The sequence below is a fragment of the Lytechinus variegatus genome, chromosome 2 (assembly GCF_018143015.1).
Source record: "Lytechinus variegatus isolate NC3 chromosome 2, Lvar_3.0, whole genome shotgun sequence".
In the NCBI taxonomy this organism is placed as follows: Eukaryota; Metazoa; Echinodermata; class Echinoidea; order Temnopleuroida; family Toxopneustidae; genus Lytechinus; species Lytechinus variegatus.
Window position 1 is genome coordinate 26,813,703 of NC_054741.1, and position 121,896 is coordinate 26,935,598.

Consider the following 121,896-nt stretch of genomic DNA (forward strand, 5'->3'; position numbering starts at 1 on the left):
TTTTTTTAACCCCCCTCCCCCAACAAAAAAAAATAATAATAATAATAAAAACATAAGGCCTGAATCCACCCAATGGTTTATGCAGATTCCATGTATTAATTAGTTTCATTTACCAAACATGTTAAAAAGTGAGCAATACTGATGTACGCTATTGTCAGTGTGCCAAATTGACGCTATTTGCCATGTTTAAGCACGATTTATTATTAAAGGGGAATGAAACCTTTGGAACAAATAGGCTTGTGTAGAAACAGAAAAATCAAAGAATAAGAAAGAAGAAAGTTTGAGAAAAATCGGACAAATAATGAGAAAGTTATGAGCATTTGAATATTGCAATCACTAATGCTATGGAGATCCTCCCATTGGCAATGCGACAAGGATGTGTGATGTCACTGATGAACAACTTTCCCTTTGGTGGACTATAAAATACCCTCAAAATGTCTCTTTTTGCTTTTTCTTACAATGATACAAACTCTTTATCCATTATGTATTCTTAAAAATATGTATTACATGCCCTCATGTAGAAAGAACACATGACCTATGGATAGATGTGATAAAAGAGGCAATTCAAGTGAAATATATACTAAAGTAATGGGGAGAGTTGTTCACAAGTGACATCACACATCTTTGTCGCATTGCCAATTTGCTATCTCCATAGCATTAGTGATCGCAATACTCAAATGCTCATAACTTTCTCATTATTTTTCCGATTTTTCTCAAACTTTTGTTGATCTGTTTCTCTGATTTTTCTGTTTTCACACAAGCTATCTTGTTCCAATGGTTTCATTCTCCTTTAAGCATAATACGTACAGGAAATCTGTATAAACCACGGGGTCAACTGATGGTTTTGGTCAAAACCACCTTTTTTAATTTGGGCCATTGCCAATATCTACATGTAGTCATAAAGGCCCAGAGCACTAGTCTAGGGCATGTGGACGGAGCGGTGACTTGCCACCTGAATTCTTGTTTGCATTTGAAAATGAATGCAAATACAAACTTCTGCGTGTAGGAGGTTCACTCCAGTGAATATGAAAATGCACATTAATCTGCAATGAACTCAATGTATATTCCGTTTTCTGATTAATAAATTTGGGTGGTTGAAAGCAGATAATTGTTGGCAATAGATGACTATGTGACACTTCAATACTGAATTACCGAATGCAGTATGGGATAGCAGACTGACAAACATAATGAATTCCTAACATTTACAAGGGCTTCACAGTATCGCAGACATTTCAAGCAGTCCATGGTCATATAAACACAAATTTCATCCCAAATTGGTTTTGATTAACATCTTTTAATGAATTGTTCTTGGTTTCCTTAATTTTCTACTTTTTTTCCTCAGGCAAAATGTTAACATCTTCAAGTGTTTAGTTTCTGGTCTATATTAACATTTACTCATGGATGCGTCCATACCTCTGAAGATTCAAGATATCTCCTTCCTTTCAAAATGAATGGTGCATTTTACCATGCAGTGATCAAACATGGAAACTATAATTGAAATGGCAGCCATTTTCTTGGAAATGATTTTTACTTTGTTCTGTAGACATTTGTGATGTCTATATACAAGTGCTTGATAAAACATCTTAAATCTGATAGCACTACTCAATACAGTAGTACTGTATACATAGTAGTTTTTCGCGTTGGTTTCATTTTCACAAATCAATTTTTTGAGAATTTCTCCTTGATACATGTCCATTTATGCAAAAAGAAATGCTACCGAAGTCTAAATTTACACCTTGGGCCTGTTGCATAAAACTTTTTAGTCTGAGAAAACTCTGGTAAAAACTGAAAATTAAGGTTAGTCTGATTTCTGCCATTGATTTTATAACAGGGCAAAAACTCTGGTAAAAAACAACCCGAGTTTTTTCAGGTAAAAAGTTTTATGCAACGGGCCCCTTGTTGCAAACTTCCAAAGACGGTCTAGAACTGTGAGAATACTTGTATATAAAATATATGGGGTCTAAAGTATTTTGTTACATCCAAGCATACAATCATGATGCAATTTCCCCTCGGCAACTGATAAACCAAATTTCAACCATAATAACGTAAAATGGCACAATGTTTAAATATCTAAATTGAACATTTGAACTCTACTAACGTACACAAAGACTTTCAATATTTACAGTGAGTCCAATTCAAAACATAGATGAATAGCGAGGTAAAAAATGACATAAAAGGCTACTGAAAAGGCAAAAAAATGCATTTTTCTAATGCATAATAAATAGTAGAATTAGTTTAAGTTTGGAATGTTTATAAGTCAAGGTGATATTGAAAGACAAGAATTCACACAAGTAAGGCAATTGCGATTTTCTATTCAATAACTTAAGCACACATTTACAAAAGCACACTGAAATATGTTTTTACAAATCTAGTTGAAATACAATTTCCTATCTTTGGAGAAAATAAATAGTTGACAAGGTGAATAGATATAAAGGTATTGGGCAAGTCCATGGAAACTGTTGCATTCATAAAATGAAATGGTAATTTGGACAATATTTGGTAACTGCAGTGCAAGGCATCTTGTAAAAGGACTATGATAGTCTGCAATACAACACTGAAGACACATTTAGTTATAACATATTTCCATTATCATCAAAATGTGTATGTTTCTTCAAAAATTTCTTTTCAGCATGAAAGAAAAATCAGACCAAGACATAAAATTGATGAAAGTCTACCATGCCAAACCTCTGAACTACTGAGGGAATACATCAAACATCAAAGAGTGACAGTCTACAAGGAACATCACATTTTATTCTTGCAATCAAGCTCCTCTGATATCAAACTGATAAAATTCCCATCAATGGTGTCTCTCGGGATTCCTTCCTCAATCTAACACTGGTCATGGGGACAAAGTCGGTGCAATGCATCATGGGCCTCATGAACGCCATTGTCGCGGGCAAATTCCAGAAGATTTCTCGCTTCCCTGTTTTAAAGATATAAGAAATATAGCCCAGTTAGGGACAAATCCATGCTAACAAGAAGTAGGGGAGACCGGGGTTAGTTGGACCATAAAGTATTTTACAAAACAAAACAATGGAGATACTTCTTTTCCATTCTCGACTGCCCAAAAATTGTCAGATAAATGGTAGTGAAATTTCTTCAGCCAGGTACATGAATGCACTGTCAAGAATACAGGGCCCCTTCTTACAAAGAGTTACGGTCGATCCAATCAATCGTAATCTACGGATATTCATCAGTGTCATAATTTCTTTTACAGGAAATTTGTAAAATAACCTTTGTGAACAATGGAGAACACACCAAATTGTCAAGAAATCAATGAATTTATTGATATACATTCATATCTAGACATTTTTTTTAACAAACTAGCATATCTTATATGTTGACGTTGCTGGCCATCCATATTTACGATTGATTAGATCAATCACAACTCTTTGTAAGATGGGCCCATCAAAAACCAACATGAATACCATGGTATAAATGCATAAGAGTAGTGAATTAGCATGTTATCATACAAATGAGACAATATTACAAGACTACACTACTCAGATTATGGGAAAGGAATCTGACCAGATTTGAGTAGTTGAAGACTAAATGTGGTATTATCAAAGATGCTTGATCGTATCTGCTTAAGTGTAGTAAACACAGGTGCCCTACATTGTAGAAACAGTATCATAACGCTACAGGCCAATAAATTCAAGCAAATTGAGAAATGCTGTTCAGTTCTCTCATTTCAGAGTCCTATTTTGGTGATTAAACATTAATCATGTGAAAGTTTGAATAAAACATGCAATTCTCCATAAGGAGACATCTAGGTTTTAAAGTGGTTATATTTCATCAGTCCATCAGGCTCTGCAAAAAAATTGCTGGCCAGCAGTAAAAAAAACAAAAACATTACAAATCAGCCTGACTTAATCCCCAGCCAAAAACTTCTGTCTATCAAAGTTCTAAGATGAAGGAAAACCTACTGCTAGGTCCATGAACTTCAACTTACTCTTTACTTTTGACATCAGTTTTGTAACCGTGAAGATGACCTATGGCCAAGTTATGAGAAGCATGTGGATGACCCTTGTCCGCTGCAACCCTGTTAAAAGGATGTTGAATAAGATGACAATGTTCATATTTATCATGAAATATTTGATATAAATGAGGAAAGAGTTTTGTATCCACGCTATGAGCGGACAGGTGTTTATTAGTAATTTTTCTGATCTTATTTTGCTCTGACATTTCTCCAGGTACATAGTGATACATTTCCTGACAAATTGTTCGGCAGACACATTTACAGCTTTTATAATTCTGTTTAAAAGTTTTGTTCATTTCTGTAAACATATTATTTTCTGCTGAACTACTACCAGAGCTTATTTTGTAGAATAAATGCATATATTACATGTATAGGAGAATGGATACCTGAACCATTCCATGGCCTTGTCTTCATCCTGTTTGGTGCCTTCACCCCAGAGTAATCTCTGTCCCACCATGTGTGCCGCATGAGCTTGCCCCATATGGGCGTAAGCATGCGTCACATGGAACTGTAGGTTGTCCATGTAGTAGTAGGAATAGTAGATGAAGCATGCTACCAAAACTACAGCCAGGATCTGGAAGGAAATAATGAAGAAAAAAATGTCAATACTTCTAACACGTTTATCAATTCAAGATTAAGTATGTGGGACGCAGATGTTTGTGATTGCAGTGCAATGTTTTCGAATCTGGAGCAAACTTATAAGTTATAACATGTGAAGAAATAGATATGGGTTTTGAATTGATTGTAAGACTAATAGAGCTGTGGAAGAGTAATCTAACTTAGTTGTAAGCCTGAGTCGAATCGATTTTAAAATCGGTGTTCGATTGATGTCATCGAACACCGGTGCAGATTTTGCAAAATCGGTGCATCGAAAAAAAAAAAAAAATACGTCGGCCGGCCGATTCGTTTGGTTTACACAATCAATCATCAAAATATCAGTAATGTCCAACTTTACTACTACTTACTTGATTTCTATTGCCCCCAAAATGAAACCGAATGAGTAATTATGATGCTATTCACCATTAATTTGAAGTTTATTTCGATCATAGTTCGAGTCTTACTCGTCTGCTCGTGCCGAGATAATTTATGCACGATCATGAATTCATGAATGGAAGTCATGGCCATCGATCGTGCATGCGCAGTACTGTTCTTTAATCAACCCAGAAAATGGCCGGAAATTGACGCGATCAACGTAAAATAAATCTTGCTTTCATGAACAATATTAAAATCATGACCATAGAACATTATTAAATCGTAATATTTAACAATAATTTGCATATGATAATCATTAATATGAATTTAGAGCTTGATGTGAAACGTTTGTATTTCGTTTCAATTTTCAATGGCGGACATCTCATGACGATCGACTTGACTTCTTGAGTCGAGCTAGTGCACTTGTCTAAAAAAAATAATCATCACGTCAGGATTGATTCTCGAACATTGTCTACATGCAAAAACTCTGTTCAAGTTCGTAATATCACCATATAATAACATTTCACATGACAAAACAGAGAAAATTGCGTTTGATATTTTTTCCCATCAATTTGAAGCTAGTTTGTGCCCAACTTTGGGCTCTGATTTCATGAATGGGAAAATATGTCATACGTCATCAAATACGCATGCGCATTGTGCTTATTTTCTCGGAGCTTGGAGGAGACGTCCAGAGATGGAATAACAATAGAAATAATCCCAGTATTATTTCTTCCATATGAACATAACATACTTTGCTGACATCGTCAATATTCTTAGTATGACCATAAAATCTTGTTAAATCGTAATAATTTAGATGAATTTAGGGCTCGATTCGAAACATTCGTATTTATTTTGATCGCATGCTCAATTGCGTCTAAAAAACTGGATTGTCATTATCAGGATTAATTCTCGAACATCGTCATAACTCATATTCCACAATCTTTCCTCACAATCGTTATATCAGCATTGAATAGCAATTCAAATGACCATCCAGAGAAAATTGCATATTTATTCCCATAAATTTATTTGGAGCTCATTTTGGATCCAACTACACAATCTCAGGCAAGTTACAGCGCTCTCCGTTGATTGCACTTGTTTGCTGGCGCTGACGTCAAGCACGCCTGTCGTTTCGGGAGAGTGAGTGTACGGAGCTGCGGACGGGGCTGGTGAATGGACTGCGAATGCTAGTCGACCGAAAATCATTCGGATCGACTCTGCGTGATTCATGTCTTTATTATTGTTTCATTTTAAACTTATATGTTGTCATCTGCAAATATCATTGTTGAAGATATTTTGGGAAGAATTCTGCTTTGGTCCCGGCCTTTTTTGTGTGTTTTGTGATCATGGAAAATACAAACAAACTTTGCTCTGTCATCTGCTTGTGCAACGCTCACCCGGCCAACGCCAGCGCATACCGTCAGTGCGTAGTGCATATGCAAAGCGCATCGCATCGACGCAAAAACAAGACTAAATTTTCCCCGCCTTCAATATTCGATGCATCGATGTTCGATCGAATTAGAGCTGTCGAACACCGGTTTTCAAAATAATCGATATGACTCAGGCTTACTTAGTTGCTTGTCATTAGAGTTCGTCTCAGACGCCTGGTAGTTGCATCAATTATATTTACTTATACAAAATATAAAACGTTTTTTTTTCTCTCTTAAACCCAAGTACAAACCATAAACAGAACACACAGAAAACACCAGTAGTAAGCGCCTTATAAATGTTATGTATTATTATTATCAAATCGGAGGTCCAATTTTTATGGACTCAACCTGATATTCTGTGATATAGTGTAAAACCATCTGAGATATTCCTCAAAGGCACATCCACTTTGCATGCATTTCAATGTGAGTGCATGCTTAGTGTCAATAATTGATAGATATCTATGTTAGGAGAGTAAACTCATGTTAGTGAACTACTTTTATATAGGCCTAGATGCATCTAGCATCTCAAAATGACCCCCTCCCCCTTTGGCCCTTCAGACAGTACGGTATTAAGTCAGGTGATTGATTGTAATAAATCCGAATGCACACATCTACGTGTCAAAACGTAAATTAAAAGAAAGAGGATTTGCGTGCTGTCGCCAAGCGGAAGACAAAGAAATCAAGATGGCGACGTAAACACGGCCGTAAGCTCTTCCCATCTTTTCATAACATTTTTCTTGGTATTTTAATGAATTCTTCTATAAAAATGAAATCAATATCGCAGAAATGTTGGAAATGAAATTGAACCCCATGTTTTAGGGCTAGATCTTTTAGAGGGAAAGTAGAAATCTTGGGGGCAAAAGTTTCAGGTTTTGTATACCCGTACGTGGGTGAATATAGCTTGGCATCCCAGGCGTCAGTGGGGAGTAAGCCTACCGTACGTAGATTAGATTCTAGATGACTTTTACTCCCCAGATGCCTCCAGCGTATACTACTAGGGCCTACAGGGACTCAAGTCAATGGCCATATGTTAAGATCGGATAAATCAGGGATGTGAATTTGCACGACAGCCGAGATAAGTCACTGTTTTTGTTCCTTTTAACTTGATTTTCCCCTTTTTTTTGGCAATTAATGCCAAGAGGGAATACATTTAATTTAGCATTTTGGTCGCATTAATTTTTCAAATTTGTTATTCATTAAAATTATCAAAGACAAAAATTGAGCCCCAACGGCGGGGGGATTTTGCATTGCAAGTCCACTAATGCCATGGTGGCTGCAAGATAGCGAGCCGTCTGTGTACGAGGAGAAATTTAAAAAATGTTTAAAAACTCCTCGAAACAGACGGCTGCCGGCGCTAATGCAGTTTCGCACCGGCCGATTACCAGCACACCTAATCACCAATACTTGTTACCAAATGTCATGACAAGTCTCTCAGTCACATTTCGATGTCAATATATCCACCACTTTTCAAAATATTGTGATCGGGAATGGCCAGCGAATGGCTGTATTTCGGCTTCGATCTCAACGTCGTTGATCGACATCGCTCCGGGGATCGCTTGGATTCACCGTGCACCGTAATGTTGATATGAACTGAAGTTAGCAACCAAATCATGCGAACATAGATTCGCATGCGGCATGCTGGCAGTTTGTTCGCCACATTTTCGCATGATTTGGTTGCTAACTTCAGTTCATATCAACATTACGGTGCACGGTGAATCCAAGCGATCTGCGAAGCGATGTCTACGCCGACGTCGATCAACGACGTCACTCTAGGCGACAACGCAATACTTACCCGTGTTAAGAAACTGGGACTCCACTCACGCGCATTTGGGCCGCCCTAGCTTAGAACTAAGCTTTGTTTCACGAAAAATTGAATATTCTTATAATTCAATACATGTAACTAATTAGATTAGTACTGTTAAATCGGTACTCACCGGTTCTTTTCTTGAATTTTCTTGAAAATTCCCACGCTTCTGGCTTCAATTCTGCGATAGATTCTGTCGCCATAGACAGCTACACGTGCAACTTTATTTATAAATGGAGCGCCCCTTACGAGAGTCGCTAATGCCGCGGAAAAATTGTTAGGCATTTTGGCCTGTGGTCAAGGCGTTCTTCTGTTCTATTTTTTTTATAGGTATGAGATCGAAATCACAGCGACTATTCACACTGTTCCATGATTCCGAAAGGAGGTGCAACACCCCCCACCCACATGGGCGCAAATCCCAGGGGGACACTTCCCCCTAACCCAAAATAGTAGGGGCACATTATCAAATGTCCCCCTACTATTTTTGTTCTTTTATATATGATGGAAAGAAATAGGCCTACATCATTTAAATCGAAGTAATATGTATTTTGGACGAGACGACCTTCTTTTGGGGGTGATAAACCTTCCTTTTTGTTTTTTTTGTTAGTTTGTTTTTGTTTTTTTTTTTGCCTGTTTTCCAGCCCCTGGTCCCCTACCTTAGATTTCCACCCTTGCCTCCCACTACTCTTGATATTGTTTGCGAATCTGTTTTGTAAATTAAAGGGGAATTTCACCCTGATAAAAAGATGATGAAAATATGAGAAAAATCATTTCAAAATATCGATGAAGGTGTTATTTGACAAAAAATGGAGTTGATAGAATTTAGAATGCTTGATTTATTGTGACGTCTATAACGAGCAGTTGCTCTATCCTAAATATAAAATGCCCAAATTTCCCATTTTTAATGGTCCGTAACGACCCACTTTTTTCTTTTTGATAACAAGTATGAATTGATGTACTAAATGTACCATAAAAATCATTATCATGTATTTCTTGACATTTCATTTACTTTTTTACCATAATAATAGCTGCTTGCAAAGGCCTACGCCGTCACAAAAAAACCCGGGGGGGGGGGGCCACTTACATTGACGAGTGGATACCATGCGCGACCAAAAAAAAAGGAAAAAGGATGTCCTTTTCACGATAGGACACGTTACCTACGTAACGTGATAAGGGTGTCAAAAACACAAAAATAACGAAAAAGGGTATCTATTAATTCGCTAGGAAAACCGTCGTGTTTAGGGTCTAATTTGCGGGGATGATAAAACAAAATCAAAATGTTTTATAAAGGATGTCCTTTTTGCTCCAACACTTCGTGTTTAGAGTCCGATTTGCGCGAGGTGTAGAAGGTGGGGTCGTACTAAACCAAATAAGGTAAAGCCGACGACCGAAGGACCCGTAACAATAAAACATTCCTGTACTTATTTAGGGGTTCATTTCAGGGAATATTTGCCAAGAGTATCGTTTTGTTTCCAATACTTGTTAAGGGTAGGGTTTCACACGCCAATACTTGTTAAGGGGTGCATTTTCAGAATATGGAAATTACGTGTTTAGGGTGCTTTTCGAGACCCCATGGTCGCGCATGGTATCCACTCGTGAATGGAAGTGCCCCCCCCCGGGCAAAAAAAATCTTACCTTTGAAAAAGATTGGTGGGGGATGGATTTTCCTCGAACGCATACCAATTTTTTTTCTGCTATTTTCATAATAAACTTTAAATGAATTCAACTTTGCACTACTTAATTTTTTTCAAAGACAAAATAACAAAATTACATCTCGTCATCATCATCATCACCACTATCATTAGCATCACCATCATCATCACCACAACCGTCACCACAACCATCATCATCACCAAGATAATTTTCATCATCATCATTGCCATCATCATCTTTTTTTTCTTTATTTTTCCCCCATCCCTTCTTCTTTTTTTTTCTTCCAATATTCCTCCTTTTTTTTTAGAGCGGCACACCGTCATGCTCCCTCACTGATTATCCGCCTCTATATGCTTGGTGTTGTATAAATTGGCGGATACCTCATAAAATGAAATACTGAAGAGAAAATAAGGAAAGGGAAAAAGTAAGAAGAAAAAGAAGATGAGAAGAAGACAAAAAGAAAGCCAAACAAATGAAACAAAACAATGTCAAAATTTCGTAATAAAGTCTTCTACGTCAGTTTAATAATGATGTTTTCATTGAAATGAGAACAAAAAAAGAATTGAAACCATAGGCGGCGGAAGCGGGGACGTTCCCCCCTAAATTTGTTGTTGACCTTCTTTTTTTTTTTTTTGCTTGTCAATTTATTTTCCTACGTCCCCCCCTAAAATGTTTGGGTTGAGAGCCTTTTATTTTTTTGCTTGTCAAAATTTTTTAGGTTGTCCCCTCCTAAAATTTGGGGCTTCCGCCGCCAATGATTGAAACAATGAGGTAAAAAGGACTACATTATATAGTGTAAAGAAATAGAGGGAAGCTCCGAGACAATAAAAAGGTTGAAAAAGAAAAAAATGTGAAAACACAAAGCTCTCACAACATGAGCAATTGAGCATAATAACAAATAAGCGAGGACAAGTAGCTGAGGGACCCCCCAACTCTCTCTCTCTAGTTATCTATCTATCTATCCGACTCGATTATATAAGAGAAGAATTTACTAATCAAAATATTATGAGCAAAAAGCACGAGCTGATATTTTGTATGAATAATCAAAACTGATAGAGAGACGCAATCGAATTATTCGATTGCGACAAAATTGATGATCTGAGAATTTATTGTTTTTAGGAATTCATTAAAAGCATAAAGTTGATCAGCATTAAAATATGGCAGGCGCAACCCATGAGCTAAAGCTTTATAGGCATACACCGATAAAAAATTTTAAGTATTTTTGGTAATCATGAAAAAAATTGATATTTCATGAAAGAAAGCTCAAATCCCGAGGAGGAATATTCTTATGAATTGACTTTAAAAAAAACTGTGGTAAGCCCCCGGGGGGGGGCACTCGACCAAAAAAGTGGTAGGGGTGTGCCGCGGGAGAGACAAAAAACGGGGGCCCGGAGCGGGCTTATTGTAAAAAGGAGGGTCCTCGGAACGGGCTTCGGAACTACCATTTTGTGAAAACGGGGGTCCTTGGAACGGATCGCCAGCAAATGAGTACGTGCATAGTGCACCCCTATGGAATGGGCAAGCGTGCATGATGCAGCTAGCGCGGCCTCCGCCGGGTGCGCTCGCACAGAGACGATGGTCGGACAGCGCTCGGCGGCCGCTTTTCACCAAAATCGCAGCAGATCAATGCGACCGGAACGGCGTAACGAAAAATATGCGAAGCTTTGGAGCGGATTTCTGTCTTATTTTTTTCTCGATAAGAAGAAAATGGTATGCCTTGGAGCGGCTTTCTTTGTTCTTTTTCTCAATAAGACAAAAATGCTATGCCTTGGAACGGAAATTTGAGTGTAAAAATGGGGTCCCCTCCGCGGCACATACCCACTATGCATTATATACTGAGTGCCCCCCCCGGGGGTAAGCCCCATTTAATATTTGATTATAAGTCGAATAAAACAGTAAAAGCTGAAAAACGTTCGCGTGATATTTGGCAACCTCCCCCCCCAAAAAAAAAAATAAATAAATAAAAAATAAAAAAAAGTTTTTAACTATAATAATGATCGAAGGTAATTTTGTCTCGCGTAGAACTGGACAAATGAAAAAAAGATTGTCACTAAAAAAATGAAGGTAATTTTGACCCACGTAAAATTTGGCGAGCCCCCCCCACCCCAAAAAAAAAAGGAAAAAAGGTTTTAACAAGCAAAAAAAGGCTAAAAAGAGAAAGAAGAGACAAGAATATGAACGAATTAAATATCCCCATTACAAATAATGCTGTGATCATCATAATTAGGGGTCGCATAACTAGTATGAACAACGTATTTAATTCCAAAATATTTACTACAAATCTCAATAGGGGGATCGGGCAGAAATGCTCACCCCCACCCCCCCTCCCCCCGATCCGCCACTGATTCCAATCAATAATGACATTTATCTGCAATACTGATACTTTGGAATCAAGATACTGAAGATTGATACGCTTTACATAAATTATGAACGTCTGACAAAAAGATAATCTACCGATCACCTGACCGATCAGCTGACCAGTTCGCGTATCACTTCGGAGTTGATCACTCGTCGCAGCTGTGTGGAACGCTCACCGAAAATCAACAAAAAGGGCCTGAAATGTAAGTTTATTGTAATTCATTTTAATTTCAACTCATTTTTGGAAGTATTTAAAGGCTTCCCACCAAATGAAAGTCATATCGCATAACTCCAATTTGTATTAAGGCGTACATTTACCAAAGTCTTGGGTTTGAAATCAGAACTGAATTGTCTAACCCATAATTTTGGGTAATGTCGCCTATGAGGTCCATACATGTTAATGTTTGGACCTCATTGGTACTAGGAGTGAACGACGTTGAGATCGAAGCCGAAATACAGCCATTCCCGATCACAATATTTTGAAAAGTGGTGGATATATTGACATCGAATTGTGACTGAGAGACTTGTCATGACATTTGGGAACAAATATTGGTGATGAGGTATGCTGGTACCGGTATAGGTAACCGGCCGGTGCGAAACTGCATTAGCGCCCGGCTGCCGGCTGCCAGCTGTCTAGCAATGCGCATACCGTACCTCCATCATTGTGGTGAGCCAAGTGTCAGGTTTCTTCCGGCGAGCCAGATACACCTTCCCTGCATAAGGCAATGATGGATCTTCTTCGGGTCCAGATTCGTCTGTGAAAGCATACTTTTCTTCTCCTTCTTCTCCCTTAAAATCTTGTTTTGGACCATCATCATCATTATACTGGTCAGCTACAAAAACATTCCTCGCCCTCAGACCGTCTTCAAATACCTGAGAAAACTCCGCCATCTCGACCAGAAAAAAATCTTTGGAGATGGTATTGATATGATGTCAACAAATAAACGCAAACGCAAAACGTCGATAATTTTAATGGTGTCGTAAACGTTCAATCTAAAAATGAAAAAGAAGAGTCGAGATGTCAAATGCCACAACCATGACATCCCAATTTTTTCGCCGGGGACCAGTTAATCACATTTGAGATAAGAACGTTTTCAGAACACCGCCCCAGGCAGTGTTTATCCTCATTCAGCATACAGATTGGAGGGGTTTGCCCACCCCCCCCCAAAAAAAAAAATATATATATACCATATATATAGTTCCATATGACCTATAGGAAAGAAAAAGATGTATGGGACGATCAAGGAAAAGAAAAAGGGAAGGGATAAAATTTAGAATTAGCCTATATCTGTCACAAAATTTCACTTCAAAGAGATTACACCAGTGTTGCAACTTTGGGGGCATGCAAGCAGTGACACCTAGCTAGCTGGTATATATAGTGGCGTAATTTAATGAGCAAAAAATTTGAGGGGGTACATTTGGCAAAATTAAAAAATCTGAAGTGCAAATTTTGGTTCTCAGATGAGAATAATGATTATACCATATATGCAGCTGACTGGAGAGCAAAACAAACACAAACCCCAATATGCTAATTAATGTTTATAAATATCATCAAGCGGTAGTACAATGTAAGGTGAAGAAACTTGACAAAACAGGGGCTGCGAACAGTTTTGAAAGTGGGGTGAAGCGGCTGACAATGCAAAAAATCACAATCAGATTTGTCTACATGCACAGTTTGGGGAAAAAAGTGGGGATGGGGGGCTGCCACCCAGAACCCCCCCCCCCCCCCCCCCCCCCCGTCTCCATGGCCCCTGTAGTTGACTAGAGTGAATCAATAAGCAATAAATTATTTTGTTGACAGTCTAGCTGCCTTGTAACATTGATACCCCTCATCTCATCTCATTGCTGCTAAGACTCCTTGACCCATTCTGTTCCAATTAGTCATCACGTCTTAACTGGTTTACAGTCCCTTTAATGAATTCACCTAGCTCACAAAATACTTTCCTCTCTCCAAGAAAGTTTCATCATCATCATTATCATCACCACCATAATCATTATCATCTTCAGCATCATCATCATCCCCATCATCATCCACCTCCTCCTTATCGTCATCACCATCATCATCACCATCATCCTCATCCTTATCATCATCATCATCATAAGAATAAAAAAATGATAATATATGATTTGTATAGTGCACGTATCCACCTTGCTAGGTGCTCAAGGGGCTCCTACAATAATAATAATAATAATGATAATAAGTATTTTATACAACTCAAATTTGTCTTAAATCAATTTGTCTTGTTTGTTTGTTTTGCTTGATCTTTGTTCATGTATGGCTATTATCTTATTATATTCTAGTGGAGAGCAATTTTTTTTGTAATTATAGTGTTGTGAAGACAAAATCTTTTTTGGACTAGCCACAGGCTGAATCGTAAACCTTAGACGTTTCAGACACAGATACAGGGAATGGGGGTGTGGAAGGTGTGGCAAACCAATGATCCTCTTTTTCGCTTTGTTTTCTGGAGTCCAAACACGGTCATTTGTGAGTAATTACCTTTTTTTAGTCATCTCTTGATGCTTGTAAAACGTTTTGGAACAGAATGCACCCCCTTTAAAGTCCTGGATCTGTGTCTTATTCTTTTTATCTAAAATTCTTTCTTTACCAGAGGATGTCTCTCCCATATTCTAAAAGTGTTACCAATATTCAAGACTCCTGTAAAATGTCTAAAGGCTCATAATTTAGATTATTTATTCAATATGGTCATTCAAACTGACCTATAAACTGTATCTCCAGTAACATGGAGAATAAATTTACAATGTACTAGTATATCACAGGTGTTCATGATCACTGATAACCTTTTAAAACTTATGTTACCAATAAGCTTTATAGTTGTGAACAACATTTCTTCAATGTCAACTACAGCCATAGCAGGAAGGCTCTAAGGACAATATGTAATAGCTATAGCAAGATATGAGTGCCCAAAGTTGTTGAATAGGCCCATGCCAAGCCTTTAGGAACAAAAATCTTGTATATTACTGAGCTTGAATATATAAACATCCAAAAAAGTGGTAGAAGAAATTTGTGAATAACCAACATGTATTCGAATGACTGAACTACATGTAGCATGAACAGACAATATCTCTGCTTAGTAGACTTATCAAGCTCGTACGGCCCCAGTTAAACGAACTATATATCAAATGAAATTTATTCATCAAGTTTCATCGCAACTGTGTGTAACCTACACTCACATAATTAAAAGAAGATAATAATACTTTATTCGTATTTGAACCATTCAGTTCATGAAGGATTTTTGTCTCTTGTCAAGCAACCTTAAGATGCCATAGCATGCTAATATGGCATGCATCTACTGATTATTTCAAATTTAATAACTCAGTTGACCAATAGTTTATCACAAACATGATTATGATATTGAGAACATCAAAGTAATACATTTTATACATAGTTCAGAACAAAAAAATAAATTCCTTTCAAATCAAATGGTACAGTATAACTTTTTAACATAATGGCCCGTATTCTGAAGTCAGGTTAAACATAGAACATGGTCTAACTCTGTGCTTAAATTATGGGAAGCCAAAAGTGTCAAAATTTTTACCAAGTTGTATGTTTCTTATGTTTACTGTGCTCTTTCCTGATTCATTCATCAATGGTGAACACAATCACCTATTTATACTTCCTAGACAATTATGAATGATTTGAGAGCCAAACAATCTGAAAAATAATATCTCTACCATTATTGATTATGTGCAACTTGGCTATCCATACTTAAACCACAATTTTAAACCTGAGTTTAAGTTAAACCTGACTTCAAAATATGGGCTAAGGAGTTATTCGTGCGACAACTTGGCAGAGGAATTCTAAAATTTACAGCTAAACTTCTTGGTAAGAGCTAAAAATATCATGAAGGTACATGTAATTAATGGCCTTATGCAAAGAAATGGCGGGACATCATATGCCATTACCATGGCAACATATTTTCTGACACACTCAAATAACATGTCTTGCACTCTTCACTCCAAGACCTACGTGTGAACCAAGTCTCATGAGCATTATTGGTTTGCTCCACAACACATTTCCCTGATTTGGTGCAAATATAAGTTTTCCTTTCCTTGTAGTGAAACATGAAAAAGATGTATAAAATCTGCTCTAAGGCATTTTAGTCCTTAAACTCACTAATTTATCAAACTAGTTTGTAACAAAATAAATGACCAATATATCATAAGAGTAACAGTATACTCCTAACAATAGTGCAATATTTACTTTGACTTGAAGATAAAGTGATTGAATTCTTAGTATCAGAAAGTGTTACAATTCATTTAGCCACAAGAGGATTTGGATGAATCCCACACATTTGCTTAAAATGCTTATCAGCATAGAAACTGTAGTCTGACCGTGCACAGAGGGACAGGGGTGAGCAAAGTGCACCAGAATTGGTTTTGGGTTATGCAACAAATTTTGTTTTATTAATGTTCTAAGCAAAGATAAGAACCCGTAGAATATCCCAAGCAATATATCCCTATGAAATTGATCATAAGTAACACACTTTTTCAATATTACAAGAAAATGACTCATTAAGGATACATCATGTGTAATTTTTAATTCTATGTGATTACAGAGATTAAAGAAAAAAAAATTACCTCTCGAGAAGTAATTTTGCACAAAACCACATGATAATGGGGGTTCTAAGTCTTTTTTCACAAGCACTTTTTACACGACATTCTGTTGATTGTTGTGCTCAAATTACCATGATGGTCTATGTAATACTTCATGCTACACTGATACCAAATTTAGCTGCAGCCACTTGCACTTTCCAAAGAAATCAGATTTTCCATCCATATCATACATATTCACAAAGTCTATCATAAAATCCTTCCAAATTAGTATCATGTGTATTACGGGTATACCAAATGTATCATGATTTTGATAAATCTATCCTACCTGAAGATTTACTCTCTAAGATGTCTGAATCCATGAAGGATATTTTGTTCAAATGCCTGGATAAGTGGAGAGAAAAGCCATCGCAAACATGTAACATTACTCAAGAAGTAAAAACAATGGCATAATAGCAATATCATCAAGAGTTGATTCAAATGTGCGTCCAAACACACTACTGGGGCTCGACCAACTAAAGACTGGGAAGAGTTATCCACAAGATCTAACCAAAGGCAGGTATGAAAACTGTTGAGTCACATTGAACTGTAAGAACTAACGTTTGCTGCATCACAAGGAGTCTACGAAAAAGAACCCAGCTCTGAAATATGATCTGAAATTTGCTATGATTTCCCCATCTCGACCTGTCAAGATCAGGAAACTTGCCACAAGACAAGAGAAGATGCCTAAAGGATACGCCCCAGATGAAGATTTATCATACATCGTAGAAACAAACACGTTGAAACGATCATCATCAGAACGTTAGATTGTCAGCAAAGAGAAAACATGCCATCATCCTGCAAACATTACCTAGATTGATTCCTCTCCAGAATCATCTTGACCATACAGCATTAAGAATCATCTAGGATAAAAAAAAATATGAAATATGATCTGAAATTTGCTATGATTTCCCCTTCTTGACCTGTCAAGATCAGGAAACTTGCCAAAAGACAAGAGAAGATGCCTAAAAGATACACCCCAGATGAAGATTTATCATGCATTGTAGAAACAAACACGTTGAAATGATCATCATCAGAACGTTAGATTGTCAGCAAAGAGAAAAAATGCCATCATCCTGCAAACATTGCCTAGATTGATTCCTCTCCAAATCATCTTGACCATACAGCATTAATAATCATCACGGATAAAAAAAGGACAATACCAAACATTAGTGAAGGGTCTAGAGGATAACGAGCATGTGCAGTGCAAGTTAATTTGCAAGCATGAATTTGATGGCTCATCAAGTCAGAGGAAATTTAATCAATGGTTTTTCTACTCCAGAGAGAACAGCTGATAGCTTGTAACGCACAACAGTCAACAGTGGTTCCTCTACAACTGAAAAGGGATGATCAGATACTGTAGGAGAATTCTGTCAACATCTTTGCCTTCAAATTACGAAAGATACTACGTAGGTAATCCAGAAGGTGGGTGCATCAAAAAGGCAGGAACTATGTTAGAAACTATGGATGTTGTTCTGGATATAACTTAAGATGTAAAATAAAGATGGTGTGACTGTGATAGGCATGCTTCACATGTAAACTCCAAATTCTTCATGTTTTAACACTGTTAGAGGTATTGTTATGCTTGCATAGTAATAACTTTAAGCTCAGGAACATACTAGATCATCAACATTTTGTTTGGATCAAAAGAACTTGTGCATTTGTCGATTTTCATCTTTCAATTTTCATCTTCAATACACTGTTCATTGAGCATGTGCCATACAACTAGAAGTGGAAAGAGTCCATCAGGGAAATCCCATCAGCAAGCTCAGCAAGGTCGCATTCCATCACCTAAGATTGATAAGGGGGTAAAAAGAGAGGTTACCAGACCACGGTGTTTACATAAACCTTGAGGAAATCATGGATCAGCTAGACGATGAGCAGATGGGGGCAGGAGGTAACCATGATGACATCTCCAACATAGTTAAAACTGCACTGGAGGCATGCAGCTCTTAAAGCCGCACTACCAACAATAGTGCAGGCTGTTCGTGATGCTTGCGTGACAAGTTTAAGGGACATCATCAATCCCTCTCTGCTGCACATGTAGTTTAAACGGGATGAATTGCAGCAAGAAATGAAGAAAGAAAACTTGCGATTGCTCGGCCTCTCAGATAGTGAGGAGACAGATGGCCTCATTGAAAAGGTATGTGGCATGGCCAAAGATGTTGGTGTGGAGATAAAGCCAGATGACATCTCAATGTGCTATCGACTGGGTGGGCTGCACACAGACAGAAAACCCAGGCAAGCCATCGTCAGGTTTGTAACTAGGTAGAAGAGTGACAAACTTTTTGATGCTCGGTTCAAGCTCAAGGGAAAGGATCGCTACAAAGGACTTTTTATAAATGAAGATTTGACCACCCTACGCTATTCTGTGTTCATGGCTGCGAAGAAAGCTCCACAAGTAATAAGTGCATCAACTAGGCAAGGGACAATAATTTGCAAAATGGATGACGGTACCTTCAAAGCTATAAGAACCCCGGATGATCTCATTGAAGTTGGACTAGACGAAATCGGCTACAGAGATTTTAAGCTCCATATTGTAAATTAAATATGCAGTTGTCGCTAGGGACACTTCAAACTACTTAAGGAATCTGAAGACTCAAATTTTGAAGTTTCTTCTTACGCATTAAGCCCAGATTTAATTGATAATATCCTAGGAAGACATATTGCAAATTCATTTAGTATGAGTCATGTTAACATTAGATCACTGCAGACAAATTTTGATGGATTATCCTTACTTTATGATAATTTGGATTCGAAGTTTGATATCATTGCTCTATCAGAGGTTTGGAATGTAACAAAGAGCTACTTGGCTTTATAGCTGGATACAATCTTGAGGTTAAGTGTAGAACAGGTAATATGAGGGGAGGAGGAATGGGAGCTTACATCAATTCATCTTTAAGATATGTTGTTCTTAATTTTGATGTGGCAAGTTCAGAGAGTCTTTGGCTTGAAATAAGCATCAAGACAAAAAGATTCATTGTGGGCATAATATATTGTAGACCAAACAATGATATCATTGAATTTGAAAATAGCTTGCTTGATGTTCTGTCAACTTTAAAGCTTGATAAGGTAAAGTGCATTATGACTGGTGATTTAAATATTGACTTTTTAAATGATCATCAAAATACCAAAAATTCAAAACGACTTTGCAATGTTTTGGTTTAAAACAACTTATTACAACTCCCACTAGAGTTACAAAACTAACTTCTTCCTTGATTGATCATATATACACAATTGTTAGTACTTTTAAAACTCATGCAGGTGTAAAAGAAACAGATTTGTCAAATCATTTTCCTATATTTGTAGTTTTTGAACATTGCAACTTTAAAGGTAAACAAATGGGAAATGAGGGAATGACTTTCCGCAGTTATAAGAATTATGATCAAGACAAGTTTCAGAGATATCTAGCAGAAGTTATATGGGATATCATCTCTAGACAAAAAGATGTGAACAAAGCATATGTCATGTTTTTAAAGTTGTTCAGTAAAGTAAATGTGATAAGCATGCACCGATGGTGTCAAAATTATCTAATCAAAAGAAACACTCTGCCAAAAATCCATGGATCCATGGATTACTAAAGAAGCAGACTTGAATACAATCACAGATGTGATGGTCAAATGCAAACTCCATCTCAGCATAGTGGACCAGAAAGGCTATTCAACGTGCTCACCAAAACAAAATCTTCCACGAGATGTACAGAAATATCTGCCATGCGACTCAAATACAGTTTAACAATCTGGTAGAATGTCTTGCTCTGATCAAAAGACCTACATGTATAGCGTATTTCTTCTTTATAAAATGATCAGGTGCTTCAAGACTGCTTGACATTGCTAACTAAACTGAGAAATAAACTAAAATAAACTAAATAAACTAAAGAAATGGCGTAGATCTTTGAATGAACACAAAAAAGTGATCCACACGAAAAAGCAAGTGATCAATGATTGCTTCAAGGAAGAGCTTGGAATCAAACAAAGTGGGTGAACCTAAACAAGGTACAGGATATACAATCGATGGGAACATGGCTAAGAGTTTTCAAGAATGTAAAGGCCTTTGAAGATATTTGTGGTTTGAATTAAGGGCTAATAGTACGGATTACAGAATGATTTGATGGCTTTAGTTTGCAAACTTCCATTGCTAACAGCTTCGGAAAATACTATAGTGAGAGTCACTATAGTGAATTCTGGTATCCACTTACATACTCGAGATAACTGTACCCCAGGAATTAAAATACCTACTTGTATTTTACTATTACCAATACTTGGTAGGGGGCCCCTCTTTGATTGGGTGGTACTCCATGTCATTTACTGCATAGTTTGTAATCCGAGCACAGACTTTTCTTGTTTGGTTGTTGTTGTGGTTTGCTTGTATACATGTACATTATCATCGCTAGCATAACCTGAAAAAAAATTTCTTCCTCTTTACAATATCAAAATTATGAAATTTTACATTTAGAGCAGCAATAACGGAACTAAAAGAGATGTTTTGGTCTGAGCCAAGCTAATTAAATATGTGAAACCTCTCTAGTATTGAATATCCCTGGAATAAAGCTACTTTTTGAGGACCTGCTGACTGAAAAGAGATCGCTCCTGCATACCAAATTTGACCGTACACGTGTAAAAAATAGTTTTGGGTGCACTTTGGATCTATTCTGGCCCACTGTGGTCTGCAGGCTCAGACCCTGATTGAAACCTTAACAAAGTGGGTCTTCACACAAGACTAGCACATATCAAAATTGCTGTTTAGGGCCTACAGTATACAAGTCATTGTAGGTTGATTATTCAGACCAGTTTACTCGGGGAAAGGGTTTGCACAGCAGACTAGGTGGAGAGCATAAATACAGGAAGGTTTCACGAACCACCTACATTTTTTGGGGTGTGAAAATTCAAACTTCTGATAAAATATTTCTACTCACCAGAACTTATTTTCAACCCCTTATTTATATCTCAAGCCTGCTAGCATCTGATTCAGAAAAAAAATTGTTCGGTGCTCTGTATTTAAGCATGAATGATGTTCAAGATGCCTTTTCAACAGGAGCTCAAGTCTGAATTACAAATGTTTCCTGTAGAAACACATAATCATTTTGAATCACATTTGTGTCTGGATGTGCCTTTATGGAACACTGTCTTCATCAGTTCGACTCCTTCTGAATCACTACTGTCCGAGTCGGAATCTTCGCTGCTGTTTGAATATGACCCAATCCCTGGAAGAACTGCAATACACTGGACTCCTTGAACTTCACCAGTACTGTCCTTTGAACTTTGATCATTAGAGCTGTCGTCAGATGAAGAAGTTCCTGTTGCTTTAGAGGATCCATTATTCTTTGAGCTTGTGGCTGCAGAGCCTTCAGGGGATTTGGACTCATCTGTAGAAGGTGGCCTGGAAATGATACATAGATGTCTGTTTAATCTCAAGTAGTTTTGTTGATTCAAATTAATTTTCTTTTTCAATGATAATTCAGTTTTACTTTATTTAGATCTTATTTTATTGGGGGTTGAAATAAGTGGAAAAATAGAAAACTAAAATGAGATAGAACCTAGAGTATATATTCTATTTTAATATTACAAAATGACATAAAAGTAATTTTGTCTGAGTTTTTCTTGATTTTGCAATTACACGTCCCAGTTATATATTTACATTTATTTTTTTTTTTCTGGGGGGGGAAGGAATTTTATTTGGGGGGGGAAAAAGAAATCACAATATCATTGAAAAATCATATGAAATACACCAAAAATGTAATGGTTAGATCTGTAATAAATTTCCTATATCTTGCACCATAATGAACAGATTCATGAGAAATTTGGTGTTTGGAGGCGTTCCATCATGCTCTACCAAAATCTGATCATGAAAATGCTGAACCCCTCCCCCCACACAAAAAAAAATTAATGATATCACATTTGGTTACTATATTACTTTAATTGGGCTGTGTTATTACCTCTTTCTCTTGACTGCACCAGCTAAGAGACTTGCTTGACTTCTCTTGTTTCCTGTCTGTACTTTCCTTTCACCTGACTGGGACGCCTCTCTGCTTGTCACTGGTACTGTACTGTTCACGACTAATTCGTATTCAGATTTAAGTCAAGGTCTAAACTATCACTTACTGGCAACCTTGCAGCCCTATATGACATGTAAATTGTAACAAATTCCATTGATTCCTATTTCTTTAATAGTACACGTACAGTTCTTGTTAAACTGAAAGGGATTTTTTTTCATAGAAACATGTATAAAATAATGCATCTGATGATATTTTGACTACTTGGGTAGATCAAGTTGAGATCTTATAGAATTTATGGAATTTACATCATTTGCTAAAACTTCATTACTTTAACTTTAATAAAAAAAAACCTTAAAGGTTTTAAAAATTTTGAAAAAAAAATTAACACTTATTAAAATGGATGTTCATGGAGCTATTACCATTATGTCTCACAAGTATCAACTCTACTTTGCAATGTAAAGTCAACAATTTGATAAGCCAGCAGGATGTAAAGGATATCTTGTATTCATTGATGATTTGCTTCTCTTCTGACATTCTCTGAGCCTGAACCTTCATTTGTCTTTCAGCAACTTCATTCAAGAATTTGGACTCCTCGTCATCAACTCCCCTTATCATGTTTTCTGAAAGAGGATACAAGTGAATAACAGTGGTTTGACAGCACATACAAAATAACCATCAAGAGTACTTTTGGACAATCCTAAGTTAAATGTTAAAAAAATATATAAATTCATGCATCTTGACTCCTTTCACCCAAAAAAGACTGGGACAGGGGTGAGGCTAAAATGCCCCCTAAACATTTTTAGCGATAAATCTGTAACATGACATGTTTGTGCTGTGTCGTTTCAGGACTTTTTTCATTTAAGTATCAAGCAACTTTTCAGCCCAATTTTGCAACATCCGTGTATGCAGTTCCAAAATGAAACGGCTGAATCACGAAATAAATACCATTGCCAAAGTCATCTGATAAACTATCCTGTATTTTAGTTTGATGTGGCTTGATCTATATGGATTGTGAGGATGAACCATTCATTTATATAATTGACTTTCCAACTAAGATTTCCATTAAACTATATCCAAATCAATGTGTCAATGATCAATCCATTTATAGCTTCTGACCTTCAATCTTGATACATGAAAATCTTATCATATCCCTGTCACTCTTACCTGCCTTATGACTATGATTCGGTGACCTTTTACATTACCAATAACTTTGTCTTCAACGTGGAAAAGGTTCATGGTTCACCATGTGTAATATGAAGAAGGGAAAGGAAGTAGAAGCAGAAAAATTGAAATGGAAAGACAAGAAAGGATGAAAAGACGTAATTAGAAGACAGTCAACCTGCCTGAAACGTTGAGTAACCTCTCTTCACTTCATCCTGCTTCTACTCAAACCATCACTACTCAAGCCATATTCAGCTCATCTCATCTGGTCTACAGTCCTTTTCAGGACTTCACTCAAGAAAAAGAATACTTCTCATTTCCTCTCTATACAGCTGATGACCTTTAAAACTGCAATGAATCGTCAATACTTACTAAATTTGAACTGCTCTTCATATTCTGACTGCTTCTTGTCTTTCTGCTCTTGGAGTTTTTCAAAAAGTGAGCGAGGGTCATACTCCTCTTCTGGACATTCTATGAAAAGATACAAGAACAAAATGTTATGATGTGTCAAATTTTATTGATTCTTATCAGCACACAATATATTTTTTCGGACCACTGCCTCTATCTTGTCTGTCAAAATCTGTCAATAAAATGACATTACTTAATTTCAATGAATACTATAGATGTATGAAATAGTCAAATTCACATTGTCACTTTATTAGATGGACATTAAGGTCTGTTTTTGATATACAGGTTTTAGAAAATTATGAATGAAAAAGAAAGTATATTACAAAATAAAACTTTCTAAATTGGTGGGTACAAGTGCACCTTATCGAAATATCATCCCCCCTAAAAAACAAAAACAAATAAGCCAGAACAGTATACCTGTACATGTAAGAAAATTGGAAATGTTAAAAAATTATTCAAACCTTCTGGTTGGTCTGCAGTACGAACTTTATCCCACTCTTCTTGTCGACGTTGCCGCTGCTCAGACAGCTCCTTCTCAGAAACAAATGTTTTGACATTTGAACTTGCCATTATCTGAAAAGATAAAAGGAACAAGGTAAATTAGGGAATCAGTTGTTAAATTATTTCACCTTGATAATCATGATCCCTTGAATCGTTCTTTTTCACTCGATTTGAAAAAAAAAGTACTCAGTAATAAACCTGTATATTCCATCAACCCCCATTTTCTTCTCTTCAAATCCACTGTCACTTCGAGACAGTTAGCTATCTGCTCAATTCTACTTTTTCAACTCAAAACTCATAGACTAAGCAAAAAAGATTATAGATCTTAGTGTTTATCTTTTGCTCTGTCCATTATGGGTTTCAGTAACGTACACATGGAATCAGAAAGAAAGCCAAGATATTAGTGTGCTGAAAACTCCAATGTTTTTTAATTTGGTGGATTGACAATATGTTACGCCACCTAAAGTTTTTTGACCATATTTTATTGTTTGAGAAAATAAAGGCTGTGAAAATGTGTTTTATCCTTTTCTATCACCTCTGTATTTAAATTCCCTTTTGAAAGATACATGTAGTGCGCAGACAAAGTATTTTAAAAAGTGTATTCAAAATTATTTTCTGAAGCACAAATTCGCTTGTTCCATGATACAAGGATGGTCGGAAAAACATTCACTCACTGTACTATTAACATAGCAAAAAAAAAAAAAAAGCAAAAATAAGAACAAAAAACACACACAAAAAAAACAGAAACATCAAAGTCAAAACAGAATAAACAGAAAATCAATTGAATATGAATCACAGATCACATCTCAGTATTAATGATTATGGAAATTAAAAAAAAGGTAAAGAATATTCATGATGAGAACAGTCAATATGACTGACTGGTTGCCAAATTCTAGTATTAGTAGCACTGACGAAAATCCCGTGGATACATATACATCCCCCCCCCCTCCCCCACTTTCAAGATAGAAAAAATATTTTTTTAATCATTTTTCAAATGGTTAGGGCCTAGTAATAATACTTAAAAAAAACTAGGGATTAGGGAATGTGTGGATTTATCTTTAAACAAGTTAAATGCTATCAATATCAAAGTGCTAACATGTAAATTGACCCACCAGTGATGATTAGTAAGACCCCCCCCCCCATGCCATGAGTAGCCTGGGGCATTTTGGGGAGTGAAAGTCATATACTGGACGTATGGTCACTCCCCACTAATGCCTGGTACTCCTACCTATATTTCCCCACATACGGGTACAAAACCAGAAACTTTCGCCCCTGAGAATTCTACTTTCCCTCTAAAAGATCTAGCCATTAAACATGTACATGGGGTCCAACTTCATTTCCAACATTTCTGCGATATTGATTTCATTTTTAAAGAAGAATTCATTATGCGATTTGCGTGCTGTCGCCAAGCGGAAGACAAAGAAATCAAGATGGCGACGTAAACATGGCCGTAAGCTCTTCCCATCTTTTCATAACAAATTTTTTTAATGAATTCTTCTTTAAAAATGAAATCAATATCGCAGAAATGTTGGAAATGAAGTTGGACCCCATGGCCATGTACATGTTTTATGGCTAGATCTTTTAGAGGGAAAGTAGAATTCTCAGGGGCGAAAGTTTCTGGTTTTGTATCCGTAATGCGTATGTGGGGAAATATAGGTAGGAGTACCAGGCGTTAGTGGGGAGTGACCATACGTACAGTATATATGACTTTCACTCCCCAAAACGCCCCAGGCTAGCCATGAGTCAAGACAAGACTCAAGAGGCAAGGCTATCTGCGAGCTCTGATCCGCGAATCCAAGACCAAGGCGAATCCAGTGGAGCTCCTCGCGGCTCGCCGGCCTTCGGAGCTCGGAGTCCTCGACTCTCAGTCTTTTTCGGGCCTTCTCTGACTTGGGCATTATGGGGAGCATTATCATGATCATGCGCCGAGTGTATGGCATCCGGAGCGCAGAAGTTGATGAACCATGGCTTCCTGAACACTTACCAAGACGTTCACTTTGATCCTAAATGTAATTATATCTTCTATTCCCCTCAGTCTTCTTTCGTTAGAACTTTGATCTGGTACCCTCATTAACCATGCCTTCATATCATCAGCATAATTGGTCAGTCTTCCAGTACCGTACTGTGTAACTAAACCTCCAATTTGAAAAGAAAAAAAATATCTCATTCTGTATCAGTGGCCGATCTAGCTTTTAATTGCTAAGAGGGGGTTTGACAAGTTGGTTTGAGCTGCGAGGTAAATCGTCCTACCACCCCCCCCCGTAGATCCACCACTGTAGATTGTTAATAATTCAGAGTAGACATCAATCCCCAGTAAAACTGACTTAAATTATTTTTTCTGCCTAATTCAAACTTTCGCATTATTTTCATAAATAAATGAATAAATAAATAAAATGAATAAGTAAATAAATAAGTAAGTAAATAAATAAATTATAAAGTAAATAAATAAATAAGTAAATAAATAAATAAATAAATAGATAAATGCATTTTATTTAAATTCAAATAGAGGCATCTTTCAATTTCGGCATATTTGGTTAGAAGAAGACATTCAATGTTTTCATTTCAACTATTTCATCTTTCGTCAATCATTTCCAGCTTGATTGCCGGCATTTGAAATTTGCCGGATTTGAAATGTGAGTGAGCCCCTCCCCTTCTCTCTTCTTTCTCCACAAGTCTCTCTTTCGATCTCTCTTAAAGGACGATCGAGTCCACCCCAAACAAATATTGATTTGAATAAATAGAGAAAAATCAAACAAGCATTATGCTGAAAATTTCATTAAAATTGGATGAAAATAAAAAAGATATGACATTTTAAAGTTTCGCTAATTAAAAACAAACAGTGATATGCACATCCGTCAGTGACATGCAAATGAGACAGTCAATGATGTCCCTCACTCACTATTTCTTTTGTTTTTTATTGTTTGAATTATACAATATTTCATTTTTACAGATTTTACAATAAGGACCAACTTGATTGAAACATATAGAATTAAACAATGCTTATTGCACATGTTCAGGGAGGAATTAATCTTTGCTTCACACGACAACAGGGAGAAAACTAAAATATTTCATATAATAAAATACAAAAGAAATATTTAGTGAGTGAGGGACATCATTGACTGTCTCCTCATTTGCATACCAATAAGGACGTCTTCACTCCTGAAGACGGACAGTCAACCCCCGGGAGTCAACCTGTCCGAAACGTCGAGTCTCTCGGCTCATCATCTCTACTCGCCGACTCAAGCCAGCATCTCCTCGGGTTCATCAGCTCCAGTGGCGTAGACAGGTCCTTAGATCTGGGGGGGGGGGATGATCCCTAGCTGGGTCATACTTTATATATATATATTTATATATATATCATATATATTTATATCTACATATATATATATATATATATATATATATGTGTATATATATATATATATATATATATATATATATATATATATATAATTAATATATAAATATAAAGAATGAAGGAGATAACGTACTCGATAAAAACAAAATATCATGGGCCAAAGCAGACGAGTTAAAGATAACAAAATAACACGATCTGCCTCATGGATTATCTCGTGTGTCTTTTAATCACTTTGCTTTCAGCAATAAACAGGGCATCCAGTAATAAACAAACTTCCTTGCACATTTTTCATGGCAGTAATCTTTTGTTTGATTAATGACAATGAGTAAAGATAATCATAAGAGAAATGTCATTTGTCGGATGTCAAGTTATCATCTTGGTCATGACAGTCCTGCTAAACATGATCTAGAATAACTAGTATTCCTTATTTTACTAGTATAGTAGTATACTCTTTTAAAAGTAGCGATATTGTTAATGATCAAACGAATGAATCAACAACTAAAGGAATAAACAAATAAACAGCCAAATAACTAAAAAACATATCAATTACAATTATAGTAATAGGGGTAAAATAAAAAAAGCTCAACATTATATTTCTTATCCACGTGCAGATATGCGGACACTTAATGATAAGCACACTCTGTTTAAAATTACCATGATTACAAAGGCTTGATTAAATTAAGTATGGAAATGAAATAAACCTCACCGGGTTGTTGGAAGTAAACTGTATAGATTTTAATTTGTTATAATTTCGATTCATTTCTTATTATGTACCTTGTTATGGTGATTATGATAAAAACATAGGTAAGGAAATGTAACAGTTTATAACCTTCAAACCTAGAAGACTCCGCACGTACAGAAATCACTGGTATAAGTAATTCCAAAATACATTGCGCCTCGATTTACTTCTTCTTGAAACTGAGAGACGTTTATTTTCACCCAATATAGTTATGCAAAACAGTCCTTAACAGTAAAGGATTATAATGTCCAAAATGAAGGAAAAACAGGCATACTAATGCTTCATATGGCAGTATCAGGTAACACGCTCGAAAGGAACATACTTGTTCAGTTCCTATTCTCTTGAACGATTCAATAATCAGTACATGTATAAGTACAAAAGTATGAACGCTAACTTAGACCATAAATTAATCTTATCCATGGATTGATTCAGTCTGCCTTCGTGAATTAAGGCATGTCTATATATTGGATGATTCTACCTTCTTTGAAAAGCGCAAAGTACTCTGAAAAAATTAGTGAAATAGTTCACTCTTTAAGGAGTGAATGTATGAAAGAGTGAATATTGAGTGAAAAAAACCTCGGATATCACTGAGGCCATCCAAAATTTGCACTTTCATTCCAAAATCATTCATTTACTAATTCGCTCCTTAGAGACTGAAAATTTTCACCTTTCCTTTGCAAAGTAGGGGTTGAGGACATGGCCAGCAGGGAAAAGGGTCAGTGTATGTGTATAGGTAATTTCTTATTAATTCGTTTGAACAGTGTTAATGTGTTATGAAAGCAATTGCTCTGAAAGGGAGTGATTAAGCGACACTTTCTTAAATCTGTAATGAAATATTTTGAACTTATCTCCTTTGCAAATACATAATTATTATAAGGAAATGTACTTGGTGAAACTCTGAATAACGATCCTTAAATGTATATGACGACGCAAGACAGTTGTTATTACTTAAAATTTGCAAGTTGTAAATGCATATAAGATGATTGACTCTGAATAAAAGTCCAATTTTGATCATGTTTGTCATTGCTGTACGTTATGATTATTACTGCTATTATTATTGATTGATTTTAACTAGCATTCATTGCTTTATTACTGTATAGTTTTGCTTCTTCCCCCACAGAAACCTGGGGGGGATGATTGTACACACCATCCCCCCCACCTAAAATTCTGGGGGGATGCATCCCCCCCATCCCCCCCGCTATCTACGCCCCTGATCAGCTCTACTACTCAAGCTGTTCTCAACTCATCAATTCCTTCTGGTTTACATTCCTTTTCAAGACTACTTTCAAGAAAGAATACTCTACTCTCAAATCTCCACTTTCTCGCCTATCCATTTCTTCTCTTCTTCTATCCACTGTTTCTATATAACCAGGGACATATCCCTGATATAACACTCCACATAGTGTAGGCTACCGTAAACCACAAGCGATTCAACAAGGACGTGAATATAAATGTTTTGTGAAATCAAGCGAAAATTTAAAATGTCATAACTTTCTTATTTTACATACGATTTTTATAAAATTGTCAGCGTATATATTAGTTTGATTTTTCTCTGTTTATTCAATGCAATGTTTTTCTGGGGTGGACTTGACCTTTAAGTTGTGTCTCTTTCTATCTAAAGTCCTCCCTCTCTGTCGTACGTCCATGCGCATCTTCCCCAAACTTTCTTCCCTGTGTTTTCCCTTCAATGCACCATGACGTATAGCTATGATTATTTTTACTTTCATGTACTTTGTCCTGTTAACTTAACATTCTATATCTGTGATCATGAACAAGAGGCGTATGTAACTAGATAATGACCGCGAACGCCAAGCGCGAGCAGAAATTTTAACGTTCTGGCCTGATCGAAAGGGACCTGTGAAGACGATACACATTTCAACAAATGATGCGAACAGAATTTTTTATTTACATTCCGACCTAAAAAAAATTGGTCATTCGAAGCACTTTTTTGTAATCATGAACTTAGGGAAAGGTATATGTAACTATGCGAGCGCGAAGCGCAAGCGAAGAACATTCAGATTTTAGACCTGCAAAAGGGACACTCTATTCATGCATGCGATATTCCAAACTGGAAAAGAGTCAATTCAAGCACTGCGGAGGAAAATTTCGAAAAAGATGTGGATCACATTTAATAAAGGATGCGAGTGCGAAGCGCGAGCTGATATCTTATCATTTTGACCTAGGACCGGTACATTCTAAGGATATTTTGTTATCATAATTATGAAAATGATGACTATTTTCCCATCATTATTAATTATGGAAAAGGACCAGTTATAGGCCTAGAGGAATTTATGACAATGTTATTTCCTTATTTATCCATCTAATTTGGAATTTGTTGATATTAAGGCCTCAAAATGGGCATTTTAGGCATGAATAGGAAGCATGAGTTAATATATTTTTAACAATTATTGCGGGCGGAAAATCACGAGCCGTTTTTTTATAATTGTAATGAAAAAGGGACGTTAAGTAGCTTGTTAGAATACTCACCAATGAAAATGCGAGCGCTAGCTGACAGGCCTACGTTTTGACAATCACACCTGAAAGGGATATTTTGAGAACTTTATGGAATACACAAAGACATTAGGAGCTTGGCATATATTAATGCGACCACGCTGCGTGAGCTGCAAAACATTGATATTTAGACCATAAATCGGACATTTTGCAGAGCATTTTGAAAAAATCAATTTATAAATAAAAAAAATAATGAAAGCTCGATGTCCGAGCTGAAATAATTATGTATTGTATATTGACTTAAAAAGGGATAAGGTAGAAGGACCGGATTATAGTCTGCACTACCACCCCTACATACACCTTTCAAGACAGAAATTATAATTTTTAAAATCATACAAATGTTATTGCGTGGATTATCTTTAAATGCCACTAATGTATTTAATTTGACTAAATTTTGCATTATAAAATTAAAAAAAAATATTCTTTCGCGGTTGCTCCGCTCCCGCGCTTAATCTTATCTTTGAATTTGGTACGGGAAAATTCGTACGATTGGCTTTATTATAAAGATTATCCGCTTATTTTTTATAATTATACGACTATTTATATAACTCTGATCATAATCCAATCAATGCACTCTTAAAATACACTAGTGTGAATTAAGGAGGGAGGGAGGTCTTATCCTGACAACTTTGGGGAAGAAAGGGATAGAGTTCGTACAAAATTATATTGACTAACCCAGTGCTTCAAAATAATGAAATGTACATTGTATTACTGATGATTTCAAAGCAACGCCTTTAATTTTGATAAGAAAAGACTTGAAACACATTCCCGTATATTTTCACGAGTTTATCAATCTATAGGAAAATTTAAATAACTAGGAAAAAAATCAATGAACAAAATAATAAACATAATTGTTGTTATCATTAGTCTGGAAAAAAATATTATACATTTGTTTAATTTTGCCCTTTACAGGGAAAAAATGCAGGAAAAACAAATAGGAAATTGGAAACTCTTCGAGTGTTCCCCCCACATAGTTGCATCATTATTCAACACCCAGTTTGTTTCAGAACTCGCTATGAACTGCAAAAATGAATATAATAGTTATATGATAACATTAATCAAAGGGGGGGGGATCCATATTTTATTGTCCTAAATAGACATGAAATGAAATGTTCCGAAAATTTGCTTTGCCCAATTGGTCGTGGGCCCGGCAGCCGCTGTGCAGCGCCAGATCGACGAGGCTCTATCTCTTTAATCGTTGAACGCCAAACAGGGTAGCAGCAACTCCCTCTTTTGGTCTGACGCGGCCGAGGTTTGAACCCCCGACATCCCGGTTATGAGACAGACGCTCTACCAACTAAGCCAACACACCGGTTTAAGAACTTAGAATTGTTATATTTTAATTTTTATAAGAAAATTGCTGATTATTATCTTTCTTTTTCTCGTATTTGGAACCTTACAAGGTTCTTCAAGGAAGCAGAAAATGGTTCTGAGCAGTCCTTATTAAGGAACACTAATTTTGTAGGGTTCGTCACACTATCAAGAATCCAATTATACGTGTTAAAGGTAATGGTCCGGGCTTAAAAAATATATGTCTAAATAAATAGAGTAATATTCCTCGAAATCGGATGACAAGTAACGAAGTTATTGAATTTTATTTTGTGGAAACAGTTATATGCACATCGTCATGAATATTCATTAGGTGGGCTGATGATGTCACATCCCCACGTTCCTTTTTCGTATGTTATATACATGAAATAAAAAATGTTTCATTTGTTCATACATGTAACTGTAATTGTAAATGATGTGTCTCCAATATGACGAAATAAGTTGCAGCAATAAATAACTAATGCACTTAATCAGTTTTCAATCCAATCGTTTTAGTTCTTAGTAGAATTCTTTTGAATAAACATACTTTTATGTAATCATCCTTGGCCTCGGCCCACCTAATGAATATTCATAAAGACACGCCTAGAACTGTTTTACCGTAATCATACAGATCTTTAAAATTCAATGAAAAATGTTTTGCATTTTGCTTTGTGAATTTTACTCTACTTACTGAGATAGAAATATCTCTAGCCTGGACTTTCCCTTTCAAGGTTGTCGAACGGATAATAGTTCTAAAGGACTGTTATATAAGAACCCTTTTTATTCTTTAAAGAACCTTCAAAGGTTCCAAAAAGGGGAAAATACATGTTTTAAATTCTTTAAGAGTGTGTGGGAATTTTGCTTATTGCATTTCATATTCTACAGGTGTACCCAACTTATGTGTTTATAATTATGTTAGTTCTATAATCGGTCTTAAAGACACAAATTACTTGGATTTTTTTCTGTAATTCTCCTTGTTTTGTGAATTGCAGGTAAGATGCCATTTTGATTCTCCATGCCCTAGCAAAATAATATTAATAATTCTACCCTAACTGTAGAAATGAATAAATTATTTAAAAAAACATTAACAACTGCACAAATATTTCATAATAATTGGATTGTTCATCATGATGAAACACAACGAAACATTTCTTACCATAATTTGCTATGAAAGAAAGAAACATATCGGTAAAGAATTACTTTTACAAATCGTAATGAAAGTCTATCGTCAATACCCAATGACGAGTTAGTAACTTACCACAACTAAAATTCAAGTTATGATCTGAAGAGTGCTAAAAGGGTAAACTGAATGGCTAAACCAGCAGGTCTGATCGGTTGTTTTTGTTTTTTCGATTAAAATTACATAAGATATGAACAGTGGCGTACCGTGCGGGGTCGCGGCATGGGGGGGGGGCACCAGCAAAAATTTTGAGTCACTGAGTGGGCGCGCTCAATTGCCAGGTATACTGACCGGATAGAGACATTTTAAGGACTGTGCCATTAAACGGATATGCATCTCAGTGATCAAATGATGCGGCGCGAGCTGAAATTGTTTAATATTCGGTCCTAAAAACGGTAATTATAAGCAAATTCAGTTTACGTACCTGTCTTACTAAACGAAAAATGGGAGCGCGAAGCGCAAGCTGATTTTTTATATATTGACCCCAAAGAGGGACATTTTAAGGACTATTTTTTAGGAATTCATGAATTATGTAAACACATGAAGCACTTTTTGTAGTAATTGTAATCATGAACATGATCGAGTATATTACAAATCAAATTTTTGAAATTCAGACCCGAAGAGGGGCATTCTAGGGCTTGTTATACTAAGACCGTACTACCATCTCACTTATCAAATTGTGCGAGCGCGAAGCGCAAGTTGAATTTTCTTTATATCCAGACCAGAAAAAATAACATTTTAAGGACTGTTTTTAGGAATTCATGAAGAGAACCCACTAATGAAACGTAAGCTCGGACTGGAAATGTTTAATATTTCAATCCTTAAAAGGGTGCAACCACTTTAGTCATGAAAAAGAGACATATGTCTCTACATAAAACAACAATAACTTGAAATACGAGGAAATATATTTGGTGTTTATTGACTTAAAAACGGGATGTTTTCGACAAAATGATTATATATCTCATTAAACAGACAATGCGAGCACCAGGAATGATGAACAATTGATAAGCACATAAATGCTTAATAAAGTTTTGAAAAAAATATTTCATATATTTAATATAATATATCGTAATAACATACTATAATATAACATACAATAATTTCTTTCTCCCACACTACGGTTCTCTTTCTTTCTCCCTCTTTGTTTAATCTTCCCACGTTGTTTTTTTTTGCAAGACGATTGGGGGGGGGAGGCACGTGCCAATGTAAACATAAGAATGAATGTAATCATATCGAACTCTTATCGATGGTAGGGATATTAATCTTTTCTCTTCCGGGGTCCTGGAAAATAAATAAATAAAATAAATATAACGATTACTACAAATATTACAATTCAATATAAAACAATATGAACACGTAAAATGATGACATTGCGGTGCAAGATCAGATACTAGTACCCCCCCCCCCAAATTTAGACAGTCCTCCGTAACTCACTGAACATCTAACTCGTGTAAGGACAAAACTCATAGAACATACATGTATGTAACAACAACATGTAACCTAAATCTAGGTATTGGTATCTTCGTATTTTTTTGGCACCATTTCATTAAACTTTCAGGCAAGGGATTTTGCAAATTCTACTGAACAGAGAGATGCCCAAATATTAATACAGGTTTATTTGAACTTCTGGATGATATTGTATCCCTACTAGAGAGAACAGTGTCACGGTGTGTGAAAGTGTTCACAGTGTTTACAGTGCAGTGGATCGCAACGTAAAATTATTTTTACACAGCTGTTAAAATGTTTAAATTTAACTTGTTGAATCTCATTGACAGAGTCTATAACAATGTATACACTTGAAAAACTTCATTAAAATGTTTTTTTTTTTCAGAATCCACAATGTGACCACACTGCGCACACTTACACAGTGTCACAATATCTTAACACTCTTAACAGTGGCACAATTATAAATAAGATATGAGGTGCCAGACATGGCGTATGCAGCAATTTAAAAAAAGCTGCGGAAGAGCTAATCTAATTTCGTGATAAATTTTGACATAAAATTCAGAAAACACTGTCATACGGTATTTCCTCCTGACCATTCCCTTTTCTTTTCTTTTTTTTTTTCTTGGCCTAGAAACTTTTTTGGGGATGGGGGCACCCCGAGTGGCCCCATGTGTACACCAGTGACTGATAAAATGCTCAAAAGTTTACACATCTTACTCTTACAGTGTGAATATAGGCTGTAAGCATTTACTTCGCAATAAGGTGTATAGTGTGAAATTATCTTCACTTTGTTAAATCTAAGCATTTTAACATCGTAAATTACATCTTCACATAGTCTGCAATGTGAACCCACGGTGAACACGGTGTGAACACACTGTGATTCATACTGTGAAAACACAGTGAGAGCACTATGAACAAGGTGTGAACATACTGTGAACAAAATGTGAAAACACCGTGAGAGCACTATGAACAAGGTGTGAAAACACTGTGAACAAACTGTGAATACACTGAGAGAACTATGAACAAGGTGTGAACACACTGTGAACAAACTGTGAATACACTGTGAGAGCACTATGAACAAGGTGTGAACATACTGTGAACAAAATGTGAAAACACCGTGAGAGCACTATGAACAAGGTGTGAAAACACTGTGAACAAACTGTGAATACACTGAGAGAACTATGAACAAGGTGTAAACACACTGTAAACATACTGTGAAAACAATGTGAGAGCACTATGAACAAGGTGTGAACACATTCTGAACACACTGTGGTCACGGTGTGATCCCGATGTGAACACACCGTGTTACATTGCGATCTTTCCACCCAGCATATTGGTAAATTGTGACATCAATGTTATTTTCATATGCATAGTTTCATTATATAGATCGCAATTATTATATCTGTATGTATCAGTTATCAATTATACCAGTTACCAATTTCTTAAGTAGATTTTATTCATCATCATGACAAATATTAATTACACGAAGTCTTGTGCATATATCCATGTAGGATCAACTATCTATTGGTCAAAAGCAAGCAAAAATTTTATTGAAATAATTTTATGTTAGCTACAATACATTGGATGGAAACATTTAAGACACTTTAAAAACTGAGTCATGCTTGTGATTTCCTAAACCAAAAACGATAGAAAGATAAAACGAATACAAATCACATTCTCAAGAGTTTTGATATTGTAGTTATCGATATTTGGTTTATTTTATACTCTGCCGCCAAATCGTTCCATAATACTCTTTTCTTGTAAGGCATGAAAACAGTAAAATTACCTCCAGTAAATATATCAAGTACTGAGTCTATAAATGCGGAGATTGCAAACCACTGATATCTCTCGAAGAAATTGAAGTGTTGTTTGTATATTGTTCTGCGGTGTTGATACTGTCTTTCAGTATGCTGTCAACAATCACGGAGGCATATATATTGAGAGGTGAAAAGCTTTCCTGCTCAAAATCACCCCCTAGATGTGAAAATTGTTTTGAACTTGAAGGGTCAATCCTGTGTTTCAATGCTATTGAAGCATCTTTGTCATCTTGGCTTTCCCCAGGAAGAACTGCTGCTTCTCTGACATCTTGATTGGCAAAACTCCTGCCCGGGGAACTATTTCTCCTAACCACTTCCTCATGTAATCTTTCTTTACAGAGCCTTGATGAAACTTGTTTCACTTCAGCCACTACTTCGTCAGAATTCTCGTCTATGTCATCAGTAATCACCCCTGAATCTATTCGAGCGAACTTCTCACCAATACCGCGATTGACCACACCTTCCTTTACCTCCGCACTCCCATACGACATATTCAACAACCTCGATGGACTCGAGTTACTAGCCAAAGATCCCGGCAAAGACCCCAGTAAGATTTTCGGTGAGCCACGTCCTCTGATCTTAGAACCTTTCTTCAGGAAGGTTGGTGTGCTCGTTCCACTGCCGGTTTCCTGGACGTTGCTGTCCTTCGCGATGACGTCCCTGAGCGAGCGATATGCCGGGATATCAGGCAGTGACGATGTAACGTCGATGTCCTGTATCTTGCTGATGCTGGTGATGGACTGGTTGACCAGGCCAAGACTGATCAATTCTTTAATATCGACTAATTCTTGTTGAAGTCGACCCAATTCATCCTGTTGTGAAAGAGAACAGAAAATGGAGAACAATCGAATGGTAATCTCGACATGCTCAGAGTGGTAGAGTGATTTTGACACCCATCAGATCGAGGGTCCTGTCAGATATTGGAATATTTTAGAAAAGCCCCAATCTACACTTTGCAAATTTCCGCTGAGTTTGTAAACCAAATCTATTTAAGCTCAAAAATTCATTAGATTTGTGGCATATAAACAAAAAAAAACCCATAGAATTGTAAATTCAAATACATGGAACTAAAAGTACGAATGGCATAACTTCTTGATAAAAAAAGTTTTCATGAGCAAAATACGTTAAGAGAGATGTTACTTCACTTATTGACTAACGTCTATGCAGAAAGTCATGCGTGAGTGATTATACATAAGAAATAATAGTTAACATTTACCATATCAAGACTGATATTCGTATTTCTTTCAATGTGTGCTCACAAAACGATAATTATATTTTTCTCGAAATGATGCAATTGCGAACACATTTTGGCAACAACAAGATATTTTTTTTTCTATCGCATGATGGATTTAGCAATCCAAATTTAGAAGGGCTGGATATTTGAAATTTATTTGTTCATCAACCCATGCAAAACATGACAAGAGTCGTGGAAGAGGAGACTATGTCTTGAATGATAATCCATAACGAAAAAAATAATAATGATACGACCAAATAAATTTCAGAAATGGCTTTGGTGATTTCTGAAAAGTGATAAGTGTCTTTAATGTGAATTTGCTCAAAGATGCATGTCTCTGCGCATAAATTTCATCTTTGCACAGACACGACAGAAGCTGGCTTGTCGATAAGTGAAGGATTGTTCTTGTCAAGCATTTATGATATTCTTAGGTTTTATTCATATCGTATTGGTCAAAATTTAATACAGCAAAACATGATTAAACAAAGCAATATGAATGAAATGATCATGTGGGTTTAGGTGACCGAGGCGTGCTCTGTATAAGGGGGGGGGGGCAAAATCTTGGGAGACTATTTAGCAAGCACCTTTTACTCTTTAAAATTTAACTTGCGTTGATTCCTCAAAATAGATGATGAAGAGTAATGATTATCCACAGGTCGAGGTATACAGTACATATCGACCGTTTGTGCCCCTTGCGACCCGCGCCTGCAGGTATCGCCAGCGGTCTAAAAGATAAAGTATACTCATTAATATTGGTTTTAATTTCATGTTGTGTTTTACTTACCGACACTTCTGGATTTTCATGAGAAAAGTCTATAATCACACTAGAGTTATCGATAGTAAAAACAACTTGGCTCTTCTTGCTTTCTGCCTTCTTCTTGTCAGTATTGGTCCGGTAGAACATGCAAATCTGAAAATAAAGCAGGACGATACTAATCAAAGGAATTCAAAGGGAAGGAGTCGTTGCTATAAAAATTACCTGTTGTTTTCTTTCTATTTCATTTATTGATTAGTTGTTTATATGATTGACATTATTTACCTCTTAAAATTGTACACTTATATTCATACTTTGTTTCTATTTAAATTGATTATATTGTACTTGTTTTATTCACGTTCTGTTTAAATTGTAAAGCGCTTAGAAACTATTTTGTATTGAGCGCTATATAAAAGTTCCATATTATTATTATTAAAAATAGCTTATAATTAAGGAAATAAAAGGAAAAAATGAAAACGGTCGAAAATAAACAAAGGCCTCCCTAAGATCCTTTTCAATCCATAGAATGAAGAACATAAAAAATAAACAAAATTATCGTCAAAGCAATGCAGTTCTGAATTTGACGTTGCATCCAATGATTTCATATGCTTTGTCGAATACTAGGATGTATACTGTATTTCACTAGACAAAATTTTGTGGCGCAGTCATTATTTTGGGGAGTAAATGGGATACATTTGAAAATAAAAATGTAATAGGCTCATTCTTAAAGATTTCATATTATGTATTTACAAACTTCATGACATCAAAAAAAAACGGGCAAAGAAATCAAACGAGTTTGAGGATATGTATCTAACCTTTGACAAGAAAAGAAGAGCCACCATGACAGTGAACGTTGCATGAAGCCGACAAAAATTGATTATGAGAAACGTATCAGGGCCTGCAAATTCTGCCGGAATCCTACGTAAAAAGTAAAATCAAATCGAAAGAACTGGATTTTAAAAGAAGAAGTAGTCTAAGTAAGTTACATAAAATTGTAAAACAAATCAAATGCTAGCCTGTGAAAGCACCCAAAAATAATCAAATCATCAAAATCTTGAGGGAAGTTGGACAAACAAGACAAAAATAAAGTTGTGAGCATTTGAATATCGAGAACATTAATAATTCTCAGAACAGACCCCCCCCTCCATGGCTTATGCGAAAAATTTCACTTACAGAATGTACAACACTCCCTTTTGAACACTTTTTTTTACTCTATCTAATAATAGGACTTCATATTCATCGTGTTAATCATGTGTTCTCTGTCCTCCCCAGAAAAGAACACATAACCTTGTGATAGACTATAGATAAAAGATGACATAGTTAAGTGAAATATGTTCTAAGTAATGGGCAAGTTGCACTTGTGTGACATCACAGACCTTGGTCGCGTTGTGAATAGGAGGATCTACATGGCATTAATGATCTCATTATTCAAATGCTCATATCTTTCTTATTCATTCAATCTTCCTCAATCTCTCAAACTTCCATTGCTCCGTTTCTTTTAGTTTTCTCTTTTTTATGAATTCAACTAGTTTCAATGGTTTCACTTTGATGAAAATATCATGCTTATATTTTGGAATCGGGGTGCGGAAAGAAATATTCACAATAGTGAAAATATGTTTTTAAGTAATAAAAACAAAAGGAGTTACAAAACCAACTATGGAGCAGTATACACAAAATACAGAATCTTCCAACTTGTTTTTGAGTCAGACGATAGCAAAATTTCAGCAACGCGGAATGAATCCTGCAATGCCGCAAATGCTCTGTAAATGCAAAACAAATCACAGTTAAGTCTTTGTCGAGGACCATTGAACCGGAACAGCAGTTCTGTCTGCCGTTTCAGAGCTGACTAAAATTGCAACAAATGTCGTTTGTCCAGAGTCGCGCACTGTTAAAAAAACGTGATTTTACAGAAAAAAAGGAGATTTTGCAGAAAGCAATAATAGAATCATTCTGTAAATTCATAAAAAGGGTATTTTTCTGCAATTTAACAGAACAGGTCTGTTTAAAAAGGAGAAAAGGGTGTTTTATTAAGAAGTAAGATTTCATACACCAAATACCAATTTTCTGTAAGATTACGCAATCTGGTAAGATTACAGGTGTTCTCGAGACTCTGCTGCAGGAACTTCTTTATAAAGAATAAATGTTCTAACAGTGCGGACGAAACTGCTGCACCGACCCTCAAAAAGGACTTCATTGTCATGAAGAGCATTTGACAATAGGTTTCTACGTTCCAGAAAGTGCCTGCGTATACCGCTCCGAAAACTTCCTATCACTTACACAAAGGAAACGACTGCTCCAAATATACTGATGAGAGCTTCGTTGTATATGGATACGCTGATGTATCTTGATTCGTTGAACGCAGAGGGAGCTTTTCTCACTTTGAAACAAAGGTACATCCCCCAAATGAGAAGGATCAGTTCTCCTAATTAGGGACAAAAATCAAAAGAAATGTTCAGAAGCATCGTACAAGAAAAATAATAAATCACTAAATGGTCAGAGAAACATCACCTAATGAACAGGTTAGGTTTGTCGATAAAACAAAATGTATTTTTGGCAGTTAGTTTATGCTCATGTACGCCATTGAAACGCTTTTGTCATTATTTTCTTTTACTGTACAAAATTGATTTTCCAAACAGGGTCGTAGCTATAAAGAGCAGTAGCGTCACGAGGCCCAAAATCTGAGGGGTTAAGACATGGCGCTGGCGTTTAAATTACTAAACTGGTTCGAGTTTGACAAGTTAAATACAAAAAATAATTTCGTAATAAATGTTGACAACATTCAGGAAACATGATCATATTTGAACCATTTTCCCATTTTCTTTCTTTTATCGATTTTTCTTGGTCTTTTTTCAGGGGGGGGGGTCAAGCCCCTCAAGCCCCCCCCCCCTCGATCTGTACGTCAGTGCTTGAAAGTGTGTTTGATTGTGTGTCAGACTTATATTTGGTGACTAAATTGATGATGTTGAAAAAGGATGACGGAAATGATGATGATTTTGGTAATGGTGATGATGATGTTGATGATAATGATGTTGATGATGATAATTTTGATGATGATGGTGATGATGATGTTGATGATGATGTTGATGATGATGATGATGATGATGATGATGATGATCATGTTGATGATGATGTTGATGATGATGATGATGATGATGATGATGTTGATGATGATGATGATGATGATGAAACTGATAGAGGCCGTTAAATTACTCGATAAACCTGTTTCTAATTTTGATGTCCAATTTCGAAAGCATAGTGTTTTTTATTAAAAGTATCTAAATTGATATATTCTCAGATAGTGCACGGATTGCTGCAGTATCACCAAACGACTTAATACGCAATCAAAATGCACGTTGGTTAAATATTAATAGTTTTAATCGTGAATGAGATTCACAAATGGCTCGTTATAAGCGGCTATTATACCATTATTAGCCTCGGTATAAAACATTAAGTATAAATGATCACTAATCTGATTAGAGGCGTCAGGGCACAATGGGGAAAATGAGATTTATATATTTTTCAAATAAAACTGTGCCATATCAAAGGCAAAGGATGACATTAGAAAGGTCTTATTTAACGCATATTGTAAATACCCATGAACTCTTTTATTCAAAATCGAAATTTCGTAAAAATTATGCGTAGGAAATGTTTACAGAATACTATCAAAGGCTTAGAAGATAAAAAAAAAAACGTTACTGCGATATTTACCGGCTTTGCTTGCATAATTCCATGCGTTTTGCGAGCACCGGAAGTATTTAAGTCCCGCTTGGTTGCGGACCTGCTGACCTTCTGATGGGCCTAGAAAAGTCCAGGCTACGAGAAAGACCACGAAAATCGCCAATAGGATACAGATCCGGAGGAACAGGCTCCTGTCAGTAATGCGCACGGGTTTGGCGCTTCGAACCGTGAAAACTTTGGTGATCCTTCAAGAGAGAGAGAGAGAGGGGGGGGGGGGGCGGAAAGGGGCAATATTTCATTGAGCCAGCCTATTATTATGGAGAATATTTTATTTTGTGTTTAAGATGCATCAAAATAAGTGCATAAAATTAACAGTAAGCAAAAAACTATAAATGCAATTGAGTTTACATCTCCTTTCCTTCATTGAAACAAATGGAGAGTTTTATCAGAAATAATGATGATAATATTAATAACAAAAACAATAATATTAATAATAATAATAACAATAGAATGGGACTTGATATTGCTATTTCAGCTAATCTTCATCAAGCGATCATAGGGGACGCACTGAACGAGGGAGGGGGGGGGGTCGCTGGGCGGATGAGTTCAGCTGTTACAACGAATGATGGCAATTTAAGATAATAGCGTAATGTTCATTTATTATCAGGCAATTTTGTAAGGGCAAAACATTAGTGTAAAAGTAATGGAGTGGAAATAGATAAAGGGGTGGAAATATAGTTAATAGTCAGTCTCACCTCCACGTTTTGAACAGAAGTGCTCCATAGGCAAGCCAGAAACCAAGGTATCTAAACCAAAGTAGGCCTTGACACGAGAATAGTCCTATCGGAGCCGCTATCGATATGATTGTCTAAAAAGAAAGTTGAAATAGAAAGTTATGATGTACAATGCCCTGAATGAATGAATGAATGACAGATAATGACAGACCAGTAAATGAAAGGACAAAAGGTAAAATAGCCGAATGAAATGATGATTGGTGATATGATTAATGTTGAATTTTTTTCAGTCGATATTGTCTAATAACTTTTGAAAAACGAGAAATGTTCTAATCCTGAAATAAAAATGGGGAATACAGACAGAAGAAAACTAGGATTGGAAGGGGGAAATAATCAAGAGGAATCATAGGAATCAATGAATTTAAGAAGTGAACTTGAATGACGAAAAAGCAGCTATAAAAACAAGGAAATTAACCAATCCTAGATGGGGAAATCACGGGGTAGTTTGGGGTAGTTTTCGCGGCACATCGTGCCCAACATCATAATTTTCCAGGGATACGTACAATAGTTTCAGCGAAGAAAATCCTGCCTGATTTTTTTCGAGGGGGGGGGGGGGTGGTTACTGCGCTCTTCCCCTCAGTACCGACACTGGGTACTACCATGAGACTGACGGTAAAATCTTGAAAGAAATGAGGTATAAACCAGCATGGCCAGTTTGAGGAGGGGCAATATGGGACAGGGGCGGACAAGAACAATTCGCGTGTATCGAAAGGTGAAGTGAGAATCGCAAACCTTACACTAAGTGAATAACAGAAACCGAGATAGAAAATAAGAAATGGTATTGATCGAGGAGTGGAAAATATATTTTAGTCCACTCTATAGCTTAAGAAGATGCTGTTTTATGACAGCATTTATTTACTACTCACAATTATCTTTCCTACTTTATAAAAAGAATTACCATCCACCCCCAACGCACACACACCCTCCCATCCTCACTCACCCAAACACTCATCGACGTCTAACATCTTACCTCACAGTAGCTTAACCCCGTTCCGATAAGAATAACGTACAAAAGACCAGGACTGGCTGCTTTAAAAATCTGTACATTGAAAGGAAAATATTCAACACGATTGGTTAAATTTAAACAAATATATTTTGTAAAAAAAACACAGATAAACAACGTAGGGAATGTATTAACTAGACATCATATTTGGGACAATACCACGGTCTTCAGAACTATACGATTCCTACTTTACTGGCGTTTCCCCCCCTCACTTCACTTTATATTGCCCAATGAACGTATCGGAAGGGGCACTTAAACTATCCACAGTGTTGCTATACCACTGTCCAGCAATATATGACGTAATATCAGGAAAACCATCTCAGCTAAGGAGCGGCACCGATTTAAAACAAAAAATGGTCACCATCATTTTAGGAGGTCCATTTGCAGTGAAAAAAAAATCTCTCTCCCTCGGGTACGCTAATGCTCTACAGTACTATTAGTGAGTTTTGTCTCGCGACGCACGACTGATTCAAGAACACGGTAAATATAAAAAATGTCGTAAAATGACAAAGAACAGCTGGAAGGTCTTTGTCGAAAATTAGTGAATCGGAACAGCAATTTCTTCCTAAGTTTCGGGGCTGACGAAAAAAAAATGCAAATATGTCATTTGTCCAGATTCCAGGGGGCCGTTTCATAAAGCTGTTCGTAAGATAAGAGCGACTTTAAAAACGACTGGTGAACCTTTCTTACGCGCTTAACCATCGCCAAAGTATATACCATTTACCACAAGAAAGGATCACCAGTCGTTCTTAAAGTCGCTCTTAACTTACGAACAGCTTTATGAAACACCCACCAGGACAAACCTGTACCGTTTTGATTTTCGACAAAGACGTCTTGGTTGTTCCTTGTCATGAAGGGCAATTGACAATACATTTTCTATATTCTTGAATACGTCACGCGTCTTGAAGCAAAAACTCCCTACTAGCTGGATTGTTCCCTTACCCTAATCTCACGATGGCGGTAGGTATATATCCCTAGTACAACGAGAAGAATGATACAGATGAGGTTGGCCCCAAGGAAGCACCATCTTAACGTGATATTGGGACGAGCCAAACACGGACTGTCATCATCACATTCATCACAACCGGGCTGGCAAGGCAGGCAATCAAAGGCACTGTTTGTTCAAAGATATTACAAAATCTGATATTCATGGGGAGTTTGAAGAGAGAATACACTGTAACAAATATATGTTTCATTGGATGGCTCAGAATGGAATACGAGGAATATTCCAACAGTTCGGGAAAATATTCCACGAATCGAAGATGGGTGGAATACTGGCCCTAACGAGACCAAAATACGCGTACGCGTTTTTAATGCATCGCTAAAACACTCTATATAGATGATAATGGGTATTTTTACCTATAAGAAGTGTTTCTCCGTGGAAATCATTATCCATATTTTGCTTTCTCTGATTTCGCAGCGGTCAATATCGTGCCGTATTTTTTTTCTCTTCCAGGTTCTCCCATTGACTTTGTGTGTAAATTTAACAGCGGGCAATATACGCGAAATCCGGTTGGAACCAATTTGTGAAGAGACCGCATAAGCGCAGCGCATAGTACGATGCATGCCATGTACATGCACATAGACAAATAACTGTGTATGCGCAGTGTGTACCGGTATGTGACGTGAGAAAATGGCTACTTCTAAGAGATTCGCTTGTTATGGTACAGACGAATTTGAAAACATATATAGTGACAAAGACGCTGAAAATACCGAAAAGTTTACGAAAAAGGCCGTTGCTGTATTCCGTGAGTATAGCTGCTTGAAAAATCTCTTCCGGGCGATTTCGAGATTCTGGATAGAGACCCTTGAAAAGATTTTGGGGAAATTATTATGTGTCAAATTTTATTGTTCAGTTTTTGGGAAAATTTATCAACACAGATTTTGGGGAATTTTTTAAAATTCAAGGTAATAATAATGATATTAACTGGCATAGAATGAGATAAAAACCTATGATTGATTGATTGATTTTATTTGTCAGGTAACTGTGAACAAATACATGAAAATATGAACAGTAGTGTATACCTTGACAGGATTGCCCATGAAAGCCGAGATGGCTTATTTCCAATGGGGTCCTTACATCAGTAATTGACAACAATGTACATATATGAAAAACACCTATAGAAATCTACAAACTACATCAATTAAGTCGAGACCACTAAAATCACACAAAGAATTGTGAAACTTAATATATAAAAAGACAAAAACAAATAAGTTTGCCATGAAAACCATTTACGGAAAATATGATTAAAATAATTGTAAAACAGGTTGAGTAAACGATCATTACTTCTAGGTTACATATGAAAATTATACTATAATCAGTTTTTAAATAGCGCTAAATGCATCGTAACTAATACAAGATTCATGAATCGTAAAACCTAAGATATGAAAAAGTACAAATAAGTTTGACATCAAACTTTCACGCAAGCAACAAAAGATGATGATAAAATGTAAAACAAGTTGATTATTAAAATAAATCATAACTAAATAGTTATATATAAGACTACATGATACACATGAAATTAGAAAGAATATTTAACATTACAGAGTGGGGACAGTTTTTAAGTGTTGTTTCAATACTCTTTTAAATTGTGTAAAATTCTTAACCGATTTAACATGATTAGGGAGGGAATTCCAAAAATGTATACCATTATAATAAAATGTGTTGCCAATTTGACCTTTTCTCATAGGTACAACAAAGTTAAACAGACTATTTCTTGTTTCATGCCCGTGAATATTAGATGACCGTGTAAAGTTTTTTGAGATGTAATGATATTCGTTTGAATAGAAAATTTTATGAACATGGTGAAGTATAAGTTGTTGCGACCTCAAATCTATGCGAAGAAGGCCAGCTTTTTCGATTTCATTCTTCCCAACATGTGTTCTTGGGTGTAAGCAAGTAATAAATCTAACAATCTTATTTTGAATAATTCTAAACTTTTTTTGATCAACCTTTCCAAGACTGCAGTACCATGCTGCATTAGCATAATCAAATAAACACTGTATTAATGAAAAGCTTAAAATGCGTCTGGATTTCGTATTCATGCAATTTTGATATCGGTATAGAAATTTCAAGCGAGCATTAGCTTTTTTGACAATAGAGTCAACCATAGATGTACATGAGAGATCACTATTTAATATCAGGCCTAAATACTTCACGGAATTCTGTCTCTTAATTAATTGATTGTTATAGTATATATTGAAATCATCTGTATGCTTAGACCTAGCTCGCGAACAAAACAAAATACTTTCGGTCTTACCAACATGTAAGCTAAGCTTATTATCTGTCATCCATTTAACACAATTTGATAATTCTAAGCTAAGTTTTTCACCGATCAGCTTAGGACTTGTATCAGAATAGAGTAAAACACTGTCGTCTGCATATAAAAGTAATTTACTTTCATTAACACAAATACACATATCATTGATATAGCACATAAAAAGAATGGGACCTAATATGCTCCCCTGAGGAACTCCACACTTTATAGGCATAGAATATGAGAGTACATTTTGCATGGATACCACTTGGCGGCGATTTGTCAAGTAAGACCTAAACCAATTTAAACATGCTAAATTCAAACCCATCACTTCTAATTTCTTTAAGAGTATTTCATGATTAACCGTATCGAATGCTTTTTGTAAGTCAAGAAGAACCATTCCAACATAACGGCCTTCGGAAATTTCATTCCTAACAAAATCCAACAAGTGAATTAAACATGTTTCAGTAGAATAACCATTCCTGAAACCAGACTGAAATTCATAAATGATTTTGTATTCTTTAAAATATTTCTCAATTTGAGAATACACGCATTTCTCCAAAATTTTCGACACTATGCTTAACACACTAATAGGTCTATAATTCCCAACATGAGTTTTGTCTTTCTTTTTGTGTAATGGTGTGACTTTAGCGATTTTCATTTCATCAGGAAAGGTACAAGTTGAAATAGATAGGTTAATAATGTAAGTTAAAGGAATAAAGACGTTTTTTGCACCATCCTTTAAAAATCTAGCAGGAACCAAGTCAAGTCCGGTACTTTTTGATATTTTCAACTTAGATAATTCATTTAATACAAACTTTTCTGTGACAGGAGAAAAATTAAAACAGCCTTTTTGTATACCTTTATTGTCGTAAAGTTTTTTTAAATTAGGACTGTCGGCCCCAAACTCACTTCTGTCCGTAATGGGGAGCTCACAAGCTAATTTATCGGCCACTGTTGTGAAATAATTGTTAAATTCGTTGGCTATCTTTAGATTATCATGACATAGTTCCCCTTTAATATTAATAACACTTTTCTGAATATTTTTTTGTTTGTTTTTTACACCTAACTCTTTGAGATTTTTCCATAATTTCCTAGAATCATGTTTATTGTCTTCAATTTGATTTTGGAAAAATTCGTCTTTAGCTTTCCTCACTTTCCTTTGTACCACATTTCGCAATAGTTTAAATTTCCTTTCGAGTTCTAAATTACCAATATCTTTTTTCATTTTCCTGAAAGCTATATTTCGTTGTCTTATCAAACCAATAATTTCACTGGTCATCCATCTTTCTGTTCTTTGCTTAATTCTTACTTGTTTCAAAGGTGCACACTTATCAACTACTGACATGAAAATACTTTTGAAGTGTGACCAAGCAATATTCACTTCATTACATTCAAATATAACAGACCAATTGATTTGAGATAAAACAAAATTAAAATCATTTTCACAATAGTTTTTCATACATCGAATGCTTATAGTTCTATGCTGCCCAAATACAGGCCTGATAAGTTTCCTTGAACAATACGTTAAAAAGTGATCACTTAAGCCAATTTCAAAGACACCACTTTGACAAATATTTTCTTCTTTACTACAAATTACATGGTCTATTAATGAAGAAGTGGTAGGTGTAGTTCGGGTGGGTTTTGTTATAAGTTGGCTCAAACCATATAAATTCAAAATATTCTTGTATCTTTTGGTCAGTGCTGATTGTTGTAATAGACAAATATTCATGTCCCCTCAAAGAATAACCTCATCATCTTTTGTTAATATGTCCAATATATCATGGAGAGAATCAATAAAGTGATTGTCTCTGGGGGGTCTGTAGACTACACCTAAAGTAATAGGCTTTGTATGTGGTAATAGAATGTCGATCCACAATGATTCAATACCATCAGGTGTAAGATCTTCTCTTAGATTAAATGCAATATCATTTTTAATATAAAGGCAGACCCCACCACCATGGTCGCCTGCACGATCTCGTCTTAATATAGAATAACCATCGATATAAATTTCTTCATTATTTATGGACGAATTCAACCATGTTTCTGTAATTGCAATTACTGAAATTCTACTTTCATAGAGAAGGACACGTAGTTCAGGAATTTTATGTAAAATGGATCTGATATTTAAATGAACGAAATGCAACCCTTTTGCTTTAAATATATCATTAAATGATTTGTATAAAATAGCCTTATCAATTCCAGTAGGTGTGTTAAATTCAGGGATAGGAGGTGCATTAAATGTTGAGGTGGGTTGAACATCAATCAAGGATTGTGTAAAAATTGAGTCACAAAATGGCGGCAATGAACAGGTTAAACATATCCAATTCTCATTTGGGTTTTTATACAGCCTAGTATATTCATTTAAAGAGATCTCGAGACATTTAGTGTGATACCACTTTTGAAAAGTGGTACAAGTGGTACTGGAACCTATATTTCCCTCACTGAATCCAATAGTGCCGGCGCCTTCGGCTTGGGCAATATTGGATTCACATCGGGCAATATAGGTTTGTATCTCATTCTATGCCAGTCAATATCATATATATATTTTTACCATCACAAGGGTAATCATGTGTCCAACCAACTAGGGGTAGTGTTTTATCCAATGCAGGAAGCATAATGTCCAGTAGTGTTAAAAAATAAGCAGCAATTAATTTAGAATGGGCAAAATTTTCATCACACAAGATATAAAAATGTCCCCCCAAAAAGAAATGCCTAATGTTGGTTGGACACGTAATTACCCTCCTGGAGCACTTTTACCCAATATTGTTTAGAGAGTAGGAGAATATTAACAATCTTGATCACTTTAAGTATTCATTCATGACCCAGTCAAATTATCATTCAAACCTAGCGACCACGGAGACTAATCCACTCACTCAGAGACGTTTTGAGCCGAAAAATCTGAGGGGGGGGGCGAAATTCTATGATGTGTTTTGTTATAATATTCTGAAAATATCATATTTCACCCTTCTCTTTTTCACTTATTCTTTTCTCGCCTTTTTTATCGTGTAAAATTGGAGGGGGGGGGGCAATCAAGTGCCACACCAAGCCCTAATCACACACCATTGGTCTCATTTTAAAGGGGAAGTTTACCCTGACAACAATTTTATTGTAAAAATAGCAGAAAAATGTTTTTAAATATTGCTGAGGATTTGTGAGAAATCCATCAAAGAATAAAAAAAAAGTTATTTTAAATCTTATTATTTGATTTGTGGCGCCATATGCGAGCAACTTCCTACATATCTAAAAAAAAATATCGAAATAAATGGTAAATCATCAATGAAAATTGAAAACGGTTTTTACTGTACATTGAGTATATCAATAGAAAAAAATCATGTTACACCTGTTCGTAAAGAGAAAAAAAATATCAGTCATCACTAGTCATAAACTCGCAACAAAATGATCATATCTCGAGAATTTTGAAGGTTAACAGTGAAATGAGTTGAAAAGAAAATCTACCAAATAAATTTTAAACACAGAACAGCAACGTCATTGAAGATGATATGGGATTAATTATTGGTCATTTTAGCCAACAAAAAAACGCCAGGAATAATCAAAATCAAAATCAAAATACAATTACCATGATTACAGATCATCCGCGCTTTGAGCACAGTTATACCTACAATAAAATCAGTATACCAATGAAAATATATTTCACGTTTCTGTTCAATCTTACAAGCTACTATCAATCATTGCTTTCCGGTCAAGCTAGGAGCGTGTTGATAAACTACAGTGTGTATCAAAAAAAAGTTTACACTTAGAAAAAAATCCTGTAAAATTATGCATTTGTAATATCCTGAGGATTTTTCCACATTTTAGCATTGGTACTGATACATTTAAGCAAATGACGATGTAACTGTCAAAAAACATTTCCGCTTGAGTGAGCACCACTTACTTTTGAAAAGTTAGTGAAAAATGATTTGCGCAGGCTTTTGAAATACTTATGCGAATAAAAGTAGACCTTAATCATAAAGAACACCTTGAATTTAGCTAGTAATATTTATTTGAAGTTATCTTTTAGGTTTTTAACTTGTTTTCTTGCCCAAAACACTTTGAAGGGTGCATTGCGCCCCACCCCACTCCCCCACACACGAAGGCCATCGTGACGATATTTGCTTTACACTGAGCTGTGATTTACATGAAATGGTTTAGGCTTGATTTTGATTTTGTTAATCATTGTCAGGCTTGGAAAAAGTGTGCAGAAACAAGTATTAAATGAAAAATGAAATGTAAACCCAATTTAAATGATAAAATCGTAGTGACAAATGCTGGCGATGTCTGATATAAACTTTTGTTCAGATTTAGTTAAATGTCCTCTGATCCAGCTGGCACAAAAAGGGTTAATGTTGTGCTTACTAAGTGTTGAAATTTCAATTTGGGTGGCAAAATTGTTACAAAATGCTTGAATGTATCCATTTATTACAATTGACAAAAAGTGCAATGGGAAATGTATGAGAAATGTTTCACAGGGTAAGTTTGATTTCGCCCTTTCCCCTTGACACAGCATGAAAACGAGCATTTCTGCGCAAACAGATTTCTGCCAGCTTTACAAAAATGGACAGTGCTCACTCAAGTGTAACATTCTGTCAAAACTTAATTTCATTGGACAGATGAGACCCAAACCCAAGATTAAATGTGAAAAAATACCCACATGTTGTATATGTTTTAATTCCCAGGGCTTTTTCAAAGTGTAAACTTTTTTGATACGCACTGTATAATGGATAAAACTCATCAACAACAATAAAGCAAATGATACTAACCGGAAACTCGTCATAAACGATTTATGGAGTAAATCTATTTTTTTTTAGAATTTAAGATGTATGTTATATGCCGAATTTTGAAGGTAAACAGTGAACTGAGTTGAAAAGAAAATCTACCAAATAAATTTTAAACACAGAACAGCAACGTCATTGAAGATGATATGGGATTAATAGGTCATTTTAGCTATAAAAAAACGGTAATGAATAATCAAAATACAATTACAGATCATCCGCGCTTTGAGCACAGTTATACCTATAATAAAATCAGTATACCAATGAAAATATATTTCACGTTTCTGTTCAATCTTACAAGCTACTATCAATCACTGCTGTCCGGTCAAGCTATTGGAGCGTGATGAGAAACTACAATGGATAAAACTCATCAACAACAATAAAGCAAATGATACTAACCGGAAACTCGTCCTAAACGATTTTATGGAGTAAATCTATTTTTCTTAAAGAATTTAAGATGTGTGTTATATGCCGACATAGCCCTTGTGGAAGAAGGATTTTTTAAACTTACAATGTTATACCCTTCAAGGTAACACGAATGAATAATAATGACGAAAACAATAAAAGAACAAATAATAATCATGGCGATGATAGTAATAGTGAAAACAAATGGGTTAGTAGGCTAATTGAGCGGATTTAATTTGTTTGCCGATATGCAGCTGTACAAAACAAAGTTCTGATCTCGTCACAAGTGAGGCCAGCCAAATGAATATTGATTTGCAACTGATTAAATATATTGGCAAAAGTACTTGCCCTGAATATATATGGGTTACATGCACGAGATCCTCTTGCATTTCACGCCGGTGAACTTCTTTCTAAAATCGACCGCTGAATGTCTGAACTTGCAAAATCTTCGTTTTGCCATTTTTCTCTCCTGCATAGCAGGAACAGGAGCGAGACTTTCGTTGCTTTTCCATCGAAGTGGCGGCGGCGTCGTCGACATCAACTCTTAAAGGGATGGTCCGGGCTGAAAGTATTTATAGCTAATAAATAGAGTACAATGCACTGAGCAAAATGCTGAAAACTTTATCAAAATCGGATGACTAATAGCAAAGTTATTGAATTTCAAATTTTAGCAATATTGTGTGAAAACAGTCGTCATGAATATTCATTAGGTGGGGTGATGATGTCATATCCCCACTCGTACTTTTGTATTTTATGATATGATATTAGGTTTATTCAATTTTATTCCTCCAAGAACTAGAAAAATTGGACTGACAACTAATCTAGTACATGAGATATTTATTGCTGCAACTTATTTCATGATAAGGGAGACATAACACACAAGCATGTAATAATGAAAAACATAATTTTATGTAATAACATAAGAAAACGGAACGTGGGGATGTGACATCATCAGCTCACCTAATGAATATTCATGACGACTGTTTGTACAAAATATTGCTAAACTTTAAACTTCAATAACCTTATTATGTGTTATCCGATTTAGATGAAATTTTCTGAATTTTGCTCAGTGAAATCTACTCTATGTATTAAGATATAAATATTTTCAGCCCGGACCATCCCTTTATAACCAAGGTTAAGTTTTTGAACTGTTATCATAAAAGTATATAAAAACCATGTTTGAAAACTTGGACAAAATCATCGGGAACGATTTATATTTTGAGTCATTATCATCATTTCATTTCATTTCGTTTATTTCCATTTTCAACAATTAAAGTTTGTTTTTGTACATTTTGACATATAAATAAAAACATATCTCAAGTATTCCTGTACAAAAAATATATTCAAGATTACATATCAGGTTGAAAATGGAGATCAAAGGGTCAAAGATTGTTTTATGTCGTTGTATCCATATGAAAAAAAATAACGAGAATTTTGAATTGGTTTTCAAGTATCGGCAAACTAACGGATTTTTCTATATGGGTTGAAAGTTTAGCAGGCTTAGGCATTTAGTCCCGCCCACAGGTCTTTAACTTTCACATTATTCTTATAGATTTTGTTCAATATTTTAAATAAAGAAAATCAAGTGAAACTTATATGTATTTTATATCACAATAAATATGAAATGAATAATTTGTTTCTCGATCAAGGTCAAATGTCATTTTTGGTTAGTGAACTTTTTATTTTGATATCAAATTAATTGGCGGTTTCTTCCTCTGTGAAAAATTATTAATCTTAGTTGTTTTCAAAGTCAGCCCTGCATGCTGTGTTGAATCGCGTAGTAAAAGCGAGACTGTCAGTGATACTTCACTTGTTGCTTTTCATTTGCTAAAAATGCAATCTTCATAAAAGGATTACTTTTGTTAGGTAACACAAATGCTGCAAATTTGTATTTATCCATCGTTCTTAGATATTTACATTTAGTCATAGATCATAATATTGACAATAAGTAGATTACTCTATCACGACAAACAATGCACACTGATATGTCATTCCTAATCATCATAGAAAATAGAATTACCAATACGTGAAAGGCATCGGTCTAATCATCTGATTACATCTGAATGCACAGGTAAAAGTCAATTCATAAAAACAAAATCAACCGGCAGTGTCTTAAATTGTGTGTGCAGTAGTTACATGTATATTACAAGCCATATGAGGGCTGCTCCTCGGATGCGACGCGACAAAATCTCAAATCCTTACTTCCGTTATACTTTGGATTATCTCTAAAACTTCATTAGTGTTTTACATTTTTTCCCCCTTAAATCTGATTTCGAGCTAAGATTCCCGCAAAAAAAAAATTACCTGTCGTAATCATTCTCCAATCCATACGCTTTCTTGTTGTATTCTTCCTCAATGGCGCTTCCTAAAAAGGCGGGAGATCGAGTGTTGTCCGCATGGGACACCGCATCGGGTGGGAAGTAGTAGCCACGTTTACACTGACATAGATATGTTCCTCTCTGAAACCCCTTCCCAGATACGTGAAGGCACTGTGTTTTGGAAGGTGGGCAAAACAAAAACAAGGCTTGAAAACAAAATCGGATGAATTCACATCCTGTAACACCAAGATAGAATAGGATATCAATTCTACATTTATATTATTATTACTTATACGGCGTTTTTTCCCCATAAGGCCCGTAGCGCGTACAATGAAAAATACTTAAAATAAATGATAATACCAAAACCATGAAACTACAAACTACGAAAGAGGTGGGCCTGCAATACCTTTTGAAAATTTCTATTGTTGAAAGCTGTCTTATTGTTAGAGGCAAATCATTCCAATATTTTGAAGCTGACACAGTAAAATTCTATCACCGGCTAATGTACGAGTTAATGAAAATGTGAGACGAAGAGGTCACCGGCCGACCTATACATTAAGTGCTCTATAGTTACAGCGTCAAACAGTTATTCAAATAACCGGGAGCCTGTTTATTCAGTGTTTTGTAAACAATCGAGAGTTATTCTCTGAATTCAAAGGAAGCCAGTTGAATACGAGTTAATTGATTAGAGAGGATTATAGAAAGGAGTCCACTGCAATGATCGATAGGAGACAGACCTAATGAACGGACAGCATTGTGACAGACAGTCTGGTCGATGAACATTATGATTCTGAAATTAATGTTCCTTAATAAAGTGACATCACTTTCTATTCTGGTTTTAATGTAGCATTCTCTTTTTCCACTGGCTGCTATTATTTCAAACTTTCAGCTTACGATAGCTGGCCTCTGCATTTAAATTTATTTGTTATTGTTTACATGAATTATGTCTATATCTATTTAACTACTATTCAATTGTCACCTTTGTAATTATCATTGTTATAAATTTGTAATTTTGATTTATTAATAAATGCAGAAATACCTGCTTAAAAAAAGAGTGACTGTGATACAGATATGAGATATGTGGTACGACATTGACATGCAGGAATCAAAATATAACATTAAGGTTTTTCGAATTTTGATATATATTATTCAAGTCAATTCTTTATTACATTTCCATTCAAAACATAATACAAAGTAATATAAAGCAATACAAATGAAATACAATTTTTACAGACATTATGTGAATGTGAAAGAAATGAATATACGTAGATACGTATTTTCGGCCTTACCATATTTTCCAGAAAGGGGGGATAGCTCTGGGGCTTTGAGATATGCATGTACATAAATACATTGTTGATGGATTTCTTCAAATTTTTTTGTCATATATTTCTCTTGATTCCTGCTCATACCCTACTTGAGGACAGTACGATATTCCCTACAAGGCAAAATAAGTATAACAACAAGCCTTTGTGAATATAATTCTGGCAGATGATAACAAAATGACGATCGATATTGTTATTGCAAACCCGTGAATTAATCGGAACGATATCAACATTGATTAATGAGGAATATGCATCTACACGCTTTGGCAGTATGTGGCCTGCCATTATCACAACGTAATGATTACCACATTAAGACCGAAATAAAACCATAGTATGGATGTTCTTTGGGTTAATTACAGCATTGCATGTGGTAGCGCGGTAATAGTTCTTTTATGATTTGCTTGGGATGACAATGCGGCGACAGTATCGTGTCTAATTATCTAATCAAATTTTCATGAATTTATTAATGATATAATAGGGAGCTAATTATCAATGGGTAACATATTCTCACGCGTCAAGGACGGTATTAAGGTAGTACACATGTTCATACGAGCATTTAGACTACGAGCATTGGGTAAATAACGATATCCTCGTCAGATATGATCAGTATAAGTTTAAATTGTCGATTCGTATCAATGACAATAAAGGCTCTGCATTAAACCCCTTTCTATACCAACCACACCCTCTCACTCCCACATACACACCCACACATACACACTCCCACACACACACACACTCATACGCACACCCTCTCACGCACACCCTCTCGCGCACACACACACGCACCTATAGACACACCCATTTTTTCCTAATACTTTTATTTGCGATTTCATTCAAAATAGATTCATCAGAAGATCAAAGTAAATGATTGCACTACCAATTGCAAGTTTTCAATCCTCATTTCATTTTCAATACATGAAACAGTAAAATGCAATATTTTCACTAATCTATCATTACCAATGGCGTAATAATTAACACAAAATAAGGATGCACCACATTACATGGCGTTTTCTTCGCTTTCTTTTTCTCTTCTTCCTTTTTTTTCTTATAGGTCATGGAACTTTTTTCTTTTTTAGAGGGGGACTAAGCCATGCACCCCAAGGCATTATATTATATTATGCCTATGGTGATAACCTACGCCCCGCCCTCCCAATATTTGATAATTTTTTCTTGTCATTTCTATATGATGAACACAACTTACAAAACACCCCCAGTTAACCGGTGTACACAGAGGACCACACCAGCTATTTTACACCGGTGTTAAATTGGTGGTGTTAGTTTTACACCTATAGGTGTTATTACAACACCTATGGTTGTTACATTTACACTCTTTGGTGTTATGTTCAATCTCTTGGCTGTTATTTTAACACCTCAGGGTGTGGTCCTCTATTAACACAGTTTTAACACAGTTAAAACTTGGTGTCAGTTTTAACACCACAGTTTTTACAGTGTACCCACACACACCATCCACATACAAACTCCCCTCTCTCCCTTCTCTGACCCACCCTCTCTCTCTCCTGTCTATTCTCTATTCAGTGTTCCAATTTGTCAACCACTATAGAGAGATTATTCACAGATATTGACTGTGTTTCACCAATTTATGGAAAAAAACAAAGTCTCCAATGAAAATGCAAGTACGGTTAATTTCATTTCAATTAACATAATTTGAACGCAGACCACGGAGACTGGTTCGGCGTGTCAGGTATTCAATATCAACAATGCCCTAACTGTGAAAAAATAAAGAGAGCCACGTACAACATGGTGCAATGAAATGGGATTTCGATATGGATGAAATAATAATAATGACAATGTTATCAAGGCAGCTGTTTGTGAATATAGCCTCTCCTGGTATTTGTCAGAGTTAGAATGTATAGATAAAACATATTATGATAATGGAATTAATGTATTTTTGTATTTCATTATAATCTATTTAAAAAATATAGTACAACATAAGGATTATTTTTTTAATCTTAATTATTTATCTAATTATTCATTTATTTAATTTCTTTATTTGATTGGGGATTTCTGGCTACTAATCTTCTTTTCTCTTTTTATTCTATTCTTTCTGTATATTCCTACGAGATTGTGCTCTATTTATTCAGACCATTGTCGATGTTTAGACCAGGGATGGCTATCCTGGGGGGCCGGGGGCACAGTGCCCCCTTTTTTGAAGCACTGAATAGGTGCCCTTTTTACGCAAAAAAATGCCCCCTCACGAACGTGTACTGTGCCCCTTTCACCCGAGAAGAACCCGTCTTATGTGTGATCAAGTCCACTTGCCTTCTTTTTAGTGCCCTTACTCGAATCAGTGCCCCTTTTCAGGAGCAGCGGAAGCGGTAGGGGGGGGGGGGTGCTTCAGCCCCCACTTTTTTTTCAAAAACCGTGTACAAAACGTTACCGTATGATTGCGATTTTTTCATGGTCAGCCCCCACTTTTCAATTCAATTCTTTATTTCATTTCCATTTGGCTCAGCCCCCCCCCCTCCCACTTTGAAAACCGTTCCGCGGTCCCTGCTTTTTACCCAAGAAAAGTGCCCTGTGCCCCTTCCATACCTGAGAATGACCCGTTATGCCGTTAGCAAGTGCCCTTTTGCTTTCTAATATAGGCACCCTTTCTCGTATCGGTGCCACTTTTTACCCAAGAGTGTCCTCACGAACATGTTCTGTATCCCTTTCACCTGAGAAGGACCCGCTTTATGTGTAAACGAGTTCCCCTTTAGAACAGGAAAAAATTCTAATATTTATATGTTACCACTTTTGAAGGAAAAAATTATATTAATCATACCGTAAAGTTTCATGAGTCATGTCAGTTGGGGAGACAAGCAGTGGTGTACAGATGGGGGGGGGGCTTGGGGGCTCTTCCCCCAATTTTCCAAGACCAAGAAAAAAAAAAGAGAAAGGAAAGAAAAAAAAGAGAGATGGGTAAAATACAATATTTTTTTCTGAGTATTATGTCAAAATCTGGATTTTCGTTATAAAAATGTCAAAATTTTCGATTGCTCGCAACTTCTTAACGTAAATTTAACGTGATATGACATGTCTAGCCGCCTCAAAAGTCAATCTCATTACGCCACTGTAGATAAGTCATTTGCTTTCTTTGTTTTAAAGATAGTGCCCCCTTTCGAAAAAAGTGCCCTTTTTCCCTGTGCCACCACCCCACTTTCAAATTCGCTCCGCCGCCCCTGGTTCAGACCCAATTCAGGTTGCCTCGTCCAGGGCTATAAAAATAATAAATAGCTTAGCAGTTGATCGTGGGGTAATTTTTATAAAATTAAAATAAAATAAAAATTTTGTATGATCGCCTGTTCGACAAGCCTAACGATGGGAAAGGGGTGTTAAAATCACATTAAACAAGGAGACATGATTTAACTGATGAGCCCATTCCCTAATGCATTAAGGACAAATCTGAAAGCATTTTCAAGGCTAAAGATTATTTTGACATCTCCCAATTGTGCGGATTACATGGATTATGTCTATCTGTTGATAATGGTTCGTCCTAATGGACCTCTATAATTATAATACGACGAAGTCATCAAATATTGACATCAATGAGGTAACAAACATATTCAAATAGTTATGTATCCATACGCCATGTAAATGATGCACTTAGTTTGATAGGCCGTTGATCTAGCCATGAATGTATTTTCTGCAATACAACTGAAACCGCCAAAGATGGTTAATTCAAATTGGACTATTGGACATGAATGCCGCAAATGAAAAAAAAACACGATCCAAATAAATGGATCACATGATATGTCTCTTTTTATTTTTCCTTTTTAGCACACGGTGATATTTTGAAGGGCATTTCTTTTGTAACCAAAACTTAAAGGAAAGTCCACCCCATAAAAACGCCGATTTCAGTAAAAAGAGAAAAATGCAACAAGCAAAACACTGAAAATTCTCATCAAAATCGGATGTAAAATAAGAAAGTTGTGACATTTCAAACTTTCGCTTTTTTTCACAAAACAGTTATATGCACAACTCAGTGACATGCAAATGAGAGAGTCGATGTCACCCACTCACCATTTCTTTTGTTTCTATTATATGAAATATTTTGATTTTCTCCACATTTCCATGTGGAAAAAAATGTTATATTCCTTCCTGAACATGTGAATAATAATTGTTTTAATATTGTGTGGTTTAATCAAGGGGGTTGATATTGTAGAATCTGTGAAAATTGAAATTTTGTTTAATACAAACAATTAAAAAAAATAGTAAATGAGTGAGTGACATCATCGACTCTCTCATTTACATATCACTGAGTTGTGCACAATTTCGTTAAAAAAAATAAGCGAAACTTATAAATGTCATAACTTTCTTATTGTACATCCGATTTTGATGAAATTGCCAGCATTATGCTTGTTTAAATTTTTTCTTTTCATTCCAATTTACTTCTTGTTGGGGGTAGACTTGACCTTTAAGAGCTTGTCTTGTATACTCTCTGCATATCCCATCGAGAAGACGGTTACATCAAAGAGGAATATAGGCCTATACAGCGCCCAGGGCGAGTTGAAACTAGAGCCCCTTACTATTTTGTTCGTTTTGTTTACTTCATCTCTTGTTGAATTCGAATCAAACGCAATGTTTTAGTTTCTCAGAATACCAAATTCACTAATGTATAGTACAAAAACCAAAAGTATTTTTTACACTGCATTCACAGGGAACGCTTTTTCATTGCCTCTCATTAGAGAAGGATGTCTGTCATTTTCTCCCCAAATGTAATTGTAATCTAACCTTAATATGTCGACTTTTCAATACTTTCTAAAGTATATGTAGATTCATTCTCAGGTAAAAAGAAAACTGTGCCCTGCAATGTGATATCTTTAAGGCCTGTCAGATCGAGCTACTACGGATAATACGGTAAATACCATACCCCTTTTCCTTTCTAAGTAATAAGTAATAATAATTTGGGGAATATATGTATATATATATATATATATATATATATAAAGGGCAAAAGGGCAGATATCTCTGGGGAACCTTGATTTAAAGCTACGCCTAACATTGTTCGCCTCATCCATTTCTTTCACAAAATGTTAAAAAATAAAAGAGTTGCCAAAGCTGTTATACATGTATAATTTCACAGACACACACACCCCCCCTCATATATATATGTATATATATATATATATATATATATAATGAGGAATAACATGAATAAAAACAGAGAGGGATGGTGAGTAAAGAAAGAATTCATTAAAAGTGAAAGAGAACAGAAACAAAATTCCTAAAAACGAAAGATCTTGAGTCGAAAATAAAATGACCATTCAAAAGGATGGTAAAATAAACGAGGCACACCCCATGCGCTGGGTTACGGAAAGGGGTAAACTTTAAAAGGATAATGTCATGTATGAAAACATGCACATGACCATCCTATTCTATTTCTTCCTGGAAATTTCTTTTTCTTCATCTGTCTCTTTTTAACAATTTCTTAAACAATGATTTCATTCATTGATAACAATAAAACTAAGAAAATTCTGGGAAGAAAAATTATGTTTAACATACGTAAATCAGACAATCAATCATCATCATCATCATCACCTAATCCCTCCTTATCATCATAATACAGAGCGTTGTGGCGAAGTGGATTAGTTCTCTCGACTTTGAAACAGAGGGGGTTCGAATCCCAGTCATGATGCACCTTCCTTAAGCGAGAAATCTATACACAATGTGCTGCTCTCAACCCAGGTTAGGTAAATAGGTACCGACAGGAAGTAATTGCTGAAACAGCTGTGAGCACCGGAATCGGCTTCAGCACCTTTTCAAGACAGACACGTTCGCTTTGTTCAGATTGAACTCTTGACATTTGGAGGAAGCAGACGTGTTTTTGGTTGCTCCTACTTTTGGATAATTATTTCGGGAAATATCATATTTCTGCCAATAAAGTTTACATCACCGGATAGCGGACAGCGTGCTGACTAGGAAGGTGCTTGTTATATATCCTTAAACAAATTATCCTTGGAGTAATTGACGAATTTCGAAAAAAATCTTCAACTTTTTCTAACGAAAATCAGTGGATTTTGTTATCAGACGCGCAAAAACAAAAACAAGTTGTCATGGAAACAGTTTCAACTCAAGGCCTACGCAGAGACTTTTCTTACTGTGCGCCGTGAAATTTCCAACATTGCGCCATTCTGTACAGACATTTGATTACGTCATATCGCGTCTTTTTAACGTTATTTCTCTTTATTTCGTCACAATAAAAATAATGGCAACATTAGTAAACATTGAACAATTCAGGGTTAAAGAACTCCGAGCAGAACTCAGTAAGTTAGGACTGGAGAAAAGCGGGGTGAAGGCAACGCTCATCTCTCGACTAAAAAGAGCAATGGACGCAGAAAAGGCCACAATCGCTGGTAATGGAAGAAAGGAGTCGGTTACTAGTAAGCGAGAGAATGTTACTTGTGATGATCAATCGGTTAGGCTTCTACTCGAAATCTTGGACATTGTCAAAAACATCGACAACAGACTTAAGCGACTGGAAGCACAGAAAGACGTCCGTGACGCCTCAACCTCCACCATCGTTGTGGAAGACTGTCATAGCATTCATCACATAGACGATGCATTTGTACAACAGACAACATCAGCCGAAGGAGACTCGAGCATCCTACAATCATCATTAAACATTCAACTTCCAACTGTGAATTCAAGAGAATTTGTATCCAACATTCCAACTAGCAACCGATTCGAGATTCTTGGAGTGGAGGGAGAAGCGAACGGAGAAGAATCGTCGGATTCCGCCAGTGAGTGGAGACAGGTCGGGGTCAACCAACGCCAGAGACGTAAGGCGCACGACGTGCTACTGTTGGGAGATTCGATGTTGAAGAACATTGATGGTCGTCGCCTGGCAAGCAAAATGAAAGTGAGATGTCGTTCCGTTCCGGGTGCCAGGTCCGAAGACATTCTGACATGTATGTCTAACGAGTGTGCCGACATCGTTCGAGGAGGTACCGTTATTGTGCATGTCGGTACAAACAACACCAATGATGGCCCCAACTATCTACACAACAAGATCGTGGACGTAGGAAATATTGCTGCTAGAAAGGGGCTGAAGGTCATCCTATCTGGCATCATCCACAGACGATTGGAGTCGCGGTACCAAGAGAGGAGGATCGACTTCGTCAACTCCACCTTGAGGGATACTGCGAGGCGAAACTCATGGGGGTTCGTCATCAATGACAATATCGGCGAGCAGCACCTGGGTCGTGATGGGGTCCACCTTAACAAAGTTGGCCAGGGTATCTTCGCAGCAAAAATCCGCCGTGTCTTACCAAACCAGAAGCATCGACGTCCAAACTTCTTTGATGGAAGGTCCTATGCTGACGTAGCTACTCCTACGACCAACATACACGGAAATGTTAGAAGGCATGGTGAGACAACCAGATCGAGGACTTCGACAAGAGAGTGGCCGGACTATTTACTGTTAGTGAGATCATTACTTAATGGTTAAAGACATTTATCTCCATTGATACCTATTTGATTGATAGAAGAATATGATACTAAGATGGCAAAGATGGAAATGGGAAATTTTGATATATATAACATATTGATTGACCTGGTGAGTTCTGTGTTTATGCACGACTTTACCTGCAAAACGACTTATGAAAAAATAAACTTCAGAATGATATGTCCCAAATTGTACTTATATTTTTTTCAAAACAAATGGATCCCTTCCACACAATTAATGAATATGGAAGTGACCAAAATATTTGTTTTCCTTCTCTTATTATTGTCTGGTGATATTGAATCAAACCCAGGCCCAAAAATTAAGTTTCCATGTGGAAACTGTGAAAAACCAGTAAAATCAAATCAGTGCGGCCTTCTTTGTTCCACTTGTAAAAGATGGTATCATATTAACTGTCAAGAAATAAGCTTGGAAATATATTCAAATCTATATTTGAGCCCAGATGAAGAATGGTTTTGTTCAACCTGTTTTTTACCATCTTTCTGTGAATCTTTATTTGATGACTACAATAATACTATTGTAAACTGTGAGAAAGAAATTCGGGTACCCGAAAACATTCCAGAGCCAAATTTACAACAAAAAAAACTCGAAGGATTCAAGTTTACTTTATCAAGATTTTGAAAACATATTTGCTGTAAAAGGTCTTCACTTTGTACATCTAAATGTTAGATCTATTCTACCAAAAATTTCAGAACTTCGAATTCTTTTTAAGAGAAAGAATCTTGCAGTCATTGCTTTGACAGAAACATGGCTAAATGACTCGGTGAACGATGAAGAAATCAATATAGATGGATACAAAGTAATACGCAATGATAGATTATCAGGCTCTGGGGGTGGTGTATGTTTTTATGTCAGAAATGATATTGCATTCAATATCATAGATGTTTTAAGTACAAGTGATTCTGAATCACTGTGGATTAATTTGCTTCTACCAAGATCAAAACCAATTATTGCTGGCGTCATTTATAGGCCTCCGAAAAGCAATCACTTTATTGAGAAGATGTCAAATATTCTCGATACATTAAAGAAAGATGATGAAATCATACTTTTAGGCGATATGAATGTTTGTCTATTTCAGAAATCTCCACTGGCAAAAAAATATACTGACTTATTGAGTCTTCATGGATTTAGCCAACTCATCAAAGATGCAACCCGTGTCACACACACATGTTCTTCTTTATTGGACCATGTGATTTGTAATAACGAACAAAAAATAAGTCAAAGTGGTGTTATTGATCTTGGTATAAGTGACCATTCTTTTACTTTCTGTACACGAAAGAAAATTAGGCTGGCTATAGGTGTTCACAGAACCACTGATATTAGATCGTTGAAAAAATATAGCGAAGAATCTTTCAATCTTAAATTGTCTGCCGTTGATTGGTCAGATTTAACCCAATGCACTGACGTAAATAAGGCTTGGTCAATTTTTCAAAATACTTTTATTTCAACGTTGAATATGATAGCGCCTCAAAAACGGATTAGAATTAAACAGAGATCAGAAAACTGGATGACTAAAGATATTATTTCTCTTATTCGAGAAAGAAATGTGGCGTATAGAAAAATGAAGAAAAATCTAAGCGATCAGGATTATGACACGCTTTCCAAAAGATACAAGAAATTAAGAAATATGGTTCAAAGAGAGGTGAAAAAGGCCAAATTAGAATACCTACAAAATAAAATAGAAGAAAATAAAAATGATTCTAAAAGACTTTGGCAGAATCTAAAAAGTTTGGGATTAAAAAAGAAAAATGGAAAGGACCAAGAATTAGTCGTTTCAATTGATGGAGAATTATGTCATGATAAGATAACTATTTCCAATGAATTCAATTCCTATTTTACAAATGTCGCAGCTACGTTGGTCGATAAACTTCCATCTTGCAAAGACATTTTCAGTGCAGACAGTGAAAAGATTCGTGAATTTTATGAAAAAAAGTATAAGCCAAGATAAATTTGAATTATTACCTGTTAGTGATCAATTCATTTTTAATGAGTTGCGTAAATTAAATGTATCAAAAAGCACTGGTTTAGATTTGATACCTGCTAAATTTCTAAAAGAAGGAGCAAAGAGTTTGTACAAACCATTAAATTTCTTGATAAATCTATCTATCTTTACTAGCACTTTCCCAGAGGATATGAAAATTGCAAAAGTAACTCCTATTCATAAGAAGAAAGATAAAACTGCTGTTGAAAACTATAGACCTATCAGTGTTTTAAGCATAGTATCCAAAATTCTTGAAAAGGCGGTATGTGTTCAGATCGAAAAATATTTTAAAGAAACTGATATGATTTACGAATATCAGTCAGGTTTTCGACATGACTATTCGACTGAGACATGCCTTATTCACTTGACTGATTATCTGAGAACAAATATTTCTAAGGGACAATTCGTTGGGATGGTACTTCTAGATCTTCAAAAAGCATTTGATACAGTTAATCACGGCATCTTATTGAAAAAATTACAAATATTGGGTTTTAACCAGGCTACTGTAGCATGGTTCAAATCCTACTTGTCGAATCGACATCAAGTAGTTGATATTCGCGATATTCGTTCCAAAATTATACCTATAACGTGTGGAGTTCCACAGCGAAGTATTTTAGGCCCAATCCTATTTTCAACTTATATCAATGACATGTCTATTTGTATAAAAGCTGGCTGTAAATTATTATTGTATGCAGATGATAGCGTACTACTTTGTTCAAATTCCAACCCAAAATTTGTTGAGGAAAAACTTAGCGAACAGCTGTCTACATGTGTCGATTGGATGACTGATAATAGATTATCGTTACACTTAGGCAAAACCGAAAGCATTCTGTTTTGTTCTAAAAGTAATCATAAAACTTCATTTGAATTTGAAGTATCATACAATAATAAGATAATTCAGAGGAAAGAATCTGTAAAGTATTTAGGCATTGAGTTGACTAGCTCCCTTTCATTTTCATCTTTAGTAGAATCAACAGTAAAAAAGGCGAATGCCCGTTTGAAATTTTTGTACAGGTATCAAAGTTGTATGGATCAAAAAGCAAGGCGTATTCTCTGTTTTGCACTTATTCAGAGTTTATTTGACTATGCTAACCCTGCTTGGTTTAGTGGCATAAGCGAAGTCGATAAAAAGAAGTTGAAAATTATACAGAATAAAATGGTTAGATTCATTAACTGTTCTGGTCCCAGAACCCATGTTGGCTATACCGAACTCTCTGGAGCAGGTTTTCTTGAAGTCAACAAAAGATCAAAGCAGCTTATTTTGCACCACGTGCATAAAATCTATCACAATAGATCGAATCATTACATTGGATCAAACTTTAATCTCGTTACCGAAATACATAACTATAATACAAGAAACAGCCATTTCAACTTTTGCTTACCAGAAAGGATAGGGAGTATTGGTAACTCCTTTTATTACAATGCTATAAAACATTGGAATTCCCTTCCCAATTATATAAAGGAAATAGGAAACTTTTTGCATTTTAAGAGGAAATTGAAAGAATATCTTTCACTTGAGAGTCAAAAAGAAGATGCAAATGATATGTTATACGGTTGATTTAGCCTGAATACTGACCTAGGTCTTTTCTCTTCTCTACCAGGTATTTTTATGTATTTTAACATAGTGTGATTGAAGCTTCGATATTTCCTTTCTTCTATTCTTTCTATTTCTTTTATCTCTCCCTATTCTCCTCTTCGTGTTGTTATTGTCGTCACCATTTTTGCTGTTGTTCTTCTCCTTATTTATTTTCCTTCGTTATCAGTTTCTTCCGTCTCCTTTTCTATACTCCTCGTTCCCACTATTCTTCCGTTGCTCCTCTTCCTTCTCCTTCTTTTCTTCTTATTCTTCGTTATATTCTTGTATATATCTTATTTATTGTCTATATATCTTATTTATTGGTAATACTAAATTCTGATTTTTTTCCTTCATTTTTAATATGTAAATAGTATAATTGAACCATTTTATTATCTTAATTCAGGACCCCACTGGAAATAAGCTTTCGAGCTTTCGTGGGTCATCCTGTGCAAGCCTGTTGTTTAAATGCTACTGTATATATGTTATGGTGACTTGCCAAATAAAAATCAATCAATCAATCAATTAACACATGCACATTATTATTAATTAGTAATAGTAGTAGTAGTAGTAGTAGTAGTAGTAGTAGTAGTAGCAGCAGCAGCAGTATTATTATCATTATTATTATTATTATTATTACTATTATCATTATTATCATCATTGTTGTTGTTGTTTCTGTTATTATTACTATTACAACATCATCATAACAATTAATTTGAAGGGCGCCTTTGCCAAGCGGTTTTTTTTTATCTTCAAACGTCAACAGGCCAATGATGAAATGAAACATGATAAATAAATAGAAACATAAATAGATGAATAAATACATTATCAAAAGCGTTGTTCTTATCACACCTCAATTTTACCTGTGTCGTATTTTTGCATCTGTGTGTACCAACGAACGGATCAAATATTTTGCCTTCGCTGCTGTTCCCAGTATCATTCAAAGCACACTGGTGTATGTCGAGTTGGTCCAGCGAAATATCAATGGTTGTCACACCACTGTCGAAAAAAAAATCAATAAAAAATCTAATGTAAAATGATTGATAAAATAATGTTACACTAGGAAAACATCTGCATGTGCATGTTATGAATACACTGCAAAAACTCCGGTCTTGATTTAACACCAGTCCGGAATCTATATATGTCCACACCAGAGAAGTATTGAAACAACACCAGTTTGGAGTCAAACCGATGCTGTTTTAATACTAATTGGTGTTGTATAAACACCTTTCTGGTGTTAGACCAAAACGAAACTGGTGTTGTTTCACACTTCTCTGGTGTCGACATATACAGATTCCGGGCTGGTGTCAAATCAACTCCGGAGTTTTTGCAGTGTAGTATTTATCAAAGGTTATTCTTCTACGCTATCATTCATAGTAGAGGATCACTTATAGACTTGAATCACATGTAGGGTATTTTGGATAACACATATAGGCCTATTTTCAAAATACGAGCTAAATGTTACAAGCCCAATAAAACAATTATATCATATATAATTATACTGATAAAGTAAGACAATCTGAGTAGCGACTCTAACTTGTTGACACCCAACACGAAACTACAAAGAAATCATATTTGAAGGCTTTAATTTATCAATATTGTTATGATTGTTACGTTGATTTAAAAGTATTTTTTATTGTTATTTTGTTACGAAATTTCCGTGCATATTATTTTTTTTTGCTTTTAATAATAAAAAGATTAAACTTACCGGTACATTTTCAGAGGAAATTCTAACTTTATACAAAAAAATTAACTTTTGGCAGCTCGCTACGTCCTCAACATGTGAGTATGAAGTAAGGCATTTAATATTCTATTAATAAAAGATGTTGAAAACTAGTCAATTTAAATGGATTGCTATAGGCCTACTACAAAAAGGCCTAATGAAAATTTCTACTCAATCTGCTGGACGAAAGACGAATTAGGCTGGTTTGTGACAGGAAAGGAAATGATGAATAAAAATCATCGTTTTAAATGATTATACACTGTAAAAACTGTGGTGTTAAAACTGACACCAATTGGTGTTAATAGAGGACCACACCCTGAGGTGTTAAAATAACACCCTAGAGATTGAACATAACACCAAAGAGTGTAAATGTAACAACCATACGTGTTGTAATAACACATATAGGTGTAAAACTAACACCAACTATTTAACACCGGCGTAAAATAACTGGTGTGATCCTCTATGTACACCGGTTAACACCACAGTTTTCGTTGTGTATCATATCGTCTTTAGATGACATCAACTGAGATGATGCAGGGGCGTGGGAAGGAGTGGGGAAGAAGGGAGGGGGGGGGGGCTGGTTTTGAAAAAAAGACAATCCCAGCACCCCTGCACTGTAAGAACTGTGGTGTTAAAACTGACACCAGTTGGTGTTAATAGAGGACCACACCCTGAGGTGTTGAAACCACACCCTAGAGATTGAACATAACACCAAAGAGTGTAAATGTAACAACCGAAGGTGTTGTAATAACACCTATGGGTGTTAAACTAACACTGTCAATTTAACACCGGTGTAAAATAACTGGTGTGGTCCTCTATGTAACACTACAGTTTTTGCTGTGTGCTTCTTTAGGACCATGAGATGATCAATTTAAAATTCAAGGATTATATTTTTCGGTTAAGCATGCTAAGGAGAGAGGCAAAGTAAACCTTTCATCCATTTCTCCACCATTCATTCATTCATTTAATTATCATGATGAATACCTCGTTTTACCTTGAAAATTAATTGCGTTGAGGAATTGTTAACCACGTTGAAGGAGTGTAATGGATTTCGAGCAAAATTTTAATTTAGGCGTCGGGCATAATTAACTGCTGGATAATTTTGACGTATAGAAAACTGGGATGTCGTTTATGACCTTTGAATCACCAGCGATAAAATACAATCAAAAGTGCATTTACAGCGTCATTGATTGGCTGAAGGCAACCAAACGACAATGATTCATGCAAAAATATTATAGAATTGTTTATTTTGCGGGGGTTTCACCCTCGTCTATATATTCATTCGGATTGGAATTGATCATGCTGATTAAATGATCAAATTTATCTTTTGTTTTCATCAATTTGCAATAAAAAGAAGGCTAAATATACCGGTCTAGTTAGCTTTTAGAATTTTAATTAATTTAGCAATTGTAAAAGCAAACGCAACAACTACCCCAAAATCATATAAAAACTTCCGGGATAGACGGTTGTAGACCTTTCTCTTCAAGACCGCATATGGAGCGGGGGCAACGTTTTAAATGAACAAAATTCACCAAAAGTGTGCACCAAATCTTTCAATTTCACTATGGAAAATGCAAAAGCGCCCCAATGACATACTCTGCGCACATGGCGTACGGCCACTTTCTCTTCGGTTGTTCCAGACGGTTTTTTTTTTATTCTCTACCAACGACCAATCCACATTTGTAACTGCAACAACCTTGAATCGTCAAATCTTTTGCAGAAACTGTGTTAACAGTGGGTGTTATATTGTGTGCCTTTGAATATTTCTTGCAGACAGGGTCCTAAATCATGTAAATGGAGTTTTATATACGCATGCTGTTCATCATCAGCATCATAATCATCATCATCACCACCACCACCACCATCATCATCATAATCATCATCATCATCATCATCATCACCATCCTCATCATCATCATCATCACCACCATCATCACCACCATCACCACCATCATCGCCATCATCACCATCATCATCATCTCCATCATCATCATCACTACCATCATCAGCAGCAGCAGCATACGCATCAAGTATGATCGTTTAAAATAAACTTTATTCGACTTGTTTGGGTTTTTTTTGAGGGGGAAGGGGTGCAAAGTTTTTCCCTATGATGAGAATGCGGTGTGACGTCGTCGTTTATATCCCCAATTCGCGATAACCTTTACTTCACAAATCAGTTAAAATGATAAAGACTAGTGGTCGAATGTGACTTTAATCATAGTATTCAGTGCCTTTGTCCTTGTAATTCATACTTCGCAGGACGACCAAGGAGACATTTAAAGCGGTCTTGTGCCCAGCTCTCTAGAGATAATAACCGACATTATGAAAGAAAGCGCCTTTTTCCAAGTATTCTAACATTTGGTAGGCCTACTTGAAGTTCAGTTGCCATGGTTTCAGAGAGAGGAGATGTAATTCAATCGCATCATTTCAATCATTTCCATCTAATACTCCGCTTTCAGCATGTTCAGGAGACCATCATTAATATAAATCATTATCTTAATTATAAAATGTGGTTGTAAAAGGGTCTGCCGCTTTCACGCTTAGACGGTATCAAAGTCATTCATATATGAGACAGTGGCCGAACTATGGGGTGTAGGCCCCCCCCCCGCCTTTAAAAGGGAAAAGAAAAGAAAAAAAGGACGGAAAAGAAGGGGAAGCGAAGGGAATAATTGCCAAACAGAATAACTTTCAGGTATTTATATAAATAAATAACAGATTTCCTTCGCGGGTTTTTCAGCTTTTTTTATTTAGTTTGTAAGAATAAAACTAATATGTGCTTTTTAACTTCAGACTACCCCTAAAAAAAAATCAGGTTTTACCAGCACACCGTGGAAAATGTGAACGACATGTTTCTTTGCCCCCATAACATTTTCTTTCCATCATGTTCACACCTTAGTCTGTGAACATTTCCATTTTTCTTTTTTACATATTTAACAGTTTTCATACTCATGTTGAAATATGATCTGATTCAATTTTGCTCTATGCATTTAGCTCCGTTCATAAGTTCTTACAATTCACAATAATGCCGATATTCATAGACAGAACATTGAGCACGTATAGCGGTCCCCAAAATAGACCATTTTGACATGATGAAAGAGGGTCGTCCCTCTGGTCCCTCGAGAACGATTCAAACCCCTTCTTCACCTTTACTTTACGTCATGCTTTTTAAGTACCTTTGCCTTGTTGCATGCATGTGGAGATGCTGCTGAGGAGAGGGGAGGGGTGGGTGTTTATGAGATACTGGGAAGAGTAAGTAGATATTTCATCTAGGGGTAGGGTCCACACCCTACTGCCCACCTATACAGGTAAACACGATTGCCTTCACCACCTCCTCCTAAACCTATAAATGCCTCATCGTATTTATATTCTATGCACGAGACGCCTCTAAAGCCATACACCCAAATCCTTCCCTTCCTAATGCATATTTGAGGTAGATTTAAAATATTCTTTTCACTTTCCGTTATAGATCTTATATTAAAGTTGAAATTACCATTTCTTTTCATTTACGTTTGTACAAAGCTGTCGGTTCTTTTGGTTATGTTTTCGTTCCGTGCGGCTTATTTACTGTATTTTTGTGGCATGCTTTTATTATTTTCGTTATTTTCTTTTCTCTTTTCGTTAGTTTCGCTGTTCTTTGCCTATCATTTTTTTATTATTTTCTTTCCGAAAAGCTCTAATGGAGACCCGAAAAGAGGTCGAAAGCTTAATTGGCATTAAAGGAGAGTGAACAAATTCTCATTCGTCCGCAGCCCCTTCTGAAGCATATTCACGTAATACATACCAAAATGCAATAGTACTACCTCTGCCTTTAAATGGAGATAAGAAATAAATATAGAATTCATTGAAAATCTGCAAGAAAAAGTTATCTTCATAAAGAGGGAAGATATTCCATTTATTTATGACTAGATTCGCTTTCACCTTGTTGGCAATACTGAGTAGCAATGTAGTATTGTGATGAAAATATCAGGTTCAGTTTCACCAATTCACTAATACCGTACGATCATGATCTTATTCCATACAATGTGAAAGCAATACTGTACAAATATTAATACTACATTATCCACTAATTCTATTGAAGGTCAAGTCCACCCCAGAAAAATCATGATTTGAATCAATATAGAAAGATTAAACTAGCATAACGCTGAAAATTTCATGAAAATCGGATGTAAAATAAGAAAGTTATGGCATTTTACAGTTTCGCTTATTTTTCACAAAACAGTTATGCACAACTCGGTGGTATGCAAATGAGAGAGTCGATGATGTCCCTCACTCACTATTTCTTTTGTTTTTTATTTTTTGAATTATAAAATAATTCAGTTTCTACAGATTTGACAAAAAAAGATCCACTTGACTGAATTACTATTTTTTTAAATCAAAGATCTAAACAATAGTATTGCACCACGTGCTTAAGATATTCCATTCGGATACATTAGATCATTACATAGAAAATAGTTTCACCCGTGTATCAGACGATACTAGAAAATGTAATTTTAATTTTGTCAAAAGCAAACATGAAGGTCATATGGAGAACACTTATTTTAATGGCATCCAATTTTTGAATGCTCTTCCTAATCAATGAAAAGCTATTAGGAATTTTCCTCACTTTAAGAGTGTTTTAAACATGTTAAAGTAGCATCTAAAATGGAATCTACTCGAGAACAGTATTACCAGTACATTATCACACATGTTGTACAGTTGGTTTCTCGTATTGTAGATAATGTAGGGTATGTTAAAACATAAATCCTGTTTCGTATAAGGTAGATTATTGTTTGCTTCGGGTTTTGGCAATTTATTTGATTGATTGATATGTCTTTCTTAAGATGTTCCAGACTTCTTGTCGTAGCTTATACATTTCGTTGTTACAATATATTAATGTTTTATACTAACAATAGGACCGCAATGGAAATAAGCCTTTCGGCTTTCATGGGTTATTCTGTTAAGGTATTGTTTTCTCTTATTGTATCTCATATTACCTGTGATATTCCTGACGAATGAAATCAATCAATCAAACAATGGTATGATTCACATGTTCGGGGAGGAATAAAACTTTGTTTCATATGACAATGAGGAGAAAATTTAGATATTTCATATTTCATGTAATTAAATACAAAAGAAATAATGAGTGATGTCATCGGCCCCCTCATTTGCATACCGACCAGGATGTGCACATAACTGTTTTGTGAAATTAAGCCCCTTCAGCGAAACTTCAAAATGTCATAGTTTCCTTATTTTACTTCTGATTTTGATGAAATTTCCGTGTTGTAACATGAATTTTTCTCTTTTTATTCAATTTCATTTTTTCTTGAGGTGGACATGTCCTTTAAGCAATGTAAGTTTTAAAGCATTGCAAAAAAATCACTCGATCAACCCATCATCTTGATTGAAGCAAACTTGCTTCCTGGCCAGAATGACCCTTTAAACCAAACAAATATTTGTTTTTCTTGTTTTGGCCAATATATTTTTCTTTTAAGTAGAGACGAATGTCACTGACCAAGATTTGACACTGAAATGAGGGAAACGATGGGATAGAATAATCCTGCAATGGTCACAGATGGCAGTTTGATTTTGTACAGTGTCATCCAAAGTAAAAAAGGATTCAGAAACCATGTCCTGAATATCTTCGAGTTTCATTATTTCATGCTCATTAAAATAATGATAATATTATATGTTTATATTTAGATCATCCCGACAAATGGCTTAACATATATACAAATTATAGGGAATAAAATTTGTACTTACGCGAAAGTGAACTCTGACCCCGATGCCGGGTTAGACCAGAAAAAGGGAACAGAAAATGTGACCATCCAGACGTCTCCTCCACCGCAATCAAAGTAAGGTTTGGTCCAGTAGCCATCGGTGATATCAACAAAGTGCATATTGTCCAGAACGGGAACCTGTGATTGTGATGGTAGAGGAAGATCCTCGCTCACATTGGATTGAATATCAGCAGCAGTTGCGTTCCTGATTCGAGTAGTAGGTGTGTCTGTGACCAAAGCATCCTTGGTGATATATTTCAGTGGATCTGTCGTGTCTGTGGTGCCATTGTGTAGTCCTATCTGTGTGGCTACCTGACTTCCCAGAGTTGACAATTCTGTGGCGCTAAGATAATACGAATGTGTTGAAAGAGCGTAGGGTGAGGAGAACTCTTCAGAAGTTATGGCTACCCCAGGAGTGGGAGTGGGATTGACAAGGGAACCCATCGTATTCTCTAAAGAGGAGCTCCCGGTGCATCGTTCGCATGGAATGTCTGACTCGGGCGAGCTAAACACAAACTCATTATCCTGAAAAGTTGAGCTTGTTGTTACTGCAGACGACAAGCCAAAGGTGTAGTTTCTGAAGGACTTAAAAGGGATGTGGAACCAATCTGTTTCTTCCATGGTGTAGTTATATCCGATTGAGAGATCCTTGGCAGTAATTGCATCACATGGATCGGGAGCCCGGAATGCATATGGGCAGAAGAGGGCATAGTCGCGATAAAAACTCGTCTTGAACGCGATAGCTGATCCGAAGACATCTTCATGGTTCTGGACGTTCGCAAGGACCAGTGAGTAAAGAAGATCCTCGTCTTCGGGATGGATACCACGGATGTGGTTGCCTGTCCTCGAGAAGGTCGTCAAGAGATTTGCAGTATTGACTGCCACGTTGGCCTGCATAGTCCAACGGTCTTGGTTGTACTGAAGATCGAGGGACGGTCCGAACGAGCAGTTATCTTTCTGCCTCGCTATCTCTTCAACATATTCTAGAGCTTTGGTGACCGGATCCACATCGGACGACACGATGTCCTCCAATGGAAAGACGATGGGTAACCGCGAACCAAACACCAATGCAAACGACACCCAGAACATGTACATAGTATCGACTTAAATGAAGACAACATGATCAAAAAATATAAATCCAGGTGGCATCTAATTTTAAGTTTTAAACATATTACTGCAAAGGACATGCATCCCCGTCGACCTGCTCAGTATGCTGTTCCGCGAAGCGTCTGGTGATTGCCATCAGGTAAATAACGACCTGAAGTGAGCATCCGCGCAGAAAAAACATCTCCCGCTCCCTCCCTATCATGCCAACATTGAACAATAACGGATTTTGTGAGAGGGAAGTTGAATCCTCTGAGAGTTCGATGAATGCGGTACCCCTGCTCCAATTTACCCGTAATGTCCGTCGAGATCACAATGCATTATCATGATTACTTTCTAATTAAGACAATATGTTACCTCCTATATTGCTGTCATCTGACCAATCACAAGCAACCCTTGTGACCATCTAATCATTACATCTCCTTCTCAGTCGTCTTCACAGTGATCTAGCATGTCTAATCAAATTGTTTACAAGAATACGATCAGATTACTGGCCATGCTTGGTGTGTTTTCAGGGTGAATGAATACTCATCTCATGAGTCGGTCTATAAAAACAAAATATTATAGGTGAAAGCACTGATCAGAGGTCCGAAATTATTCATATACCATGTTCGCGGTGGTTTAACATGAGTTTGTATTCTTAGTGCGTATATACATTATCAAGGTGCAACATGTACATGAGACCGGCAAGAGACTCGTAGGGACGATGGAGAAAAAAATCAAATGAAGCTGAGTGGTACGGCGTCAAAATGAATTAGATAAGGAATTAGAGGAAGCTAAATAAAATCAAGAGATGATAGAATTGTCATGATTATGCACGTTGTATGCGTTATATGAAGAGGAGGAGGAAGAGGAGAAAAGGTGAAAGGATATTTATAAGGATATGAAGTATAGTACACTGTTAAAAACTCTAGTCTCTTTTGACTAGACACTCGTCAAATTTGACTACATATTGGGGTAAAATATGCTCTTACTAGAATCTAGTCATTTTCACTACATTAATCTAGTCAACAGGAATGACTAGAGAGACTTGTAAAAAATGGCTAGAAATATCTAGCCGTTTTTCACAAGAAACTGGTCAAGTTCGCTAGTAGAATGTGATCTGACAATAGCACTAGTTATTTTTGACATGGTCAGTCTAGTCAACAGGTAATACATTTTTGCTACAACATTTTATTGCACATCGTCATAATTAATTCCAAATAGAGATTAAAACAGTGTATTAACAGGATTTTACTTAAACTTTTAGTAAGTTCTGTCACAAATTCGCAATATGACCGTGTATATTTATGTCGCCTGACAAGTGTGTGCTCCCTTTTCAAGCAGCAAAATCAGGTCACATGTTACCTGCATGTGCCATCTTCATTATTACATCAAGAGAAACAAACAGCAGACAGGGAAATAGAAGAAATTTACTTTGCAAAGATTGATTCAATTACTGAAAAGTTATATTCGTACAGTTGCAAGAACATGATGAACATTAAAATGAAAATAAAATACATGTTGTACAACAACTGAAAATGGAATTTTTTTTTTAATTAAACGGAAATTGTGTCACTATTGTCTAGGACCAGAAATTCACATGAATTCGTTCCAAAAAAAAAATCTCTCTAATATTCTAAATAAGTACCCGTCACTTCCATTACCATAAATAGAATACAATGCCATTGCACAATGGTAAGATTGATTGATTAATTGATTGATTGAGTTTATTCGTCCTGAATATCACAGGCGATATGAGGTACAATGAATCTAAAAAATACTTTGACAGGATAGCTTATGAAAGCCGAAAGGCATATTTCCAATGGGGGTCCTATTGATAGTATAAAACAACAAACTGTATAAACTACGACAAGTACTGGAACAAAGTAAAAAAAGATATATCCATCAATCAAATAGTTTTCACAAAACCTGAAACAAGCAATAATCTACCTTACATGAAACAAGAATATATTTTAACATACCTTATTTACAATTGTAGAAACCAACTGTACAAAATGTGTGCTTTTTACTGGTATTACTGTTCTCGAGTAGAGTCTAGTTTTAGGTGCCTCTTTAATGCACTCGTAAAAGTGAGGAAATTTTTAATCAGCTTTAACTTGATTACGAAGAACATTCCGAAATTGGATGCCATTGAAATGAAAAATGTTCCCTATATGACGTTTTGGTAATACAAAATTAAAATTACTATTTTTAGGGCATCCCCACTGGAGATTCTCTCTCTAGGATAAAGCGTGTCGGTTGTCAAGGTTGTCAGGGATGTTAATAATAACAATATTAATAATAATGATAATAATGATAATAACATTGATAATAATCATAATAATAGTTCATGGCATGACAGCGTAGACGAACATGGAGCACAAATCTGACAAAAATCTGATGCTATAGCGTTGTGTGTTTGATTTGATTTTGATTTGATTTATTTTATTTCCACATTTCAAAACAAAAACAAAGTATATACACGTATAATAATTTTTTTCAATATTACATAATAGGCAAATATTTTTTCAAACATAATGAATAATGTACATAAATCATTATAAAATATCAACTGTACTGTGAAAATTATATCTATACATACATTTTTCTTTAATTACTGAACATAAATATAAAGAAATGTGGGAGACCTCCATCTTAAGCTTGGAGCTTGAAAGTGATGGAGGCCTCGAAAGGAAAGGTTAGCGTGCCTCACCACTGTATTCAGTGCAGGTGTGAATGCAGTTGGAAAACACTACGTCCATCAGAAAGGACGCAAATGTTGGTCCCGTGTATAGGAGAGTCACAACCTATGCACGTTAAAACCAATACACTATTCGTCAAAGAGTACGGTGTTCACCCGGTGTATTGCAGCTGCCGGTCCCGGTAAAATTCAGGTTAAGTCAATCTTGATGTTCATATGCCATAATAATCAATATAATGATTGTGGGCATTAACGGAAAGACAAGACAAGACAATTTAGATGGAGCATTCTGTACTCTCTGCAGACGATCCAAATCAGCCTTACTAATTCCACGAAGAAGAGCATTGTTTGAAGTTCCAACCTACAGGTATATAAAAGGAAATCCAAAGTTGTAATCAAGTAGCACAATACCACATGACAATTGATTTAAAACCACCTTACAAATATGGATATACATGTTTATCATAACTCAGGGGCGTCGATCCATTTTTCAGATTCTGGGGCAAAATCATAAGTCGTTATATATATAAATATATATATATATATGTGTGTGTGTATGTGTGTGTGTGTACGGGTATGTGTGTGAGTGTGCGTGTGTGTGTATGTGTGTATAATTATGTATAGCTATGTTGATGTAATAATGGGATGCAGTGATAGTACATGTAGGTTGATTTCTGTTTTCCTGCAAATCATTTAGTCATTTAATATTAATTTTTATTAAAATACATAGAGGGTTGGGGCTCAGTTAAGTAATTTTTTTTAGATAAAAAAGTCTAATTGTAAGGAATTTCATTCCGTCCTTATTTGCTTCAGTTATTGCTAGATATATGTTTTTTTGCATATCCTTGTTGATATAAAATAAATATTTGTATTTTTTTGTATTTATCTGGAGTTTATGTAATTCATTTGAATGAAATCCTTAATAAAAACATGTTGAAAAAAAAGTGTAAGCATTGATCATTCTAAGCAATGTTTGTGATCCTGAACAAGATGCGTATGTAACTGAATAATTACTGCGAGCGCGAAACGCGAGCAGAAAATCTTTGTCACTGGAAAAAACCCTTTCCGTTACAGTTGATCTGTCATGGAAAATCAAGGTACTTTTTTGTAATCATGAACAAGATAGGTATTTAACAAATCAATTGATGCGAGCACGAAGTGTGAGCGGGAAAATGACAGTTAGACCTGAAAATGGGACACTATTAATGTTTTGGAAATCATGAAAAGGATGGGTAACTGGGTATCTTCCTACATTAAAGGTCAAGTCCACCTCAGAAAAATGTTGATTTGAATCAATAGAGAAAAATCAGACAAGCACAATGCTGAAAATTTCATCAAAATCGGATGTAAAATAAGAAAGTTACGACATTTTAAAGTTTCGCTTATTTTTGACAAAATAGTTATATGAACGAGCCAGTTACATCCAAATGAGAGAGTCGATGATGTCACTCACTCACTAATTCTTTTGTTTTTTTACTGTTTGAATTATACAATATTTCAATTTTTACGAATTTGACAATTAGGACCTCCTTGCCTGAAGCACAAAATGTTAAAATAATGGAATTCCACATGTTCAGGGAGGAATTAAACTTCTTTTCACATGACATGACGAGAAAATAAAAATATTTCATATTTCACATAATAACATACAAAAGAAATAGTGAGTGAGTGATGTCATCAGTTCCTCATTTGCATACCGACCGAGATGTGCATATAAATATTTTGTGAAATGAAGCGAAACTTTAAAATGCCATAACTTTCTTATTTTACATCCGATTTTGATGAAATTTTCAATGTTATGCTTATTGAATTGTTCTCTTTTTATTCAAATCAAGTTTTTGTTGGGGTGGACTTATCCTTTAATAATGCGACCTAGATTCTGGGTATTCTAAATAAATTTCTTTTATATGAAAAAAAAAGATATTCCGATATGGATATGGATTTCAATGAATAAATGGTGCGAGCATATATATTATTAGTATTATTTTGATTTAGGACCGGAATATTTTAAAGACATAATGTCATCATATATGAAAATGATGGCCATCTTCATATTCCTCTCCCTAAGCTCGAGATCAACTTTGTCGAGATTCCAATCTGAAAAAGGGGACAATTTGATTATCAGGAATTTGTGGATATATTATCATCCTATTTATATATTTGTCCTAAAATTCAAATTCAAAAGCCAAATTCTGTCAAAATTATATGTCCCATGTTACAATGTACACAATACTTTTAGGACATATGGCAGCCATTTTGGATTTCAAAATACAGCATTTATTACCTCCACCATATCCACGACCCATATGTGATGTATTTAGTTAGAAATAATGTTTAAGACAATATCTTTACCCGTACATCACAGTTATATGCATTTTATGATTCTCACTCTTGTGAAAATTAGTTTCCCTGTTCGCATGTTACATAATTTAGGGCTTGTAGAGGTTATTTTGAATGTCAAAATACAGTATTTATCACCTATATGAAAGATGAAATGCGATGATTAAAAAAAATGTTTTCAAACAACGTTTTACTCATACAACAGGATTATATGGATGTCATAGTCAAGCAAATCCAAATTCTTACAAATTATATGTCCCAATTCACATTGTAGATAATACTGTTAGGGCCTATAGGGGCCATTTTGAATTTCATAATACAGTATTTATCTCATGCATGACAAAAGAAATGATATGTCTTGCTATAAAACATGTTGTCAGACAATATTTTACTCATAGATCACAATTACATGCATTTTATGTTTCTTACTCGTGTGAAAATTAGTTTCTCTATTCGCATTGTCATGATGAATATAGGGGCTATGGCGGCCATTTTGAATTTAAAAATACATAATTTACCACATAAATGGCATATTTACAATTATGTTTTTAGTCAGTATTCCACTCGTTTATCTTAATAATATGCATTTTAATGCTCAATCTTCTCATTTTTTTTGGCCCCGGCCATTGCCATTGTACGCAATACTGTTTGGGCCAGTGGCGGCTATTTTAGATATCGAAATACAGCAATGTTCCCATATTTGACATAATAAATAATATATCTCATTAGTAATGATGATTTGCATATATTACTTCGTTCATACATCGCGATTTTTGCAGTTTAGTGCTCATTTTTGTGAAAATTAGTTTTCCCTATTCATATTGTATATGATAGTGTATACAATGGCCTATGGCGACCATTTTGAATATCAGGAAGATAAACATTTTGGCAAACATTAATTTTTAAGATTGTATTTCACTCCTGCCACACAATTTCATGCATTTCACAGCCAATGTGCGGACAATTTTATGATTTTCATGGGTAATTTGCATATTTTGGCGGCCATATTGGATTTTGCCAATTTGCGGAAAATGCTCAAGGTTACACGAGTGGCATCATTCAGATTCGTAATCAGCACCCTCGAATTGACAAGAAACCATCAAAAAATATTGTATATATAAAAAAACAAGGTTTGGTCAATTTTCTATGGGGCCTATCCTGGACTACATCACTTTGTTTTCGGACTAACGAACCTTCGGAATTACGAACCTTCGGAAATACGAACCTTCGGAATTACGAATGTATGCGTTCCGTGACAGTTGATCAAAAATTTCGGCTCGAGATTTGTGCTCGCATCGATTGTTAAAAATATGTTAATCCATGCATCCTATTCATAGTTATTAAAGTACTTTAAATATTCAGTTGTGAGGCCTTAATATCAACAAATTTCGCGCTCTCATCAGGCTTATAAGATTCATATATTTTCTATAAATTTAGGGCACTTCTTGTTTTTGGGGTGTTTTTTTAAAAGAAGTCTTGACTTTGCTATTACGTCCGAGTCGAGAACTGGTGAAATAAAGAAACTCGTCAGTGGTATATGCCATCTAAAACCATTTCCGACTACAAAGACTAAAGAAGATTTTCTTTTCTCTCAAATCGAATGACTTCCATCAATTTGTGCCATCCATGTCTGAAACGAACGAATAAAGAAAATTTGTTTTTTTTTTCGTCATAGTAATGTAATATAGCATCATTGAAACGCAATTTATCCAGGCGCTGATCCATATGGCAGAGGGGCCTTGCCCCAAACGAAACTAAATGCGAGGGGACAAAAAGGTAGAGAAAATGGCAAGAGAAAGGGACGGAAAAAAGAGAGAAATTCAGATTAAAATTAAAGAAATTAAAAGGAGAGAGAAATGAGGACAGACTGAGAAAGACAGAGACAAGGGGGATGGAGAGGGGTAGAAAATAAAACAGTTACTGAGGGTAAAGAAAAGTGTGTATGTGTATAATGTGTATTTACTTTTTATTGGACAAAAACAAATCGTGAATTTTAAATCAAAGGTTACTTTAAAAAGAGGACTGCATCTGTTGATATGGAAGTCTGGGCTCTTTTTAAAACAATATTTTCAATGTATTTTCCACAAAATTGAATATAAGGTCATTATCCGTATTGATTGAATACTTTCCTGTTGTCACCATGTAGGCTTAAAAGCCATAATAGCCAAAACTGTAAAATGACATTCAAATAACATGAATAAAAAAAATGATCTCTGTAAACATTGCCAATGTGATGTCTGAACGAAAGTTGATGGTATATCTGTTTTAATGAGTTCAGAAAAAAAAGTTCGGTAATAACACGTTCGCTCGCCCCTCTCTCTTTTTGTTATGGAACTAGTAATTCTACTTACTAGAGACATTGGCAAATGACAAAGGTCTTGTCTTAAAGGGAAATGAAACCTTTGGAAGAAGTTGGCTTGTGTCGAAACAGAAATATCAAAGAATAAGAACAAAGAAAGTTTGAAAAAATCGGACAAATAATGAGAAAGTTAAGAGCATTTGAATATTGCAATCACTAATGCTATGGAGATCCTCAAATTGGCAATGCGACAGGGATGAGTGATATCGGCAATATGTGAACAAAAAAAAAATTCCCTTTGATCGACTATGAAATAGCCCCGAATAGTCTATTTTTTATATTTTCTTATGCTAATACAAACTTTTCATCCATGATGTATTCTTTATAAATCTGTATTACATGTTCTCCTATAGAAAGGACTCATGATCTACTGATAGATGTGATAAAAGAGGCAGTTTAAGTAAAATATATACTAAAGTAATGGGGAGAGTTGTTCACAAGTGACATTAGACATCTTTGTCGCATTGCCAATGGAGGATCTCCATAGCATTAGTGATCGCAATATTCAAATGCTCATAACTTTCTCATTAATAATAGATAAATATCAAATTATCGGGTACATTTTTCGGGGTTTCATTTTCAAAACGCATAACGATATTGGTAACAATTCTAACGATTCGGACACCAGATTATTTAACATGTTTTTATGTCGACTAAACTTAATGTTAATCATTGCCTTTAATGATTAAATGATATTTAACAAGAAGAATGAGAAAGGATGGTTGATCGCGTAGTGTAGTACACAAATACATTTTCGATATCGAGTTATTCAGTAGATATAGAACCTTATTTAGTTTATTATAAGTCCAAATTGATTTGCGTCCTTTGTTATGAATGTAATATGATCTTTAAGATGTATCTGTCTTGAATCATGAAATATGTGTTTTTCCTACTTTCATATTCTTTTGTAAAAAAAGGAAAAGAGATTCGCGACCACCATTTCCCAACTGTCTCATATCCATCCCATTCATACCCAAACGTATTATTATGTGCAAATCTACTTTTTAACCTCAGTGTGTTTGTGAATAAAGGGATATCTCTTTACAAGAATTGCTTCTGATTTCATATTTACATTCATTTTTTGTTGATAACTACATTGTATGATACTGGCTATTGTGTATGCATGAGATCACATTGATCTTTTTTTTTTTACTGTAAGAAAGAAAGATTTATAATGAATGTAACGAAACCCTCGATCATGAGTCATTTGTGATTGTATTTATAGGACCATTTGTAACATACATAATAATTCCACCTAGTGACTGCTATAATCATGCCAATTTGCTCTAAATAATCAAGCTGAAAATTGCCCTTTTCATGCTAACGAATTTAAAGATAATTATTAAACTATATAGACCACCTAAGGCATTATATTTGGCATTTGTTGGGATATTAAAACCGGAGTAGGGCCCAAAGTTGTACCCAAATGTAGCATAGGATGCGAGAAAGGAAACCCTAATGCAACCTGTTTGTATATCAGAAGTCTATTTCTGCCCCTCCCCCTGCGGAAAAACACATTACTTTCAATTTTCCGGAAAAAGTTTTCAGTTAACCATCCTTTTTCACATCAATTTTTCAGAATTTCTTTTGGGAAGGTCACTTTTCAGTAACTGCAAAACGCAGTATTTGCACTGAACTTTGGGTTTTCTTTTCCATGGAAAAACGCAGTATCTACATTTGCACAATTTGAGAATATTAAGCATACTATTCTATTTTTTCAAAGCACTCAAAAATATTTCATTTCTCAAGTATTCCTTTATCGTCAATTGTAGATTATGTATGTGTCTATTTCAATGCCCCAAGAAATCCTCACAAAAGTTGTTGTATTATGGAATAATAGCTGAGATAGATGGAGGGCACCCTCTACCAACAAGTACACATTCTGTGGTAATTTTAACAGAGGGCATGATTTATAGAGGGTGCACTGCTCTTCATTGCCCAAGTGCTTCTAAGCTATAGCAAATACACAAAAATCTATTAAGTACAAACTCAAAAGTTATAAATGATAGCCACAGCAACTCGGGAAACTTGTTAATTTACTGACTTTACACAAATGTTTTTTCAAAAACAATTTTGGGGGACTTTATCACATAGGGCGCCCTTGTTAGTAGAGCCATTCGTTTTTCTAAGCTATTATTTTTTCCCCTTAACTTATACATTAATTCATTATTTCATTGTAATGAAAACTGAAATGGAATTCTCTTTTCTTCTGTAGATACTGCGTTTTTCCATGGGGAAATCGTGCATTCGGTTCGACGTTCCGCCAAAGTACCTACATTTTCTTCCATAATTATCTCAAAAACAACAACAGTATTTGTTATTTGGGGCTTGAAATAGGCACATATTATGCTCTTCAATTTCATAACAGAATACTGAGAAATAATATAGTTTTGAGTGACTACGAAAAAAGCCCCCATAAAATGCTTAGTTTTTGAACTTGTGAAAATGTAGATATTATGTTTTTCCATCGGGAGTAGATTTTATTTCCAACATGTTTTTAGAATAATGTTTATCTTGGAACTTATGTTTAATCAGTTCATTCTATTTACAATGTTCAAAGGTCGGAAATTATGTTCCCAATTATCAATATTACATTTTGTCATGTTTGTTTGAAATGTCAGTTGTTATATTCATGTAGCTCTGTTCTATTCAGAACCAATCGTTCTTAAAGATATTAACGCAACTCGTCCGTTTGTATTTTGCTCTTACTTAACCAAAATGGCCGATTCCAAACAAACCCCGGTTAAAATAATCGCTTGGGTCTTGCCAAGGACCATCTCCACAGCTCTATGCAAGTGTTTAAGTGGCGTTGAAGGAATAGAAATATGGTTTGAACGGTTTACACGAGCGTACAGTGTGAAGAATGAGTACGAGAATCGGACGGGTGATAAAATGCCCCTGGAATATGAGGGTAATGAAGAGAAAGTACGGGAAGCTACCAAGTTGTTTGGGGGTCTCAGTGGAACTGACTTAGTCCCAGAACGAGTGGTGTAAGTACAAAAAAGATCTTAATTATATTCCTCATTTTTGTAGTTTTCAAAGCAGCTTTGACAGCTCATGTTCTTGGTCAATATGATTGTATATGATTGTATATCCCTTTTATTATTTTTTGGAGGGAGCAGCACAGGTTCAATTCATTACATTTCAGATAAAACATTATCTTCTGCCAAATATAATTTTTAGTATGAATTATACAAAATCTTTACTTTTAAAAACATAAATATATAACATTATTTATTTTCAATTGTGCAGAATATTCTTCTAGTCAAAATGTCAACATTCTGTGTAAAAAAATAATGAGTTTCAAAAGCATTTTAAAATGTTGGAATCCCCTTTATCGTTTTATCATTAAGGCAATCTAAATTTAAATTAGGCATGAAATGACGAAGAAGAGCCATTTTGATTTTGTGGACTGACGAAAGAGGACGGATAATACGCCAAAGCAAGTTAATTCGGCCCTACAATAAGAAGAAATAGGATGAGGAATAAAGGGAAAAGACAAAATACTATGAAGAATATGAACATGAGAAAGAAGGGGATAAGAGCAGAACGGGGGAGAGAGTGTTGATTTACTGGGAGATGAAGACAGAATTTATTGTAATGTAAACTATTAATATTAACATGCATTTTAATAATAATATTTCGTTATTCTTGTTTTAGATACGATAACGTAAAGAAGGACATTGAACGGTCCAGTAGCAAGTATATATTTGCCAAAGAAGGGTATTTCGTTTTTGAAGACGAGGCAACTCGACCGTACCTACCTTCCGGATTCAAACACGTGTTCTTCATTCGGGATCCTTACAGATTGTACACTTCCTACAGAATAGCCATGTACAAACACCTTACCAACGTTGGTATCCGAACGGGTGATCCGGACGACGAAGAGGCATTCGACATTGAATACGATGACCCAATCGGGAAGGCAAACAATTTTTACAGCGGAACCTTAGAATTCTTTAAATACGTTCGTGAAAATCTGGACCCAGACCCAATCGTCATCAACACAAACGATTTGTTGGCCGACCCTGCGAAGGTGCTGAAGAAGTTCTGTCACCTGACTGGTCTTCCCTACAGTGATTCACTACTGCATTGGGATGCCTCTCCGGATATCACCAAGACCTGGAAGACAGCGAGCGACGACATCATCAAGTTGTCCGTTGCCTTCTTTGAAACGGCAGTCTTCTCAGACGGGTTTCTCCCGCTAAAACCAACCGTTCCAGTCGAAAAGATGCCACGGGATGTTATCAGACTAGCCAAGCAAGCTATGCCCTACTACGAAGAACTGAATAAGATGAAAATATGAATGAAAAATCGAAACTTTCATCGACTGATAGAATGGCGAAAAGTTGTAGAAAGAATGTATTTAAAAGAATGTAAAAAAGAATGTAAAGAAAAAATGTGTATTTTCATGCAATGAATAAACAAGCCCCTATTCAAAGTATTGAATGATATTAAATGCACGCTATAATGTTTTAAATAGGAATGGGTTACAAAAACAATAAAAATGGTAGGCTTTTTTCGGTGGAAAAGAAAAACATCGCACAGATTGCAGTTTAAATTGATATTTTTATTTAAGTAAAACCCCAAGGCTCATTAGCTGTATTAGGTGACTGCTTTGATGTTGTCCCCGTGTAGTCTTATAAGCCGCAATAGTTAAAATGACATTAAAAATAGCATGAATGAAAAAGATATCAGTACACAGTGTCACTATGGTGTCTGGGCAAAAGCCAATCGACGGAGCTTGTGTGTTTTAATGTGTTCAGGAAAAAATATAGGTCGGAAATAAAACGTTTGCCACCCCCTCTCTCTTTGGAACTGCCAATTCCACATTCTCAAAATAATCTTTAAAAAATCCTGAACTTTGATGTGCATTCATTTGAATTAAAAAGAACATACATAGGAAAACTTTAAAGATAAATGTACTTTTGACTAAAAAGTACCCCCCGTACTTAGGCTCATCTTCTGGTGACTCTTTCGTATAATATGTAGTATCCTATACATGAAATAAAATTAAGATGACTCTTCCGGTCAGAGTGCATTTTTTATTTTTTTTTGAAAGCGTTATATCACGATTTTCTGGCACATTTTTTCCGGAATTCATTTTCTAAACGCATCACAGATATGGGTAACAATTCGGACACAACCCCAAATTGTTTAACATGTTTCCAATGTCGCCTGAACTTAATGGTAAACATAAAATATGAAATTTAACAAAAGAATGGAATGGACGTTTGATCGCATAGTGTAGTATAAAGAAATTTTCAATATCGATCCGATTCAGTATATTAGATATCCAATTTGATTTGCGTAATATATTGTTTTCCTACTGTCATATTTTTTTGTAAAAAAGGAAAAGAGATTCGCAACTCACCATTTCCTTTCTCTCTCCTATCCAGCCTCCATATCCCTTTCATACCCAAATGTATTATTATATGCGAGTCTACTTTGAACCTCTGAGTGTTTGTGAATAAGGGGATATCTCTTCACATAATCTGCTTCTGTTTTGATATTTACATTCACTTGCTGCTGACAACTATATCATATAGCCTATTATGTACTCATGCGATCATATTGACCTGTTTTTTTTTACTGAAAGAAATGAGAAATAGAATTAAAAGAACGAAACCTTAAATCCTGAGTCGTTTGTGATTGTATTTATACGACCATTTTTAACATACATAATAATTCCAGCTTATATCTGCTAATTATGCTAATTTGTTCTAAATAATCAAGCTGAAAAATGTCCTTTTCATGCTAACGAATTCAAAGATAATTACTAAAATATATAGACCACCTGGGGCATTAGATGTGGCATTTGGTGGGTTATAAAGGCCGGAGTAGGGCCCAAAGTTGTACCCAAATGTAACATAGGTTGCGAGAAAGGAAACCATTATGCAAACCTGTATGTATATCAGAAGTCTTTTTCTGCCAATCCCCCTACGGAAAAAAACATTGCTTTCGATTTTTTCAGTTAACCAACCTTTTTGACATTACACATCAAGTTTTCATGATTTTTTTTTGGGGAAAGCCACTTTTCATTAACTGCAAAACGCAGTACTTGCACTGAACTTTGGGTTTTCCATGGAAAAACGCAAAAATCTACATTTGCACAAGTTGAAAATATTAAACCTACTATTTCATTTTTTTTAAGCACTCGAAAATAGTTTATTTCTCAAGTATTCCTTTATAGTCAATTGTAAATTATGTATGTGCCTATTTCAGTCCCCAAGAAAACTTCACAAAAATTGTTGTATTATGAAATAATAGCTTAGATACCCGGAGGGCACCCTCTACCAACAAGTACACCTTCTGTGGTAATTTTAACAGAGGGTATGATTTATAGAGGGTGCACTGCTCTGTATTTTGTCCAAGTGCTTCTAAGCTATAGCAGACACAAAAAAATATATTAAGTACAAAGTCAAAGGTTATGAAAGACAAACACAGCAACTCGGGAGACTTGTTAATTACTTACTTTACACAAATGTTTTGAGTATTCTTTAAAAACAATTTTGGGGAACTTTATCACAGAGGGCGCCCTTGTTAGTAGAGCCATTCGTGTTTCTAAGCTATGATTTTTCCCCTTGACTTATACAATGATTCATTATTTCATTGTAATGAAAACTGAAATGGAATTCTCTTTCTTTTGTAGATACTGCGTTTTTCCATGGGAAAACCTTGCTTCGCTACGACGTTCCCCCCAAAGTACCTACATTTTCTTCCATATCTAAAAAACAACAGTATTTGGGGCTTGAAATAGGAACATATTATATGCTCTTCAATTTCATAACAGAATACTGAGAAATAATATATTTTAGAGCGACTATGAAAAAAACCCCCATAAAATGCTTAGTTTTTAAACTTGTGAAAATGTAGATATTGTGTTTTTCCATTGGGAGTAGATTTTATTTCCAACATGTTTTTAGAATAATGTTTATCTTGGAACTTATGTTTAATCAGTTCATTCTATTTACAATGTTCAAAGGTCGGAAATTATGTTCCCAATTATCAATATTACATTTTGTCATGTTTGTTTGAAATGTCAGTTGTTATATTCATGTAACTCTGTTCTATTCAGAACCAATCGTTCTTAAAGATATTAACGCAACTCGTCCGTTTGTATTTTGCTCTTACTTGACCAAAATGGCCGATTCCGAACAAACCCCGGTTAAAATAATCGGATGGATCTTGCCAAGAACCATCTCCACGGCTCTATGCAAGTGCTTGAGTGGCATCGACGGAATGGAAATATGGTTTGAACGGTTTTCACGGGCGTACAGTGTGAAGAATGAATACGAGAAACAGACGGGTGATAAAATGCCCCTGGAATATGAGGGTAATGAAGAGAAGGTACAGAAAGCTACTAAGTTGTTTGGACGTCTAAGTGGAACTGACTTAGTCCCAGAACGAGTGGTGTAAGTAAAAAAAAAGTTAATTATATTCCTCATTGTTGTATCCTCAAAGCAGCTTCGACCTAATTATAGCTTATATTCCTTGGAGGATTGTTTTATCCCTTTTATAAATTTTTGGAGGGGTGTTACACCCACAAATGTAATAATCGCCCACAAATGTAATAACGCCCACAAATGTAATAACACTTTACCCACAAATGTAATAACGCCCACAAATGTAATAACACTTTACCCACAAATGTAATAATTTCACCCACAAATGTAACAATGCACTTTACCCACAAATGTAATAATTTTTGATCGCCCACAAATGTAATAATGACTTTACCCACAAATGTAATAAATTTGAAGGGATTTTTGGCAAATCCGTTCTAAGCTAAAATCGTATAGTAATGCGTTCATTTAGCACAAACGTGCAAAGTCTCATTTCCTGACCCGGTTAATTAACAAATTATAATAAAAATCCAAAGTCTTTATTCCAGACCCGGTTGTTTCAAAAATAATAATATGAGCCCAAAGTCTTTATTCCAGACGCGGTTGTTTCAAAAATTATAATATAAATCCAAAGTCTTTATTCCAGACCCGGTTGTTTCGAAAATAATAATATGAGCCCAAAGTCTTTATTCCAGACCCGGTTGTTTCAAAAATTTGATATAAATCCAAAGTCTTTATTCCAGACCCGGTTGTTTCAAAAATAATAATATAAGTCCAAAGTCTTTATTCCAGACCCGGTTGTTTAAAAAATAATAATGCAAGTCCAAAGTCTTTTTCCAGACCCTGTTGTTTCAAAAATCATGATATGAATCCAAAATCTTTTTCCAGACCCGGGTGTTTGAAAAAAATCATGATATAAATCCAAAGTCTTTTTCCAGACCCGGTTATTTCAAAAATTATAATTTTAGTCCCAAATGAGATACATTAATGATATTCCAGTGGAATAAAAATGAGAATCGAGCTTAGTCTTTTCTCCAGACGCTAATGGTAAATTGAAAATCAAGCATAGTCTTTGCTCCAGACCCGGTAACTAAAAGCTGAAACTTTATAGTAATGTGTTTATATAGCACAAAAATGCAAAATCTTTTTTCCAGACCCGGTTAATTAAAAAATTATAATATAAGTCCAAAGTCTTTTTTCCAGACCCATTTATTTCAAAAATTATAATAATTATAAAAAAACAAAGACCCACGATCCTATTTATGTTGAATAACATGGAAATGTAGCGTAGTCTTTCTGTCAGACCCAGTTATAAAAGTCATTAAAAACACAACAACAACAACAAAACAAAGACCCTGCAACCATTAAAGGTCAAGTCCACCTCAGAAAAATGTTGATTTGAATCAATAGAGGAAAATCAGACAAGCACAATGCTGAAAATTTCATCAAAATCGGATGTAAAATAAGAAAGTTATGACATTTCAAAGTTTTGTTTATTTTTAACAAAATAGTTATATGAACGAGCCAGCTACATCAAAATGAGAGAGTCGATGATGTCACTCACTCACTCTTTCTTTTGGTTTTCATTGTTTGAATTATACATTATTTCAATTTTTACGAATTTGACGATTAGGACCTCCTTGCCTAAAGCACAAAATGTTAAAATAATAAATTTCCACGTGTTGCAGGGAGGAATGAAACTTCATTTCACATGACAATGACGAGAAAATAAAAATATTTCATATTTCATTTAAGAAAATACAAAAGAAATAGTGAGTGAGTGATGTCATCAGTTCCTCATTTGCATACCGACCGAGATGTGCATATAACTGTTTTGCGAAATGAAGCGAAACATTAAAATGCCATAACTTTCTTATTTTACATCCGATTTTGATGAAATTTTCAGTGTTATGCTTGTTGAATTTTTCTCTTTTTATTCATATCAAGTTTTTGTTGGGGTGGACTTGTCCTTTAAAAAAATAATTTCTTGTATATTCCTTCCTTTTTTCTTTGAAAAAACCTAAATAACAAAACATTAAAATACATATGAAAAAACTGAGAAATAAGATATCAGTAAACAATAGGGGATTACTTCCCGAAAACGATAAAGTTGTTGATTGACGATCTATGATATATTATACAGTGCGTATCAAAAAAAAGTTTACACTTTGAAAAAATCCTGTAAAATTATACATTTGTAATATCCTGAAGATTTTTCCACATTTTAACATTGGTACAGGTCCATTAAAGCAAATGACGATATAACTGTCGAAAAATATTTCCGCTTGAGTGAGCACCACTTACTTTTGAAAAGTTAGTGAAAAATGATTTGCGCAGAAATTTGAAATAGTTATGCGAATAAAAGTAGACCTTAATCATGAAGAACATATGGAATTTAGCTGGTAAAATTGATTTGAAGATATCTTCTACATTGTTTGACTTGTTTCCTTGCCCAAAACACTTCGAAGAGTGCATTTCGTCCCACCCCACTCCCCCACACACCGAGGCCATCGTGACGATATTTGCTTTACACTGAGCTGTGATTTACATGAAATGGCTTAAGCTTGATTTTCATTTTGTAAATCATTGCTAAGCTTGGGAAAAGTGTGGAGAAACAAGTATTAAATGAAGAATGAAATGTAAACCAACTTTCAATGATAAAAACTTAGTGAAAAAATGCTGGAGATGTCTGATATAAACTTTTGTTCAGATTCAGTTATGTCCTCAGATCCAGCTGGCACAAATAGGGTAAAGGTTGTGCTTATTAAGTGTTGAAATTTCAATTTGGGTGGCAAAATTGTTACAAAATGCTTGAATTTATCCATTTTATTCCAATTGACTAAAAGTGCAAAGGAAATGTATGATAAATCTTTCGTAGTGTAAGTTTGATTTCGTCCTTTCCCCTTGACACAGCATGAAAACGAGCATTTCTGCGCAAACAGATTTCCGCGAGCTTTACAGAAATGGACAGTGCTCACTCAAGTGTAACATTCTGTCAAAACTTTTACTTTCATTGGATAGATGAGACCCAAACCCAAGATTATATGTGAAAAAACTACCCACATGTTGTATATTTTTAAATTCACAGGGCTTTTTCAAAGTGTAAACTATTTTTTGATACGCACTGTATAAAAGAAAAACATTCTAACAAGAGGGGATAACCATTGCATTCCATGTTTTTATTTGGCAATAAGTCATGATTGACTATTTTTGCCACCCACTGTATGAGAAGTAGGGTAACAATTTTATTTAGTATTATTTTTATTACTTCTTTTTGTCTCACCTGCATAGCAGAGTGAGACTATAGGCGCTGCTTTTCCGACGGCGACGGCGGCGGCGGCGTCAACATCAAATCTTAACCTAAGGTTAAGTTTTTGAAATGACATCATAACTTAGAAAGTATATAGACCTAGTTCATGAAACTTGGCCATAAGGTTAATCAAGTATTACTTAACATCCTATTAGAGTTTCACGTCACATGACCAAGGTCAAAGGTCATTTAGGGTCAATGAACTTAGACCATGTTGGGGGAATCAACATCAAAATCTTAACCTGAGGTTAAGATTTTGAAATATCATCATAACTTAAGAAATATATAGACCTAGTTCATTAAACTTGGACATAAGGTTAATCAAGTATCATCAAACATCCTGCATGAGTTTTACGTCACATGACCAAGGTCAAAGGTCATTTAGGGTCAATGAACTTTGGCCGATTTGGGGGTATCTGATGAATTACAATCAAAACTTAAAAAGGTTTTGGATCTGATTCATGAAACTTGGACATAATAGTAATCAAGTATCACTGAACATCCTGGGCAAGTTTCAGGTCACATGGTCAAGGTCAAAGGTCATTTAGGGTCAATGAACTTTGGCCGAATTGTTTTTTTTTTGTTGAATTACCATCATAACTTTGAAAGTATGTTGGTCTAGTTCATAAAACTTGGACATAAGAGTAATCAAGTATCACTGAACATCCTGTGTGCATTTTAGGTCACATGACCAAGGTCAAAGGTCAATGAACTTTGGCCATAATGGGGGTATCTGTTGAATTACCATCATAACTTTGCAAGTTTATTGATCTGACTTTTGAAACTTGGACATAAGAGTAATAAAGTATCACTGAAAATCCTGTGCAAGTTTCAGGTCACATGATCAAGGTCAAAGGTCATGTGAGGTCAATGAATTTTGGCCACATTGGGGGTATTTGTTGAATTACCATCCTATCTCTGTAAGTGTATTGGTCTAGTTCATAAAACGTGGAAATAAGAGTAACCAAGTATCACTTAACATCTTGTGCGAGTTATAGTAGTTTTCAAAGTCAGCACTGCTGCTATGTTGAATCGCGTGATGCAGGTGAGACGGTCAGAGGCATTCCACTTGTTTATTATTATTATTTCTTGTATATTCATTCCTTTTTTATGAAAAAAAAAACACAAAACCTTTAAATACATATAAAACAAAAAACTGAGGAATAAGATATCAGCACACAATATGGGGATTACTTCCCGTAAACGATAAGGTTGTTGATCGACGATCTATGAGATATTATATAAAAGAAAATCATTCTAGCAAGAGGGGATAAAGTTTTAACAAGTTCTTCGGTACTTTAAATTTTCAGTGTACCAAGCACCATTTGTAATATATTCAGCTTTTTTTTTCATTAGTTACAATTCCAATAATCTCAGTGGCCTAAGATATATTTTCTGGGGTTATATTGACCCGTTAAGTAAAGAGAGAGAGAGAGAGAGAGGATTTATGTGATCAAGAAGTGATAAGATAGGAAAAAAATGATTTGAAATGACTGAAAGAGAGACAGGCAAAGAAAGAAGAGCCCCCTCCCACACCCGTACCAGAGTTACGGAGTTAGGCTGTCCCGTCGGTGGATTCAGGTCCATCAACATCTTGAGGTTTAATCTTTCCAGGGGGCAAACGTGTGTGGGTGTGTGTGTGTTTGAGTTTTGTCAGACGTGTCTCAATCAGATATGATTATTTACGTCTGGGACCGACCTTTAACGTCACCATCCGAAAGACGTGACAAGGGCTCGAACCTCGAACCTCTGCATCAATTTGTAACTTCCCCACATAGCTTTGATTACAGGCGCACGCCACAACGCCCAGTCTTTAAATATGGTGTAGTCTTTGCTCTAGACCCATGCAGTTATTTCAAAATAGGAAATTATTAGAAACGATAAAAACAGACAAACAATATTAACAAAGACGCCACAATATCATTGATGTAGAATAACGTTGTTGTTGTTGTTATTTTGGGTTTTTAAGGCGCGTACCATTCAGATCTGAATATTTACACCTTTTATCAATTTGACGTTTTTGTGGTATTCAATTCAATTTTATTTATTTCACTTCCATCAAACAAAAACAAGTTGTATACCAACTTACGGTATGCCTTATCAAAGGGTTTTATAGTTTGGGAGATGCTGGTGTCTAAGTTTTTAGATTAATCTTTTGCTTAATTTGTATTTTAAGAGAACTGGATGTGGGGTAAAGACAACTCTAAACCCAAGCATTTTACCTGGGTTTAATTTTAAAGATTGGTCTTAGCATCGATTTTTTCAATATTTGTTTATCTTATAAGTAGCTGGGTCTAGACGAAGGTCTAAGAATAATAATAATGTTATTCAACAGGAATAAGAATATGACAGTCTTATGTTTTTAAGATTGTTTGAATTAATTTGTAAATGACTGGGTCTGGAATAGAGACAACGCTCTAAACATGTGCTTTTGTACTTGGTCTTAATTTGGAGGATTGTTGGTTCTTAGATTCGTTGTTGGGGGTTGGGTTTTATTGTTTTTTTATTCTTGAAATAATTGTGTCTGGAGGAAAGTCTACAATCGATCTCCATGTTATTCCACAGTAGTTAGATTATTGGGTATTTGTTTTAGACAATTTTATTTTTAATAATAACCAAGTCTGGAAAATGGACGTTTTCTTTGCAAATGCATAACTACAATGTTTTGTAGGGGTCTTAGTATTATTATACAAAGGAATCTGGGTGTGAGATACAGACATATTTTTTACTGGGTATAAATCTTAAAAATAGGTTTTAGATTTGATTTTCTTTTTTAATTCATTTCTTAGATAACCTGGTCTGGAGGAAAGAGTACGTTTTACAACTCATGTTATTCCAAGAGAATATGATAGGGTCTTATGTTAGAAGATTTTTTTTTCGTAATTTTTGTAATGATTAGGTCTGGAATAAAGACAACATTCTAAACCTCTTTTTAAAAACATGTTCTTAGGTTCAAGGGTTGCTTGGTATTAGATTTGGAGTTATTTATATTTTTACTCTTAGCCTTATTTTGAAAAACAAATGACTGGGTCTGGCTGAAAGACTACGCTATATGTCCATGTTATCCAGCATTAATAAGATTATGGGGTCTTTATACGGTTTTTGTTGTTGTTGCATTGTTATTTACAATTTTTGAATAACAGGGTTTGGAGAAAAGGCTAAGCTCGATTTTCTTTTTTTTTCCACTGGAATATCATTATGGTATCTTAGTTTGGACTTATATTATAATTTTTGAAATAACTGGGTCTGGAAAAAAGACTTTGGACTTACATTATAATTTTTGAAACTACTGCATCTGGAAAAAGACTGGACTTTTGTGCTATATGAAGGCATTACTATAGGGTTTTAGTTTTTAGTTTTAAACAACCAGGTCTGGAGAAAAGACTATGCTTGATTCTCAATTTACTCATAGCGTGTATATTCACAATACGTTCAGTATAATTTAAAACAACAACAAAGACTTTGATTCCACCAGTTTTAATTAACTGGGTCTGGAGAGAAGACTAGGCTCGATTCTCATTTTTATTCCACCGGAACATCATTATCGTATCTTAGTTTGGACTTATATCATAATATTTGAAACTATCGGGTCTGGAATAAAGACTTTGGACTTATATTATTATTTTTTAAACAACCAGGTCTGGAATAAAGACTTTGGATTTATATTATAATTTTTGAAACAACAGGGTCTGGAAAAAGACTTTGGATTTATATTATAATTTTTGAAACAACCGGGTCTGGTGAAAAGACTTTGGACTTATATTATCATTTTTGAAACAATCGGGTCTGGAATAAAGACTTTAGGCTCACATGATTATTTTTTAAACAACCGGGTCTGGAATAAAGACTTTGTACTTATATTATTATTTTTGAAACAACCGGGAAGAGACTTTGGATTTATATTATCATTTTTGAAACAATCGGGTCTGGAATAAAGACTTTGGATTTATGTTATAATTTTTGAAACAACAGGGTCTGGAAAAAGACTTTGGATTTATATTATAATTTTTGAAACAACCGGGTCTGGTGAAAAGACTTTGGGCTCATATTATTATTATTTAAACAACCGGGTCTGGAATAAAGACTTTGGACTTATATCATTATTTTTTAAACAACCGGGTCTGGAATAAAGACTTTGGATTTATATTATAATTTTTGAAACAACCGGGTCTGGAATAAAAACTTTAGGCTCATATGATTATTTTTTAAACAACCGGGTCTGGAAAAAGACTTTGGATTTATATTATAATTTTTGAAACAACCGGGTCTGGTGAAAAGACTTTGGGCTCATATTATTATTTTTTAAACAACCGGGTCTGGAATAAAGACTTTGGACTTATATTATTATTTTTTAAACAACCGGGTCTGGAATAAAGACTTTGGATTTATATTATAATTTTTGAAACAACCGGGTCTGGAATAAAAACTTTAGGCTCATATGATTATTTTTTAAACAACCGGGTCTGGAAAAAGACTTTGGATTTATATTATTATTTTTGAAACAACCGGGTCTGGTGAAAAGACTTTGGACTTATATTATCATTTTTGAAACAATCGGGTCTGGAATAAAGACTTTAGGCTCATATGATTATTTTTTAAACAACCGGGTCTGGAATAAAGACTTTGTACTTATATTATAATTTTTGAAACAACCGGGTCTGGAATAAAGACTTTGGATTTATATTATAATTTTTGAAACAACCGGGTCTGGAAAAAGACTTTGGACTTATATTATAATTTTTGAAATAACCGGGTCTGGAGAAAAGACTTTGGACTTATATTATCATTTTTGAAACAATCGGGTCTGGAATAAAGACTTTGGGCTCATATGATTATTTTTTAAACAACCGGGTCTGGAATAAAGACTTTGGATTTATATTATAATTTTTGAAACAACAGGGTCTGGAAAAAGACTTTGGATTTATATTATAATTTTTGAAACAACCGGGTCTGGAGAAAAGACTTTGGGCTCATATTATTATTATTTAAACGACCAGGTCTGGAATAAAGACTTTGGACTTATATCATTATTTTTTAAACAACCGGGTCTGGAATAAAGACTTTGGATTTATATTATAATTTTTGAAACAACCGGGTCTGGAATAAAAACTTTAGGCTCATATGATTATTTTTTAAACAACCGGGTCTGGAAAAAGACTTTGGATTTATATTATAATTTTTGAAACAACCGGGTCTGGTGAAAAGATTTTGGGCTCATATTATTATTATTTAAACAACCGGGTCTGGAATAAAGACTTTGGACTTATATTATTATTTTTTAAACAACCGGGTCTGGAATAAAGACTTTGGATTTATATTATAATTTTTGAAACAACCGGGTCTGGAATAAAAACTTTAGGCTCATATGATTATTTTTTAAACAACCGGGTCTGGAAAAAGACTTTGGATTTATATTATAATTTTTGAAACAACCGGGTCTGGTGAAAAGACTTTGGACTTATATTATCATTTTTGAAACAATCGGGTCTGGAATAAAGACTTTAGGCTCATATGATTATTTTTTAAACAACCGGGTCTGGAATAAAGACTTTGTACTTATATTATAATTTTTGAAACAACCGGGTCTGGAATAAAGACTTTGGGCTCATATTATTTTTGAAACAACCGGGTCTGGAATAAAGACTTTGGATTTATATTATAATTTTTGAAACAACCGGGTCTGGAGAAAAGACTTTGGACTTATATTATCATTTTTGAAACAATCGGGTCTGGAATAAAGACTTTAGGCTCATATGATTATTTTTTAAACAACCGGGTCTGGAATAAAGACTTTGTACTTATATTATCATTTTTGAAACAATCGGGTCTGGAATAAAGACTTTAGGCTCATATGATTATTTTTTAAACAACCAGGTCTGGAATAAAGACTTTGTACTTATATTATAATTTTTGAAACAACCGGGTCTGGAATAAAGACTTTGGGCTCATATTATTATTTTTGAAACAACCGGGTCTGGAATAAAGACTTTGGATTTATATTATAATTTTTGAAACAACCGGGTCTGGAAAAAGACTTTGGATTTATATTATAATTTTTGAAACAATCGGGTCTGGAATAAAGACTTTAGGCTCATATGATTATTTTTTAAACAACCAGGTCTGGAATAAAGACTTTGTACTTATATTATCATTTTTGAAACAACCGGGTCTGGAATAAAGACTTTGGGCTCATATTATTATTTTTGAAACAACCGGGTCTGGAATAAAGACTTTGGATTTATATTATAATTTTTGAAACAACCGGGTCTGGAAAAAGACTTTGGACTTATATTATTATTTTTGAAACAACCGGGTCTGGAATAAAGACTTTGGATTTATATTATAATTTTTGAAACAACAGGGTGTGGAAAAAGACTTTGGATTTATATTATAATTTTTTAAACAACCGGGTCTGGAGAAAAGACTTTGGACTTATATTATCATATGGCGCAAATATTCACTACTGAATGACACGCGCCGTATAAGCTAAAACAACAACAACAACAACATTTTTGAAACAATCGGGTCTGGAATAAAGACTTTGTACTTATATTATAATTTTTTAAACAACCGGGTCTGGAATAAAGACTTTGGATTTATATTATAATTTGTTAATTAACCGGGTCAGGAAAAAAGACTGCACTTTTGTGCTATATGAACGCATTACTATACGATTTTAGTTCAGAACGGATTTGCCAAAAATCCCTTCAAATTTATTACATTTGTGGGTAAAGTCATTATTACATTTGTGGGCGATCAAAAATTATTACATTTGTGGGTAAAGTGCATTATTACATTTGTGGGTGAAATTATTACATTTGTGGGTAAAGTGTTATTACATTTGTGGGCATTATTACATTTGTGGGTAAAGTGTTATTACATTTGTGGGCGTTATTACATTTGTGGGCGTTATTACATTTGTGGGTGCAACAAGGGGGCAGCAAAGATTTAATTATTCATTTCAGATTAAAAAATTATCTTCTTCCAAATTTCTTTTCTAATCATCAATCATACAAAATTGATTGTTTTAAACGCCTAAATATGTGACATTATTTGTGCTTAATTGTGCTACATAATTTTCTAGTCAAAATGTCAACACTCTGTGAAGAAGTTATTTAATGAGTTTTAAAAGCATTTCTATTTTTTAAAATCCCACATATCGTTTTGTCATAAATGCAAACTTAATTTAAATCAGACATAAAACGACTAAGAAGAGCCCTTTTATAATTGTGGACGGACGAAAGAAGACGGACATTACAACACGGCATAAATTCATTCGGCCCTTCAGGTCGGATAAGCTGTTAAAAAAAGGAGAAGAATATTAGAAGAATTTATTGTACTGTGTGAATTAATATTAAAATGCATTCACCAATATTTTGATGTTCTTATTTAGATACGATAACGTGAAGAAGGATATTGAACGGTCCAGTAGCAAGTACATATTTGCCAAGGAAGGGTATGTCGTTTTTGAAGACGAGGCAACTCGACCGTACCTACCAACCGGATTTAAACACGTGTTCTTTATTCGGGATCCTTACAGATTGTACACTTCCTACAGAATGGCCATGTACAAACACCTTACCAATGTTGGTATCCGGACGGGTGATCCGGACGACGAGGAGGCCTTCGACATGGAATACGACGACCCACTCATGAAAGCTAACGAGTTCTACAGCGGAACTTTAGAATTCTTTAAATACGTTCGTGACAACCTGGACCCCGACCCAATCGTCATCAACACAAACGATCTGTTGGCCGACCCTGCGAAGGTGCTGAAGAAGTTCTGTCACCTGACTGGTCTTCCTTACAGTGATTCACTACTGCATTGGGATGCCTCTCCGGATATCACCAAGACCTGGAAGACAGCGAGCGACGACATCATCAAGTTGTCCGTTGCCTTCTTTGAAACGGCAGTCTTCTCAGACGGGTTTCTCCCGCTAAAACCAACCGTTCCAGTAGAAAAGATGCCACGGGATGTTATCAGACTAGCCAAGCAAGCTATGCCCTACTACGAAGAACTGAATAAGATGAAAATATGAATGAAAAATCGAAACTTTCATCGACTGATAGAATGGCGAAAAGTTGTAGAAAGAATGTATTTTTATGTAATGAATAAACAAATCCCTATTCAAAGAATTGAATAATATCAAATGCACGCTACAATGTTTTAAACAGGAATGGGCTACATAACAATGAAAATGGTAAGATTTTTTCGATGGAAAAGAAAAACATCGCACAGATTGCAGTTTAAATTGATATTTTTATTTAAGTAGAACCCCAAGGGTCATTAGCTGTAGTAGATGACTGCTTTGTTGTTGTCCCCGTATAGTCTTATAAGCCGCAATAGTTAAAATGACATTCAAAATAGCATGAATGAAAAAGATCTCTGTACACAGTGTCACTATGATGTCTGGGCAAAAGCTAATCGACGGAGCTTGTGTGTTTTAATGTGTTCAGGAAAAAAATAGGTCGGAAATAAAACGTTTGCCACCCCCTCTTTCTTTGGAACTGCTCATTCCACATTAGCAAAATAATCTTTAAAAAATCCTGAACTTTGATGTGCATTCATTTGAATTATTAAAAACGAACATACATAGGAAAACTTTAACTCTTACTGTGCCAGGTCCAATACCCTCTAGTGCCAGGGATATTCGAGGAATCCTAAATTGACCGAAACGTAAGCAAAGACTGATTTTAAAACGGTCATAACTCTTTACCCGTACGTTGTATAACGAAACCTTCTACACATGAAATGATGCATGGTTCATGGACTTTATGATCATGTTATGACCTTCCAAATTTGCGTTTGGAAAAATTGAGAAAAGATGAAATATTTTACATCGTTTTTTTTCAATAAGTAAAACCTAGAAAATTATGATTTTATGAACATTCCAAAGAGTAAATAACCCAAGGAATGTAGAGATACCAAGAAATTAAGAAAATGAAATGAAAGTTCAATGTTTACCCTTTCAAATGACGTATCTATTGATGTAACTGAACAAACAAAAATGTGAAAAATAATGCTCTTTTGAATGAAATACTATTTTGCTATTCAATTTATTTCCTCTGAAATACGAGAGGGTTTATACACACACAATTGAAACCATCCTTTTCCAAAAAAGGGCATCGTCGTCGATCAAGTGACCAATCACAGCACAGCTGCGATCCCCACGCAAACACACACAATAATATATTAGAGCCATGTATCTTCACAGTGCAGCCAACCGTACCCTTACATTCGTGTAGTCTTCAAAACAAGACCCTTGTTTATTTAGAATGCGCGGTATTCCGCAACAATATTACTGGTGCAGAGTAAATTTTATGTCATTTCTATTCTTGCCAATATTGTCGTAATGCAAAACATGCTTTAGAAAAATCGTAACCTGGATACGATTTGTGGTGTTCGATGCACTCAACTATATACTGTTTTGGATAATGTAGGCGATTTCTATCCAGTGTCGGCAACAAACATTTGCGACCCAGACAACTATCGTTCTATCATGAATCAGTGTAAAGTTTGGTCATATTTTGTCAGGGTCTATTCGTCGTACATACGGGCTTTCATACTGTAACAAAGTCATTGCCAGTCACAAGGAGACAAAATATAGAAAACTAAAGATTATATATTGAAATATAGATAAAGAGGGATCGGACAGATTCAATACTAATACCCCCGCCTTTCATAAACCTATGCGGATAATTCAATAAAAATTGCGTTCATAAACTCCGGAAATAATCCGCATTATTTTTACGAGCGCCCGTCCTGAAAAAGGAGGATAATCGTCATGGAAACCGCACACACCCCCTCCGATGCGGTTGCGTTTGAAAAGGGTGACCTTGTGACCGCTCCATGGCAATTACCCACATTACTTTCGACATGCGTTCATAAAGTCAAAATCTGGTCCCGATGCTGCTATTATGCCGATAATTGCAGCATCAAAATAATGCAGATAACTCTGGTCCTCTTCCGAATCTACGACCAAATTATGCTGCTATTAGCCGCATAATTGGGTTTATGAAAGGGGTAAAACAGGTTTGGGGTGTAAAATCCACAAAATGATGTGGGCGTTCTTGGCAAAGTACACAGAACTAGAAGAAAAAAAAATCGTGAATCAAGAAGAGGAAATGCAGATCAGTTACAAACTAAAAATCAATAAAAACTTTCAAAATGAAAATAATACCCTTTTCATAAACCTATCCTCCAATTAGCCGCCTAAGAGTAAAGCGGATAATTTAATAAAAATTGCTTTCACAAAATCCGAAAATAAGCCGCATTATTTTTACGAGCGCCCGTCCTGAAAAAGGCGGATAATCGTCATGACAACTGGACGCGCCCCCTCCGATGCGGTTGTGTTGGAAAAGGGTGACCTTGTGACCGTACCATGGCAATTATCCGCATTATTTGGAAATGCGTTCATAAACTCAAAATCTTGTCCCGATGCTGCTATTATGCGGATAATAGCAGCATCAAAATAATGCGGATAACTCTGGTCCTCTTCCAATTTTACGACCAAATTATGCTGCTATTAGCCGCATAATTGGGTTTATGAAAGGGGTATAAGCCTATTTGTTCTGTATTTCTGGTCTGCCCCCCCCCCCCCCGCCTAAAAAAAATGTGAGGTCAGTGATTTTTAGCCCTCTTTGTGATGACCCAGGTTGAATACAAAATTAAATGTATTTATTACAAAACATAATTCTAGCATAATATTTATACGTTATCATTATTACGTAACTGATCTCACATCTCTCTCTATCTATCCATCTATCTATCCATCCATCTCTCATCATCTCTGGACTCTCCCTCTCTCCTTTCTTTTTAATCTCTTTTTTTCACTTTTATTTTACTTTCTCTTCCTGTGACATCTGTCCACATAATTCATTCCTTTTATAGTTACACATCTCCCCATACTAAGATTTCTTATGTACTGCACGTAGCTCATTATGTGTTTGTTTTATATCAATATACCTATATGTTTATATATATACTCCATAATCCTGCAGATTGCCAGTGAAGTGGACTTTGCCCCACTATTTCCTGCAAAGGACCTGGGTAATTTGTATATTTGTTATGAAATAAAGATGATTTGTATAGAGAGGATATAAAGATCTCTGGAAAAAAATATTTTTAAATATGATCATATCTGATCTTTGTAGCCTCATAATGCAATATAAAATGAAAATATAATGACAATCTTAGACAAGAAAAGGGCCTCATTGCATATTTTGCCTTTGAATAATTGATTATTTTCAAACTTCATTTCATTCAGCGAGCGAGCATACATACCAAGCGGTTTGAAAAAAAGGCAACGGTCTTCGTCGACATGCCAGGAAGCCTATCCCTATGGGATCACTATTTGATATAAAATCGTAGCTGAACAGTGAAAGAACGATAAACATAACATGTAAAATTCACTCTGTGGACATTTCATGATGGGGGTGAAATATTCATTATATCTGTTTCGGCATTAAAAAGAATAATGTTCGACCAAAGTAGCCACCTGTCTGATAGCGACTACACGTTATTGTTCATGCCACCAAGTCATGAACAATAGATGCCCAGACCCCCCTTTATGAGAAATGTCTAATCCGCGCTACCTCCTGACCTATTATCGATGAAAGTAATTTAGCACAGGATGTTCATAGAAATCGGGCCACGCGCGCGTCTTTTGATTTGACAATTGAACTTTCAAAGATTCCGATACGAACAATAGCTTTTCTCTCCGTTGAGATCAAGATTAAAATTCCTCTGTCGCTTTCCCCAACACCTTCCATTGACTTATTGCCATTAAAATACATAATTTTTATTCAAATATTTGTTTTGACTTTAAGACATTTAGCATCAACAATATGCTTCAAATTTCCTGTAATCTAAATGATGATGATGATGATAGGGATGATGGTAAAGATGTCATGGATAATGTCGAGAATGATAACAAGAAATCAAGGGGGAAACAGCACACCTCCACCACCACGACCACCACAAACACTGGCATCGTTACTTCCACTTCTCAAAAGCACAAAGAAAAATAGTTTAAAATAATTAAATCAACTTGTAGCTGAAGCCTATTTTCCATATTTAGAAATAAAGGATAAAGATGAAATTTAAGATTGAAGAAATGTATAGGCTACAATCCTTGACAAATCAAACATACAGAAAATTGAAAAATTAAAGAGGAAAAAGAAATAACGAAGCGATGGGGTGTGAAGGTAGAAATTACTAACAATTTGTAGAAAATTAGATCTTTATCATTTGTTGTTTATTCAAATAATATGTTTGTAATGGATCATCTATCGGAAAAGTAAGATATTGCTTTCGACAATATCAGAGATTATATTTACTACACCTTTTATTTGTGATATCGATAATTACCCCGTCATTGAAACTATCAATGTAGTAAAAATTAATTTTACTTCCCCTTTCCTAAAAAAAAAATGAAATGGCCATCATTTGCTGTTCAAATTATATATAAGTGACACCACTAAACTTCTTTATAACGTGCATTGTCAATATTTTATTCATGCGATAGGACTTATGCACAATCAACATACTCGATATGTTAGCACATTTAACATTTTCAATTATCAAATTTGCTGATATATTTTTTTTTATTTCGTAGTAATCCAGTTTATGCTACCAGATTTGCCATATGAGCTCAGCGTGTAGGGATATATATCTTTTTGCTGGCAAAAAAAGAGAAACAAAAGAAAGTGTATCATCGGAAGAAATGATACGTGATACGTGACATCATCAGCCCATCTAATAAATATTCATGATGACTGTTTTCACAAAATATTGCTAAACTTTTAAAATTCAATAACTTTGTTATTTGTTATCCGGTTTTGATGAATTTTTCGGTATTTTGCCCAGTGAATCCTGCCCTATTTATAAAACTATTAAAACTTTCAGCCCGGACCATCCCTTTAATGATAAGAAAAAGGTGAAGGAGAAAAATATCGAAAATGATAATAATAATCAAAATAACAATAATGATAACAAAGATTATGATAATAATCACATACTAATAATGATAATAATAATAACAATAATAAATGAATGAATAAACAATGAGTGTGGTGATTGCAGTGCGACGAGAGTGGGAAATGACAGCCTTCTTTACTCATATATTCATAACGAGAACAATTTTGTGAGAATGCAAAAAACAAAGTATAAAACCTCCCCCCCCAAAAAAAAAAAAAAAAAAAATCTCCCCCAAACCGTGCACATTTGCAGGCACAAAAAAGCCTTGACACAAGAATACTACCATACCGGCCTGCAAAAGACCAAATCGATAGCTCATGAATATTCATGTAACAATAGCGAATGGGCGAGTAGTGCTGGGTGAGGAACATCGTACCGCTCTGTCATTGGTCAATTCCGAGCTGAATGCCTTCGCACACTCGCCTTTGCTCTGCCCATAGAAGTACGTGTATTGCTACACACAACCGTTATATCACACGTTTCTATAGGGGAAATCCTGATTCAGATCGCGGCAATATCCAAAATCAACTCTTCAAAATAATGATGCAAAAATACAATTTTACTCAAAATATGTCTATGTAAACCACTATTTTTTATTTGATAAAATGAATTGTGAATTCCTTGCCAGTATAACAACATAAAATACACAGAATATGGTGCTGATTTTCTGGCTGTAAAATTGGTTAAACAAAAAAAAGTTAGTTGGGCACAAATAGCTGCCACCGGCAAGAGTGGCCTATGGTCACAAATAGCTGCCAATGGCGCTTAAAGAGTTAAAAACTAATTTACTTTTGACTAAAAGGAACACCCCCCCCCCCCATACTTAGGCTCATCTTCTGGTGACTCTTTTAGTCCAGGATAGGCCCCATAGAAAATTGACCAAACCTTGTTTTTTTATATATACAATATTTTTTTATGGTTTCTTGTCAATTCGAGGGTGCTGATTACGAATCTGAATGATGCCACTCGTGTAACCTTGAGCATTTTCCGCAAATTGGCAAAATCCAATATGGCCGCCAAAATATGCAAATTACCCATGAAAATCATAAAATTGTCCGCACATTGGCTGTGAAATGCATGAAATTGTGTGGCAGGAGTGAAATACAATCTTAAAAAATAATTTTTGACAAAATATTTATCTTCCTGATATTCAAAATGGTCGCCATAGGCCATTGTATACACTATCATATACAATATGAATAGGGAAAACTAATTTTCACAAAAATGAGCACTAAACTGCAAAAATCGCGATGTATGAACGAAGTAATATATGCAAATCATCATTACTAATGAGATATATTATTTATTATGTCAAATATGGGAACATTGCTGTATTTCGATATCTAAAATAGCCGCCACTGGCCCAAACAGTATTGCGTACAATGGCAATGGCCGGGGCCAAAAAATGAGAAGATTGAGCATTAAAATGCATATTATTAAGATAAACGAGTGGAATACTGACTAAAAACATAATTGTAAATATGCCATTTATGTGGTAAATTATGTATTTTTAAATTCAAAATGGCCGCCATAGCCCCTATATTCATCATGACAATGCGAATAGAGAAACTAATTTTCACACGAGTAAGAAACATAAAATGCATGTAATTGTGATCTATGAGTAAAATATTGTCTGACAACATGTTTTATAGCAAGACATATCATTTCTTTTGTCATGCATGAGATAAATACTGTATTATGAAATTCAAAATGGCCCCTATAGGCCCTAACAGTATTATCTACAATGTGAATTGGGACATATAATTTGTAAGAATTTGGATTTGCTTGACTATGACATCCATATAATCCTGTTGTATGAGTAAAACGTTGTTTGAAAACATTTTTTTTAATCATCGCATTTCATCTTTCATATAGGTGATAAATACTGTATTTTGACATTCAAAATAACCTCTACAAGCCCTAAATTATGTAACATGCGAACAGGGAAACTAATTTTCACAAGAGTGAGAATCATAAAATATAACTGTGATGTACGGGTAAAGATATTGTCTTAAACATTATTTCTAACTAAATACATCACATATGGGTCGTGGATATGGTAGAAGTAATAAATGCTGTATTTTGAAATCCAAAATGGCTGCCATAGGTCCTAAAAGTATTGTGTACATTGTAACATGGGACATATAATTTTGACAGAATTTGGCTTTGCTTGACTCTGAATATTGCATATAATTGTGAATTGTGATGTAAAGGTGAATTATTGTCTAAAACCATGGTTTCTAACTAGATATATCATAATGTTGTGTAATTAAGGTGATAAATGCTGCATTTTTAAATTGAAAATGGCCACCATAGGCACTTATCGTATAATATACAATTTGGGTGGAGACAAATGATGTTCACAAAAAGAGCATATGACAGCCATTTTGAATGTTGAAATAGAGTATTTATCACCTAAATTACATAAGATATGATATATTTTGTTATAAATCATGTTTTCAGACAACATTCCACTCATACATCACCATTTGACCAAGCAAAGCCAAATTCTGTTCAAATGATTTGTTCCCATTCATATTGTGTATAATACCGTAAGGGACTGTAGCGGCCATTTTGACTTAAAAATAACCGTATTTATCAACTGGCAGAATAAATTATATATCTTAATAGAAATGATGCTTTCAGACAATATTTTACTCATAGATCACTATTACGAGCATTTATGGTGCTCACTCCTGTGAATATTGGTTTCCCACTTTGCATTGTACATAATACGTTGAAAGTCGAAATACAGTATTTAACACAAACTTGAAACCTGAATGATATATTTCGTTAGAAAATACGTTTTTAGACAGTATCCAATTAATTTATCACATATGCATTTTAGCGCTCACTCTTGTGATTTCTTTTCTCCCATTTCTCATTGTGTATAATACTTTTAGGGCCTTTGGCAGCCATTTTGAATATCAGAATACAACATTCACCACATACATGGCATATTAATAATATATTTCGTTAATAATTGTATTTATAGTCAGTATTCCAACTGTTTAATCTTCATAATAAGCATTTTAGTGATCACTCTTGAGAATTTTTTGGCCCCCATTGCCATTGTACGCAATGCTGTTTGGGCCAGTGGCGGCTATTTTAGATATCAAAATACTGCAATTTTCCCATATATGACATTACAAATGATATATCTCGTTAGTAATGGTGATTTGCATATATTACTTCGTTGATACATCGCGATTTTTTGCAGTTTAGTGCTCATTTTTGTGAAAATTAGTTTTCCCTATTCATATTGTACATGATAGTGTATACAATGGCCTATGGCGACCATTTTGAATATCAGGAAGATAAATTTTTTGTCAAAAATAATTTTTTAAGATTGTATTTCACTCCTGCCACACAATTTCATGCATTTCACAGCCAATGTGCGGACAATTTTATGATTTTCATGGGTAATTTGCATATTTTGGCGCCCATATTGGATTTTGCCGATTTGCGGAAAATGCTCAAGGTTACACGAGTGGCATCATTCAGATTCGTAATCAGCACCCTCGAATTGATAAGAAACCATCAAAAAATATTGTATATATAAAAAAACAAGAATATGCCTCTTCTATCCTGGACTAATGTTCGTAATTCCGAAGGTTTGTTAGTCCGAAAACAAAGTGAGGTTCGTAATTCTGAAGGTTCGTTAGTCCAAAAACAAAGTGAGGTTCGTAATTCCGAAGGTCCGTTAATCCGAAACGAAAAGAGGTTCGTAATTCCGAAGGTTCGTTAGCCCGAAAAGGTAATGATTAACGAACCTTATTTCGTTTTCGGACTAACGAACCTTCGGAACATCGAACCTTATTTCGTTTTCGGATTATCGAACCTTCGGAATAACGCCACAAATGTTCGGATTAACGAACCCTTTTACGTTTTCGGATTAACGAACATCGAGGTATAGGCAATTTACGTGTTTTGGAATTACGAACCTTCGGAATTACGAAGTGTTACCGTCACGGAAAGGTTTTTTTTTTAGTAGTTTGTTGGAATTTATTTAGAGATGAACATAACTCACCTAGATCCGCCTATGGAAAGGGGGTTTGCCATTTTCTTATTTATTCATTGGCAGAATAGACTCTATGCCTATGTGATGAGATTCCTGCGAAAATGTAGAGCAATGATAGCGCGCTGAGAAATCATGATTTTGTACTGTACTATAGATGTAAAAACTATATTTTATATTGTGATTGGTTAATTTGCTGATTTCTGTGTAACATTACAATTTTTTTTTTTACTTACGGATTTTTTTTTTTTGGGGGGGGCAAAATGATATGCTTGCCACCCCAACATTTTTTATACTCGCATGTATTGCTTTTGCAACCTTTTAATGATTAAAAATTGAACTTCAGTTTGAATCTAGCTTTGCTTCTTTTTTTTGTGTGATAGTGATCAGTGAATTTGTTTAAAATCTGAGAAAATGGGCCAAAATTTCGAAGTGAATTTCTACAAAAGACCTATGTAGATATTCTATAGACGTTGTAAATTATATTAAACCCCCTCAACTATGGTTTACTGTCGTACAGATGGGGAAAGGGCTTTGGGGTTCTTGCCCCCTCCCCCCCCCCCAAAAAAAAAAAAATGAGATGAAAATGGAAAAGGGTCTTTAATTTTTTTTTTCAAACAAAATTATTATCGCAACCCCCAAATTCCTGACCTATGAAATTTCTTGATGATTAAACTCTACATTAGAATGTCGAAGGAAATTTATTAAACTAATTTTCATTAAAAATGGTCTGAAAAAGAGATGCTTTATACATACAAAATTTGAACCAGTGTCGGAATTCAAATATCTAGGTGTCGTCTTGAATAACAAGTTGACGTGGCATAACCACGTCGAATACATCTATCGTAAAGCAAATCGTATGCTAGGCTTTGTTTTTTCGGTTACCAAATCACTAGCACCCCACACAATATTTTCTATTTATAAATCCCTCGTAGTTCCTATACTAGAATACGGTCAGCCAGTCTGGTATCTGCACACACAACTTTTGATAAATAAAATTGAATCAATACAGCGTCGAGCTACCAGAATTGCATTAAAACAAAGGCGCCAACAAATGTGCTATGATCAGGCGCGCCGGAACACTTTCAGTTTTTTTTTTTTTGGGGGGGGGCAAAATCCCGAAGGGGGCACAATATATTTGACGGCGTGAGATACCGAAGCGATCGAGCGGGAGAAGGGGTTGGACCCCCGTAAGGACTTTGTGTAAAAATGGAGTATAAAAGTTGCGTTTCTAAGAGAATTCAAAAATAAATTTCTTGAGAATTAAACATAGAATTCACTACGAAAGACTATACTCAGAGTTTATGAGAACCTATAAAATCTACGCGCAAAATGTGTTTTTTGTGTCTGATCAATTAAATTACGTAATACGCTTATATTGACTCAATATACCAGAAATTACATTTTTCATGCATTATCCTTTCAGAAATACTTATTTATGTACATTTACATACACGGACGACGCGAGAGAGCACAATTATCATAAGTTTCAAGGAGTGTATTAAGCAGAAGAAGCGTAACAACAGAAACAACATACATTCTAATGAATGTCTTTTCAAATTCAAAATGTCATAATGTTCTGACGTGGCAGACGTCGATAAGCACTTAAATCCCCATTTTATGCAAATCATTTCTGACCTCAGCATTGGAGATAGTCAGTCCCTGATTATCCATGCATAAACAAAACGTTTCATATTTTGTAACTGGAGGAAAAAGAAATATGACCTGCTTAGTTATTGTCTAGCAATTTTATACTTTTCTGAAAATTTAAAACATTACTCGATTTATGTGTTTCCTTTGGCATTTTTTTTTTTACATATTTTCTGGGGAAAATGTGACCATAACTAGGAAATGATGAATATCAAATTCCATGAAATATTCATTTGTAAATAATCATGAATTAACAAACTACGGCAGTTCATAATGTACATTATACATGTATGTAACATTATTTAGAAGAAAACGATTATATTCCAATAGCGGATGAGGTTGACGGTACACCATGTGGATAGAGGAAGAAGTGAAATTGATAGGAGGAAGTGGACAGTTGATAGTCGAGTAATTTTGTGTTCAAATGAGCGTAGTCCTGATAAAGACAGTAAACCAGAAAAGGTTGAAGACTTGAAGAGGCTTGATTAGTTGATAGATGAGTACTCCTGCTCTGCACTCCATTCGCCAACTCAAGCTAGCATCTTCTCATTTATCCAATAAGCAACTACTCAAGCCTCTATAACTCTTTAAACTTTTCTGTTTTACAGCTATTTTCAGATTCCACATGTTGCTCGAGTAAATAGCGTTCACACGCGTTGGTGATACTGGGTCCGGTCTGACGTTTCTGGGCAAACGCGCGTTTGTTAGCCGACACAGCATTTGTGAACCACTTCAATATGCCATTCGGTTTTAGTCTGAAATGTATTCATTAAAAGGTTAAACTTAATCACACTGTAATAAGATGGCAAGGGGCTTATCAAAGGTATGCTTCACAGAGGGACATATTCGTCAAAAGACGCAAGGTTTATGCCAGCCTGAAGCCATGCTGACACTTGCACGACTTTTGGCCACGATTTTGTCGTGGCAAGTCGTGCCATTTTGGGGCACGAACTGAGAGGCTCCCGCACTGTTTACGACTTGTTCACGCATAGTTCACGACGAGTTCACGGATAGTTTACGAATGCGTGCCCGTCAGTGTCCACATTGACACGAACTGGCACGACGAGTTCACGCATAGTTTGCGCATAGTTTACGCACTTCCCGCATTGGCACGACGAGTTTGCGCAATTCGGACGGTGTCGTGCTGAACTATTCGTGAACACGACGTGAGCTGTTCGTTAACTATTCGTGACAGTCGTGGCATGGCGCGCACTGCCACGCACTGGCACGCATTCTTCCGCATCGTCCCGACGAGTTCACGATGAGTTCATGAACAGTTTGCGCATAGTTCACGACCCGGTCGCAAAATTTTGTCGTGACCAAAATTTTGAACATTTCAAAATTCTCGTCCCGACATGGCACGCAGTCACGACGTGTTTACGCACACTTCATGCCAGTTCACGACTAGTTTGCGCACTGGCACGACTTGAGTCGTGCCAATACGTGACACAAAATCGTGCAAGTGTCAGACTGGCTTGACACTTAATTTTAGAATTTTAATGCTATGGAGATCCTCATATTGGTAATGTGACAAATTTTATGGGCTAAATATCAGCTCACGCTGCGCGGTCGCATTATTTGATTTGCCAAGTCCTTATTGTCTGTATTCCATAAAGTTCTCAAAATATCCCTTTTCAGATGTGATTGTCAAAACGTAGGCCTATCAGCTCGCATTATTATCATAATTAACAATTACCCATCTTCATGATTTACAAATTATCAATACAGGCGCGGATCGGGGGGGGGGGCACGTGCCCCCCTTTTTTTAAGGTCTAAATCTTTTTTTTCCGCTCGCGCTTCGCACTCGCATTATTTAGTTACATAAATATCCTGTTCATGATTACAAAAAAGTGCTTAGAATGTCCATATTTTAGGTCGAAATCTCAAAAATGTTCAGCTCGAGCTTCGCGCACGCACTATTTAAATAGATTATTATATAAATATTTATGTTGTTTTATAAGAAGAAAGCTAAGGAGTTACTGTTAGGACTACCCCTTCAAATAAACAAACAAAATTCAACTTTCAGCGGTAGATCAGGGAAAATATGGGTGAATTTTTTTTGGCACCCCACCCTATTGGCGGAAGTGGATCCGCCCCTGAAAATTATGAGATTTCTAGTCATAAATAACTAGAATCCCGTCCAAATAAAAAAAATGACACGGCTTTCTAGGCCTAGGGGGAAAAACCCAACTAGGGTAGTAGTGGTGGTGGTGGTGTTAGTATTTGTTTTTGTAGCAGTAGTAGTAGTAGTAGTAGTGGTAGTAGTAGCAGTAGTAGTAGTAGTAGTAGTAGTAGTAGTAGTAGTAGTAGTAGTAGTAGTAGTAGTAGTAGTAGTAGTAGAGTAGTAGTAGTAGAGTAGTAGTAGTAGTAGTAGTAGTAGTAGTAGTAGTAGTAGTAGTAGTAGTAGTAGTAGTAGTAGTAGTAGTAGCAGTAGTTGTAGTAAAAGACCTAGAGAAAATTGAAACGAAAAAAATAAATAAAATACATGAAATCATCTGATTGACAATGAAATGAACACGAAAAACACAACCAGCAAAGGATCAACAAAATAAATAAACATTAACATTGATTTCAATCCACGTGCGATTGTCGTAGAGGGGGTGTTACTTTATCCCTGTGGATGCGTTGAAAGGTCATCTCTCCTATTTTCAAAATTGCTGACTTCATTCAGATTATTGGAATTATAAATTATTTCTTTATCTAAAACTGTTATCAATCCTGGAAAAAAAAGAAAGGGAAAATGATCGGGAGCACAATGATTTTATGCTTTTATATTGTTCCGTTTATATATATATATAAAAACAGAAATTCACTGTTTTCCGTTACAAAAGTATGAAACTATTTGCTGTTAATAATAATTTTTGGTTCAATATGTGCTCAATCTTGCACTGCTTGCCGGTTAGATTTCATATTACACACCCCCTCTCTCTCTCTCTCTCACATACCCAATCTCTTGCGCAAACATACCCACCCTCACACAAAGATATCCTCACTCGCCATATGCATTGTTTTACACAATTCGTTGATATTTAGTATCATAAATAGTAACATAACATCCTTATTCTTTATCTTAAAATATGCTTAAATTGTCCAGTTTAAAATCGGAATATGAAAGATTTTCAGCTCGCGCTTCGCGCTCTCAATATTCGTTAATGAAGGAATACTCATTCTTTTCAGGATTACAGAAAGTGAATAGAATGTCCGGTTTCGGTTATAAATCTAAAGAAAAGTCAGCTAAAAATGAATAAAATAAACATTTATTTTTTTCCATTTTCACAGAATATTATTTTTCAATATAATTTATACAAAATTATTTTTCATAACAGAGCGCTACCCTTTCGCAATGATTGTTAATGAGAGACATATTTTCTTTAATTTAAAACACCCTTAAACTATTTATCTTTTCAGGTCGGTTTATTATATTAAAAAAATCATTTGATATAAATTCAGCCAGCACTCCCTGATAACAAAAAAAAAACGTTCATATTGCCAGACAGCTATGTTCATGATTGCAAAAAGTGCTTAGAATGACCCTATTGTAGATCTAAATCGTCTAGTATAACAGAGTTTTGGCTCGTGCTTCGTGCTAGTTTTCTTCATTCTTTATTTAAAGAGAGCTTAAACTGTCAAGTGTTCAGCGTGGATTAAAAAAAAATAGCCCAGGCTTTGCGCTCGCATCATTATTGTTTAGTTAGATATTGAACCTGTTTATTGCATCAGTATATGGTTAGAATGCCAAGATTTTAGGTCTGACTATCCAAAATTTCAGCTCGCACTTTGCGCTCGCTTTGATCGTGAAGTTAGATACACATCTTGAACGTGATAACAAAATCTACTCAGAAAGTTCATTTTTGGGGGTCTGAATACATTACATTCAAGTATTTCAGCTTTTAGCTTTTAGTAGCCGATATGGAAAAATGTGGGTTTAAATATTTTTCCGCTCCCCCATTGACGATAGCTGGATCCACCTCTGCTGATAATAATCTTTTTATAGGAGAAGGCATAATTCTCCTGCCCGTCCCTCCTACACTGCAAAAACTTTGGTGTTGATTTAACACCAGCCTGGAATCTATAATATGTCCACACCAGAGAAGTGCTAAACAACACCAGTTTCCTTTTGGTCTAACACCAGATAGGTGTTTATACAACACCAATTAGTACTAAAACAGCAACGGTTTGATTCCAAACTGGTGTTGTTTCAATACTTCTCTGGTGTGGACATAGATTCCGGGCTGGTGTTAAATCAACACCGAAGTTTTTTTTGCCTTGTAGTCTGCAGGCACAGGCCCTTGGTTTTCGCACTTTGCATGGTGCTCATCAATGCAGTGTCTGAAGTAGTGAGACTAGATTCACTTTGGTCTGTGGCTGGCTCTGCACATACCACTCTTCCAGTCTGCTAACAGACAGAGAGTTTGGAGTCTAGTCTTCACCCTAGACATGGTATCATTGCTTAAAGAGTCAAACATGAGTCTGTACTTGCAGACTACGTTCCTCCTGCAAAGTTACCAATGACAAACCATCAGTATTTTTAGTCGGTTTCGTTGACATGACTATTTTATATAGCACCATTCGTTGGAGATAAATAAACTTATATAATCGTTACATAATTATATCACACGGCTATTATCGAAGTGTCGTTTTTGTGGTCGTGAACACTTTCCAAACAATCGACAATCAAAGGAAGACAATGCATGTAATTTCTGTTTTTAATGACGCTACGGAAGAGTCTATACAATCGATATGGCCATTCTACACTTCGCAAGAAAGGAGATTTATCATTAGAAAGTGATAACGATGTGACAGGCGGTGCATGATCTGACAGAATAAAACAAACACCCTGACCGACCGAATTTATCACGTTATTCGAATTGCATATAGTCATTGGTCGAATTTGAGTCTTTTGCGTTGGTGTGACTGGGGCAATGAAGTATATTTTTTTCGCAATTACTCCGAAGACGCTTTCTACCTCGCAGTAATCCCTTTGAAAGTGCAAGTCAAATCACAATGGACAGCCGAGAGGTTTTTGTCGAATGATGGTGGACCGCTCGCGACAACAGATCGTCCGAAGATTCGGACCGGAGGAAAAATTTGCAAATAATTTGTGGTTTGTCGAGAATCTAGCTTAGCAATGATCCTAGAACAATTTTCTACCAGTGATTCCATCGACTACAATGTACAATCAATCATGAAAATCAAGTGAACGATCAATCGCTAACCTTTGTGTAACGGCACCCAGGACGACACTGCTGTTAACCCCTGTTACGATTCATCGATATTACGACAAAAGGTGTTTAGTCATTGAAGGGCTTTTGACAAAAGATTAGCTGCGTTATAGAAAGCGTCTTCGTAGTCATTGCGAAAACGCCCTATCGTGTGAAAATGGTTGCGCAGGATGTAGGCTAGGCGTGTTAAAAACACAATAGAAAGATAGTGGCACTGACCGACTGACCCAAACAAGTACAATGTTCATGCAATATTACAATAACATCAACGAAACCTGGTTAGCCGATCGGTTGGTTGGTCTCGAGTTGGTTTCTCCGGTGGGTTATGTACCATCTGAAATACAAATATCATGGATTGGGTTAAGAATGGCAGGTCAGGACCAGCGATCTTAACAACGTCAAGTCCACCTCAGAAAAATGTTGGTTTGAATCAATAGAGAAAAATCAGACAAGCACAATGCTGAAAATTTCATCAAAATTGGATGTAAAATAAGAAAGTTATGACATTTCAAAGTTTTGCTTATTTTTCAAAAAATAGTTATATGAACGAGCCAGTTACATCCAAATGAGAGAGTCGATGATGTCACTCACTCACTATTTCTTTTGTTTTTTATTGTTTGAATTATACAATATTTCAATATTTACGAATTTGATGATTAGGACCTCCTTGCCTGAAGCACGAAATGTTAAAATAATGGAATTTCACGTGTTCAGGGAGGAATGAAACTTCATTTCACATGACAATGACGAGAAAATAAAAATATTTCATATTTCAAACAATAAAAAACAAAAGAAATAGTGAGTGAGTGACATCATCGACTCTCTCATTTTGATGTTACTGGCTCGTTCATATAACTTTTTTTGTGAAATGAAGCGAAATTTTAAAATGTCATAACTTTCTTATTTTACATCCGATTTTGATAAAATTTTCAGTGTTATGCTTGTTGAATTTTTCTCTTTTTATTCAAATCAAGTTTTTGTTGGGGTGGACTTGTATTGTAACAACAAATTTCAAAAGTTGCAAAATGACACAATATTGAATGTATCTATTCTTTTTTCCGTGGTGATGAGTGAGTTTCTCGGCGGTTTCTTTTAATTGTTTCATGCACCTGAACATCTACATTAACATGGAATCAAACACACATCTGCACAAGCAAACACATAACAAACAAGCATGCATGGGTATTTCAAACCACGACTCAAACCATGTTATCTCACAGAACCATCACTACAGAAGCAACAGACATGACAGAAGCAGGGGCTTGATTTGAATGTATTTCATTTCTATTGACACAGACAAAAGAATCATGCTCTGTATTGACCCTTCATGACTATTTCTGCTCGTTTTGCAGCTTTTCAATTCAGACCTCATCCTGCTCTTTTCGTGATGGCATGATCATAACAAGTATATATCATCTTAAAGAAAATTAAATGGTCTTTTGATTGATATCAAATATGCATTGTGTAAAATCGGGAGTTGGGAGAAATTTATGGCCAAACTCAGATTTCCAAACTTTTTTTTGCTCGTTTTGCAGCTTTTCAATTGAGACCTCATCAACACTTTTGAATCCTGCTCTTTTCGTGATGGCATGATCATAACAAGCATGGTATCATTTTAAAGAGCATTAAATGATCTTTTAAATGATGTCAAAGATGAATTGTGTAAATTTGGAAGTTGGGAGACATTAATGGCCAAACACAGATTTCCAAACTTTTTGAGGGGTTTAGATATGTACATGTTAGGTTCATTGAAGAAGACGTATACCCTCAATATTCTTGATGAATGACGATCTTGGCACGGACTCGAATAAGAAGGTTGGGCATTGCAAGAAGTTGAAGAATTGTTTAGGTGGATGTCTAGTCATTACCTCATCGGAAATTAATACTTGCAATACTGTGCCCGGTAGTAAGTGGTTTAACAAGTAAATGATTTTGGAGTTCACTTCGCTTAGATCTTCCATCATTCTGTCTGGTTAGAAGGTCAGACGAGCTAGACAGGATTGTATAGTTAAACTTATCCGAAAAAGTGGTAAACGTTTTAAACCAATTTGAGTAGCATTTCAGAGTTGAGTCTTTCCTTTTTATGATTTAGGACTTTGCAAACCTCGATCAAATACATTAATAGGATAATAGGATAGGGGGGGGGCAAATTCGTCCGCCAAAAAAATTGTCAAACCACAATTAAAGGATTTCGTCAGGGGGCAGTCTGCCCCCTACCCCCCCCCCCCTTGCTTGTTGAATAATTAGCCGGGCACATTTCCGATGTTTTATGTTAAGGGTGTCAAAGGTATTGTGGTATCTTTCAATTAATCATGATCAAATATACATTTACGACGGGGTAGTACTTTTGGAGAATTGCTTCTTATGTTCACTGCATGGATCTTAAACAGCTGGGCTCCGTCTTACAAAAAGAGCTGCGGTCTATCCGATCAATCACAACTATGGACGGCCAGCAACGTCAATATCTAAAATGTAAATTTGCTCAAAATATTCTCTATATTTATTCATCATTCATCATTATCTTCAAGATTCAGTATGATTCTCTTTGTTTACTATGCAGATACAGTTGAGATTGATTTGATCAATCGTAACTCTTTGTAAGACGGGGCCCTGATCTATTTTTTCAGATAGTCTTATACCACATTTTCTCTACTCTCAATTTGGTCTAGTTACCATTTGTAGCGCTTGGTTTGATACCCACTTAGTCTAATTTTCATTTTAGGCTAATTTTCAGCTGGTCTTATTACACATCTTATAATCATCTATCTTTTACTTTGTCTGAATGAAAGTTTGGTTCATACAGTTATATGTTAATATGTTAATATGTTTGATGTTTTTTAAACTTGTATTTTATTCTAAATCACGGCCTTGCTGAAAAGCAGTCTTTTTGGCTGAATTGCAGGCTTTTATGTTTTATCCGTGAATAAACAAATCAAACTCAACTCAAACAGTTAATCTAATCATGCAAGATTTGCAAGTGATGTTAGATATTGATGAAAATTGAACAAAATGTGTAGGCCTATAGAGTACTTGAAAATGGTGAACGTGCTAATAAATTGCAATTATGGACTAAATGTTGGTAGACGAACTAGGATTACACCATAGAGTTATACGTATTTAACTCTTTGGATTACACCATGTGGGATGAGGGGAAACGGAAGTTAGGCAAAGCTGATGTACACCAATTGGCAATTTACTCATATCAGGGCAGTCTAAGATGAGGGGGGGGGCACCTGGCAATTCAGTGGACTTGCGCGGTAAGATTCATTGACATGACTTCTAAGGGAATGTCTTTGCCGGAGAACATGCTTTTACATCATGGAGTTCACTCGGTTCATGTTGACATTGCTGCTAAATCACTTCAATCTCATACCATGTCCTCGGCATGCTCGGATCATGTTTGAATGCAGGAGCGGTGCCTTTTATGAATTTATTTAGGAGGGAATCTATTTATGTTCTCTCAATTCGTCACCTTTATTCCGAACCGGCCTTATCGCGGTTTTTTTTTAACTAAAGTTATAGTTTTGCAGAAAACGCCGTTTTCAAACGATCATTTTTGCACCTCAAAAATAAAATTGTTTATAATGAATGAGCTTAAATGAAAGCTGAGGTCTTTAAGTTT

At 35.5% G+C, this 121,896-nt stretch overlaps 5 protein-coding genes and 1 long non-coding RNA gene across 6 annotated transcripts; 2 read left to right on the forward strand and 4 right to left on the reverse strand.

Annotated features, from left to right (window-relative positions):
* Positions 1-1,985: 1,985 nt before the first annotated feature.
* On the reverse strand, positions 1,986-13,154 carry LOC121407714. The gene is made up of 4 exons (XM_041598904.1): positions 12,848-13,154; positions 4,366-4,553; positions 3,953-4,042; positions 1,986-2,923 (listed from the first exon to the last, which is right to left on the reverse strand). The coding sequence occupies exons 1-4, from the start codon at positions 13,082-13,084 to the stop codon at positions 2,830-2,832; spliced, it is 609 nt and encodes a 202-aa protein (XP_041454838.1). The 5' UTR covers positions 13,085-13,154; the 3' UTR covers positions 1,986-2,829.
* A 1,708-nt stretch (positions 13,155-14,862) lies between these two features.
* On the reverse strand, positions 14,863-21,189 carry LOC121407717. Its single transcript, XR_005968943.1, has 2 exons — positions 17,728-21,189; positions 14,863-17,449 (listed from the first exon to the last, which is right to left on the reverse strand). It is a non-coding gene; the product is annotated as an uncharacterized LOC121407717 (long non-coding RNA).
* A 1-nt stretch (position 21,190) lies between these two features.
* On the reverse strand, positions 21,191-26,905 carry LOC121407715 (PSME3-interacting protein-like). The gene is made up of 6 exons (XM_041598905.1): positions 26,854-26,905; positions 24,830-24,941; positions 24,333-24,431; positions 23,298-23,419; positions 22,740-22,867; positions 21,191-22,183 (listed from the first exon to the last, which is right to left on the reverse strand). Exons 2-6 carry the CDS (start codon positions 24,936-24,938, stop codon positions 21,883-21,885), a joined length of 759 nt encoding a protein of 252 aa, XP_041454839.1. The 5' UTR covers positions 24,939-24,941; positions 26,854-26,905; the 3' UTR covers positions 21,191-21,882.
* A 10,201-nt stretch (positions 26,906-37,106) lies between these two features.
* LOC121407718 (probable G-protein coupled receptor CG31760) lies at positions 37,107-76,654 on the reverse strand. The gene is made up of 11 exons (XM_041598906.1): positions 75,247-76,654; positions 68,648-68,783; positions 55,430-55,614; positions 45,634-45,805; positions 44,659-44,727; positions 43,650-43,762; positions 42,925-43,139; positions 41,494-41,638; positions 40,032-40,134; positions 39,247-39,372; positions 37,107-38,040 (listed from the first exon to the last, which is right to left on the reverse strand). The coding sequence occupies exons 1-11, from the start codon at positions 76,356-76,358 to the stop codon at positions 37,225-37,227; spliced, it is 3,192 nt and encodes a 1,063-aa protein (XP_041454840.1). The 5' UTR covers positions 76,359-76,654; the 3' UTR covers positions 37,107-37,224.
* Positions 76,655-86,467: 9,813 nt separating this feature from the next.
* LOC121409712 lies at positions 86,468-88,055 on the forward strand. The gene is made up of 2 exons (XM_041601621.1): positions 86,468-86,739; positions 87,410-88,055. Exons 1-2 carry the CDS (start codon positions 86,468-86,470, stop codon positions 88,053-88,055), a joined length of 918 nt encoding a protein of 305 aa, XP_041457555.1.
* A 2,837-nt stretch (positions 88,056-90,892) lies between these two features.
* LOC121409714 lies at positions 90,893-102,444 on the forward strand. Its single transcript, XM_041601622.1, has 2 exons — positions 90,893-91,164; positions 101,799-102,444. Exons 1-2 carry the CDS (start codon positions 90,893-90,895, stop codon positions 102,442-102,444), a joined length of 918 nt encoding a protein of 305 aa, XP_041457556.1.
* The last annotated feature ends 19,452 nt before the right edge of the window (positions 102,445-121,896 follow it).

Excerpts from the sequence above, each read along its gene's own strand:
- LOC121407714 (XM_041598904.1), bottom strand. The coding sequence starts at position 13,084 with ATGGCGGAGTTTTCTCAGGTATTTGAAGACGGTCTGAGGGCGAGGAAT. Across the intron at positions 4,554-12,847 it reads GGCTCACCACAATGATGGAG|ATCCTGGCTGTAGTTTTGGT; the intron begins GTACGGTATGCG and ends ATTTCCTTCCAG. Across the intron at positions 2,924-3,952 it reads ACTGATGTCAAAAGTAAAGA|GGAAGCGAGAAATCTTCTGG; the intron begins GTAAGTTGAAGT and ends TCTTTAAAACAG.
- LOC121407715 (XM_041598905.1), bottom strand. The coding sequence starts at position 24,938 with ATGGCAAGTTCAAATGTCAAAACATTTGTTTCTGAGAAGGAGCTGTCT. Across the intron at positions 24,432-24,829 it reads TACTGCAGACCAACCAGAAG|AATGTCCAGAAGAGGAGTAT; the intron begins GTTTGAATAATT and ends ATCTTTTCATAG. Across the intron at positions 23,420-24,332 it reads TGAAGAGCAGTTCAAATTTA|AAAACATGATAAGGGGAGTT; the intron begins GTAAGTATTGAC and ends ATCCTCTTTCAG.
- LOC121407718 (XM_041598906.1), bottom strand. The coding sequence starts at position 76,358 with ATGTACATGTTCTGGGTGTCGTTTGCATTGGTGTTTGGTTCGCGGTTA. Across the intron at positions 45,806-55,429 it reads TTGGAGAATGATTACGACAG|TGCCTTTGATTGCCTGCCTT; the intron begins GTAATTTTTTTT and ends TTGAACAAACAG. Across the intron at positions 43,140-43,649 it reads CTTCTGTTCAAAACGTGGAG|GATCACCAAAGTTTTCACGG; the intron begins GTGAGACTGACT and ends TCTCTCTTGAAG.
- LOC121409712 (XM_041601621.1), top strand. The coding sequence starts at position 86,468 with ATGGCCGATTCCAAACAAACCCCGGTTAAAATAATCGCTTGGGTCTTG. Across the intron at positions 86,740-87,409 it reads TTAGTCCCAGAACGAGTGGT|ATACGATAACGTAAAGAAGG; the intron begins GTAAGTACAAAA and ends TTCTTGTTTTAG.
- LOC121409714 (XM_041601622.1), top strand. The coding sequence starts at position 90,893 with ATGGCCGATTCCGAACAAACCCCGGTTAAAATAATCGGATGGATCTTG. Across the intron at positions 91,165-101,798 it reads TTAGTCCCAGAACGAGTGGT|ATACGATAACGTGAAGAAGG; the intron begins GTAAGTAAAAAA and ends GTTCTTATTTAG.